This window comes from Corvus hawaiiensis, chromosome 31 (genome assembly GCF_020740725.1).
Source record: "Corvus hawaiiensis isolate bCorHaw1 chromosome 31, bCorHaw1.pri.cur, whole genome shotgun sequence".
NCBI classification, from domain to species: Eukaryota; Metazoa; Chordata; class Aves; order Passeriformes; family Corvidae; genus Corvus; species Corvus hawaiiensis.
The window spans coordinates 2923107-3058095 of record NC_063243.1 but is presented as its reverse complement, the minus strand read 5'-3'; the positions used below and the strand labels follow the sequence as shown (position 1 = coordinate 3058095).

Here is a 134989-nt window from a genome sequence, read left to right as displayed (position 1 = left end):
CATCTGGAGTATCACAAAGGCTCCTTGGTTCCACGAGGTCTTGCTGTGTCACAATGGATCCTGTGCTCCATGAGGCCCTCCAAAGTCATCATGGAGCCTTGATTCCATGTGCTTCCATTGTGTCCCAGTGATCGCCTTGGTACCATCAGTTTCCTTAGTGGCACAATGCTCTCCATGCTTCCATGAGGCCCTGCTTTGCCACAATGGTCCCCTTGTGTCCATGAGGCCCCGCTGTGTCCCAATGGACGGAGGGTTCCATGAGGTTCCGTGCTGTCCCCATGGTCTTCTTGAATCCGCAGTGTAACAATGGACCATCGCTTGCAGACGGCCTCTCTGTGTCACAACGGGCTCCTTGATTCCATGATTCCCCACGGTGTCACCATGGAGCCTTGTTTCTAGGAGGTTCTGTACTGTCACAATTGTCTCCTTGATCCCATGAGCCCCTGCAGTGTCACAATGGCTCCTTGCTTCCATGAGGAACACAAAAGCTTTGCATCAACACTGAGCAACAGCTGCTGAACACACCTGGGAGCATCTGCTTGCATCAAAAGAGGGCTTCAAGCTGAGAATGGCAGCAGCAGCTTCCATCTGCAACAGAGAGCCAGGCAAAGGACAGGGACAGAGAATTCAGTGGAAAGACTGCTGGAATTCTGCTCCCAGAGATCATTCTTGCTCACAGTGTCCCTTGTAGAAAGGGGACATCATTCCAGGCAGCCTGGACTGAGTATGTGGGTTTGTTGTTGAGGAAAGCTGCTCAGGCTTTTCCATTCTTTCCTTACATCAGGAAAACTTCCCTGGGCCTGTGTGCAGGCAGAGCCCTGAGGAGAGCAGATGGCACATGGTGCCGTGGGCTGGGACAGCCAGCTGCAGAGCTCAAGGGAAGAAGCCCCGCTGTGTCACAATGGCTCCTTGGCTTCATGTGCATCACCTGTGTCACCATGGTCTCCTTGATTCCATGAGGCCCCACTGTGTCACAATGGCTCCTTGGCTTCATGTGCATCACCTGTGTCACCATGCTCTCCTTGATTCCATGAGGCCCCACTGTGTCACAATGGCTCCTTGCTTCCATGAGGTTCCGCAGTGTCACCATGCTCACCTGTGATCCACATTGTCATAATGGACAATTGCTTCCATGTGGCCCCCCTGTGTCACAATAGCCCCTTGGTTCCATAGGTTTTCTAGAATGTAATGTAAAATTTTCTACAATGGAACAATGGACTCCTTGGTTCTGTGAGCTACCTTGCTTTTTGCAGAGGTGTCTTTGGTTCCAACAAGGCCCCGCTGCGTCTCAGTGCACCCTGGCTTCCATGCGCATCTGGAGTATCACAAAGGCTCCTTGGTTCCACGAGGTCTTGCTGTGTCACAATGGATCCTGTGCTCCATGAGGCCCTCCAAAGTCATCATGGAGCCTTGATTCCATGTGCTTCCATTGTGTCCCAGTGATTGCCTTGGTACCATCAGTTTCCTTAGTGGCACAATGCTCTCCATGCTTCCATGATTGCTCACAATGTCACAATGCTCTCCATGCTTCCATGAGGCCCAGCTTTGCCACAATGGTCCCCTTGTGTCCATGAGGCCCCGCTGTGTCCCAATGGACGGAGGGTTCCATGAGGTTCCGTGCTGTCCCCATGGTCTTCTTGAATCCGCAGTGTAACAATGGACCATTGCTTCCAGGCGGCCTCTCTGTGTCACAAGGGGCTCCTTGATTCCATGATTCCCCACGGTGTCACCATGGAGCCTTGTTTCTAGGAGGTTCTGTACTGTCTCAATTGTCTCCTTGATCCCATGAGGCCCTGCAGTGTAACAATGGCTCCTTGCTTCCATGAGGAACACAAAAGCTTTGCATCAACACTGAGCAACAGCTGCTGAACACACCTGGGAGCATCTGCTTGCATCAAAAGAGGGCTTCGAGCTGAGAATGGCAGCAGCAGCTTCCATCTGCAACAGAGAGCCAGGCAAAGGACAGGGACAGAGAATTCCGTGGAAAGACTGCGGGAATTCTGCTCCCAGAGATCATTCTTGCTCACAGTGTCCCTTGTAGAAAGGGGACATCATTGCAGGCAGCCTGGACTGAGTATGTGGGTTTGTTGTTGAGGAAAGCTGCTCAGGCTTTTCCATTCTTTCCTTACATCAGGAAAACTTCCCTGGGCCTGTGTGCAGGCAGAGCCCTGAGGAGAGCAGATGGCACATGGTGCCGTGGGCTGGGACAGCCAGCTGCAGAGCTCAAGGGAAGAAGCCCCGCTGTGTCACAATGGCTCCTTGGCTTCATGTGCATCACCTGTGTCACAATAGTCTCCTTGATTCCATGAGGCCCCACTGTGTCACAATGGCTCCTTGGCTTCCTGTGCATCACCTGTGTCACCATGGTCTCCTTGATTCCATGAGGCCCCACTGTGTCACAATGGCTCCTTGCTTCCATGAGGTTCCGCAGTGTCACCATGCTCACCTTTGATCCACATTGTCATAATGGACAATTGCTTCCATGTGGCCCCCCTGTGTCACAATAGCCCCTAGGTTCCATAGGTTTTCTAGAATGTAATGTAAAATTTTCTACAATGGAACAATGGACTCCTTGGTTCTGTGAGCTACCCTGCTTTTTGCAGAGGTGTCTTTGGTTCCAACAAGGCCCCGCTGCGTCTCAGTGCGCCCTGGCTTCCATGCGCATCTGGAGTATCACAAAGGCTCCTTGGTTCCACGAGGTCTTGCTGTGTCACAATGGATCCTGTGCTCCATGAGGCCCTCCAAAGTCATCATGGAGCCTTGATTCCATGTGCTTCCATTGTGTCCCAGTGATCGCCTTGGTACCATCAGTTTCCTTAGTGGCACAATGCTCTCCATGCTTCCATGAGGCCCTGCTTTGCCACAATGGTCCCCTTGTGTCCATGAGGCCCCGCTGTGTCCCAATGGACGGAGGGTTCCATGAGGTTCCGTGCTGTCCCCATGGTCTTCTTGAATCCGCAGTGTAACAATGGACCATTGCTTCCAGGCGGCCTCTCTGTGTCACAACGGGCTCCTTGATTCCATGATTCCCCACGGTGTCACCATGGAGCCTTGTTTCTAGGAGGTTCTGTACTGTCACAATTGTCTCCTTGATCCCATGAGGCCCTGCAGTGTCACAATGGCTCCTTGCTTCCATGAGGAACACAAAAGCTTTGCATCAACACTGAGCAACAGGTGCTGAACACACCTGGGAGCATCTGCTTGCATCAAAAGAGGGCTTCAAGCTGAGAATGGCAGCAGCAGCTTCCATCTGCAACAGAGAGCCAGGCAAAGGACAGGGACAGAGAATTCCGTGGAAAGACTGCGGGAATTCTGCTGCCAGAGATCATTCCTGCTCACAGTGTCCCTTGTAGAAAGGGGACATCATTGCAGGCAGCCTGGACTGAGTATGTGGGTTTGTTGTTGAGGAAAGCTGCTCAGGCTTTTCCATTCTTTCCTTACATCAGGAAAACTTCCCTGGGCCTGTGTGCAGGCAGAGCCCTGAGGAGAGCAGATGGCACATGGTGCCGTGGGCTGGGACAGCCAGCTGCAGAGCTCAAGGGAAGAAGCCCCGCTGTGTCACAATGGCTCCTTGGCTTCATGTGCATCACCTGTGTCACCATGGTCTCCTTGATTCCATGAGGCCCCACTGTGTCACAATGGCTCCTTGGCTTCATGTGCATCACCTGTGTCACCATGGTCTCCTTGATTCCATGAGGCCCCACTGTGTCACAATGGCTCCTTGGCTTCCTGTGCATCACCTGTGTCACCATGCTCTCCTTGATTCCATGAGGCCCCACTGTGTCACAATGGCTCCTTGCTTCCATGAAGTTCCGCAGTGTCACCATGCTCACCTTTGATCCACATTGTCATAATGGACAATTGCTTCCATGTGGCCCCCCTGTGTCACAATAGCCCCTTGGTTCCATAGGTTTTCTAGAATGTAATGTAAAATTTTCTACAATGGAACAATGGACTCCTTGGTTCTGTGAGCTACCTTGCTTTTTGCAGAGGTGTCTTTGGTTCCAACAAGGCCCCGCTGCGTCTCAGTGCACCCTGGCTTCCATGCGCATCTGGAGTATCACAAAGGCTCCTTGGTTCCACGAGGTCTTGCTGTGTCACAATGGATCCTGTGCTCCATGAGGCCCTCCAAAGTCATCATGGAGCCTTGATTCCATGTGCTTCCATTGTGTCCCAGTGATCGCCTTGGTACCATCAGTTTCCTTAGTGGCACAATGCTCTCCATGCTTCCATGAGGCCCTGCTTTGCCACAATGGTCCCCTTGTGTCCATGAGGCCCCGCTGTGTCCCAATGGACGGAGGGTTCCATGAGGTTCCGTGCTGTCCCCATGGTCTTCTTGAATCCGCAGTGTAACAATGGACCATCGCTTGCAGACGGCCTCTCTGTGTCACAACGGGCTCCTTGATTCCATGATTCCCCACGGTGTCACCATGGAGCCTTGTTTCTAGGAGGTTCTGTACTGTCACAATTGTCTCCTTGATCCCATGAGCCCCTGCAGTGTCACAATGGCTCCTTGCTTCCATGAGGAACACAAAAGCTTTGCATCAACACTGAGCAACAGCTGCTGAACACACCTGGGAGCATCTGCTTGCATCAAAAGAGGGCTTCAAGCTGAGAATGGCAGCAGCAGCTTCCATCTGCAACAGAGAGCCAGGCAAAGGACAGGGACAGAGAATTCAGTGGAAAGACTGCTGGAATTCTGCTCCCAGAGATCATTCTTGCTCACAGTGTCCCTTGTAGAAAGGGGACATCATTCCAGGCAGCCTGGACTGAGTATGTGGGTTTGTTGTTGAGGAAAGCTGCTCAGGCTTTTCCATTCTTTCCTTACATCAGGAAAACTTCCCTGGGCCTGTGTGCAGGCAGAGCCCTGAGGAGAGCAGATGGCACATGGTGCCGTGGGCTGGGACAGCCAGCTGCAGAGCTCAAGGGAAGAAGCCCCGCTGTGTCACAATGGCTCCTTGGCTTCATGTGCATCACCTGTGTCACCATGGTCTCCTTGATTCCATGAGGCCCCACTGTGTCACAATGGCTCCTTGGCTTCATGTGCATCACCTGTGTCACCATGCTCTCCTTGATTCCATGAGGCCCCACTGTGTCACAATGGCTCCTTGCTTCCATGAGGTTCCGCAGTGTCACCATGCTCACCTGTGATCCACATTGTCATAATGGACAATTGCTTCCATGTGGCCCCCCTGTGTCACAATAGCCCCTTGGTTCCATAGGTTTTCTAGAATGTAATGTAAAATTTTCTACAATGGAACAATGGACTCCTTGGTTCTGTGAGCTACCTTGCTTTTTGCAGAGGTGTCTTTGGTTCCAACAAGGCCCCGCTGCGTCTCAGTGCACCCTGGCTTCCATGCGCATCTGGAGTATCACAAAGGCTCCTTGGTTCCACGAGGTCTTGCTGTGTCACAATGGATCCTGTGCTCCATGAGGCCCTCCAAAGTCATCATGGAGCCTTGATTCCATGTGCTTCCATTGTGTCCCAGTGATTGCCTTGGTACCATCAGTTTCCTTAGTGGCACAATGCTCTCCATGCTTCCATGATTGCTCACAATGTCACAATGCTCTCCATGCTTCCATGAGGCCCAGCTTTGCCACAATGGTCCCCTTGTGTCCATGAGGCCCCGCTGTGTCCCAATGGACGGAGGGTTCCATGAGGTTCCGTGCTGTCCCCATGGTCTTCTTGAATCCGCAGTGTAACAATGGACCATTGCTTCCAGGCGGCCTCTCTGTGTCACAAGGGGCTCCTTGATTCCATGATTCCCCACGGTGTCACCATGGAGCCTTGTTTCTAGGAGGTTCTGTACTGTCTCAATTGTCTCCTTGATCCCATGAGGCCCTGCAGTGTAACAATGGCTCCTTGCTTCCATGAGGAACACAAAAGCTTTGCATCAACACTGAGCAACAGCTGCTGAACACACCTGGGAGCATCTGCTTGCATCAAAAGAGGGCTTCGAGCTGAGAATGGCAGCAGCAGCTTCCATCTGCAACAGAGAGCCAGGCAAAGGACAGGGACAGAGAATTCCGTGGAAAGACTGCGGGAATTCTGCTCCCAGAGATCATTCTTGCTCACAGTGTCCCTTGTAGAAAGGGGACATCATTCCAGGCAGCCTGGACTGAGTATGTGGGTTTGTTGTTGAGGAAAGCTGCTCAGGCTTTTCCATTCTTTCCTTACATCAGGAAAACTTCCCTGGGCCTGTGTGCAGGCAGAGCCCTGAGGAGAGCAGATGGCACATGGTGCCGTGGGCTGGGACAGCCAGCTGCAGAGCTCAAGGGAAGAAGCCCCGCTGTGTCACAATGGCTCCTTGGCTTCATGTGCATCACCTGTGTCACAATAGTCTCCTTGATTCCATGAGGCCCCACTGTGTCACAATGGCTCCTTGGCTTCCTGTGCATCACCTGTGTCACCATGGTCTCCTTGATTCCATGAGGCCCCACTGTGTCACAATGGCTCCTTGCTTCCATGAGGTTCCGCAGTGTCACCATGCTCACCTTTGATCCACATTGTCATAATGGACAATTGCTTCCATGTGGCCCCCCTGTGTCACAATAGCCCCTAGGTTCCATAGGTTTTCTAGAATGTAATGTAAAATTTTCTACAATGGAACAATGGACTCCTTGGTTCTGTGAGCTACCCTGCTTTTTGCAGAGGTGTCTTTGGTTCCAACAAGGCCCCGCTGCGTCTCAGTGCGCCCTGGCTTCCATGCGCATCTGGAGTATCACAAAGGCTCCTTGGTTCCACGAGGTCTTGCTGTGTCACAATGGATCCTGTGCTCCATGAGGCCCTCCAAAGTCATCATGGAGCCTTGATTCCATGTGCTTCCATTGTGTCCCAGTGATCGCCTTGGTACCATCAGTTTCCTTAGTGGCACAATGCTCTCCATGCTTCCATGAGGCCCTGCTTTGCCACAATGGTCCCCTTGTGTCCATGAGGCCCCGCTGTGTCCCAATGGACGGAGGGTTCCATGAGGTTCCGTGCTGTCCCCATGGTCTTCTTGAATCCGCAGTGTAACAATGGACCATTGCTTCCAGGCGGCCTCTCTGTGTCACAACGGGCTCCTTGATTCCATGATTCCCCACGGTGTCACCATGGAGCCTTGTTTCTAGGAGGTTCTGTACTGTCACAATTGTCTCCTTGATCCCATGAGGCCCTGCAGTGTCACAATGGCTCCTTGCTTCCATGAGGAACACAAAAGCTTTGCATCAACACTGAGCAACAGGTGCTGAACACACCTGGGAGCATCTGCTTGCATCAAAAGAGGGCTTCAAGCTGAGAATGGCAGCAGCAGCTTCCATCTGCAACAGAGAGCCAGGCAAAGGACAGGGACAGAGAATTCCGTGGAAAGACTGCGGGAATTCTGCTGCCAGAGATCATTCCTGCTCACAGTGTCCCTTGTAGAAAGGGGACATCATTGCAGGCAGCCTGGACTGAGTATGTGGGTTTGTTGTTGAGGAAAGCTGCTCAGGCTTTTCCATTCTTTCCTTACATCAGGAAAACTTCCCTGGGCCTGTGTGCAGGCAGAGCCCTGAGGAGAGCAGATGGCACATGGTGCCGTGGGCTGGGACAGCCAGCTGCAGAGCTCAAGGGAAGAAGCCCCGCTGTGTCACAATGGCTCCTTGGCTTCATGTGCATCACCTGTGTCACCATGGTCTCCTTGATTCCATGAGGCCCCACTGTGTCACAATGGCTCCTTGGCTTCATGTGCATCACCTGTGTCACCATGGTCTCCTTGATTCCATGAGGCCCCACTGTGTCACAATGGCTCCTTGGCTTCCTGTGCATCACCTGTGTCACCATGCTCTCCTTGATTCCATGAGGCCCCACTGTGTCACAATGGCTCCTTGCTTCCATGAAGTTCCGCAGTGTCACCATGCTCACCTTTGATCCACATTGTCATAATGGACAATTGCTTCCATGTGGCCCCCCTGTGTCACAATAGCCCCTTGGTTCCATAGGTTTTCTAGAATGTAATGTAAAATTTTCTACAATGGAACAATGGACTCCTTGGTTCTGTGAGCTACCTTGCTTTTTGCAGAGGTGTCTTTGGTTCCAACAAGGCCCCGCTGCGTCTCAGTGCACCCTGGCTTCCATGCGCATCTGGAGTATCACAAAGGCTCCTTGGTTCCACGAGGTCTTGCTGTGTCACAATGGATCCTGTGCTCCATGAGGCCCTCCAAAGTCATCATGGAGCCTTGATTCCATGTGCTTCCATTGTGTCCCAGTGATTGCCTTGGTACCATCAGTTTCCTTAGTGGCACAATGCTCTCCATGCTTCCATGATTGCTCACAATGTCACAATGCTCTCCATGCTTCCATGAGGCCCAGCTTTGCCACAATGGTCCCCTTGTGTCCATGAGGCCCCGCTGTGTCCCAATGGACGGAGGGTTCCATGAGGTTCCGTGCTGTCCCCATGGTCTTCTTGAATCCGCAGTGTAACAATGGACCATTGCTTCCAGGCGGCCTCTCTGTGTCACAACGGGCTCCTTGATTCCATGATTCCCCACGGTGTCACCATGGAGCCTTGTTTCTAGAAGGTTCTGTACTGTCTCAATTGTCTCCTTGATCCCATGAGGCCCTGCAGTGTAACAATGGCTCCTTGCTTCCATGAGGAACACAAAAGCTTTGCATCAACACTGAGCAACAGCTGCTGAACACACCTGGGAGCATCTGCTTGCATCAAAAGAGGGCTTCAAGCTGAGAATGGCAGCAGCAGCTTCCATCTGCAACAGAAAGCCAGGCAAAGGACAGGGACAGAGAATTCCGTGGAAAGACTGCGGGAATTCTGCTCCCAGAGATCATTCTTGCTCACAGTGTCCCTTGTAGAAAGGGGACATCATTCCAGGCAGCCTGGACTGAGTATGTGGGTTTGTTGTTGAGGAAAGCTGCTCAGGCTTTTCCATTCTTTCCTTACATCAGGAAAACTTCCCTGGGCCTGTGTGCAGGCAGAGCCCTGAGGAGAGCAGATGGCACATGGTGCCGTGGGCTGAGACAGCCAGCTGCAGAGCTCAAGGGAAGAAGCCCCGCTGTGTCACAATGGCTCCTTGGCTTCATGTGCATCACCTGTGTCACCATGGTCTCCTTGATTCCATGAGGCCCCACTGTGTCACAATGGCTCCTTGGCTTCCTGTGCATCACCTGTGTCACCATGCTCTCCTTGATTCCATGAGGCCCCACTGTGTCACAATGGCTCCTTGCTTCCATGAAGTTCCGCAGTGTCACCATGCTCACCTTTGATCCACATTGTCATAATGGACAATTGCTTCCATGTGGCCCCCCTGTGTCACAATAGCCCCTTGGTTCCATAGGTTTTCTAGAATGTAATGTAAAATTTTCTACAATGGAACAATGGACTCCTTGGTTCTGTGAGCTACCTTGCTTTTTGCAGAGGTGTCTTTGGTTCCAACAAGGCCCCGCTGCGTCTCAGTGCACCCTGGCTTCCATGCGCATCTGGAGTATCACAAAGGCTCCTTGGTTCCACGAGGTCTTGCTGTGTCACAATGGATCCTGTGCTCCATGAGGCCCTCCAAAGTCATCATGGAGCCTTGATTCCATGTGCTTCCATTGTGTCCCAGTGATCGCCTTGGTACCATCAGTTTCCTTAGTGGCACAATGCTCTCCATGCTTCCATGAGGCCCAGCTTTGCCACAATGGTCCCCTTGTGTCCATGAGGCCCCGCTGTGTCCCAATGGACGGAGGGTTCCATGAGGTTCCGTGCTGTCCCCATGGTCTTCTTGAATCCGCAGTGTAACAATGGACCATTGCTTCCAGGCGGCCTCTCTGTGTCACAACGGGCTCCTTGATTCCATGATTCCCCACGGTGTCACCATGGAGCCTTGTTTCTAGGAGGTTCTGTACTGTCTCAATTGTCTCCTTGATCCCATGAGGCCCTGCAGTGTAACAATGGCTCCTTGCTTCCATGAGGAACACAAAAGCTTTGCATCAACACTGAGCAACAGCTGCTGAACACACCTGGGAGCATCTGCTTGCATCAAAAGAGGGCTTCAAGCTGAGAATGGCAGCAGCAGCTTCCATCTGCAACAGAGAGCCAGGCAAAGGACAGGGACAGAGAATTCCGTGGAAAGACTGCGGGAATTCTGCTCCCAGAGATCATTCTTGCTCACAGTGTCCCTTGTAGAAAGGGGACATCATTCCAGGCAGCCTGGACTGAGTATGTGGGTTTGTTGTTGAGGAAAGCTGCTCAGGCTTTTCCATTCTTTCCTTACATCAGGAAAACTTCCCTGGGCCTGTGTGCAGGCAGAGCCCTGAGGAGAGCAGATGGCACATGGTGCCGTGGGCTGGGACAGCCAGCTGCAGAGCTCAAGGGAAGAAGCCCCGCTGTGTCACAATGGCTCCTTGGCTTCATGTGCATCACCTGTGTCACAATAGTCTCCTTGATTCCATGAGGCCCCACTGTGTCACAATGGCTCCTTGGCTTCATGTGCATCACCTGTGTCACCATGGTCTCCTTGATTCCATGAGGCCCCACTGTGTCACAATGGCTCCTTGGCTTCCTGTGCATCACCTGTGTCACCATGCTCTCCTTGATTCCATGAGGCCCCACTGTGTCACAATGGCTCCTTGCTTCCATGAAGTTCCGCAGTGTCACCATGCTCACCTTTGATCCACATTGTCATAATGGACAATTGCTTCCATGTGGCCCCACTGTGTCACAATAGCCCCTTGGTTCCATAGGTTTTCTAGAATGTAATGTAAAATTTTCTACAATGGAACAATGGACTCCTTGGTTCTGTGAGCTACCTTGCTTTTTGCAGAGGTGTCTTTGGTTCCAACAAGGCCCCGCTGCGTCTCAGTGCACCCTGGCTTCCATGCGCATCTGGAGTATCACAAAGGCTCCTTGGTTCCACGAGGTCTTGCTGTGTCACAATGGATCCTGTGCTCCATGAGGCCCTCCAAAGTCATCATGGAGCCTTGATTCCATGTGCTTCCATTGTGTCCCAGTGATTGCCTTGGTACCATCAGTTTCCTTAGTGGCACAATGCTCTCCATGCTTCCATGATTGCTCACAATGTCACAATGCTCTCCATGCTTCCATGAGGCCCAGCTTTGCCACAATGGTCCCCTTGTGTCCATGAGGCCCCGCTGTGTCCCAATGGACGGAGGGTTCCATGAGGTTCCGTGCTGTCCCCATGGTCTTCTTGAATCCGCAGTGTAACAATGGACCATTGCTTGCAGGCGGCCTCTCTGTGTCACAACGGGCTCCTTGATTCCATGATTCCCCACGGTGTCACCATGGAGCCTTGTTTCTAGGAGGTTCTGTACTGTCACAATTGTCTCCTTGATCCCATGAGGCCCTGCAGTGTAACAATGGCTCCTTGCTTCCATGAGGAACACAAAAGCTTTGCATCAACACTGAGCAACAGCTGCTGAACACACCTGGGAGCATCTGCTTGCATCAAAAGAGGGCTTCAAGCTGAGAATGGCAGCAGCAGCTTCCATCTGCAACAGAGAGCCAGGCAAAGGACAGGGACAGAGAATTCCGTGGAAAGACTGCGGGAATTCTGCTGCCAGAGATCATTCCTGCTCACAGTGTCCCTTGTAGAAAGGGGACATCATTGCAGGCAGCCTGGACTGAGTATGTGGGTTTGTTGTTGAGGAAAGCTGCTCAGGCTTTTCCATTCTTTCCTTACATCAGGAAAACTTCCCTGGGCCTGTGTGCAGGCAGAGCCCTGAGGAGAGCAGATGGCACATGGTGCCGTGGGCTGGGACAGCCAGCTGCAGAGCTCAAGGGAAGAAGCCCCGCTGTGTCACAATGGCTCCTTGGCTTCATGTGCATCACCTGTGTCACAATAGTCTCCTTGATTCCATGAGGCCCCACTGGGTCACAATGGCTCCTTGGCTTCATGTGCATCACCTGTGTCACCATGGTCTCCTTGATTCCATGAGGCCCCACTGTGTCACAATGGCTCCTTGGCTTCCTGTGCATCACCTGTGTCACCATGCTCTCCTTGATTCCATGAGGCCCCACTGTGTCACAATGGCTCCTTGCTTCCATGAGGTTCCGCAGTGTCACCATGCTCACCTTTGATCCACATTGTCATAATGGACAATTGCTTCCATGTGGCCCCCCTGTGTCACAATAGCCCCTTGGTTCCATAGGTTTTCTAGAATGTAATGTAAAATTTTCTACAATGGAACAATGGACTCCTTGGTTCTGTGAGCTACCTTGCTTTTTGCAGAGGTGTCTTTGGTTCCAACAAGGCCCCGCTGCGTCTCAGTGCACCCTGGCTTCCATGCGCATCTGGAGTATCACAAAGGCTCCTTGGTTCCACGAGGTCTTGCTGTGTCACAATGGATCCTGTGCTCCATGAGGCCCTCCAAAGTCATCATGGAGCCTTGATTCCATGTGCTTCCATTGTGTCCCAGTGATCGCCTTGGTACCATCAGTTTCCTTAGTGGCACAATGCTCTCCATGCTTCCATGAGGCCCTGCTTTGCCACAATGGTCCCCTTGTGTCCATGAGGCCCCGCTGTGTCCCAATGGACGGAGGGTTCCATGAGGTTCCGTGCTGTCCCCATGGTCTTCTTGAATCCGCAGTGTAACAATGGACCATCGCTTGCAGACGGCCTCTCTGTGTCACAACGGGCTCCTTGATTCCATGATTCCCCACGGTGTCACCATGGAGCCTTGTTTCTAGGAGGTTCTGTACTGTCACAATTGTCTCCTTGATCCCATGAGGCCCTGCAGTGTCACAATGGCTCCTTGCTTCCATGAGGAACACAAAAGCTTTGCATCAACACTGAGCAACAGCTGCTGAACACACCTGGGAGCATCTGCTTGCATCAAAAGAGGGCTTCAAGCTGAGAATGGCAGCAGCAGCTTCCATCTGCAACAGAGAGCCAGGCAAAGGACAGGGACAGAGAATTCAGTGGAAAGACTGCTGGAATTCTGCTCCCAGAGATCATTCTTGCTCACAGTGTCCCTTGTAGAAAGGGGACATGATTGCAGGCAGCCTGGACTGAGTATGTGGGTTTGTTGTTGAGGAAAGCTGCTCAGGCTTTTCCATTCTTTCCTTACATCAGGAAAACTTCCCTGGGCCTGTGTGCAGGCAGAGCCCTGAGGAGAGCAGATGGCACATGGTGCCGTGGGCTGGGACAGCCAGCTGCAGAGCTCAAGGGAAGAAGCCCCGCTGTGTCACAATGGCTCCTTGGCTTCATGTGCATCACCTGTGTCACCATGGTCTCCTTGATTCCATGAGGCCCCACTGTGTCACAATGGCTCCTTGGCTTCATGTGCATCACCTGTGTCACCATGGTCTCCTTGATTCCATGAGGCCCCACTGTGTCACAATGGCTCCTTGGCTTCCTGTGCATCACCTGTGTCACCATGGTCTCCTTGATTCCATGAGGCCCCACTGTGTCACAATGGCTCCTTGGTTCCATAGGTTTTCTAGAATGTAATGTAAAACTTTCTACAATGGAACAATGGACTCCTTGGTTCTGTGAGCTACCTTGCTTTTTGCAGAGGTGTCTTTGGTTCCAACAAGGCCCCGCTGCGTCTCAGTGCACCCTGGCTTCCATGCGCATCTGGAGTATCACAAAGGCTCCTTGGTTCCACGAGGTCTTGCTGTGTCACAATGGATCCTGTGCTCCATGAGGCCCTCCAAAGTCATCATGGAGCCTTGATTCCATGTGCTTCCATTGTGTCCCAGTGATTGCCTTGGTACCATCAGTTTCCTTAGTGGCACAATGCTCTCCATGCTTCCATGACTGCTCACAATGTCACAATGCTCTCCATGCTTCCATGAGGCCCAGCTTTGCCACAATGGTCCCCTTGTGTCCATGAGGCCCCGCTGTGTCCCAATGGACGGAGGGTTCCATGAGGTTCCGTGCTGTCCCCATGGTCTTCTTGAATCCGCAGTGTAACAATGGACCATTGCTTGCAGGCGGCCTCTCTGTGTCACAACGGGCTCCTTGATTCCATGATTCCCCACGGTGTCACCATGGAGCCTTGTTTCTAGAAGGTTCTGTACTGTCTCAATTGTCTCCTTGATCCCATGAGGCCCTGCAGTGTAACAATGGCTCCTTGCTTCCATGAGGAACACAAAAGCTTTGCATCAACACTGAGCAACAGCTGCTGAACACACCTGGGAGCATCTGCTTGCATCAAAAGAGGGCTTCAAGCTGAGAATGGCAGCAGCAGCTTCCATCTGCAACAGAGAGCCAGGCAAAGGACAGGGACAGAGAATTCCGTGGAAAGACTGCGGGAATTCTGCTGCCAGAGATCATTCCTGCTCACAGTGTCCCTTGTAGAAAGGGGACATCATTCCAGGCAGCCTGGACTGAGTATGTGGGCTTGTTGTTGAGGAAAGCTGCTCAGGCTTTTCCATTCTTTCCTTACATCAGGAAAACTTCCCTGGGCCTGTGTGCAGGCAGAGCCCTGAGGAGAGCAGATGGCACATGGTGCCGTGGGCTGGGACAGCCAGCTGCAGAGCTCAAGGGAAGAAGCCCCGCTGTGTCACAATGGCTCCTTGGCTTCATGTGGATCACCTGTGTCACCATGGTCTCCTTGATTCCATGAGGCCCCACTGTGTCACAATGGCTCCTTGGCTTCCTGTGCATCACCTGTGTCACCATGCTCTCCTTGATTCCATGAGGCCCCACTGTGTCACAATGGCTCCTTGCTTCCATGAGGTTCCGCAGTGTCACCATGCTCACCTGTGATCCACATTGTCATAATGGACAATTGCTTCCATGTGGCCCCCCTGTGTCACAATAGCCCCTTGGTTCCATAGGTTTTCTAGAATGTAATGTAAAATTTTCTACAATGGAACAATGGACTCCTTGGTTCTGTGAGCTACCTTGCTTTTTGCAGAGGTGTCTTTGGTTCCAACAAGGCCCCGCTGCGTCTCAGTGCACCCTGGCTTCCATGCGCATCTGGAGTATCACAAAGGCTCCTTGGTTCCACGAGGTCTTGCTGTGTCACAATGGATCCTGTGCTCCATGAGGCCCTCCAAAGTCATCATGGAGCCTTGATTCCATGTGCTTCCATTGTGTCCCAGTGATCGCCTTGGTACCATCAGTTTCCTTAGTGGCACAATGCTCTCCATGCTTCCATGAGGCCCTGCTTTGCCACAATGGTCCCCTTGTGTCCATGAGGCCCCGCTGTGTCCCAATGGACGGAGGGTTCCATGAGGTTCCGTGCTGTCCCCATGGTCTTCTTGAATCCGCAGTGTAACAATGGACCATTGCTTCCAGGCGGCCTCTCTGTGTCACAAGGGGCTCCTTGATTCCATGATTCCCCACGGTGTCACCATGGAGCCTTGTTTCTAGGAGGTTCTGTACTGTCACAATTGTCTCCTTGATCCCATGAGGCCCTGCAGTGTCACAATGGCTCCTTGCTTCCATGAGGAACACAAAAGCTTTGCATCAACACTGAGCAACAGCTGCTGAACACACCTGGGAGCATCTGCTTGCATCAAAAGAGGGCTTCAAGCTGAGAATGGCAGCAGCAGCTTCCATCTGCAACAGAGAGCCAGGCAAAGGACAGGGACAGAGAATTCCGTGGAAAGACTGCGGGAATTCTGCTGCCAGAGATCATTCCTGCTCACAGTGTCCCTTGTAGAAAGGGGACATCATTCCAGGCAGCCTGGACTGAGTATGTGGGTTTGTTGTTGAGGAAAGCTGCTCAGGCTTTTCCATTCTTTCCTTACATCAGGAAAACTTCCCTGGGCCTGTGTGCAGGCAGAGCCCTGAGGAGAGCAGATGGCACATGGTGCCGTGGGCTGGGACAGCCAGCTGCAGAGCTCAAGGGAAGAAGCCCCGCTGTGTCACAATGGCTCCTTGGCTTCATGTGCATCACCTGTGTCACCATGGTCTCCTTGATTCCATGAGGCCCCACTGTGTCACAATGGCTCCTTGGCTTCATGTGCATCACCTGTGTCACCATGGTCTCCTTGATTCCATGAGGCCCCACTGTGTCACAATAGCTCCTTGGCTTCCTGTGCATCACCTGTGTCACCATGCTCTCCTTGATTCCATGAGGCCCCACTGTGTCACAATGGCTCCTTGCTTCCATGAAGTTCCGCAGTGTCACCATGCTCACCTTTGATCCACATTGTCATAATGGACAATTGCTTCCATGTGGCCCCCCTGTGTCACAATAGCCCCTTGGTTCCATAGGTTTTCTAGAATGTAATGTAAAATTTTCTACAATGGAACAATGGACTCCTTGGTTCTGTGAGCTACCTTGCTTTTTGCAGAGGTGTCTTTGGTTCCAACAAGGCCCCGCTGCGTCTCAGTGCACCCTGGCTTCCATGCGCATCTGGAGTATCACAAAGGCTCCTTGGTTCCACGAGGTCTTGCTGTGTCACAATGGATCCTGTGCTCCATGAGGCCCTCCAAAGTCATCATGGAGCCTTGATTCCATGTGCTTCCATTGTGTCCCAGTGATTGCCTTGGTACCATCAGTTTCCTTAGTGGCACAATGCTCTCCATGCTTCCATGATTGCTCACAATGTCACAATGCTCTCCATGCTTCCATGAGGCCCAGCTTTGCCACAATGGTCCCCTTGTGTCCATGAGGCCCCGCTGTGTCCCAATGGACGGAGGGTTCCATGAGGTTCCGTGCTGTCCCCATGGTCTTCTTGAATCCGCAGTGTAACAATGGACCATTGCTTGCAGGCGGCCTCTCTGTGTCACAACGGGCTCCTTGATTCCATGATTCCCCACGGTGTCACCATGGAGCCTTGTTTCTAGGAGGTTCTGTACTGTCACAATTGTCTCCTTGATCCCATGAGGCCCTGCAGTGTAACAATGGCTCCTTGCTTCCATGAGGAACACAAAAGCTTTGCATCAACACTGAGCAACAGCTGCTGAACACACCTGGGAGCATCTGCTTGCATCAAAAGAGGGCTTCAAGCTGAGAATGGCAGCAGCAGCTTCCATCTGCAACAGAGAGCCAGGCAAAGGACAGGGACAGAGAATTCCGTGGAAAGACTGCGGGAATTCTGCTGCCAGAGATCATTCCTGCTCACAGTGTCCCTTGTAGAAAGGGGACATCATTGCAGGCAGCCTGGACTGAGTATGTGGGTTTGTTGTTGAGGAAAGCTGCTCAGGCTTTTCCATTCTTTCCTTACATCAGGAAAACTTCCCTGGGCCTGTGTGCAGGCAGAGCCCTGAGGAGAGCAGATGGCACATGGTGCCGTGGGCTGGGACAGCCAGCTGCAGAGCTCAAGGGAAGAAGCCCCGCTGTGTCACAATGGCTCCTTGGCTTCATGTGCATCACCTGTGTCACAATAGTCTCCTTGATTCCATGAGGCCCCACTGGGTCACAATGGCTCCTTGGCTTCATGTGCATCACCTGTGTCACCATGGTCTCCTTGATTCCATGAGGCCCCACTGTGTCACAATGGCTCCTTGGCTTCCTGTGCATCACCTGTGTCACCATGCTCTCCTTGATTCCATGAGGCCCCACTGTGTCACAATGGCTCCTTGCTTCCATGAGGTTCCGCAGTGTCACCATGCTCACCTTTGATCCACATTGTCATAATGGACAATTGCTTCCATGTGGCCCCCCTGTGTCACAATAGCCCCTTGGTTCCATAGGTTTTCTAGAATGTAATGTAAAATTTTCTACAATGGAACAATGGACTCCTTGGTTCTGTGAGCTACCTTGCTTTTTGCAGAGGTGTCTTTGGTTCCAACAAGGCCCCGCTGCGTCTCAGTGCACCCTGGCTTCCATGCGCATCTGGAGTATCACAAAGGCTCCTTGGTTCCACGAGGTCTTGCTGTGTCACAATGGATCCTGTGCTCCATGAGGCCCTCCAAAGTCATCATGGAGCCTTGATTCCATGTGCTTCCATTGTGTCCCAGTGATCGCCTTGGTACCATCAGTTTCCTTAGTGGCACAATGCTCTCCATGCTTCCATGAGGCCCTGCTTTGCCACAATGGTCCCCTTGTGTCCATGAGGCCCCGCTGTGTCCCAATGGACGGAGGGTTCCATGAGGTTCCGTGCTGTCCCCATGGTCTTCTTGAATCCGCAGTGTAACAATGGACCATCGCTTGCAGACGGCCTCTCTGTGTCACAACGGGCTCCTTGATTCCATGATTCCCCACGGTGTCACCATGGAGCCTTGTTTCTAGGAGGTTCTGTACTGTCACAATTGTCTCCTTGATCCCATGAGCCCCTGCAGTGTCACAATGGCTCCTTGCTTCCATGAGGAACACAAAAGCTTTGCATCAACACTGAGCAACAGCTGCTGAACACACCTGGGAGCATCTGCTTGCATCAAAAGAGGGCTTCAAGCTGAGAATGGCAGCAGCAGCTTCCATCTGCAACAGAGAGCCAGGCAAAGGACAGGGACAGAGAATTCAGTGGAAAGACTGCTGGAATTCTGCTCCCAGAGATCATTCTTGCTCACAGTGTCCCTTGTAGAAAGGGGACATCATTGCAGGCAGCCTGGACTGAGTATGTGGGTTTGTTGTTGAGGAAACCAGCTCAGGCTTTTCCATTCTTTCCTTACATCAGGAAAACTTCCCTGGGCCTGTGTGCAGGCAGAGCCCTGAGGAGAGCAGATGGCACATGGTGCCGTGGGCTGGGACAGCCAGCTGCAGAGCTCAAGGGAAGAAGCCCCGCTGTGTCACAATGGCTCCTTGGCTTCATGTGCATCACCTGTGTCACCATGGTCTCCTTGATTCCATGAGGCCCCACTGTGTCACAATGGCTCCTTGGCTTCATGTGCATCACCTGTGTCACCATGCTCTCCTTGATTCCATGAGGCCCCACTGTGTCACAATGGCTCCTTGGCTTCCTGTGCATCACCTGTGTCACCATGGTCTCCTTGATTCCATGAGGCCCCACTGTGTCACAATGGCTCCTTGGTTCCATAGGTTTTCTAGAATGTAATGTAAAATTTTCTACAATGGAACAATGGACTCCTTGGTTCTGTGAGCTACCTTGCTTTTTGCAGAGGTGTCTTTGGTTCCAACAAGGCCCCGCTGCGTCTCAGTGCACCCTGGCTTCCATGCGCATCTGGAGTATCACAAAGGCTCCTTGGTTCCACGAGGTCTTGCTGTGTCACAATGGATGCTGTGCTCCATGAGGCCCTCCAAAGTCATCATGGAGCCTTGATTCCATGTGCTTCCATTGTGTCCCAGTGATTGCCTTGGTACCATCAGTTTCCTTAGTGGCACAATGCTCTCCATGCTTCCATGACTGCTCACAATGTCACAATGCTCTCCATGCTTCCATGAGGCCCAGCTTTGCCACAATGGTCCCCTTGTGTCCATGAGGCCCCGCTGTGTCCCAATGGACGGAGGGTTCCATGAGGTTCCGTGCTGTCCCCATGGTCTTCTTGAATCCGCAGTGTAACAATGGACCATTGCTTGCAGGCGGCCTCTCTGTGTCACAACGGGCTCCTTGATTCCATGATTCCCCACGGTGTCACCATGGAGCCTTGTTTCTAGAAGGTTCTGTACTGTCTCAATTGTCTCCTTGATCCCATGAGGCCCTGCAGTGTAACAATGGCTCCTTGCTTCCATGAGGAACACAAAAGCTTTGCATCAACACTGAGCAACAGCTGCTGAACACACCTGGGAGCATCTGCTTGCATCAAAAGAGGGCTTCAAGCTGAGAATGGCAGCAGCAGCTTCCATCTGCAACAGAGAGCCAGGCAAAGGACAGGGACAGAGAATTCCGTGGAAAGACTGCGGGAATTCTGCTGCCAGAGATCATTCCTGCTCACAGTGTCCCTTGTAGAAAGGGGACATCATTCCAGGCAGCCTGGACTGAGTATGTGGGCTTGTTGTTGAGGAAAGCTGCTCAGGCTTTTCCATTCTTTCCTTACATCAGGAAAACTTCCCTGGGCCTGTGTGCAGGCAGAGCCCTGAGGAGAGCAGATGGCACATGGTGCCGTGGGCTGGGACAGCCAGCTGCAGAGCTCAAGGGAAGAAGCCCCGCTGTGTCACAATGGCTCCTTGGCTTCATGTGGATCACCTGTGTCACCATGGTCTCCTTGATTCCATGAGGCCCCACTGTGTCACAATGGCTCCTTGGCTTCCTGTGCATCACCTGTGTCACCATGGTCTCCTTGATTCCATGAGGCCCCACTGTGTCACAATGGCTCCTTGCTTCCATGAGGTTCCGCAGTGTCACCATGCTCACCTGTGATCCACATTGTCATAATGGACAATTGCTTCCATGTGGCCCCACTGTGTCACAATAGCCCCTTGGTTCCATAGGTTTTCTAGAATGTAATGTAAAATTTTCTACAATGGAACAATGGACTCCTTGGTTCTGTGAGCTACCTTGCTTTTTGCAGAGGTGTCTTTGGTTCCAACAAGGCCCCGCTGCGTCTCAGTGCACCCTGGCTTCCATGCGCATCTGGAGTATCACAAAGGCTCCTTGGTTCCACGAGGTCTTGCTGTGTCACAATGGATCCTGTGCTCCATGAGGCCCTCCAAAGTCATCATGGAGCCTTGATTCCATATGCTTCCATTGTGTCCCAGTGATCGCCTTGGTACCATCAGTTTCCTTAGTGGCACAATGCTCTCCATGCTTCCATGAGGCCCTGCTTTGCCACAATGGTCCCCTTGTGTCCATGAGGCCCCGCTGTGTCCCAATGGACGGAGGGTTCCATGAGGTTCCGTGCTGTCCCCATGGTCTTCTTGAATCCGCAGTGTAACAATGGACCATTGCTTCCAGGCGGCCTCTCTGTGTCACAAGGGGCTCCTTGATTCCATGATTCCCCACGGTGTCACCATGGAGCCTTGTTTCTAGGAGGTTCTGTACTGTCACAATTGTCTCCTTGATCCCATGAGGCCCTGCAGTGTCACAATGGCTCCTTGCTTCCATGAGGAACACAAAAGCTTTGCATCAACACTGAGCAACAGCTGCTGAACACACCTGGGAGCATCTGCTTGCATCAAAAGAGGGCTTCAAGCTGAGAATGGCAGCAGCAGCTTCCATCTGCAACAGAGAGCCAGGCAAAGGACAGGGACAGAGAATTCCGTGGAAAGACTGCGGGAATTCTGCTGCCAGAGATCATTCCTGCTCACAGTGTCCCTTGTAGAAAGGGGACATCATTCCAGGCAGCCTGGACTGAGTATGTGGGTTTGTTGTTGAGGAAAGCTGCTCAGGCTTTTCCATTCTTTCCTTACATCAGGAAAACTTCCCTGGGCCTGTGTGCAGGCAGAGCCCTGAGGAGAGCAGATGGCACATGGTGCCGTGGGCTGGGACAGCCAGCTGCAGAGCTCAAGGGAAGAAGCCCCGCTGTGTCACAATGGCTCCTTGGCTTCATGTGCATCACCTGTGTCACCATGGTCTCCTTGATTCCATGAGGCCCCACTGTGTCACAATGGCTCCTTGGCTTCATGTGCATCACCTGTGTCACCATGGTCTCCTTGATTCCATGAGGCCCCACTGTGTCACAATGGCTCCTTGGCTTCCTGTGCATCACCTGTGTCACCATGGTCTCCTTGATTCCATGAGGCCCCACTGTGTCACAATGGCTCCTTGCTTCCATGAAGTTCCGCAGTGTCACCATGCTCACCTTTGATCCACATTGTCATAATGGACAATTGCTTCCATGTGGCCCCCCTGTGTCACAATAGCCCCTTGGTTCCATAGGTTTTCTAGAATGTAATGTAAAATTTTCTACAATGGAACAATGGACTCCTTGGTTCTGTGAGCTACCTTGCTTTTTGCAGAGGTGTCTTTGGTTCCAACAAGGCCCCGCTGCGTCTCAGTGCACCCTGGCTTCCATGCGCATCTGGAGTATCACAAAGGCTCCTTGGTTCCACGAGGTCTTGCTGTGTCACAATGGATCCTGTGCTCCATGAGGCCCTCCAAAGTCATCATGGAGCCTTGATTCCATGTGCTTCCATTGTGTCCCAGTGATTGCCTTGGTACCATCAGTTTCCTTAGTGGCACAATGCTCTCCATGCTTCCATGATTGCTCACAATGTCACAATGCTCTCCATGCTTCCATGAGGCCCAGCTTTGCCACAATGGTCCCCTTGTGTCCATGAGGCCCCGCTGTGTCCCAATGGACGGAGGGTTCCATGAGGTTCCGTGCTGTCCCCATGGTCTTCTTGAATCCGCAGTGTAACAATGGACCATTGCTTGCAGGCGGCCTCTCTGTGTCACAACGGGCTCCTTGATTCCATGATTCCCCACGGTGTCACCATGGAGCCTTGTTTCTAGGAGGTTCTGTACTGTCACAATTGTCTCCTTGATCCCATGAGGCCCTGCAGTGTAACAATGGCTCCTTGCTTCCATGAGGAACACAAAAGCTTTGCATCAACACTGAGCAACAGCTGCTGAACACACCTGGGAGCATCTGCTTGCATCAAAAGAGGGCTTCAAGCTGAGAATGGCAGCAGCAGCTTCCATCTGCAACAGAGAGCCAGGCAAAGGACAGGGACAGAGAATTCCGTGGAAAGACTGCGGGAATTCTGCTGCCAGAGATCATTCCTGCTCACAGTGTCCCTTGTAGAAAGGGGACATGATTGCAGGCAGCCTGGACTGAGTATGTGGGTTTGTTGTTGAGGAAAGCTGCTCAGGCTTTTCCATTCTTTCCTTACATCAGGAAAACTTCCCTGGGCCTGTGTGCAGGCAGAGCCCTGAGGAGAGCAGATGGCACATGGTGCCGTGGGCTGGGACAGCCAGCTGCAGAGCTCAAGGGAAGAAGCCCCGCTGTGTCACAATGGCTCCTTGGCTTCATGTGCATCACCTGTGTCACAATAGTCTCCTTGATTCCATGAGGCCCCACTGGGTCACAATGGCTCCTTGGCTTCATGTGCATCACCTGTGTCACCATGGTCTCCTTGATTCCATGAGGCCCCACTGTGTCACAATGGCTCCTTGGCTTCCTGTGCATCACCTGTGTCACCATGCTCTCCTTGATTCCATGAGGCCCCACTGTGTCACAATGGCTCCTTGCTTCCATGAGGTTCCGCAGTGTCACCATGCTCACCTTTGATCCACATTGTCATAATGGACAATTGCTTCCATGTGGCCCCCCTGTGTCACAATAGCCCCTTGGTTCCATAGGTTTTCTAGAATGTAATGTAAAATTTTCTACAATGGAACAATGGACTCCTTGGTTCTGTGAGCTACCTTGCTTTTTGCAGAGGTGTCTTTGGTTCCAACAAGGCCCCGCTGCGTCTCAGTGCACCCTGGCTTCCATGCGCATCTGGAGTATCACAAAGGCTCCTTGGTTCCACGAGGTCTTGCTGTGTCACAATGGATCCTGTGCTCCATGAGGCCCTCCAAAGTCATCATGGAGCCTTGATTCCATGTGCTTCCATTGTGTCCCAGTGATCGCCTTGGTACCATCAGTTTCCTTAGTGGCACAATGCTCTCCATGCTTCCATGAGGCCCTGCTTTGCCACAATGGTCCCCTTGTGTCCATGAGGCCCCGCTGTGTCCCAATGGACGGAGGGTTCCATGAGGTTCCGTGCTGTCCCCATGGTCTTCTTGAATCCGCAGTGTAACAATGGACCATCGCTTGCAGACGGCCTCTCTGTGTCACAACGGGCTCCTTGATTCCATGATTCCCCACGGTGTCACCATGGAGCCTTGTTTCTAGGAGGTTCTGTACTGTCACAATTGTCTCCTTGATCCCATGAGCCCCTGCAGTGTCACAATGGCTCCTTGCTTCCATGAGGAACACAAAAGCTTTGCATCAACACTGAGCAACAGCTGCTGAACACACCTGGGAGCATCTGCTTGCATCAAAAGAGGGCTTCAAGCAGAGAATGGCAGCAGCAGCTTCCATCTGCAACAGAGAGCCAGGCAAAGGACAGGGACAGAGAATTCAGTGGAAAGACTGCTGGAATTCTGCTCCCAGAGATCATTCTTGCTCACAGTGTCCCTTGTAGAAAGGGGACATCATTGCAGGCAGCCTGGACTGAGTATGTGGGTTTGTTGTTGAGGAAACCAGCTCAGGCTTTTCCATTCTTTCCTTACATCAGGAAAACTTCCCTGGGCCTGTGTGCAGGCAGAGCCCTGAGGAGAGCAGATGGCACATGGTGCCGTGGGCTGGGACAGCCAGCTGCAGAGCTCAAGGGAAGAAGCCCCGCTGTGTCACAATGGCTCCTTGGCTTCATGTGCATCACCTGTGTCACCATGGTCTCCTTGATTCCATGAGGCCCCACTGTGTCACAATGGCTCCTTGGCTTCATGTGCATCACCTGTGTCACCATGGTCTCCTTGATTCCATGAGGCCCCACTGTGTCACAATGGCTCCTTGGCTTCCTGTGCATCACCTGTGTCACCATGGTCTCCTTGATTCCATGAGGCCCCACTGTGTCACAATGGCTCCTTGGTTCCATAGGTTTTCTAGAATGTAATGTAAAATTTTCTACAATGGAACAATGGACTCCTTGGTTCTGTGAGCTACCTTGCTTTTTGCAGAGGTGTCTTTGGTTCCAACAAGGCCCCGCTGCGTCTCAGTGCACCCTGGCTTCCATGCGCATCTGGAGTATCACAAAGGCTCCTTGGTTCCACGAGGTCTTGCTGTGTCACAATGGATCCTGTGCTCCATGAGGCCCTCCAAAGTCATCATGGAGCCTTGATTCCATGTGCTTCCATTGTGTCCCAGTGATCGCCTTGGTACCATCAGTTTCCTTAGTGGCACAATGCTCTCCATGCTTCCATGAGGCCCTGCTTTGCCACAATGGTCCCCTTGTGTCCATGAGGCCCCGCTGTGTCCCAATGGACGGAGGGTTCCATGAGGTTCCGTGCTGTCCCCATGGTCTTCTTGAATCCGCAGTGTAACAATGGACCATCGCTTGCAGACGGCCTCTCTGTGTCACAACGGGCTCCTTGATTCCATGATTCCCCACGGTGTCACCATGGAGCCTTGTTTCTAGGAGGTTCTGTACTGTCACAATTGTCTCCTTGATCCCATGAGCCCCTGCAGTGTCACAATGGCTCCTTGCTTCCATGAGGAACACAAAAGCTTTGCATCAACACTGAGCAACAGCTGCTGAACACACCTGGGAGCATCTGCTTGCATCAAAAGAGGGCTTCAAGCTGAGAATGGCAGCAGCAGCTTCCATCTGCAACAGAGAGCCAGGCAAAGGACAGGGACAGAGAATTCAGTGGAAAGACTGCTGGAATTCTGCTCCCAGAGATCATTCTTGCTCACAGTGTCCCTTGTAGAAAGGGGACATCATTGCAGGCAGCCTGGACTGAGTATGTGGGTTTGTTGTTGAGGAAAGCTGCTCAGGCTTTTCCATTCTTTCCTTACATCAGGAAAACTTCCCTGGGCCTGTGTGCAGGCAGAGCCCTGAGGAGAGCAGATGGCACATGGTGCCGTGGGCTGGGACAGCCAGCTGCAGAGCTCAAGGGAAGAAGCCCCGCTGTGTCACAATGGCTCCTTGGCTTCATGTGCATCACCTGTGTCACCATGGTCTCCTTGATTCCATGAGGCCCCACTGTGTCACAATGGCTCCTTGGCTTCATGTGCATCACCTGTGTCACCATGGTCTCCTTGATTCCATGAGGCCCCACTGTGTCACAATGGCTCCTTGGCTTCCTGTGCATCACCTGTGTCACCATGGTCTCCTTGATTCCATGAGGCCCCACTGTGTCACAATGGCTCCTTGGTTCCATAGGTTTTCTAGAATGTAATGTAAAATTTTCTACAATGGAACAATGGACTCCTTGGTTCTGTGAGCTACCTTGCTTTTTGCAGAGGTGTCTTTGGTTCCAACAAGGCCCCGCTGCGTCTCAGTGCGCCCTGGCTTCCATGCGCATCTGGAGTATCACAAAGGCTCCTTGGTTCCACGAGGTCTTGCTGTGTCACAATGGATCCTGTGCTCCATGAGGCCCTCCAAAGTCATCATGGAGCCTTGATTCCATGTGCTTCCATTGTGTCCCAGTGATTGCCTTGGTACCATCAGTTTCCTTAGTGGCACAATGCTCTCCATGCTTCCATGACTGCTCACAATGTCACAATGCTCTCCATGCTTCCATGAGGCCCAGCTTTGCCACAATGGTCCCCTTGTGTCCATGAGGCCCCGCTGTGTCCCAATGGACGGAGGGTTCCATGAGGTTCCGTGCTGTCCCCATGGTCTTCTTGAATCCGCAGTGTAACAATGGACCATTGCTTCCAGGCGGCCTCTCTGTGTCACAACGGGCTCCTTGATTCCATGATTCCCCACGGTGTCACCATGGAGCCTTGTTTCTAGAAGGTTCTGTACTGTCTCAATTGTCTCCTTGATCCCATGAGGCCCTGCAGTGTAACAATGGCTCCTTGCTTCCATGAGGAACACAAAAGCTTTGCATCAACACTGAGCAACAGCTGCTGAACACACCTGGGAGCATCTGCTTGCATCAAAAGAGGGCTTCAAGCTGAGAATGGCAGCAGCAGCTTCCATCTGCAACAGAGAGCCAGGCAAAGGACAGGGACAGAGAATTCCGTGGAAAGACTGCGGGAATTCTGCTGCCAGAGATCATTCCTGCTCACAGTGTCCCTTGTAGAAAGGAGACATCATTCCAGGCAGCCTGGACTGAGTATGTGGGCTTGTTGTTGAGGAAAGCTGCTCAGGCTTTTCCATTCTTTCCTTACATCAGGAAAACTTCCCTGGGCCTGTGTGCAGGCAGAGCCCTGAGGAGAGCAGATGGCACATGGTGCCGTGGGCTGGGACAGCCAGCTGCAGAGCTCAAGGGAAGAAGCCCCGCTGTGTCACAATGGCTCCTTGGCTTCATGTGGATCACCTGTGTCACCATGGTCTCCTTGATTCCATGAGGCCCCACTGTGTCACAATGGCTCCTTGGCTTCCTGTGCATCACCTGTGTCACCATGCTCTCCTTGATTCCATGAGGCCCCACTGTGTCACAATGGCTCCTTGCTTCCATGAGGTTCCGCAGTGTCACCATGCTCACCTGTGATCCACATTGTCATAATGGACAATTGCTTCCATGTGGCCCCCCTGTGTCACAATAGCCCCTTGGTTCCATAGGTTTTCTAGAATGTAATGTAAAATTTTCTACAATGGAACAATGGACTCCTTGGTTCTGTGAGCTACCTTGCTTTTTGCAGAGGTGTCTTTGGTTCCAACAAGGCCCCGCTGCGTCTCAGTGCACCCTGGCTTCCATGCGCATCTGGAGTATCACAAAGGCTCCTTGGTTCCACGAGGTCTTGCTGTGTCACAATGGATCCTGTGCTCCATGAGGCCCTCCAAAGTCATCATGGAGCCTTGATTCCATGTGCTTCCATTGTGTCCCAGTGATTGCCTTGGTACCATCAGTTTCCTTAGTGGCACAATGCTCTCCATGCTTCCATGATTGCTCACAATGTCACAATGCTCTCCATGCTTCCATGAGGCCCAGCTTTGCCACAATGGTCCCCTTGTGTCCATGAGGCCCCGCTGTGTCCCAATGGACGGAGGGTTCCATGAGGTTCCGTGCTGTCCCCATGGTCTTCTTGAATCCGCAGTGTAACAATGGACCATTGCTTCCAGGCGGCCTCTCTGTGTCACAAGGGGCTCCTTGATTCCATGATTCCCCACGGTGTCACCATGGAGCCTTGTTTCTAGGAGGTTCTGTACTGTCTCAATTGTCTCCTTGATCCCATGAGGCCCTGCAGTGTAACAATGGCTCCTTGCTTCCATGAGGAACACAAAAGCTTTGCATCAACACTGAGCAACAGCTGCTGAACACACCTGGGAGCATCTGCTTGCATCAAAAGAGGGCTTCGAGCTGAGAATGGCAGCAGCAGCTTCCATCTGCAACAGAGAGCCAGGCAAAGGACAGGGACAGAGAATTCAGTGGAAAGACTGCGGGAATTCTGCTCCCAGAGATCATTCCTGCTCACAGTGTCCCTTGTAGAAAGGGGACATGATTGCAGGCAGCCTGGACTGAGTATGTGGGTTTGTTGTTGAGGAAAGCTGCTCAGGCTTTTCCATTCTTTCCTTACATCAGGAAAACTTCCCTGGGCCTGTGTGCAGGCAGAGCCCTGAGGAGAGCAGATGGCACATGGTGCCGTGGGCTGGGACAGCCAGCTGCAGAGCTCAAGGGAAGAAGCCCCGCTGTGTCACAATGGCTCCTTGGCTTCATGTGCATCACCTGTGTCACAATAGTCTCCTTGATTCCATGAGGCCCCACTGTGTCACAATGGCTCCTTGGCTTCATGTGCATCACCTGTGTCACCATGGTCTCCTTGATTCCATGAGGCCCCACTGTGTCACAATGGCTCCTTGGCTTCCTGTGCATCACCTGTGTCACCATGGTCTCCTTGATTCCATGAGGCCCCACTGTGTCACAATGGCTCCTTGCTTCCATGAGGTTCCGCAGTGTCACCATGCTCACCTTTGATCCACATTGTCATAATGGACAATTGCTTCCATGTGGCCCCCCTGTGTCACAATAGCCCCTTGGTTCCATAGGTTTTCTAGAATGTAATGTAAAATTTTCTACAATGGAACAATGGACTCCTTGGTTCGGTGAGCTACCTTGCTTTTTGCAGAGGTGTCTTTGGTTCCAACAAGGCCCCGCTGCGTCTCAGTGCGCCCTGGCTTCCATGCGCATCTGGAGTATCACAAAGGCTCCTTGGTTCCACGAGGTCTTGCTGTGTCACAATGGATCCTGTGCTCCATGAGGCCCTCCAAAGTCATCATGGAGCCTTGATTCCATGTGCTTCCATTGTGTCCCAGTGATCGCCTTGGTACCATCAGTTTCCTTAGTGGCACAATGCTCTCCATGCTTCCATGAGGCCCAGCTTTGCCACAATGGTCCCCTTGTGTCCATGAGGCCCCGCTGTGTCCCAATGGACGGAGGGTTCCATGAGGTTCCGTGCTGTCCCCATGGTCTTCTTGAATCCGCAGTGTAACAATGGACCATTGCTTCCAGGCGGCCTCTCTGTGTCACAACGGGCTCCTTGATTCCATGATTCCCCACGGTGTCACCATGGAGCCTTGTTTCTAGGAGGTTCTGTACTGTCACAATTGTCTCCTTGATCCCATGAGGCCCTGCAGTGTCACAATGGCTCCTTGCTTCCATGAGGAACACAAAAGCTTTGCATCAACACTGAGCAACAGCTGCTGAACACACCTGGGAGCATCTGCTTGCATCAAAAGAGGGCTTCAAGCTGAGAATGGCAGCAGCAGCTTCCATCTGCAACAGAGAGCCAGGCAAAGGACAGGGACAGAGAATTCCGTGGAAAGACTGCGGGAATTCTGCTGCCAGAGATCATTCCTGCTCACAGTGTCCCTTGTAGAAAGGGGACATCATTCCAGGCAGCCTGGACTGAGTATGTGGGTTTGTTGTTGAGGAAAGCTGCTCAGGCTTTTCCATTCTTTCCTTACATCAGGAAAACTTCCCTGGGCCTGTGTGCAGGCAGAGCCCTGAGGAGAGCAGATGGCACATGGTGCCGTGGGCTGGGACAGCCAGCTGCAGAGCTCAAGGGAAGAAGCCCCGCTGTGTCACAATGGCTCCTTGGCTTCATGTGCATCACCTGTGTCACCATGGTCTCCTTGATTCCATGAGGCCCCACTGTGTCACAATGGCTCCTTGGCTTCATGTGCATCACCTGTGTCACCATGGTCTCCTTGATTCCATGAGGCCCCACTGTGTCACAATGGCTCCTTGGCTTCCTGTGCATCACCTGTGTCACCATGCTCTCCTTGATTCCATGAGGCCTTACTGTGTCACAATGGCTCCTTGCTTCCATGAAGTTCCGCAGTGTCACCATGCTCACCTTTGATCCACATTGTCATAATGGACAATTGCTTCCATGTGGCCCCCCTGTGTCACAATAGCCCCTTGGTTCCATAGGTTTTCTAGAATGTAATGTAAAATTTTCTACAATGGAACAATGGACTCCTTGGTTCTGTGAGCTACCTTGCTTTTTGCAGAGGTGTCTTTGGTTCCAACAAGGCCCCGCTGCGTCTCAGTGCACCCTGGCTTCCATGCGCATCTGGAGTATCACAAAGGCTCCTTGGTTCCACGAGGTCTTGCTGTGTCACAATGGATCCTGTGCTCCATGAGGCCCTCCAAAGTCATCATGGAGCCTTGATTCCATGTGCTTCCATTGTGTCCCAGTGATTGCCTTGGTACCATCAGTTTCCTTAGTGGCACAATGCTCTCCATGCTTCCATGATTGCTCACAATGTCACAATGCTCTCCATGCTTCCATGAGGCCCAGCTTTGCCACAATGGTCCCCTTGTGTCCATGAGGCCCCGCTGTGTCCCAATGGACGGAGGGTTCCATGAGGTTCCGTGCTGTCCCCATGGTCTTCTTGAATCCGCAGTGTAACAATGGACCATTGCTTGCAGGTGGCCTCTCTGTGTCACAACGGGCTCCTTGATTCCATGATTCCCCACGGTGTCACCATGGAGCCTTGTTTCTAGGAGGTTCTGTACTGTCACAATTGTCTCCTTGATCCCATGAGGCCCTGCAGTGTAACAATGGCTCCTTGCTTCCATGAGGAACACAAAAGCTTTGCATCAACACTGAGCAACAGCTGCTGAACACACCTGGGAGCATCTGCTTGCATCAAAAGAGGGCTTCAAGCTGAGAATGGCAGCAGCAGCTTCCATCTGCAACAGAGAGCCAGGCAAAGGACAGGGACAGAGAATTCCGTGGAAAGACTGCGGGAATTCTGCTGCCAGAGATCATTCCTGCTCACAGTGTCCCTTGTAGAAAGGGGACATCATTCCAGGCAGCCTGGACTGAGTATGTGGGTTTGTTGTTGAGGAAAGCTGCTCAGGCTTTTCCATTCTTTCCTTACATCAGGAAAACTTCCCTGGGCCTGTGTGCAGGCAGAGCCCTGAGGAGAGCAGATGGCACATGGTGCCGTGGGCTGGGACAGCCAGCTGCAGAGCTCAAGGGAAGAAGCCCCGCTGTGTCACAATGGCTCCTTGGCTTCATGTGCATCACCTGTGTCACGATAGTCTCCTTGATTCCATGAGGCCCCACTGGGTCACAATGGCTCCTTGGCTTCATGTGCATCACCTGTGTCACCATGGTCTCCTTGATTCCATGAGGCCCCACTGTGTCACAATGGCTCCTTGGCTTCCTGTGCATCACCTGTGTCACCATGCTCTCCTTGATTCCATGAGGCCCCACTGTGTCACAATGGCTCCTTGCTTCCATGAGGTTCCGCAGTGTCACCATGCTCACCTTTGATCCACATTGTCATAATGGACAATTGCTTCCATGTGGCCCCCCTGTGTCACAATAGCCCCTTGGTTCCATAGGTTTTCTAGAATGTAATGTAAAATTTTCTACAATGGAACAATGGACTCCTTGGTTCTGTGAGCTACCTTGCTTTTTGCAGAGGTGTCTTTGGTTCCAACAAGGCCCCGCTGCGTCTCAGTGCACCCTGGCTTCCATGCGCATCTGGAGTATCACAAAGGCTCCTTGGTTCCACGAGGTCTTGCTGTGTCACAATGGATCCTGTGCTCCATGAGGCCCTCCAAAGTCATCATGGAGCCTTGATTCCATGTGCTTCCATTGTGTCCCAGTGATCGCCTTGGTACCATCAGTTTCCTTAGTGGCACAATGCTCTCCATGCTTCCATGAGGCCCAGCTTTGCCACAATGGTCCCCTTGTGTCCATGAGGCCCCGCTGTGTCCCAATGGACGGAGGGTTCCATGAGGTTCCGTGCTGTCCCCATGGTCTTCTTGAATCCGCAGTGTAACAATGGACCATTGCTTCCAGGCGGCCTCTCTGTGTCACAACGGGCTCCTTGATTCCATGATTCCCCACGGTGTCACCATGGAGCCTTGTTTCTAGGAGGTTCTGTACTGTCACAATTGTCTCCTTGATCCCATGAGCCCCTGCAGTGTCACAATGGCTCCTTGCTTCCATGAGGAACACAAAAGCTTTGCATCAACACTGAGCAACAGCTGCTGAACACACCTGGGAGCATCTGCTTGCATCAAAAGAGGGCTTCAAGCTGAGAATGGCAGCAGCAGCTTCCATCTGCAACAGAGAGCCAGGCAAAGGACAGGGACAGAGAATTCCGTGGAAAGACTGCTGGAATTCTGCTCCCAGAGATCATTCTTGCTCACAGTGTCCCTTGTAGAAAGGGGACATCATTGCAGGCAGCCTGGACTGAGTATGTGGGTTTGTTGTTGAGGAAAGCTGCTCAGGCTTTTCCATTCTTTCCTTACATCAGGAAAACTTCCCTGGGCCTGTGTGCAGGCAGAGCCCTGAGGAGAGCAGATGGCACATGGTGCCGTGGGCTGGGACAGCCAGCTGCAGAGCTCAAGGGAAGAAGCCCCGCTGTGTCACAATGGCTCCTTGGCTTCATGTGCATCACCTGTGTCACCATGGTCTCCTTGATTCCATGAGGCCCCACTGTGTCACAGTGGCTCCTTGGCTTCATGTGCATCACCTGTGTCACCATGGTCTCCTTGATTCCATGAGGCCCCACTGTGTCACAATGGCTCCTTGGCTTCCTGTGCATCACCTGTGTCACCATGGTCTCCTTGATTCCATGAGGCCCCACTGTGTCACAATGGCTCCTTGGCTTCCTGTGCATCACCTGTGTCACCATGCTCTCCTTGATTCCATGAGGCCCCACTGTGTCACAATGGCTCCTTGCTTCCATGAGGTTCCGCAGTGTCACCATGCTCACCTTTGATCCACATTGTCATAATGGACAATTGCTTCCATGTGGCCCCACTGTGTCACAATAGCCCCTTGGTTCCATAGGTTTTCTAGAATGTAATGTAAAATTTTCTACAATGGAACAATGGACTCCTTGGTTCTGTGAGCTACCTTGCTTTTTGCAGAGGTGTCTTTGGTTCCAACAAGGCCCCGCTGCGTCTCAGTGCACCCTGGCTTCCATGCGCATCTGGAGTATCACAAAGGCTCCTTGGTTCCACGAGGTCTTGCTGTGTCACAATGGATCCTGTGCTCCATGAGGCCCTCCAAAGTCATCATGGAGCCTTGATTCCATGTGCTTCCATTGTGTCCCAGTGATTGCCTTGGTACCATCAGTTTCCTTAGTGGCACAATGCTCTCCATGCTTCCATGATTGCTCACAATGTCACAATGCTCTCCATGCTTCCATGAGGCCCTGCTTTGCCACAATGGTCCCCTTGTGTCCATGAGGCCCCGCTGTGTCCCAATGGACGGAGGGTTCCATGAGGTTCCGTGCTGTCCCCATGGTCTTCTTGAATCCGCAGTGTAACAATGGACCATTGCTTCCAGGCGGCCTCTCTGTGTCACAAGGGGCTCCTTGATTCCATGATTCGCCATGGTGTCACCATGGAGCCTTGTTTCTAGGAGGTTCTGTACTGTCACAATTGTCTCCTTGATCCCATGAGCCCCTGCAGTGTCACAATGGCTCCTTGCTTCCATGAGGAACACAAAAGCTTTGCATCAACACTGAGCAACAGCTGCTGAACACACCTGGGAGCATCTGCTTGCATCAAAAGAGGGCTTCAAGCTGAGAATGGCAGCAGCAGCTTCCATCTGCAACAGAGAGCCAGGCAAAGGACAGGGACAGAGAATTCCGTGGAAAGACTGCGGGAATTCTGCTGCCAGAGATCATTCCTGCTCACAGTGTCCCGTGTAGAAAGGGGACATCATTGCAGGCAGCCTGGACTGAGTATGTGGGTTTGTTGTTGAGGAAAGCTGCTCAGGCTTTTCCATTCTTTCCTTACATCAGGAAAACTTCCCTGGGCCTGTGTGCAGGCAGAGCCCTGAGGAGAGCAGATGGCACATGGTGCCGTGGGCTGGGACAGCCAGCTGCAGAGCTCAAGGGAAGAAGCCCCGCTGTGTCACAATGGCTCCTTGGCTTCCTGTGCATCACCTGTGTCACCATGCTCTCCTTGATTCCATGAGGCCCCACTGTGTCACAATGGCTCCTTGGCTTCATGTGCATCACCTGTGTCACCATGGTCTCCTTGATTCCATGAGGCCCCACTGTGTCACAATGGCTCCTTGCTTCCATGAGGTTCCGCAGTGTCACCATGCTCACCTTTGATCCACATTGTCATAATGGACAATTGCTTCCATGTGGCCCCCCTGTGTCACAATAGCCCCTTGATTCCATAGGTTTTCTAGAATGTAATGTAAAATTTTCTACAATGGAACAATGGACTCTTTGGTTCTGTGAGCTACCTTGCTTTTTGCAGAGGTGTCTTTGGTTCCAACAAGGCCCCGCTGCGTCTCAGTGCACCCTGGCTTCCATGCGCATCTGGAGTATCACAAAGGCTCCTTGGTTCCACGAGGTCTTGCTGTGTCACAATGGATCCTGTGCTCCATGAGGCCCTCCAAAGTCATCATGGAGCCTTGATTCCATGTGCTTCCATTGTGTCCCAGTGATCGCCTTGGTACCATCAGTTTCCTTAGTGGCACAATGCTCTCCATGCTTCCATGAGGCCCAGCTTTGCCACAATGGTCCCCTTGTGTCCATGAGGCCCCGCTGTGTCCCAATGGACGGAGGGTTCCATGAGGTTCCGTGCTGTCCCCATGGTCTTCTTGAATCCGCAGTGTAACAATGGACCATTGCTTGCAGGCGGCCTCTCTGTGTCACAACGGGCTCCTTGATTCCATGATTCCCCACGGTGTCACCATGGAGCCTTGTTTCTAGGAGGTTCTGTACTGTCTCAATTGTCTCCTTGATCCCATGAGGCCCTGCAGTGTCACAATGGCTCCTTGCTTCCATGAGGAACACAAAAGCTTTGCATCAACACTGAGCAACAGCTGCTGAACACACCTGGGAGCATCTGCTTGCATCAAAAGAGGGCTTCAAGCTGAGAATGGCAGCAGCAGCTTCCATCTGCAACAGAGAGCCAGGCAAAGGACAGGGACAGAGAATTCCGTGGAAAGACTGCGGGAATTCTGCTGCCAGAGATCATTCCTGCTCACAGTGTCCCTTGTGGAAAGGGGACATCATTCCAGGCAGCCTGGACTGAGTATGCGGGCTTGTTGTTGAGGAAAGCTGCTCAGGCTTTTCCATTCTTTCCTTACATCAGGAAAACTTCCCTGGGCCTGTGTGCAGGCAGAGCCCTGAGGAGAGCAGATGGCACATGGTGCCGTGGGCTGGGACAGCCAGCTGCAGAGCTCAAGGGAAGAAGCCCCGCTGTGTCACAATGGCTCCTTGGCTTCCTGTGCATCACCTGTGTCACAATGGTCTCCTTGATTCCATGAGGCCCCACTGTGTCACCATGGTCTCCTTGGCTTCATGTGCATCACCTGTGTCACAACAGTCTCCTTGATTCCATGAGGCCTCACTGTGTCAGAATGGCTCCTTAGCTTCATGTGCATCACCTGTGTCACCATGCTCTCCTTGATTCCATGAGGCCCCACTGTGTCACAATGGCTCCTTGGCTTTATGTGCATCACCTGTGTCACCATGGTCTCCTTGATTCCATGAGGCACCACGGTGTCACAATGGCTCCTTGCTTCCATAGGTTTTCTAGAATGTAATGTAAAATTTTCTACAATGGAACAATGGACTCCTTGGTTCTGTGAGCTACCTTGCTTTTTGCAGAGGTGTCTTTGGTTCCAACAAGGCCCCGCTGCGTCTCAGTGCACCCTGGCTTCCATGCGCATCTGGAGTATCACAAAGGCTCCTTGGTTCCACGAGGTCTTGCTGTGTCACAATGGATCCTGTGCTCCATGAGGCCCTCCAAAGTCATCATGGAGCCTTGATTCCATGTGCTTCCATTGTGTCCCAGTGATTGCCTTGGTACCATCAGTTTCCTTAGTGGCACAATGCTCTCCATGCTTCCATGACTGCTCACAATGTCACAATGCTCTCCATGCTTCCATGAGGCCCAGCTTTGCCACAATGGTCCCCTTGTGTCCATGAGGCCCCGCTGTGTCCCAATGGACGGAGGGTTCCATGAGGTTCCGTGCTGTCCCCATGGTCTTCTTGAATCCGCAGTGTAACAATGGACCATTGCTTGCAGGCGGCCTCTCTGTGTCACAACGGGCTCCTTGATTCCATGATTCCCCACGGTGTCACCATGGGGCCTTGTTTCTAGAAGGTTCTGTACTGTCTCAATTGTCTCCTTGATCCCATGAGGCCCTGCAGTGTAACAATGGCTCCTTGCTTCCATGAGGAACACAAAAGCTTTGCATCAACACTGAGCAACAGCTGCTGAACACACCTGGGAGCATCTGCTTGCATCAAAAGAGGGCTTCAAGCTGAGAATGGCAGCAGCAGCTTCCATCTGCAACAGAGAGCCAGGCAAAGGACAGGGACAGAGAATTCCGTGGAAAGACTGTGGGAATTCTGCTCCCAGAGATCATTCTTGCTCACAGTGTCCCTTGTGGAAAGGGGACATCATTGCAGGCAGCCTGGACTGAGTATGTGGGTTTGTTGTTGAGGAAAGCTGCTCAGGCTTTTCCATTCTTTCCTTACATCAGGAAAACTTCCCTGGGCCTGTGTGCAGGCAGAGCCCTGAGGAGAGCAGATGGCACATGGTGCCGTGGGCTGGGACAGCCAGCTGCAGAGCTCAAGGGAAGAAGCCCCGCTGTGTCACAATGGCTCCTTGGCTTCATGTGCATCACCTGTGTCACCATGGTCTCCTTGATTCCATGAGGCCCCACTGTGTCACAACGGCTCCTTGGCTTCCTGTGCATCACCTGTGTCACCATGGTCTCCTTGATTCCATGAGGCCCCACTGTGTCACAATGGCTCCTTGCTTCCATGAGGTTCCGCAGTGTCACCATGCTCACCTGTGATCCACATTGTCATAATGGACAATTGCTTCCATGTGGCCCCCCTGTGTCACAATAGCCCCTTGGTTCCATAGGTTTTCTAGAATGTAATGTAAAATTTTCTACAATGGAACAATGGACTCCTTGGTTCTGTGAGCTACCTTGCTTTTTGCAGAGGTGTCTTTGGTTCCAACAAGGCCCCGCTGCGTCTCAGTGCACCCTGGCTTCCATGCGCATCTGGAGTATCACAAAGGCTCCTTGGTTCCACGAGGTCTTGCTGTGTCACAATGGATCCTGTGCTCCATGAGGCCCTCCAAAGTCATCATGGAGCCTTGATTCCATGTGCTTCCATTGTGTCCCAGTGATTGCCTTGGTACCATCAGTTTCCTTAGTGGCACAATGCTCTCCATGCTTCCATGAGGCCCAGCTTTGCCACAATGGTCCCCTCGTGTCCATGAGGCCCCGCTGTGTCCCAATGGACGGAGGGTTCCATGAGGTTCCGTGCTGTCCCCATGGTCTTCTTGAATCCGCAGTGTAACAATGGACCATTGCTTCCAGGCGGCCTCTCTGTGTCACAAGGGGCTCCTTGATTCCATGATTCCCCACGGTGTCACCATGGAGCCTTGTTTCTAGGAGGTTCTGTACTGTCACAATTGTCTCCTTGATCCCATGAGGCCCTGCAGTGTCACAATGGCTCCTTGCTTCCATGAGGAACACAAAAGCTTTGCATCAACACTGAGCAACAGCTGCTGAACACACCTGGGAGCATCTGCTTGCATCAAAAGAGGGCTTCAAGCTGAGAATGGCAGCAGCAGCTTCCATCTGCAACAGAGAGCCAGGCAAAGGACAGGGACAGAGAATTCAGTGGAAAGACTGCGGGAATTCTGCTGCCAGAGATCATTCCTGCTCACAGTGTCCCTTGTAGAAAGGGGACATCATTGCAGGCAGCCTGGACTGAGTATGTGGGTTTGTTGTTGAGGAAACCAGCTCAGGCTTTTCCATTCTTTCCTTACATCAGGAAAACTTCCCTGGGCCTGTGTGCAGGCAGAGCCCTGAGGAGAGCAGATGGCACATGGTGCCGTGGGCTGGGACAGCCAGCTGCAGAGCTCAAGGGAAGAAGCCCCGCTGTGTCACAATGGCTCCTTGGCTTCATGTGCATCACCTGTGTCACCATGGTCTCCTTGATTCCATGAGGCCCCACTGTGTCACAATGGCTCCTTGGCTTCATGTGCATCACCTGTGTCACAATGGTCTCCTTGATTCCATGAGGTCCCACTGTGTCACAATGGCTCCTTGGCTTCATGTGCATCACCTGTGTCACCATGGTCTCCTTGATTCCATGAGGCTCCACTTTGTCACAATGGCTCCTTGCTTCCATGAGGTTCCGCAGTGTCACCATGCTCACCTTTGATCCACATTGTCATAATGGACAATTGCTTCCATGTGGCCCCACTGTGTCACAATAGCCCCTTGGTTCCATAGGTTTTCTAGAATGTAATGTAAAATTTTCTACAATGGAACAATGGACTCCTTGGTTCTGTGAGCTACCTTGCTTTTTGCAGAGGTGTCTTTGGTTCCAACAAGGCCCCGCTGCGTCTCAGTGCGCCCTGGCTTCCATGCGCATCTGGAGTATCACAAAGGCTCCTTGGTTCCACGAGGTCTTGCTGTGTCACAATGGATCCTGTGCTCCATGAGGCCCTCCAAAGTCATCATGGAGCCTTGATTCCATGTGCTTCCATTGTGTCCCAGTGATCGCCTTGGTTCCATCAGTTTCCTTAGTGGCACAATGCTCTCCATGCTTCCATGATTGCTCACAATGTCACAATGCTCTCCATGCTTCCATGAGGCCCAGCTTTGCCACAATGGTCCCCTTGTGTCCATGAGGCCCCGCTGTGTCCCAATGGACGGAGGGTTCCATGAGGTTCCGTGCTGTCCCCATGGTCTTCTTGAATCCGCAGTGTAACAATGGACCATTGCTTCCAGGCGGCCTCTCTGTGTCACAACGGGCTCCTTGATTCCATGATTCGCCATGGTGTCACCATGGAGCCTTGTTTCTAGGAGGTTCTGTACTGTCACAATTGTCTCCTTGATCCCATGAGGCCCTGCAGTGTCACAATGGCTCCTTGCTTCCATGAGGAACACAAAAGCTTTGCATCAACACTGAGCAACAGCTGCTGAACACACCTGGGAGCACCTGCTTGCATCAAAAGAGGGCTTCAAGCTGAGAATGGCAGCAGCAGCTTCCATCTGCAACAGAGAGCCAGGCAAAGGACAGGGACAGAGAATTCCGTGGAAAGACTGCGGGAATTCTGCTGCCAGAGATCATTCCTGCTCACAGTGTCCCTTGTAGAAAGGGGACATCATTCCAGGCAGCCTGGACTGAGTATGTGGGTTTGTTGTTGAGGAAAGCTGCTCAGGCTTTTCCATTCTTTCCTTACATCAGGAAAACTTCCCTGGGCCTGTGTGCAGGCAGAGCCCTGAGGAGAGCAGATGGCACATGGTGCCGTGGGCTGGGACAGCCAGCTGCAGAGCTCAAGGGAAGAAGCCCCGCTGTGTCACAATGGCTCCTTGGCTTCATGTGCATCACCTGTGTCACCATGGTCTCCTTGATTCCATGAGGCCCCACTGTGTCACCATGGTCTCCTTGGCTTCATGTGCATCACCTGTGTAACCATGGTCTCCTTGATTCCATGAGGCCCCACTGTGTCACAATGGCTCCTTAGCTTCATGTGCATCACCTGTGTCACCATGCTCTCCTTGATTCCATGAGGCCCCACTGTGTCACAATGGCTCCTTGGCTTCATGTGCATCACCTGTGTCACCATGGTCTCCTTGATTCCATGAGGCCCCACTGTGTCACAATGGCTCCTTGGCTTCCTGTGCATCACCTGTGTCACCATGGTCTCCTTGATTCCATGAGGCCCCACTGTGTCACAATGGCTCCTTGCTTCCATGAGGTTTCGCAGTGTCACCATGCTCACCTTTGATCCACATTGTCATAATGGACAATTGCTTCCATGTGGCCCCCCTGTGTCACAATAGCCCCTTGGTTCCATAGGTTTTCTAGAATGTAATGTAAAATTTTCTACAATGGAACAATGGACTCCTTGGTTCTGTGAGCTACCTTGCTTTTTGCAGAGGTGTCTTTGGTTCCAACAAGGCCCCGCTGCGTCTCAGTGCACCCTGGCTTCCATGCGCATCTGGAGTATCACAAAGGCTCCTTGGTTCCACGAGGTCTTGCTGTGTCACAATGGATCCTGTGCTCCATGAGGCCCTCCAAAGTCATCATGGAGCCTTGATTCCATGTGCTTCCATTGTGTCCCAGTGATCGCCTTGGTTCTATCAGTTTCCTTAGTGGCACAATGCTCTCCATGCTTCCATGATTGCTCACAATGTCACAATGCTCTCCATGCTTCCATGAGGCCCAGCTTTGCCACAATGGTCCCCTTGTGTCCATGAGGCCCCGCTGTGTCCCAATGGACGGAGGGTTCCATGAGGTTCCGTGCTGTCCCCATGGTCTTCTTGAATCCGCAGTGTAACAATGGACCATTGCTTCCAGGCGGCCTCTCTGTGTCACAACAGGCTCCTTGATTCCATGATTCCCCACGGTGTCACCATGGGGCCTTGTTTCTAGAAGGTTCTGTACTGTCTCAATTGTCTCCTTGATCCCATGAGGCCCTGCAGTGTAACAATGGCTCCTTGCTTCCATGAGGAACACAAAAGCTTTGCATCAACACTGAGCAACAGCTGCTGAACACACCTGGGAGCATCTGCTTGCATCAAAAGAGGGCTTCAAGCTGAGAATGGCAGCAGCAGCTTCCATCTGCAACAGAGAGCCAGGCAAAGGACAGGGACAGAGAATTCCGTGGAAAGACTGCGGGAATTCTGCTGCCAGAGATCATTCCTGCTCACAGTGTCCCTTGTAGAAAGGGGACATGATTGCAGGCAGCCTGGACTGAGTATGTGGGTTTGTTGTTGAGGAAAGCTGCTCAGGCTTTTCCATTCTTTCCTTACATCAGGAAAACTTCCCTGGGCCTGTGTGCAGGCAGAGCCCTGAGGAGAGCAGATGGCACATGGTGCCGTGTGCTGGGACAGCCAGCTGCAGAGCTCAAGGGAAGAAGCCCCGCTGTGTCACAATGGCTCCTTAGCTTCATGTGCATCACCTGTGTCACAATGGTCTCCTTGATTCCATGAGGCCCCACTGTGTCACAATGGTCTCCTTGGCTTCATGTGCATCACCTGTGTCACCATGGTCTCCTTGATTCCATGAGGCCCCACTGTGTCACAATGGCTCCTTAGCTTCCTGTGCATCACCTGTGTCACCATGGTCTCCTTGATTCCATGAGGCCCCACTGGGTCACAATGGCTCCTTGGCTTCCTGTGCATCACCTGTGTCACCATGGTCTCCTTGATTCCATGAGGCCCCACTGTGTCACAATGGCTCCTTGCTTCCATGAGGTTCCGCAGTGTCACCATGCTCACCTTTGATCCACATTGTCATAATGGACAATTGCTTCCATGTGGCCCCACTGTGTCACAATAGCCCCTTGCTTCCATAGGTTTTCTAGAATGTAATGTAAAATTTTCTACAATGGAACAATGGACTCCTTGGTTCTGTGAGCTACCTTGCTTTTTGCAGAGGTGTCTTTGGTTCCAACAAGGCCCCGCTGCGTCTCAGTGCACCCTGGCTTCCATGCGCATCTGGAGTATCACAAAGGCTCCTTGGTTCCACGAGGTCTTGCTGTGTCACAATGGATCCTGTGCTCCATGAGGCCCTCCAAAGTCATCATGGAGCCTTGATTCCATGTGCTTCCATTGTGTCCCAGTGATCGCCTTGGTTCCATCAGTTTCCTTAGTGGCACAATGCTCTCCATGCTTCCATGATTGCTCACAATGTCACAATGCTCTCCATGCTTCCATGAGGCCCAGCTTTGCCACAATGGTCCCCTTGTGTCCATGAGGCCCCGCTGTGTCCCAATGGACGGAGGGTTCCATGAGGTTCCGTGCTGTCCCCATGGTCTTCTTGAATCCGCAGTGTAACAATGGACCATTGCTTCCAGGCGGCCTCTCTGTGTCACAACGGGCTCCTTGATTCCATGATTCCCCACGGTGTCACCATGGAGCCTTGTTTCTAGAAGGTTCTGTACTGTCTCAATTGTCTCCTTGATCCCATGAGGCCCTGCAGTGTAACAATGGCTCCTTGCTTCCATGAGGAACACAAAAGCTTTGCATCAACACTGAGCAACAGCTGCTGAACACACCTGGGAGCATCTGCTTGCATCAAAAGAGGGCTTCAAGCTGAGAATGGCAGCAGCAGCTTCCATCTGCAACAGAAAGCCAGGCAAAGGACAGGGACAGAGAATTCCGTGGAAAGACTGCGGGAATTCTCCTCCCAGAGATCATTCCTGCTCACAGTGTCCCTTGTAGAAAGGGGACATCATTGCAGGCAGCCTGGACTGAGTATGTGGGTTTGTTGTTGAGGAAAGCTGCTCAGGCTTTTCCATTCTTTCCTTACAAACAGGAAAACTTCCCTGGGCCTGTGTGCAGGCAGAGCCCTGAGGAGAGCACTTGGCACATGGTGCCGTGGGCTGGGACAGCCAGCTGCAGAGCTCAAGGGAAGAAGCCCCGCTGTGTCACAATGGCTCCTTGGCTTCATGTGCATCACCTGTGTCACCATGGTCTCCTTGATTCCATGAGGCCCCACTGTGTCACAATGGCTCCTTGGCTTCATGTGCATCACCTGTGTCACCATGGTCTCCTTGATTCCATGAGGCCCCACTTTGTCACAATGGCTCCTTGGCTTCATGTGCATCACCTGTGTCACCATGGTCTCCTTGATTCCATGAGGCCCCAATGTGACACAATGGCTCCTTGGCTTCATGTGCATCACCTGTGTCACCATGGTCTCCTTGATTCCATGAGGCTCCACTGTGTCACAATGGCTCCTTGGCTTCATGGGCATCACCTCTGTCACCATGGTCTCCCTGATTCCATGAGGCCCCACTGTGTCACAATGGCTCCTTGGCTTCATGTGCATCACCTGTTTCACCACGGATTCCTTGATTCCATTGGGCCCCACTGTGTCACAATGGCTCCTTGGCTTCCTGTGCATCACCTGTGTCACCATGGTCTCCTTGATTCCATGAGGCCCCACTGGGTCACAATGGCTCCTTGGCTTCATGTGCATCACCTGTGTCACCATGGTCTCCTTGATTCCATGAGGCCCCACTGTGTCACAATGGCTCCTTGGCTTCATGTGCATCACCTGTGTCACCATGGTCTCCTTGATTCTATGAGGCCCCACTGTGTCACAATGGCTCCTTGGCTTCCATGTCGCCCCACTGGGTCACAATGGCTCCTTGGCTTCATGTGCATCACCTGTGTCACCATGGTCTCCTTGATTCCATGAGGCCCCACTGTGTCACAATGGCTCCTTGGCTTCATGTGCATCACCTGTGTCACCATGGTCTCCTTGATTCCATGAGGCCCCACTGGGTCACAATGGCTCCTTGGCTTCCATGTGGCCCCACTCTGTCACAATGGACCCTTGCTTCCACAGGTTTTCTATTGTAACAATGGACTCCTTGGTTCTGTGAGCTACCCTGCTTTTTGCAGAGGGGTCTTTGGTTCCAACAAGGCCCTGCTGTGTCTCATAAGGAACACATTTCCATGTGGCTCCATGATTCCCCATGGTGTCACCATGGAGCCTTGTTTCTAGAAGGTTCTGTACTGTCACAATTGTCTTCTTGATGCCATGAGCCCCTGCAGTGTCACAATGGCTCCTTGCTTCCATGAGGAACACAAAAGCTTTGCATCAACACTGAGCAACAGCTGCTGAACACACCTGGGAGCATCTGCTTGCATCAAAAGAGGGCTTCAAGCTGAGAAAGGCACCAGCAGCTTCCATCTGCCACAGAGAGCCAGGCAAAGGACAGGGACAGAGAATTCCGTGGAAAGACTGCGGGAATTCTGCTGCCAGAGATCATTCCTGCTCACAGTGTCCCTTGTAGAAAGGAAACATCACTGCAGGCAGCCTGGACTGAGCATGTAGGGTTTGTTGTTTAGGAAAGCTGCTCAGGCTTTTCCGTTCTTTCCTTACAAACAGGAAAACTTCTCTGGGCCTGTGTGCAGGCAGAGCCCTGAGGAGAGCACTTGGCACATGATGCCTCGGGCTGGGACAGCCAGCTGCAGAGCTCAAGGGAAGAAGCCCCGCTGTGTCACAATGGCTCCTTGGCTTCATGTGCATCACCTGTGTCACCATGGTCTCCTTGATTCCATGAGGCCCCACTGTGTCACAATGGCTCCTTGGCTTCATGTGCATCACCTGTGTCACCATGGTCTCCTTGATTCCATGAGGCCCCACTGGGTCACAATGGCTCCTTGGCTTCCATAGGTTTTCGATTGTAACAATGGACTCCTTGGTTCTGTGAGCCACCCTGCTTTTTGCAGAGGTGTCTTTGGTTCCAACAAGGCCCTGCTGTGTCTCATAAGGAACACATTTCCATGTGGTTCGATGATTCCCCACGGTGTCACCATGGAGCCTTGTTTCTAGGAGGTTCTGTACTGTCACAATTGTCTCCTTGATCCCATGAGCCCCTGCAGTGTCACAATGGCTCCTTGCTTCCATGAGGAACACAAAAGCTTTGCATCAACACTGAGCAACAGCTGCTGAACACACCTGGGAGCATCTGCTTGCATCAAAAGAGGGCTTCAAGCTGAGGATGGCAGCAGCTGCTTCCATCTGCAACAGAGAGCCAGGCAAAGGACAGGGACAGAGAATTCAGTGGAAAGACTGTGGGAATTCTGCTCCCAGACATCATTCCTGCTCACAGTGTCCCTTGTAGAAAGGGGACATCATTCCAGGCAGCCTGGACTGAGCATGTGGGGTTTGTTGTTTAGGAAAGCTGCTCAGGCTTTTCCATTCTTTCCTTACAAACAGGAAAACTTCTCTGGGCCTGTGTGCAGGCAGAGCCCTGAGGAGAGCACTTGGCACATGGTGCTGTGGGCTGGGACAGCCAGCTGCAGAGCTCAAGGGAAGAAGCCCCGCTGTGTCACAATGGCTCCTTGGCTTCATGTGCATCACCTGTGTCACCATGGTCTCCTTGATTCCATGAGGCCCCACTGTGTCACGATGGCTCCTTGGCTTCATGTGCATCACCTGTGTCACCATGGTCTCCTTGATTCCATGAGGCCCCACTGGGTCACAATGGTCTCCTTGGCTTCCATGTAGCCGCACTGTGTCACAATGGCTCCTTGGCTTCATGTGCATCACCTGTGTCACCATGGTCTCCTTGATTCCATGAGGCCCCCCTGTGTCACAATGGACCCTTGGTTCCATAGGTTTTCTATTGTAACAATGGACTCCTTGGTTCTGTGAGCTACCCTGCTTTTTGCAGAGGTGTCTTTGGTTCCCACAAGGCCCCGCTGCGTCTCAGTGCACCCTGGCTTCCATGCGCATCTGGAGTATCACAAAGGCTCCTTGGTTCCACGAGGTCCTGCTGTGTCACAATGGATCCTGTGCTCCATGAGGCCCTCCAAAGTCATCATGGAGCCTTGATTCCATGTGGTTCCGCAGTGCCCCAGGGATCGCCTTGGTTCCATCAGTTTCCTTAGTGGCACAATGCTCTCCATGCTTCCATGATTGCTCACAATGTCACAATGCTCTCCATGCTTCCATGAGGCCCAGCTTTGCCACAATGGTCCCCTTGTGTCCATGAGGCCCCGCTGTGTCCCAATGGACAGATGGTTCCATGAGGTTCCGTGCTGTCATCATGATCTTCTTGAATCCACAGTGTAACAATGGACCATTGCTTCCAGGCGGCCTCTCTGTGTCACAAGGGGCTCCTTGATTCCATGATTCCCCACGGTGTCACCATGGAGCCTTGTTTCTAGGAGGTTCTGTACTGTCACAATTGTCTCCTTGATCCCATGAGGCCCTGCAGTGTCACAATGGCTCCTTGCTTCCATGAGGAACACAAAAGCTTTGCATCAACACTGAGCAACAGCTGCTGAACACACCTGGGAGCATCTGCTTGCATCAAAAGAGGGCTTCAAGCTGAGAATGGCAGCAGCAGCTTCCATCTGCCACAGAGAGCCAGGGAAAGGACAGGGACAGAGAATTCCGTGGAAAGACTGCGGGAATTCTGCTGCCAGAGATCATTCCTGCTCACAGTGTCCCTTGTAGAAAGGGGACATCATTCCAGGCAGCCTGGACTGAGCATGTGGGTTTTGTTGTTTAGGAAAGCTGCTCAGGCTTTTCCATTCTTTCCTTACATCAGGAAAACTTCTCTGGGCCTGTGTGCAGGCAGAGCCCTGAGGAGAGCAGATGGCACATGGTGCTGTGGGCTGGGACAGCCAGCTGCAGAGCTCAAGGGAAGAAGCCCCGCTGTGTCACAATGGCTCCTTGGCTTCATGTGCATCACCTGTGTCACCATGGTCTCCTTGATTCCATGAGGCCCCACTGTGTCACAATGGCTCCTTGGCTTCATGTGCATCACCTGTGTCACCATGGTCTCCTTGATTCCATGAGGCCCCACTGGGTCACAATGGCCCCTTGCTTCCATAGGTTTTCTATTGTAACAATGGACTCCTTGGTTCTGTGAGCCACCCTGCTTTTTGCAGAGGTGTCTTTGGTTCCAACAAGGCCCTTCTGTGTCTCATGAGGAACACATTTCCATGTGGTTCCATGATTCCCCAAGGTGTCACCATGGAGCCTTACTTCTAGGTGGTTCTGTACTGTCACAATCGTCTCCTTGATCCCATGAGCCCCTGCAGTGTCACACTGGCTCCTTGCTTCCATGAGGAACACAAAAGCTTTGCATCAACCGCAAACACACCTGGGAGCTGAACAACCTGCTGAACACACCTGGGAGCATCTGCTTGCATCAAAAGAGGGCTTCAAACTGAGAATGGCAGCAGCAGCTTCCACCTGCAACAGAGAGCCAGGCAAAGGACAGGGACAGAGAATTCCGTGGAAAGACTGTGAGAATTCTGCTGCCAGAGATCATTCCTGCTCACAGTGTCCCTTGTAGAAAGGGGACATCATTCCAAGCAGCCTGGACTGAGCATGTGGGGTTTGTTGTTTAGGAAAGCTGCTCAGGCTTTTCCATTCTTTCCTTACAAACAGGAAAACTTCTCTGGGCCTGTGTGCAGGCAGAGCCCTGAGGAGAGCACTTGGCACATGGTGCTTTGGGCTGGGACAGACGGCTGCAGAGCTCAAGGGAAGAAGCCCCGCTGTGTCAGAATGGCTCCTTGGCTTCATGTGCATCACCTGTGTCACCATGGTCTCCTTGATTCCATGAGGCCCCACTGTGTCACAATGGCTCCTTGGCTTCCTGTGCATCACCTGTGTCACCATGCTCTCCTTGATTCCATGAGGCCCCACTGTGTCACAATGGCTCCTTGGCTTCCATGTGGCCCCACTGTGTCACAATGGCTCCTTGGCTTCATGTGCATCACCTGTGTCACCATGGTCTCCTTGATTCCATGAGGCCCCACTGTGTCACAATGGCTCCTTGGCTTCATGTGCATCACCTGTGTCACCATGGTCTCCTTGATTCCATGAGGCCCCAATGGGTCACAATGGCCCCTTGCTTCCATAGGTTTTCTATTGTAACAATGGACTCCTTGGTTCTGTGAGCTACCTTGCTTTTTGCAGAGGTGTCTTTGGTTCCAACAAGGCCCTGCTGTGTCTCAGTGCACCCTGGCTTCCATGCGCATCTGGAGTATCACAAAGGCTCCTTGGTTCCACGAGGTCCTGCTGTGTCACAATGGATCCTGTGCTCCATGAGGCCCTCCAAAGTCATCATGGAGCCTTGATTCCATGTGGTTCCGCAGTGTCCCAGTGATTGCCTTGGTTCCATCAGTTTCCTTAGTGGCACAATGCTCTCCATGCTTCCATGATTGCCCACAATGTCACAATGCTCTCCATGCTTCCATGAGGCCCAGCTTTGCCACAATGGTCCCCTTGTGTCCATGAGGCCCCGCTGTGTCCCAATGGACGGAGGGTTCCATGAGGTTCCGTGCTGTCATCATGATCTTCTTGAATCCACAGTGTAACAATGGACCATTGCTTCCAGGCGGCCTCTCTGTGTCACAAGGGGCTCCTTGATTCCATGATTCGCCATGGTGTCACCATGGAGCCTTGTTTCTAGGAGGTTCTGTACTGTCACAATTGTCTCCTTGATCCCATGAGCCCCTGCAGTGTCACAATGGCTCCTTGCTTCCATGAGGAACACAAAAGCTTTGCATCAACACTGAGCAACAGCTGCTGAACACACCTGGGAGCATCTGCTTGCATCAAAAGAGGGCTTCAAGCTGAGAATGGCAGCAGCAGCTTCCATCTGCCACAGAGAGCCAGGCAAAGGACAGGGACAGAGAATTCCGTGGAAAGACTGCGGGAATTCTGCTGCCAGAGATCATTCCTGCTCACAGTGTCCCTTGTAGAAAGGGGACATCATTCCAGGCAGCCTGGACTGAGCATGTGGGTTTTGTTGTTTAGGAAAGCTGCTCAGGCTTTTCCATTCTTTCCTTACAAACAGGAAAACTTCTCTGGGCCTGTGTGCAGGCAGAGCCCTGAGGAGAGCAGTTGGCACATGGTGCTGTGGGCTGGGACAGCCAGCTGCAGAGCTCAAGGGAAGAAGCCCCGCTGTGTCACAATGGCTCCTTGGCTTCATGTGCATCACCTGTGTCACCATGGTCTCCTTGATTCCATGAGGCCCCACTGGGTCACAATGGACCCTTGCTTCCATAGGTTTTCTATTGTAACAATGGACTCCTTGGTTCTGTGAGCCACCCTGCTTTTTGCAGAGGTGTCTTTGGTTCCAACAAGGCCCTGCTGTGTCTCATGAGGAACACATTTCCATGTGGTTCCATGATTCCCCAAGGTGTCACCATGGAGCCTTACTTCTAGGTAGTTCTGTACTGTCACAATCGTCTCCTTGATCCCATGAGCCCCTGCAGTGTCAGACTGGCTCCTTGCTTCCATGAGGAACACAAAAGCTTTGCATCAACAGCAAACACACCTGGGAGCTGAACAACCTGCTGAACACACCTGGGAGCATCTGCTTGCATCAAAAGAGGGCTTCAAGCTGAGAATGGCAGCAGCAGCTTCCACCTGCAACAGAGAGCCAGGGAAAGGACAGGGACAGAGAATTCCGTGGAAAGACTGTGAGAATTCTGCTGCCAGAGATCATTCCTGCTCACAGTGTCCCTTGTAGAAAGGGGACATCATTCCAAGCAGCCTGGACTGAGCATGTGGGGTTTGTTGTTTAGGAAAGCTGCTCAGGCTTTTCCATTCTTTCCTTACAAACAGGAAAACTTCCCTGGGCCTGTGTGCAGGCAGAGCCCTGAGGAGAGCACTTGGCACATGGTGCTTTGGGCTGGGACAGCCAGCTGCAGAGCTCAAGGGAAGAAGCCCCGCTGTGTCAGAATGGCTCCTTGGCTTCATGTGCATCACCTGTGTCACCATGGTCTCCTTGATTCCATGAGGCCCCACTGTGTCACAATGGCTCCTTGGCTTCCATGTGGCCCCACTGTGTCACAATGGCTCCTTGGCTTCATGTGCATCACCTGTGTCACCATGGTCTCCTTGATTCCATGAGGCCCCACTGTGTCACAATGGCTCCTTGGCTTCATGTGCATCACCTGTGTCACCATGGTCTCCTTGATTCCATGAGGCCCCACTGGGTCACAATGGCCCCTTGCTTCCATAGGTTTTCTATTGTAACAATGGACTCCTTGGTTCTGTGAGCTACCCTGCTTTTTGCAGAGGTGTCTTTGGTTCCAACAAGGCCCCGCTGCGTCTCAGTGCACCCTGGCTTCCATGCGCATCTGGATTATCACAAAGGCTCCTTGGTTCCACGAGGTCCTGCTGTGTCACAATGGATCCTGTGCTCCATGAGGCCCTCCAAAGTCATCATGGAGCCTTGATTCCATGTGGTTCCGCAGTGTCCCAGTGATCGCCTTGGTTCCATCAGTTTCCTTAGTGGCACAATGCTCTCCATGCTTCCATGATTGCTCACAATGTCACAATGCTCTCCATGCTTCCATGAGGCCCAGCTTTGCCACAATGGTCCCCTTGTGTCCATGAGGCCCCGCTGTGTCCCAATGGACAGATGGTTCCATGAGGTTCCGTGCTGTCATCATGATCTTCTTGAATCCACAGTGTAACAATGGACCATTGCTTCCAGGCGGCCTCTCTGTGTCACAAGGGGCTCCTTGATTCCATGATTCGCCATGGTGTCACCATGGAGCCTTGTTTCTAGGAGGTTCTGTACTGTCTCAATTGTCTCCTTGATCCCATGAGGCCCTGCAGTGTCACAATGGCTCCTTGCTTCCATGAGGAACACAAAAGCTTTGCATCAACACTGAGTAACAGCTGCTGAACACACCTGGGAGCATCTGCTTGCATCAAAAGAGGGCTTCAAGCTGAGAAAGGCAGCAGCAGCTTCCATCTGCAACAGAGAGACAGGCAAAGGACAGGGACAGAGAATTCCGTGGAAAGACTGTGAGAATTCTGCTGCCAGAGATCATTCCTGCTCACAGTGTCCCTTGTAGAAAGGGGACATCATTCCAGGCAGCCTGGACTGAGCATGTGGGGTTTGTTGTTTAGGAAAGCTGCTCAGGCTTTTCCATTCTTTCCTTACAAACAGGAAAACTTCTCTGGGCCTGTGTGCAGGCAGAGCCCTGAGGAGAGCAGTTGGCACATGGTGCTGTGGGCTGGGACAGCCAGCTGCAGAGCTCAAGGGAAGAAGCCCCGCTGTGTCACAATGGCTCCTTGGCTTCATGTGCATCACATGTGTCGCAGTGGTCTCCTTGATTCCAGGAGGCCCCCCTGGGTCACAATGCCTTCATGTGCATCACCTGTGTCACCATGGTCTCCTTGATTCCATGAGGCCCCACTGGGTCACAATGGCTCCTTGGCTTCATGTGCATCACCTGTGTCACAATGGTCTCCTTGATTCCATGAGTCCCCACTTTGTCAAAAAAATACAAAAATCCTTCCAACCCCCCCCCAAAAAACACCCCCCAAAAAAAACCCCAAAAAACCTTAAAATTCCCCCAAAGACACCCCCAAAAATACCCCCAACCCCGCCAAAATAAACCCAAAAAACCACAAAAAACCACAAAATAATCCCCAAATACCCCCAAAATTACCCAAAAACCCACCCCAAAATAACCCCAAAAAAACCCCAAAATAACCCCCCCAAAAATACCCCCAAAATAATCCAAAACGCCCCTCCAAAAAAACCCCAAATAAACCCCCCCGAAAAAATAAAATCCCCAAAACCCCCAAATATACCCTAAAAATCACCCAAAAAAACACCTTAAAAAATAGGTGAAACCAGCCAAAAATGGCAGACGGACAGTCGGGGAGGGGCGGGTGGAAAAAAAAACCCCAAAAAGCCCCCCAAAGAACCCCCCCAAACCTTTAAAAAATCTTAAAAAATACCCATAAAACACCCCAAAATAACCCCAAATCCTCAAAAAATTCCCCCCCGAAACCCCCAAAAAATACCCCCAAACTAACCCAAAAAAACCCCCCAAGAAACCCCTCAAAAAAACCTCAAAAACCCCCCAAAATGGGCAAAACCCACCCAAAATGGCGGACGGACACTGAGGGAGGGGGCGAGGAGGGGCCGGGTGGCAAAAAAAACCCCAAAAATACCCTAAAAAAACCCCCCAAAAAACCAAAAAAGCCCTAAACCCCTCAAAACCCCAAAATCCCCCCCAAAACCCCCAAATCCCTGGCGGGGGGCGGGACCTCACCTGTCTGCAGCAGCCCCGAGCTGCTGTCGCCGATGCCGAAATAATCCTCGACCTCAGGAAGCACCCCCGGGGGCGGGGCCAGGACTGGGCCATGCCCACAGCACCCCAAGCCCCGCCCATTTGGTCACAGGCCACGCCCACGCATCCCATTACGCCCGCCCACCCTGCATCTAAGCCCCACCCAGGCGTCCATTTGCCCCGCCACACCTGCCTAAGCCCCGCCCACATCACCCTTTAAGCCCCGCCCACACCTGCCTAAGCCAACGCCATTTTGCCCCAAGCCACGCCCACTCTGTGCCTAAGACACGCCCTGCGTCTCTAAGCCCCGCCCACTCCTAACCAAACCCACGCCCACTCTCTGCCTAGGCCACGCCCATAGTTCCACAAGCCACGCCCACGCCTCCCGTTAGCCACGCCCACGCCACCATAAGCTCCGCCCACCCCACCTAAACCACGCCCACTCTGTATCTAAGCCACTACCATTCCCCATTAAACCCCGCCCATAGAGTCCGAAGCCACGTCCACCCTGCCTAAGCCCTGCCCACAGGCCCCTTTAGCCCCGCCCACCCCACCAAACCACGCCCACTCTGCACCTAAGCCACGCCCAAAAATGGGACAAACCAGCCCAGAACTGCTGATGAACACTGGGGGAGGGGATGGCATGTTAAGAACGCCCCAAAACCCCAAAATAACCCCCCAAATAAAAACCACAAAAAATCCCCAAACCCTAAAAATTACCCACCCAAACCCCCCAAAAAATATCCCTAAAATAACCCAAAAAAGCTGCCCAAAACAACCCCAAAGATTCCCCAAAAAACCCCAAAAAGTACCCCAAAAAACCCCCCCAAAACTCCCCAAATAAAAACTAAAAATCCAAATAAATACCACCAAAATAACACCAAAAAACCCCCTCAAATAACCCCAACCCCCCCAAAAAAAAACCCCAAATAAATCCCAAAAAAATCTCCCAAAACCCCTGAAAAATACCCCCAAAACACCCCAAAAATACCCCAAAATAACCCAAAATTAAAAAAAAAAACAGAAGTAAAAAAAAGACCCGAAAAATCCCCCCAAAATAACCCAAAACCCAAAAAAAACCCCCAAAATGGGCAAAACCAGCCCAGAACTGCTGATGAACACTGGGGGAGGGGCGGGGAGATTAAAAAAACCCCCAAAACCCCCAAAATCACAACCCCCCCCAAAAAAACCCCCAAAACCCCAAAAATACCCACCAAAAAACCATCAAAAATACCCCCAAAATAACCCAAAAAAGCACTCCAAAACAACCCCAAAAATACTTCCAAAACCCCGTCCAAAAACCACCCCCAAAAATAACCCAAAAATACCCCCAAAGAAACCCCAAAAATACCCCCAAAACTCCCCAAAAAACCCAAAAAACCCACAAAAAAACCCCAAAACCCACCCAAAAATACCCCCAAAATAACCCAAAAAACCACCCCAAAATAACCCCAAAAATAACCCCAAAATATACCCTCCAAAATCCCCAAATCCCCCGCAAAAATACCCCCAAAATAACCCAAACCCCCCCCAAAAAAACCCCGAATAAACCCCCCCCAAAAAATCCCCAAAACCCCCAAAAATACCCCAAAAATCACCCAAAAAACCACCCCAAAAATGGGCAAAACCAGCCCAAAATGGAGGACGGACACTCGGGGAGGGGCCGGGTGACAAAAAACCCCCCAAAAAAACCCCAACCCCCCCCAAAAATACTCACAAAATACCCTAAAACACCCCCTAAAAAAAACCCAAAATAACCCAAAAAAACCCTAAAAACCCCAAAAATCTTCCCCCAATAACACCTCCAAAATAGCCCCAAAAAAAACCAAAAAACCCCAAAAGCTCTAAAAAAACCCCCAAAATAGCCCAAAAACACCCCCAAAACCCCCCCCCAAAAAAACGCCAACGCCTCCACCCAAAAAAAACCCCAAACCCTGAAAAACCCCCCAAAAATCACCCAAAAAACCACCCCAAAAATGGGCAAAACCAGCCCAAAATGGCGGACGGACACTCAGGGAGGGGCTGGTGACAAAAAAACCCCAAAAAGCCCCCCAAAAAACCCCCAAAACCCCCAAAAATACTCCGAAAACACCCCGAAAAAACCCCCTTCAAAATAACCCCAAAATAACCCCAAAACCCCCAAAAAACTCCCCCCAAAAACCAAAAAAAATACCCCCAAAATAACCCAAAAATACCCCACAGTTGGCCTTTAAATGCGTCAGGAGGGAAGCACATGCTGGATTAGCCATTCGCTAGCCCACGCTTTCAGCACAGCACCACACTCTGGGCGACGAGGAGGACAAAAGAAGAACACCTTTTCGCCCTGCCACGTTCTTCTCTGCGAGACGACTATCCGCGTCTTTGCTCCCCGCAAGGCTCTAATGTGCGCGGTGGTACTTGGAACTGAGAAGGCAGATGCACAGAGCACCGCGATCTGACGGCGCTGTGCAGCCTGTAAAGGAAAGAGGACTGCCACTGGAATGTGGTGCAAATACAAGTTCCCACACGTCGGGGGCGAGCTCTGGGTTAGGCAGTTGAGCTAAACCTGTTCTCTGTGCCAGACGTAGCCGAGAATCTTTCCCTTTACATTCAGGCTACAACGCAAAGAGAATGTATTGTTACGCAGCGCTGCGAGGGAAAATGCATAACCCAGGTGTGTTTCAGAAGAATCAGCAGCCTGGAGCGTTTCTCTGGAGCGTTTCTCTGGCGTGCTCTCTGTGCGACAAGTAGACAATGGTTCGACTCCAGCAGAATGAAAGCGCCACATGGTACGAAGAGCACAAGAATGAAGGCAGAGCACCGAGCTGGGGTGTGCATCGCACGGGCTGCAATAGGAAGCCTGGCTGTCACTCGCTGTTTGTGGATTCAAATTAGCAGTTGAAAACAGAAAGTTCAACTTGCAGCTACTTGTGCTGCTACCTATTTCTCTTCCAGCTTTCCCTGGAAAGAATTGTGCCGAGGTTTATGCTTCGAGATTCAGAGATTACAGTGGTAGATGCGGCAGAGAATGGAAATACAGAGTGCAGTGGACAGTTTCTGGTGCTTTACGTGACGCAAGGGGGAAGTGCAGCCGGGCAGTGGCTTTTACTTCTGGAGCCTTTTTTTTTGGTAGCAGCTGCTGCAAGTGGGCAACGGAGCTGAGAGAGTGAATAATGTGACGGCACGTCTATTTGAGAAGGAACCTCCCAAGCCGCAGTGTGTTGTGCTCAGTTTCAAGGCTACTTGGAGCAGGAGGGTACTTGAAGAACGCCTTCTTTCTGGACGCGTCCTTCTGGGTGTGCTCAAGCTGCATGGACTCTGCAGCATTGAAGGTGTAAGAAACTGCTTCTGGCCAGGTAATGTGATGGAGTGCAACAGCTGCGCCTTACTTTGTGAAGCAGCCAGAGCATTCTCAGCTGACTCTGCTTGTGAAGCAGCTCTTGGCTGGACATTTGAAATTCGGTCCACTGAGTACATAACCTGGTGCCCAGCTGCTTCGTTCTTCGCCTTCTGCGGTCTGGACAGAACTGAAGCCCAGCGATGCCTTTGAGCTTTGCAGCTCTTCAGCGCCAACACTGCACGCGGCCACAGTGTGCTGTGCACGGATTTTCCTCAGCTCGACGTACAGTCATTTTCTTGCTGTTTCACAGAGTCCAAACTGTCCGTGGAGCTCTCGCTAGGCGAAATGCGTCAGGAGAGAAACACTTGCTGGATTAGCTTTTCGTTCGCCAGGACTTTCAACACAGCACCACACTCTGGGCGACGAGGAGGACAAAGGAAGAACACCTTTTTGCCCTGCCACGTTCTTCTCTGCGAGACGACTATCCGCGTCTTCTCTCCCTGCAAGGCTCTAACGTGCGCGGTGGTACTTGGAACTGAGAAGGCAGATGCACAGAGCACCATGATCTGACGGCGCTGTGCAGCCTGTAAAGGAAAGAGGACTGCCACTGGAATGTGGTGCAAATACAGGTTTCCACGCATCGGAGTAAAACTCTGGGTAAGCTTGTAGACCTAAAACTGTTCTCTGTGCCAGACGTAGCCGAGAATCTTTCCCTTTACATTTAGACCGAATGTGCTGCTGTATGTTGCTGAGAGGGAAAGTGCATAGCCCAGGCGTAGAAGCAGTCGGCTGGAGCATTTCGCTGCCGGCACCCTGCTCTTTGTGCGACAAGTAGACGACGGTTCGACTCCGGCAGAATGAAAGCGCGACATGGCTACTAAAGAGGCCGAACACCGGGCTCGTGTCCGCAGCGTACAAACTGAGAAAGGAGCGTGGCTGGCACTCGCCTACCTGCGGAATTCACGTTAGCATTGAGAAGGAGGAAGTTCAACGACAGCTACTTACCTGTGCTACAACTTATTCCTCTTCCAACCATCCCTGGAAACACTGGCACTTACCTTTAGGCTCCGAGATGCAGAAAACACAGTGGTCGATGCCAAGGAGAGGGGAAGTAGAGAGTGCAGTGGGGAGTTTAAGTGGCTTTACGTGAGGCAAGGGGAAGGTGCAGCCCAGCATTGACTTTTCCTTCTAGTTCTTTTCTTCAGGAGAGCAGCTAGCAACCGAGCTGCGAGAGCCAACAATGGGATGGCACATCTGTCAGAGAAGCCACAGTCTACAGTGCTGTAGACTGCTGTGCACAGTTTTAATGCTGCTGTCACTACACGGTACTTTTGGAACGTCTTCTGTCCTGACTCTCCCATCTCTGTGAGCTCTAGCTGCTTGAACTTGGCCAAACTGAAGGTGTGTGGATGTGATTTCGCTGCGAGTATCAAGTCTTCCAGAGACGAGGGATAGTCAACAAATGCTTTCTCACCTGGCCCATCTCTCAGTCCCAACTGTGGCTGGAAACGCTGCACTGCAAGGGTGGACTTAGCCACTCTGAGAGAATGTGATGACACTCTATAGATAGTTGCGAAGGAAAGTGCTGGTCACTGCAATGTTTCGCCTAGTTTACAGACTTTAGAGGGACTAGGAAGGCCAACGCCTTGTTCTAGCACTTGTTCTCTGCGTGCAGCTGCTGGATGTTTGGAAGGGCTTTGGGATCCGCGAGAGGTGGAGGTACCTAGGTAGGATGGTAGGATGGTACCTAGAGCTTGAAGGAAAGTGCATATCTCCAGGACCTTTGATGCAGTTCAGTGGGTGCGAGTTCCATGTTGAGCATGTTCAAGATGGCACAGAAAAGGTTCTGAAAGAAAGACGCCGTGCTGGAACTGCCTTTACTTTTGCCGCTTAGAAACTGCACAGCCAACAATGAAAAGATTCCTCTTGCTTCCCTGCTACACGCAGAATCACATTCTTTTATGTCTCCAAGAGGCAGGATGCACAGCGGAGCTCTTCCACCAACTGCTCGCACACGACTGGGGCCGCGCCAGCGAAGCGCTTGGCTTTTTCCCCGGCACTGTCAGCGCTCATGGAAACAACCACACGATGGCGCTGAGGACTTGCAAAAGAAGGCCAAGCACCTGGCGCAGCTCAAAACCACCCCAAGGGCAGAGGCAAGTTGCAAACGTCCCTGCACTCAAATCAACGGTGTCAGGGCCAAAAGATTTCCCTCATCTTCCCCTTCCAAGAGCAGACTCTTCTTTACACCACACTCCAAGAGCCAGACAAACCTCTTTCGCCCAAACAAATCTTTTCCCTCTCACAGATTCTGCCCACTAACTTGAAACCATCTGGCAAAAACAGAGATCAAAACAGTGCCAGCTGAGGAAGATCTTGCTGCCTACAACTTCAACTGCACCCCTCAAACTAGCAGCACACACACTGTTCTCAGCACTTTCCTTCTCAGCTCTAGCTACCATCCTAAGCCTTCCCTCTGCCAGAGTCAGGATCCAAAGACAAAGGCACCAGGGACTGCTCACACACGAAAGGCACCAGGACAAAAGACTCATGAGCTTGGCCTTTGCATTCCCATGGACAGCTCAACAGCTCTAACCCAGAGAGAGCTCTGCCTCTTGGGAAAAGCCTTTAAAATCCCTAAGAGCACCTGATGTGCACATCCAAACCTGCTTTCCTTGCCAAAGAGAGCAACTACATGCCCATCTCCAAAGAAACGGCATCCCCTCCTCCAAAATACAACACATCCAGCCACTGATCCACCTCCAGTATTGAATATGTCCAACAATTGCCCCTACCTGCCCAGGGGCCAGAAGAGAAATGTCTTGCTGGACTATTCCTCCCCATGGTACTTTAACATCTGCCCCAGCAACACTGGCACTATGTCCTTGCCTTCGTAAGGAAAGGCACTCTGAGTCTCTTGGCCTTGCCTTGCCTTCAGTACCTTGTCTAGTTCTTCTTAAGCTACCCTTGCTCTGCTTCCTTTGCCTACGTCTGCCTTGCCTCACACTACCTACAACTTGCTGGCTTTGCTTTGCCCTGCCTACCACTCTTGCCCTTGCCTTCCATGCAGGCAAGGCGCTGCAAAGCAAGTGCAGGCAATTTTGGGCAAGTCTAGGGAGAGGTAAGCAAGGCCAGAGCAGTGAGGGGAAAGCAAACGCAGTGGTAGGCAAGAGAAGGCCCAGAAGTTAGAGGCAAGGCTGGCCGTAGGAAGGAAAGTCCACTGATGGGAAGGCCAGGCAGAAACAGGAAGTGCTCGGCAAGCCAAGGCCCTGGAGGAAAGCAGTAGGCAGGTCAAGGGCAGGGCATGGCCATGCAAAGCAATGCAAGGCTCCAGAGGGCTACAAAGGGCTAGCAGGGCAAGGCAATGAAACTGTTGTGTTGCCAAGGCAAGGCAAGGCAAGGCAAGGCAGGTGAGAAGTACATTCAAGGACTGCTGGTACACAAAAGTGGCCAGGACCAAGTGCTCTGTGTGGCCTTGATCCCGCGTGGGTCATCTCTCCTCTGCACCTAAAAGACTTGAGCTACCTGCTTTCCTTTGTATGCAAAAGAACTCTCATTCTGGTCCCCGAGCTCAAGGGCAAAATGTGAATTGCCCTTCCAAGATTCAAGACATGCAAGGATTGCTCCCAGACAAAGGCTGCCCATAGAGATGAGTGTGGCAACATGCGTCCTCTCCTGGTCTTCCTCTCATGTGATCCTGAAACACCGGAGATGCTTGAGAGCTTTGAGATTCCTAGGAGGAGCAGAAAGGGCAGGGCAAGGCCATGAAATGTCATTGAAAAGGGGTCTTGAATTCCAGGTGGGGGAGGGGTGAGCAAGGTCATGCAAGGCAAGGGAGGGCTTCAAGGGCAGGGCAAGGCAAGTGGTGGCTTTGCGAGGCGAGGCGAGGCAAGGCAATGAGGGTCCTAGAAGGAAAAGGAAAGGTGAGGCCAGACCTAGATGAATGTGAAAGGAAGTCAGGTGGGGGATGGGTGAGCAAGTCAATGCAAGGCAGGGGAGAAAAGGCAGGTTGACAGAAGGCTACAGAGGGGGCAGCAAGGAAACGCAAGGCATGGGGAAGCATGTGAGGAGTGGGTGCTGCCAGCCGGCCGGGATGGCAGGGGCGGGGCCACTGCAAGTAGCATGGTGGGGATGTGGAGGGGGGTGTTAGTGTGCGGGAGGTGTGTGTGTGTGTGTGCAGCGGAGTGCAGGGTAAGTGCAGGTGTGCGTGTGCGCATAGGGGGGTTTTGTGCCAGGTGCTGTGCCGGGGGGAGCCGTCCCACCTCCAAGAAGGTGTGGGAGTGAAAGGAGTAACATAGATGTGTCTTTACAAAGAGACCGTGTGAATCCGTCCTTAGACAAGGCTGGGAATTTACAGGGAGGGAAGTAACAGAAGAAAGTATTAGTTCTAGAAACTGTTACTAATCAATAGAGACTGTTGATTAATCAAGGCTGTATTAAATTCCTGAACCTAGAGCAAGGCAACAAAGACTTAATAGCATTAGGAATAGTTCCGTTTTCTTCCTTATCCATACCAAGAGGGGGGTGCATATTAGAGGGGGGCATAGAGTAGGCAGTTCAGGAAGTCTGTAATTCCCGAGTACCTCAGAGGGTGCTGTTGCCATGAACTTAGCATAAAAAGGGGGCTGCATCCCGCAATCAGTTGAGAGACTCCATGGCAAAAGCCCCATGGCCTCTCCCTGTAGTTGAAGAATGTTACAGGACTCCTCTGTCTCCTTTTTGGTGGATGAAGAAACTCAGAAAGCAACACTTCTGCCAGAAGTCTCCAAGATGCCCCCTTTGCTCCCAGCAACTCCATCACTGCCCGGGAAGCTGTCTTTTCTACCAGAGGAGTTCGAGATACAGTTAAAAGCCGTGTGGCAGAGAAAAAAGACAAGAATTGGTTTACAAGGGATGGCAAACAAGAGATACCAGAAGCTTTGGCCCTACCAGTATTAAAAGAACTCTGTGAAGAGAGTCCTTGCACTTCCTGAGGATTGGCAGAAGCCTTCCTCATGCTGTATGTTGCTGGGGGTCTTTTTAGACTGGCAAAACGAGCTGTTGAAGGTTGCTTGATCTGTGCTAAAGCAAACAGCCAAGTTACAAAGTAACTTGCCAGGGGAGGAAGGCCTTGGGCTGCATGTCCCTTCCAAAGATGCCAGGTGGATTTTCCTGAGATGCCCCAAGTGGGAAGGCTTCATATCTTCTGCTAATGGTATGTCAGCTAGCAAGGTGGCCAGAGGCATTTCCAACTGCTTCAGCAATGACAGGATCAGTTATTAAGGCATCTTTGAAACAAATCATTCCAAGATACAGCATTGTAGAAGCAATAGACTCAGCTAGGGGAACTCATTTTGCAGGAAAGATCCTTCAAGGACTTATGGCTTCTTTAGGAACACAATGGAACCTCCATAGGCCCTGGCACCCCCAGAGCTCGGCTCGGTAGAAAACAATGAATAGAGAAATAAACAGCTTTTGAAGCTGGTAATAGAAACCAAGATGCCATGGGTAGGGCTTTGGACATTGGCTTTGGCGAGAATGAGGGCCTGACCCAGAAGAGAGATTCAGTTATCTCCCTTTCAGTTGTTGTTATGAATTACCCTGATAATTCTCAACCTAGTGGGGGGTAGAGGCAAGTGATGCATATTAAAAACCATCTGTGGCCAGGATACTGCTTCTTGTGAAACCCCTTCAACAGGAAGCTCAGCTGGCACAAGCCCCGCCTTTGGACTTTGCTGCTTGTAACATCCAACAGGGAGATTGAGTCCTAGTTAAGGGGTAGAAAGAAGCGCCAGTGGTTGTGAAATGGCGTGGCCCATTCCAAGTGTCACTGACGACAGAAACAGCCGTCAAGTAAGCTGAACACAGGTGAACCCCTCACCCTTGAGTCAAGGTCTCTGAAGCCTCAGAGATTTGCACATCTCAGCTGGAGGAGAAGGCCGGGAGGCTGTGACTGACACTCTGCAGGAGTGGGCCGGAGCAGTAGCCAGTGCGTCGACATCGGGGGAAGCCCTGAGTGCCTACCCACAGACCGACTGCTGAAATAGTCTGTATGAGCATCCCTCCTCTAGAATCTCCACTCACTGAGGGGCGAATACTTGCTGGATTATTTTATGTTAAGTGGTTTCTCTGTCTTCAACTGACACAGGTGGTGCAGAAGACAACGGGAAAATTAGACTAGCGAACTGGATTACATTATTAAAATATTTTCCTTAATAATTCTACTTTTATATGGTCAGCTAAGTTTAGGCCAGGAGTGGGAGAATCCATTAGCAAGGCTCACTCCTCTGAGCTGGCGGGGCAGCAAGGCCTCCTCAGGCGCAAGCGTCTCCTCTCCAGTCTTCCTGCACTTGCTTGGCTGAGATGATCAGAGCAGCCAGGCTGGAGGCAGGATCGCCTGAGGTCACAAAAGGATGCTGCCCAAAGGAAAAACAAAACCAAAAAGAACCATTACTTCCCAAGATCGCGTCCAACAGGCTCAAGCAGGGTTCCTCTGCTACCAGGAAGACGCACAAAGAGGACCGAGGGCACCATCTGCCCCTCCGCCTTCCGGTCCCGGACCTGTCTCGCCCAGGCCCACGTGGGCCCCAGTCCTCTTTGGCCCTTCACGCAGGCGTCCACAGCTCGCAGGGCTTTTTGCCGCTTTGCTTTTTCTTACCTTCAGGAGTTCCTGGGCAGACCAGCGCCTGTCCTCATCTGTCTGCAGGCAGCAGCGGAGAAAGTCGCGCAGGAGAGCCGAGTGCTGCCTGGGGTTTTGCAGTTTTGGGGCCCCGTTCCTTTCTATCAGTTCTAAAACCTACAAAAAAGGGAAGAGGACATTCTACCTGCTCCTTTCCTAGCCACAACAGCTCTCTCCACACAGAGCCGCACTTTTAAGCTGCACCTTACCCTGAGACGGGGTTCCCTCTGGTAAGGAGCTTCCCCTTCCACCATTTCCAGCCCCACGATCCCCAGTGACCAGATGTCCACTTTGGGGCCGTAGGCTTCTCCTCTCACGACTTCCGGCGCCATCCAGCTGGGAGTGCCGACGCTGGAGCTGCACTTGTCGCGCTCAGGGGTGAGCTGAGCACAGAGGCCAAAGTCAGCTGCGGAGAAAAACAAACCCTGTCAAAGCCAGCTACAACTGGCAAACCCAGCCAAAGGGTTGCCCGCTCAAAGCCTGACAAGGCCACGGTGAATCTAGCCGGAAAAGCAGCAGTGCTCTGCTTCCGCGGGGCTGCAGCCAGGGAGATAAGGCACCGGCCACTTCAAAAATGCCCTCACGTTTCACGCGCTGGCCAAGCAGCCCTTCTGGAGAACTGGCAGTTACCCCAGAGCAGCCCCAGAGCGCATCCCGGCAACGCTGCGCCGCACCAAGGATACCCACCCAATTTCACAGATCCGTCCATGCTCACAAGAATGTTGCAGCTTTTGACGTCTCTGTGGATGACTCGGCGGGAATGAAGGAAATGCAGTCCTTGCAGGCACTGAGCGAGAGAGGAGAAAGGGAAAGGTGAAGGTTCAGGACCTGATTGCATCCTGCAAGAAAGGAACGGGCTCGACGAGAGTGGCAGCTTTCTCAGGGACTAGTGAGCCAGGGCGCAGCATCCTAGTGCTGTCAAGAGGAAGAGCTTGCTGCTTCAACACTCTTAGACGAGTGTTCCATCTTTCCAAGCAAAGGCACATCTGAGCTTCCAAAAGCCCCTCCTCCCTTCGGTACGTAGCACGTGCCCTTTGGCTGGGGGGCGTCATGGCAAAGATTTTCTTGGTAGCCTTGTGGCAGCAGAGGAGGAAGCAGCACGTTAGACCAGTTCCAGAATCCAACGCCATCTGGGCTGCACTGCTGTCCTTTGAAGCTGAGGGCATCTCCTTTGCCCTTAGCTTGAAATTCTGCCACCAGCGTGCAGGCTTGGAGCGGCAAGGAATGCAGGATACACAGACAGGCTCCAGGCAAAGCTGGCAAGAGGAAACAAGTGCGACACAGCGAGCGAGCCAGTGAGGCAGCGAGCACGAGCGCCGGAGCACAACGGCAGTACGTAAGAGTGCGAGAACGGAGCCTAGGAAGTGCGGGGACACTGGCAGGCAGTTGGCTTCAGGTGCTCTTTCTTCTCCGTGTCGTGACAGCAACAGCAAAGCAAGGCCGTGAGCAAGAAATCTCTGCTGTTCTTAACCACCAGTTGACAAGGGCCATCCTGTGCAGGCCAGGGGAAGCACAAGTGGCATCCCTCACTTCCCGACAGACAGCGCCTATCTGTCCTTCCTCGAGGTACACTGCCCCGAGTACATCATACAACGTGCCGCCATCCATGAACTCCATCGCCAGCCAGAGCTCCCCGTCGACCAGGTAGCTGAAAGAAGAAAAGCCCGGCATGGAGAGAGAGGACCTGGGCACAGCCCAGTCACCCGAGGGGCTGACCCAGCTTTTTGGAAGTGCTCTCCAAGCTGCATATGCCAGAAGAGATTATTGCAGACCAAGTGCAACCTCCTCCCCTGCACTGGAGGAGAGAAATCCTAAACAGCTCCATTTTCTGCCAGCAACCAAAGGGGTTTGCCACTTTGGGCTTGCAGTATCCTAAAGGAACGTTGACATGAGAATAGCCCCACCTGTCTAAGTAGGTAACAATATTGGGGTTCCTACTGTCCCTCATGACCACGATTTCATTGACAGCCAGCTCCTCGGACATCTCCTCTTGAAGCGCCATTTTCTTGATGGCCACCTAAAAGGACATTGAGAGACCGTTGACTTGAGAAGGCGCTCGTCGCACGAGATGCCCAGGAACACGCAGCGAGTGCTTGTGCAATGACGCAGCCCAGCTGTGCCAGAGGGCAGAGCTTAGGAGAAGGACCAAAGCCCGTCCCAAATGCCGTCTGCAGGCTGCTGAGCCTAGTCCGTGCTTCAGAGGAGCAGCCTCTGCCGCAGAGATGGAGCGGCCACCCAAAGCTCCAGCCAAGGCTCGCAGCCGCGGCGAAAGCGCTCCAGAGCTGCAAAATCTGCTGGGGGCATTGACACTTTACCTGTTGTCCTGTGCTGGCGTCGAGGGCTTTATAAACAGCTCCAAAACCCCTAGAAAGAAAACAGCAGCAGAAAAAGAAAGCCCTTTAGTCCCTGGCGGTGAAAGCCAGCCTAGGCAGGAGATCTCCCCAGGCTGCCTGGAGCATTTGGAAAACGCCCAGCTGCGGCGCCTCCCCCGCCATTAGCACAACAGCCCAGCAGCCCTCTGCCATGCAGGGTGTCCGGGAGAAAACGGAGGCCCAATGTGAACACCAAGGGCTGCTACAAATCTCCAAGGCACACGCCCGATCGGTTCCGTTCCCAGCCTAAGGGGGACCCTTTGGAAAAACTGGAGAAGAAGAACTTGGAAAACTCTGCCTTGGAGAAGTGTTATCTGCCAGCTCTCGGGTGACAAGGTGCTCTGGTAGGCCGGCATACTGCGGCAGGGGCGGGACATCTTCCAGGCCCTGCTCCTTGCTGCAAGCAAGGCAGACCTTGCCAGCACCAGGTTGTCTTTGATGATGCCTTCTGACTGCTGTGACTGAGCAGTCCTGAGAGGTGGCAGGAAGGTAAAGCCAGAGTCTGACCGTGTTCGCAGCTTGCCTGATGTCACGCTTGACGCTACACCGGCCAGAGACTGGGCCCACGGTTTTGCGTAAGGAGCAGGCGTCAGACTTACCCTCGTCCGAGTTCTTCAAACGCCGAGTATTTCCTCCTCGGCTCGCCCAGACTCACAATGCTCCCTGAAAGACAAAAGCAGTGCAAGGTGCTCACTTTGAAAGGGAGATGCCGCTCCCCAGACGATCCAAGATGCAGCCCCACTGTCGGGAGCTCTGTGCCCTTTGCAGTCACTTGGCTTCCAGCCGCTGAGAACAGCGAGCGGGAGGGCCATCTTCTCCACCTTTCAGCAGCTGGCCTTTCCAAGAAGGACTTCACGGCTTTCAAGCACAGCAGCTCATGTGATAACCCAGAACGATGGGCCTTTGGGAACTGGGCCCTCAGAGCTAAGGAAGGGCCTCCGCAGCCTCTGCACTGGCACCTGCCGCCACCGGCAGGGCCACTTAGGAGAACAACGTGCACCAGTGAGAGGAGGAGTGAGAACAGTCGTAGAAATGGCAGCAGCGGAGAATAGCTGGGGCCCGAGAGCTCCCTGGGGCCCAGTCACCCGCTAGGTGCCAGCCTTCTGCTCAACAGAAACAATCTCTGCTTTTGTCTTTGGCACAGAGGGCAGCCCAGGCAAAGCCAAGCCAGTGCCAGCTGCCCTCAGAGGCAGCGGGAACACGCCGAGCGCTCTCTTGCTGCCTCAAAGCACAGCAACCGGCTCTTGGAGGGAGGCCTAAATGCCTCTGTGACACTAAAGCGAGGAGGAACTTCTGGCGCAGCCAATACAGAGACGCACAGAAAACACGCCGCTCTGGCAGACCGGAAATACACCAGACGTACTCAGTCTCCTCAGGCTCTGCTCCTCTCTCATCTCCAGCTGCTGGGCTGGGCTGCTGGACGAAGTGCTGGCATGTGGGGGAGTGCTGGCTGCTGCAGACCGCGCCGGCGCAGCGGCACGTTGAACGGCAGAGCGCGCGTCAAGAGAGAGCTGGGACAAGAAAGGATTGCCCGTCAGAAAGGTGGTTGGCACAGATACCCCACAGAGCACACGGCCAAAGGAAGGCTGTCGGCCACCGCCAGGCCTCTTTGGCTGGGGGGGTTTTGCATGTGCCCTTCTCAAAGGCAACGGGCAAACCCCGAAGGCTGCTGTGCTACAGCAGCACATGGCCAGGCTCATGCTACATTTTATCGATTTTCTGCAAGACGACTGCAACAAGGTATTGACGAGGTTGCAAAGATACAGAAAGAGGTGGGAGCAGGGCCCCAGAGCCCCGTTGCTTTCCTCCTGCTGTGCTCCCCTGGGCAATGAAGTCACCCTCGAGTGGGCATGGTCGTGTCTGACCAGAAGGCCAGTCTGGTCTACGTTGTGCCTGAAGCTAATTGGTCCCTCCCAGGGGCCAGTGTCTCCTAAGTATCCTGCAAGGCTGTCAACTGCGTCTTTGGACCGTCTCTGGCCGCTGACCACGGGGAGCCTGCAGGGACACCGTGCACCAAGGGGCTCGCTTCTACGCTGGCAACAATTTAAAGGCACAATGCTGCCTCTCATCTGATCCCAAGAGACTTTCTCAGGCCCTCTCAGCGTCCCGGCAAAATGGCGCTCAAATGTGAAAGTTCAGAAGCCATTTGCCAGGGGTCCCTGGCCTGGCTGAAGCAGCACTACGTCATGGCAGGCATACAGCCCCCAGCATCTTCAGGCACGAGCGGCAAGGGCTGGCTCGTCAGAAACTTGAAGCTCGGCCCTGCACCAAAGGCAGTGCCAAGCACAGGTGCCACTTACTGGCTCTGCACGTTCAGGCTGTGGATGGACAACAGATGGAGGCTTCTTGTCATTTGGCTCCTCTTCAGCCTCTTCCTCAGCAAGAGAGGGAGCCAGAGGAGGTGCTGACCCTGCTGGTGAGCCCTGCAGACAGACAGCAGTGAGAGGGACAGGGAGCAGCCAGTCCTTCAGGAGCTGCTTTCTTGTCAGCTCCGGAAGCTGGTTTCTTTTCACCCAGACTAAGGGGAAATCAGAAACTTTGATCAAAGTGGGATTCTGAGTCGTGAAATTCACCCTCTTAAGATGGGCAAATTAGGTGGTGCTCCGTCTTGCTGTGCATTTGATCTTCCACCCTGGCTAGAATCAGCAAGACACCTTTGGCCTGCCACACTTGCCTTTCATCTCTTGAAAGGCTCTTCAATGGAAAATTAGGAAAGAGCCAGTGCTCCCTTTGCTGCTGCTGATGCCAGCACCGACTTGGGCTTTCTTTCCGCCTCTCAGGCTGGCACTCTACACTCTACCGCAACAGGCCAAGCTCACAGCTTGCTGCACAATTCTTACATGCCAGCAAGGTCAGAGGTTCCTTTGCCACTCACCAAAGGACGGGCGTGTCTCCATCCGCGTGTGAGGTGACCTGCAGCGAGCAAGGGAAAAGGAACCAGATGCCATTAGAAAAGTGCCTGTGGCTGGGGAGTCCCACAGGACAAGTCAGTCCCAACAGAGAGCATTTTCCTTTCCCAGCATCCCTCCAGGAGCAACACAAGATTTTTCCCACAGCAAGCAAGAGAACAACAAGGACACGATACTAGGCTCTCTCTACTTTTGTCACTGAAGAAATAGAAACACCATCACAGAAATGCCAAGTGTCCTTTAAGTCAGAGCTTCTGTTCTGCCCAACAGCTCAAGCAGCTTTTTCCTCTTCTCTTTCCTGCAACCTTTCTTTTCATTTTTTCATTTTTTCGTTGTTGTTGTTGTTGTTGTTGCTGTTGTTGTTGTTGTTGTTGTTGCTGTTGTTTTATTTGTTTTTTATTTTTTAAAAATAAATTGCATACACTAATTCCCATCAACTTGCTGCAAATGATACCCCGGGAAAGCTTCCACAAAGGGCCCCATAGCTGTGGCGGTTCTCTTCTAAAGCAGCCCAGGAACAGCTCCTGGGTTCAGGAGCAAAGCCTAACCGGTTAGGAGCTTGCACTTCATCGCCCAGGGAATCGCTCTCTTGGCGCACCGCAAAGGGTCACAGCAGAGAGCCAAGGCCTCTAATGGCAGGATTTGGAGCAAAAAAGTGCTTTCCCTCACTCCTGGCCAAGTTTTAGAAGTACTTGTGAGACTCCCTGCCAGCCTGCAATTTGCAGGTTGTCTCGGCTGAAGCAGCAAGCTGAGGAAATGACAGTGTCCAACGCCACGCGCTCTCCCGTGGAGGGAACGCGGCCCCTGCAGGTTACGTTGCAAATACTCTGCACCCGCCAGCGAGTGCAGACACCCCCTTTTTAGCTGATGCTGTTGGCAGGAGCTTTAGCAAAGGAGCGGCATCTTAATGGCACTTTTGCTCCCAAGTCAGCTTCATCACTACAAACAAGCATAAAGAGCAAAGTGAAGCAAACGCCGTGTGATGGCTACCCCCAGGATAAACCTTTACTTACGAGTCAGGTGGGTCAGGAAGTAGCCGGAATACGCCACAGAAAAAACCGTGCAAACCGCGGCACAGACTTGCCCGATCATTCTAGCAGTGCTGTGCGGGTTTGCACACTGAATGCCACCCGGGGGAAAAACCAAGGCTCCTCTCGGGGTGCAGGCCGTCTGCTGAGAACGCCTCAGTCACGAGGGTCCTCCTGCAGCGAGCAAGCCAAAGAGCTGCTCTGGACAACGAGGCCTCGCGCGCACCGGGACAACGTTGCATCGACAGCACTGTGATGCGGCCCGGCTCCCTTGACGTCACAATAGCAGCCGCTCTGGGTCTGTTGGCATAGTTACGCCCAGCAACCAAAATCTTCTGTACAGCTGACGCAAAAGAAAAGCCTGGGAAGATCTCCTCAGTCGTAAAGCAGGAGAAAAAATCCTTACCGTCCATAAGCCAGTGCTCAAGGCATCCCGGGGTAACTCCGAAAATGCACCGATCCAGCAGGGCCCCAAGAAATCCAAGCAAACGTGACTTTTCCTCCCCAAGGCTTTGACTAAAAGCAAGTGTGCTTGTTCCTGCTGGCATCTTTGTTGCTTCTGAAAGCCCTAACTGCTTTGATGACATTTAGGGGACAAAAGAAGCCAAGGAAATCAGTTTCCAGGAGTATTGCAGTGCGCAGTTGCTTCTTGAGCACGTAGGTGCATGCTGACCTTTGCTCTGACTCAGTTTGGAGCCTGACCTCCCTTTCTGACAGGGAGATGTTGGCTTGTCTCCTGACACAAAGCTCCTCTCTTCCTGCTTGCTCTTTCTTTGGCACCTTAACGTTGGACAACGTGCAGAAGAGCTGCGCGCGGATTCTTGGGCTGCCACGCTTTTGTTGTGTTGCAGCTCTGGCAGCAGCCTTCCGGCTACCGCTGTGCGGTGGCCTGCAGGTGCCGAGCCCAAAGAAGGCCTGTTTCAAACAGTCAAAAGCTGCAGCCTCACAGATGTTTGCCCAGGCTCCGTGCTCCCTGTAAGATTCCTTGCAGACATTTGGACGGCCACATCCCAATGAAAATGAGATGCAGTCATTCCCTTCTCTGTCAAAAGCTCCAGTTAAAGCCAGGAGCCAGCTCGAAAGAGGAGAGAAAGTACTGAGTGGGAGAGGGAAACGAGTGCATGCAGCTCCTCTGGAAACCAACTCTGCTTGCCCGTGCAATAACGGCTCCGGGCTTAGCTTGCTTTTCTGGTGACTCAGCACAGACACGTCCTGTCTGCTGGTGGACAAGTGCTGCAGTGTCTTTGAGGAGCTTCACACTGGGCTCTTCACACTTCGCATGCTGCGGGTGGCATTTGAAAATCGATGCAATGGCTGAAAGGCCCAGCTGCACCTTGAAATTCTGTTGCTGAAAAACTGCAGTAATTTACCAGGATAATTCCCCCAATTTGAAAGCGTCTCGTTTTCCCCATCTCCTAGACAGCTCACATCAACCAGCCAGTTGTGGAGCTTACAGAAGGAAGAATGACACCTTAGCAGGGAAAGCCGAGTGTAGGCCCTCGGACTCCCCTGAGCAGAGCGCGTTAAGTGCCCCAAAAGGACCAGAGAGGGAAGCGTTTGGGGGACGTGCCGTTTCAGCCCTCCTTGGCTCTTCGATGCCCCGTGAGCGCCAGGAAAGGGGAACAAGCGGGGCCTGCTCCCTCCTCCTGCCGCGCCGTGAGGGGCGGCTGGCGCTGGGGGATGCCAGGGCACGGGGGGAGGGTGGGGGGGGGGGCAACATCTGCGCAGGGCGGGCGGGGCGGCAGAGGCCACGGGGCGCGGGGGGCGGGGCAGGGCCCCTCTGCGAGGGGGGAGAGCCTTGGGCCGCTGGGAAGCAGCGCAAAGCCATCAACGGGACAGCCCGTCCAGAGCGCACGGCTTCGAAGGCGCTGTCCAGCTTAGGCACAGCGTGGCAAGGAAGGGAATCTTCCAGGGCTCTGGAGGTTTTACAGTTTTTTATTGCCAGTCCTGCTGAAACCAAGGGCTGAAACCAAGGGTCTTCCAGCTACTTCTTCATCTTCATCTTCATCTTCGTCTTCGTCTTCATCTTCATCATTCTGTCCTCCTGGTGACCTGTTCAGGCTGACAGCTCATGCCTGGTCCAGTTCTGCTGAGTCCCAGCTTTTTCTTTCATAGCTTAATCATCAGTATGGCGATTCGTCCATTTCTACCTCAAGGATAATTCTCAGCTCCCCTACATCAGCAATACTCTACTCTTAGCTAAACAATGCTCCATTAATGAAGCTTTCTGGGGTCTAGAGTCCTAACTGAAACCAGCTAAGCTAAGAAAATCTCAAAACTATAAACTTCCTAACTACGGAACAGCTCATTCTAAAACTCAGGGGATGGCCGCCGAATCTTCTCCTAAACACGGTACATCCCCTCGTCGCTCCTCTGAGCTGGCGGGGCAGCAAGGCCTCCTCAGGCGCAAGCGTCTCCTCTCCAGTCTTCCTGCACTTGCTTGGCTGAGATGATCAGAGCAGCCAGGCTGGAGGCAGGATCGCCTGAGGTCACAAAAGGATGCTGCCCAAAGGAAAAACAAAACCAAAAAGAACCATTACTTCCCAAGATCGCGTCCAACAGGCTCAAGCAGGGTTCCTCTGCTACCAGGAAGACGCACAAAGAGGACCGAGGGCACCATCTGCCCCTCCGCCTTCCGGTCCCGGACCTGTCTCGCCCAGGCCCACGTGGCCCCCAGTCCTCTTTGGCCCTTCACGCAGGCGTCCACAGCTCGCAGGGCTTTTTGCCGCTTTGCTTTTTCTTACCTTCAGGACTTCCGGGGCAGACCAGCGCCTGTCCTCATCTGTCTGCAGGCAGCAGCGGAGAAAGTCGCGCAGGAGAGCCGAGTGCTGCCTGGGGTTTTGCAGTTTTGGGGCCCCGTTCCTTTCTATCAGTTCTAAAACCTACAAAAAAGGGAAGAGGACACTCTACCTGCTCCTTTCCTAGCCACAACAGCTCTCTCCACACAGAGCCGCACTTTTAAGCTGCACCTTACCCTGAGACGGGGTTCCCTCTGGTAAGGAGCTTCCCCTTCCACCATTTCCAGCCCCACGATCCCCAGTGACCAGATGTCCACTTTGGGGCCGTAGGCTTCTCCTCTCACGACTTCCGGCGCCATCCAGCTGGGAGTGCCGACGCTGGAGCTGCACTTGTCGCGCTCAGGGGTGAGCTGAGCACAGAGGCCAAAGTCAGCTGCGGAGAAAAACAAACCCTGTCAAAGCCAGCTACAACTGGCAAACCCAGCCAAAGGATTGCCCGCTCAAAGCCTGACAAGGCCACGGTGAATCTAGCCGGAAAAGCAGCAGTGCTCTGCTTCCGCGGGGCTGCAGCCAGGGAGATAAGGCACTGGCCACTTCAAAAATGCCCTCACGTTTCACGCGCTGGCCAAGCAGCCCTTCTGGAGAACTGGCAGTTACCCCAGAGCAGCCCCAGAGCGCATCCCGGCAACGCTGCGCCGCACCAAGGATACCCACCCAATTTCACAGATCCGTCCATGCTCACAAGAATGTTGCAGCTTTTGACGTCTCTGTGGATGACTCGGCGGGAATGAAGGAAATGCAGTCCTTGCAGGCACTGAGCGAGAGAGGAGAAAGGGAAAGGTGAAGGTTCAGGACCTGATTGCATCCTGCAAGAAAGGAACGGGCTCGACGAGAGTGGCAGCTTTCTCAGGGACTAGTGAGCCAGGGCGCAGCATCCTAGTGCTGTCAAGAGGAAGAGCTTGCTGCTTCAACACTCTTAGACGAGTGTTCCATCTTTCCAAGCAAAGGCACATCTGAGCTTCCAAAAGCCCCTCCTCCCTTCGGTACGTAGCACGTGCCCTTTGGCTGGGGGGCGTCATGGCAAAGATTTTCTTGGTAGCCTTGTGGCAGCAGAGGAGGAAGCAGCACGTTAGACCAGTTCCAGAATCCAACGCCATCTGGGCTGCACTGCTGTCCTTTGAAGCTGAGGGCATCTCCTTTGCCCTTAGCTTGAAATTCTGCCACCAGCGTGCAGGCTTGGAGCGGCAAGGAATGCAGGATACACAGACAGGCTCCAGGCAAAGCTGGCAAGAGGAAACAAGTGCGACACAGCGAGCGAGCCAGTGAGGCAGCGAGCACGAGCGCCGGAGCACAACGGCAGTACGTAAGAGTGCGAGAACGGAGCCTAGGAAGTGCGGGGACACTGGCAGGCAGTTGGCTTCAGGTGCTCTTTCTTCTCCGTGTCGTGACAGCAACAGCAAAGCAAGGCCGTGAGCAAGAAATCTCTGCTGTTCTTAACCACCAGTTGACAAGGGCCATCCTGTGCAGGCCAGGGGAAGCACAAGTGGCATCCCTCACCTCCCGACAGACAGCGCCTATCTGTCCTTCCTCGAGGTACACTGCCCCGAGTACATCATACAACGTGCCGCCGTCCATGAACTCCATCGCCAGCCAGAGCTCCCCGTCGACCAGGTAGCTGAAAGAAGAAAAGCCCGGCATGGAGAGAGAGGACCTGGGCACAGCCCAGTCACCCGAGGGGCTGACCCAGCTTTTTGGAAGTGCTCTCCAAGCTGCATATGCCAGAAGAGATTATTGCAGACCAAGTGCAACCTCCTCCCCTGCACTGGAGGAGAGAAATCCTAAACAGCTCCATTTTCTGCCAGCAACCAAAGGGGTTTGCCACTTTGGGCTTGCAGTATCCTAAAGGAACGTTGACATGAGAATAGCCCCACCTGTCTAAGTAGGTAACAATATTGGGGTTCCTACTGTCCCTCATGACCACGATTTCATTGACAGCCAGCTCCTCGGACATCTCCTCTTGAAGCGCCATTTTCTTGATGGCCACCTAAAAGGACATTGAGAGACCGTTGACTTGAGAAGGCGCTCGTCGCACGAGATGCCCAGGAACACGCAGCGAGTGCTTGTGCAATGACGCAGCCCAGCTGTGCCAGAGGGCAGAGCTTAGGAGAAGGACCAAAGCCCGTCCCAAATGCCGTCTGCAGGCTGCTGAGCCTAGTCCGTGCTTCAGAGGAGCAGCCTCTGCCGCAGAGATGGAGCGGCCACCCAAAGCTCCAGCCAAGGCTCGCAGCCGCGGCGAAAGCGCTCCAGAGCTGCAAAATCTGCTGGGGGCATTGACACTTTACCTGTTGTCCTGTGCTGGCGTCGAGGGCTTTATAAACAGCTCCAAAACCCCTAGAAAGAAAACAGCAGCAGAAAAAGAAAGCCCTTTAGTCCCTGGCGGTGAAAGCCAGCCTAGGCAGGAGATCTCCCCAGGCTGCCTGGAGCATTTGGAAAACGCCCAGCTGCGGCGCCTCCCCCGCCATTAGCACAACAGCCCAGCAGCCCTCTGCCATGCAGGGTGTCCGGGAGAAAACGGAGGCCCAATGTGAACACCAAGGGCTGCTACAAATCTCCAAGGCACACGCCCGATCGGTTCCGTTCCCAGCCTAAGGGGGACCCTTTGGAAAAACTGGAGAAGAAGAACTTGGAAAACTCTGCCTTGGAGAAGTGTTATCTGCCAGCTCTCGGGTGACAAGGTGCTCTGGTAGGCCGGCATACTGCGGCAGGGGCGGGACATCTTCCAGGCCCTGCTCCTTGCTGCAAGCAAGGCAGACCTTGCCAGCACCAGGTTGTCTTTGATGATGCCTTCTGACTGCTGTGACTGAGCAGTCCTGAGAGGTGGCAGGAAGGTAAAGCCAGAGTCTGACCGTGTTCGCAGCTTGCCTGATGTCACGCTTGACGCTACACCGGCCAGAGACTGGGCCCACGGTTTTGCGTAAGGAGCAGGCGTCAGACTTACCCTCGTCCGAGTTCTTCAAACGCCGAGTATTTCCTCCTCGGCTCGCCCAGACTCACAATGCTCCCTGAAAGACAAAAGCAGTGCAAGGTGCTCACTTTGAAAGGGAGATGCCGCTCCCCAGACGATCCAAGATGCAGCCCCACTGTCGGGAGCTCTGTGCCCTTTGCAGTCACTTGGCTTCCAGCCGCTGAGAACAGCGAGCGGGAGGGCCATCTTCTCCACCTTTCAGCAGCTGGCCTTTCCAAGAAGGACTTCACGGCTTTCAAGCACAGCAGCTCATGTGATAACCCAGAACGATGGGCCTTTGGGAACTGGGCCCTCAGAGCTAAGGAAGGGCCTCCGCAGCCTCTGCACTGGCACCTGCCGCCACCGGCAGGGCCACTTAGGAGAACAACGTGCACCAGTGAGAGGAGGAGTGAGAACAGTCGTAGAAATGGCAGCAGCGGAGAATAGCTGGGGCCCGAGAGCTCCCTGGGGCCCAGTCACCCGCTAGGTGCCAGCCTTCTGCTCAACAGAAACAATCTCTGCTTTTGTCTTTGGCACAGAGGGCAGCCCAGGCAAAGCCAAGCCAGTGCCAGCTGCCCTCGGAGGCAGCGGGAACACGCCGAGCGCTCTCTTGCTGCCTCAAAGCACAGCAACCGGCTCTTGGAGGGAGGCCTAAATGCCTCTGTGACACTAAAGCGAGGAGGAACTTCTGGCGCAGCCAATACAGAGACGCACAGAAAACACGCCGCTCTGACAGACCGGAAATACACCAGACGTACTCAGTCTCCTCAGGCTCTGCTCCTCTCTCATCTCCAGCTGCTGGGCTGGGCTGCTGGACGAAGTGCTGGCATGTGGGGGAGTGCTGGCTGCTGCAGACCGCGCCGGTGCAGCGGCACGTTGAACGGCAGAGCGCGCGTCAAGAGAGAGCTGGGACAAGAAAGGATTGCCCGTCAGAAAGGTGGTTGGCACAGATACCCCACAGAGCACACGGCCAAAGGAAGGCTGTCGGCCACCGCCAGGCCTCTTTGGCTGGGGGGGTTTTGCATGTGCCCTTCTCAAAGGCAACGGGCAAACCCCGAAGGCTGCTGTGCTACAGCAGCACATGGCCAGGCTCATGCTACATTTTATCGATTTTCTGCAAGACGACTGCAACAAGGTATTGACGAGGTTGCAAAGATACAGAAAGAGGTGGGAGCAGGGCCCCAGAGCCCCGTTGCTTTCCTCCTGCTGTGCTCCCCTGGGCAATGAAGTCACCCTCGAGTGGGCATGGTCGTGTCTGACCAGAAGGCCAGTCTGGTCTACGTTGTGCCTGAAGCTAATTGGTCCCTCCCAGGGGCCAGTGTCTCCTAAGTATCCTGCAAGGCTGTCAACTGCGTCTTTGGACCGTCTCTGGCCGCTGACCACGGGGAGCCTGCAGGGACACCGTGCACCAAGGGGCTCGCTTCTACGCTGGCAACAATTTAAAGGCACAATGCTGCCTCTCATCTGATCCCAAGAGACTTTCTCAGGCCCTCTCAGCGTCCCGGCAAAATGGCGCTCAAATGTGAAAGTTCAGAAGCCATTTGCCAGGGGTCCCTGGCCTGGCTGAAGCAGCACTACGTCATGGCAGGCACACAGCCCCCAGCATCTTCAGGCACGAGCGGCAAGGGCTGGCTCGTCAGAAACTTGAAGCTCGGCCCTGCACCAAAGGCAGTGCCAAGCACAGGTGCCACTTACTGGCTCTGCACGTTCAGGCTGTGGATGGACAACAGATGGAGGCTTCTTGTCATTTGGCTCCTCTTCAGCCTCTTCCTCAGCAAGAGAGGGAGCCAGAGGAGGTGCTGACCCTGCTGGTGAGCCCTGCAGACAGACAGCAGTGAGAGGGACAGGGAGCAGCCAGTCCTTCAGGAGCTGCTTTCTTGTCAGCTCCGGAAGCTGGTTTCTTTTCACCCAGACTAAGGGGAAATCAGAAACTTTGATCAAAGTGGGATTCTGAGTCGTGAAATTCACCCTCTTAAGATGGGCAAATTAGGTGGTGCTCCGTCTTGCTGTGCATTTGATCTTCCATCCTGGCTAGAATCAGCAAGACACCTTTGGCCTGCCACACTTGCCTTTCATCTCTTGAAAGGCTCTTCAATGGAAAATTAGGAAAGAGCCAGTGCTCCCTTTGCTGCTGCTGATGCCAGCACCGACTTGGGCTTTCTTTCCGCCTCTCAGGCTGGCACTCTACACTCTACCGCAACAGGCCAAGCTCACAGCTTGCTGCACAATTCTTACATGCCAGCAAGGTCAGAGGTTCCTTTGCCACTCACCAAAGGACGGGCGTGTCTCCATCCGCGTGTGAGGTGACCTGCAGCGAGCAAGGGAAAAGGAACCAGATGCCATTAGAAAAGTGCCTGTGGCTGGGGAGTCCCACAGGACAAGTCAGTCCCAACAGAGAGCATTTTCCTTTCCCAGCATCCCTCCAGGAGCAACACAAGATTTTTCCCACAGCAAGCAAGAGAACAACAAGGACACGATACTAGGCTCTCTCTACTTTTGTCACTGAAGAAATAGAAACACCATCACAGAAATGCCAAGTGTCCTTTAAGTCAGAGCTTCTGTTCTGCCCAACAGCTCAAGCAGCTTTTTCCTCTTCTCTTTCCTGCAACCTTTCTTTTCGTTTTTTGTTGTTGTTGTTGTTGTTGCTGTTGCTGTTGTTTTATTTGTTTTTTATTTTTTAAAAATAAATTGCATACACTAATTCCCATCAACTTGCTGCAAATGATACCCCGGGAAAGCTTCCACAAAGGGCCCCATAGCTGTGGCGGTTCTCTTCTAAAGCAGCCCAGGAACAGCTCCTGGGTTCAGGAGCAAAGCCTAACCGGTTAGGAGCTTGCACTTCATCGCCCAGGGAATCGCTCTCTTGGCGCACCGCAAAGGGTCACAGCAGAGAGCCAAGGCCTCTAATGGCAGGATTTGGAGCAAAAAAGTGCTTTCCCTCACTCCTGGCCAAGTTTTAGAAGTACTTGTGAGACTCCCTGCCAGCCTGCAATTTGCAGGTTGTCTCGGCTGAAGCAGCAAGCTGAGGAAATGACAGTGTCCAACGCCACGCGCTCTCCCGTGGAGGGAACGCGGCCCCTGCAGGTTACGTTGCAAATACTCTGCACCCGCCAGCGAGTGCAGACACCCCCTTTTTAGCTGATGCTGTTGGCAGGAGCTTTAGCAAAGGAGCGGCATCTTAATGGCACTTTTGCTCCCAAGTCAGCTTCATCACTACAAACAAGCATAAAGAGCAAAGTGAAGCAAACGCCGTGTGATGGCTACCCCCAGGATAAACCTTTACTTACGAGTCAGGTGGGTCAGGAAGTAGCCGGAATACGCCACAGAAAAAACCGTGCAAACCGCGGCACAGACTTGCCCGATCATTCTAGCAGTGCTGTGCGGGTTTGCACACTGAATGCCACCCGGGGGAAAAACCAAGGCTCCTCTCGGGGTGCAGGCCGTCTGCTGAGAACGCCTCAGTCACGAGGGTCCTCCTGCAGCGAGCAAGCCAAAGAGCTGCTCTGGACAACGAGGCCTCGCGCGCACCGGGACAACGTTGCATCGACAGCACTGTGATGCGGCCCGGCTCCCTTGACGTCACAATAGCAGCCGCTCTGGGTCTGTTGGCATAGTTACGCCCAGCAACCAAAATCTTCTGTACAGCTGACGCAAAAGAAAAGCCTGGGAAGATCTCCTCAGTCGTAAAGCAGGAGAAAAAATCCTTACCGTCCATAAGCCAGTGCTCAAGGCATCCCGGGGTAACTCCGAAAATGCACCGATCCAGCAGGGCCCCAAGAAATCCAAGCAAACGTGACTTTTCCTCCCCAAGGCTTTGACTAAAAGCAAGTGTGCTTGTTCCTGCTGGCATCTTTGTTGCTTCTGAAAGCCCTAACTGCTTTGATGACATTTAGGGGACAAAAGAAGCCAAGGAAATCAGTTTCCAGGAGTATTGCAGTGCGCAGTTGCTTCTTGAGCACGTAGGTGCATGCTGACCTTTGCTCTGACTCAGTTTGGAGCCTGACCTCCCTTTCTGACAGGGAGATGTTGGCTTGTCTCCTGACACAAAGCTCCTCTCTTCCTGCTTGCTCTTTCTTTGGCACCTTAACGTTGGACAACGTGCAGAAGAGCTGCGCGCGGATTCTTGGGCTGCCACGCTTTTGTTGTGTTGCAGCTCTGGCAGCAGCCTTCCGGCTACCGCTGTGCGGTGGCCTGCAGGTGCCGAGCCCAAAGAAGGCCTGTTTCAAACAGTCAAAAGCTGCAGCCTCACAGATGTTTGCCCAGGCTCCGTGCTCCCTGTAAGATTCCTTGCAGACATTTGGACGGCCACATCCCAATGAAAATGAGATGCAGTCATTCCCTTCTCTGTCAAAAGCTCCAGTTAAAGCCAGGAGCCAGCTCGAAAGAGGAGAGAAAGTACTGAGTGGGAGAGGGAAACGAGTGCATGCAGCTCCTCTGGAAACCAACTCTGCTTGCCCGTGCAATAACGGCTCCGGGCTTAGCTTGCTTTTCTGGTGACTCAGCACAGACACGTCCTGTCTGCTGGTGGACAAGTGCTGCAGTGTCTTTGAGGAGCTTCACACTGGGCTCTTCACACTTCGCATGCTGCGGGTGGCATTTGAAAATCGATGCAATGGCTGAAAGGCCCAGCTGCACCTTGAAATTCTGTTGCTGAAAAACTGCAGTAATTTACCAGGATAATTCCCCCAATTTGAAAGCGTCTCGTTTTCCCCATCTCCTAGACAGCTCACATCAACCAGCCAGTTGTGGAGCTTACAGAAGGAAGAATGACACCTTAGCAGGGAAAGCCGAGTGTAGGCCCTCGGACTCCCCTGAGCAGAGCGCGTTAAGTGCCCCAAAAGGACCAGAGAGGGAAGCGTTTGGGGGACGTGCCGTTTCAGCCCTCCTTGGCTCTTCGATGCCCCGTGAGCGCCAGGAAAGGGGAACAAGCGGGGCCTGCTCCCTCCTCCTGCCGCGCCGTGAGGGGCGGCTGGCGCTGGGGGATGCCAGGGCACGGGGGGAGGGTGGGGGGGGGGGGCAACATCTGCGCAGGGCGGGCGGGGCGGCAGAGGCCACGGGGCGCGGGGGGCGGGGCAGGGCCCCTCTGCGAGGGGGGAGAGCCTTGGGCCGCTGGGAAGCAGCGCAAAGCCATCAACGGGACAGCCCGTCCAGAGCGCACGGCTTCGAAGGCGCTGTCCAGCTTAGGCACAGCGTGGCAAGGAAGGGAATCTTCCAGGGCTCTGGAGGTTTTACAGTTTTTTATTGCCAGTCCTGCTGAAACCAAGGGCTGAAACCAAGGGTCTTCCAGCTACTTCTTCATCTTCATCTTCATCTTCGTCTTCGTCTTCATCTTCATCATTCTGTCCTCCTGGTGACCTGTTCAGGCTGACAGCTCATGCCTGGTCCAGTTCTGCTGAGTCCCAGCTTTTTCTTTCATAGCTTAATCATCAGTATGGCGATTCGTCCATTTCTACCTCAAGGATAATTCTCAGCTCCCCTACATCAGCAATACTCTACTCTTAGCTAAACAATGCTCCATTAATGAAGCTTTCTGGGGTCTAGAGTCCTAACTGAAACCAGCTAAGCTAAGAAAATCTCAAAACTATAAACTTCCTAACTACGGAACAGCTCATTCTAAAACTCAGGGGATGGCCGCCGAATCTTCTCCTAAACACGGTACATCCCCTCGTCGCTCCTCTGAGCTGGCGGGGCAGCAAGGCCTCCTCAGGCGCAAGCGTCTCCTCTCCAGTCTTCCTGCACTTGCTTGGCTGAGATGATCAGAGCAGCCAGGCTGGAGGCAGGATCGCCTGAGGTCACAAAAGGATGCTGCCCAAAGGAAAAACAAAACCAAAAAGAACCATTACTTCCCAAGATCGCGTCCAACAGGCTCAAGCAGGGTTCCTCTGCTACCAGGAAGACGCACAAAGAGGACCGAGGGCACCATCTGCCCCTCCGCCTTCCGGTCCCGGACCTGTCTCGCCCAGGCCCACGTGGGCCCCAGTCCTCTTTGGCCCTTCACGCAGGCGTCCACAGCTCGCAGGGCTTTTTGCCGCTTTGCTTTTTCTTACCTTCAGGAGTTCCTGGGCAGACCAGCGCCTGTCCTCATCTGTCTGCAGGCAGCAGCGGAGAAAGTCGCGCAGGAGAGCCGAGTGCTGCCTGGGGTTTTGCAGTTTTGGGGCCCCGTTCCTTTCTATCAGTTCTAAAACCTACAAAAAAGGGAAGAGGACACTCTACCTGCTCCTTTCCTAGCCACAACAGCTCTCTCCACACAGAGCCGCACTTTTAAGCTGCACCTTACCCTGAGACGGGGTTCCCTCTGGTAAGGAGCTTCCCCTTCCACCATTTCCAGCCCCACGATCCCCAGTGACCAGATGTCCACTTTGGGGCCGTAGGCTTCTCCTCTCACGACTTCCGGCGCCATCCAGCTGGGAGTGCCGACGCTGGAGCTGCACTTGTCGCGCTCAGGGGTGAGCTGAGCACAGAGGCCAAAGTCAGCTGCGGAGAAAAACAAACCCTGTCAAAGCCAGCTACAACTGGCAAACCCAGCCAAAGGATTGCCCGCTCAAAGCCTGACAAGGCCACGGTGAATCTAGCCGGAAAAGCAGCAGTGCTCTGCTTCCGCGGGGCTGCAGCCAGGGAGATAAGGCACCGGCCACTTCAAAAATGCCCTCACGTTTCACGCGCTGGCCAAGCAGCCCTTCTGGAGAACTGGCAGTTACCCCAGAGCAGCCCCAGAGCGCATCCCGGCAACGCTGCGCCGCACCAAGGATACCCACCCAATTTCACAGATCCGTCCATGCTCACAAGAATGTTGCAGCTTTTGACGTCTCTGTGGATGACTCGGCGGGAATGAAGGAAATGCAGTCCTTGCAGGCACTGAGCGAGAGAGGAGAAAGGGAAAGGTGAAGGTTCAGGACCTGATTGCATCCTGCAAGAAAGGAACGGGCTCGACGAGAGTGGCAGCTTTCTCAGGGACTAGTGAGCCAGGGCGCAGCATCCTAGTGCTGTCAAGAGGAAGAGCTTGCTGCTTCAACACTCTTAGACGAGTGTTCCATCTTTCCAAGCAAAGGCACATCTGAGCTTCCAAAAGCCCCTCCTCCCTTCGGTACGTAGCACGTGCCCTTTGGCTGGGGGGCGTCATGGCAAAGATTTTCTTGGTAGCCTTGTGGCAGCAGAGGAGGAAGCAGCACGTTAGACCAGTTCCAGAATCCAACGCCATCTGGGCTGCACTGCTGTCCTTTGAAGCTGAGGGCATCTCCTTTGCCCTTAGCTTGAAATTCTGCCACCAGCGTGCAGGCTTGGAGCGGCAAGGAATGCAGGATACACAGACAGGCTCCAGGCAAAGCTGGCAAGAGGAAACAAGTGCGACACAGCGAGCGAGCCAGTGAGGCAGCGAGCACGAGCGCCGGAGCACAACGGCAGTACGTAAGAGTGCGAGAACGGAGCCTAGGAAGTGCGGGGACACTGGCAGGCAGTTGGCTTCAGGTGCTCTTTCTTCTCCGTGTCGTGACAGCAACAGCAAAGCAAGGCCGTGAGCAAGAAATCTCTGCTGTTCTTAACCACCAGTTGACAAGGGCCATCCTGTGCAGGCCAGGGGAAGCACAAGTGGCATCCCTCACCTCCCGACAGACAGCGCCTATCTGTCCTTCCTCGAGGTACACTGCCCCGAGTACATCATACAACGTGCCGCCGTCCATGAACTCCATCGCCAGCCAGAGCTCCCCGTCGACCAGGTAGCTGAAAGAAGAAAAGCCCGGCATGGAGAGAGAGGACCTGGGCACAGCCCAGTCACCCGAGGGGCTGACCCAGCTTTTTGGAAGTGCTCTCCAAGCTGCATATGCCAGAAGAGATTATTGCAGACCAAGTGCAACCTCCTCCCCTGCACTGGAGGAGAGAAATCCTAAACAGCTCCATTTTCTGCCAGCAACCAAAGGGGTTTGCCACTTTGGGCTTGCAGTATCCTAAAGGAACGTTGACATGAGAATAGCCCCACCTGTCTAAGTAGGTAACAATATTGGGGTTCCTACTGTCCCTCATGACCACGATTTCATTGACAGCCAGCTCCTCGGACATCTCCTCTTGAAGCGCCATTTTCTTGATGGCCACCTAAAAGGACATTGAGAGACCGTTGACTTGAGAAGGCGCTCGTCGCACGAGATGCCCAGGAACACGCAGCGAGTGCTTGTGCAATGACGCAGCCCAGCTGTGCCAGAGGGCAGAGCTTAGGAGAAGGACCAAAGCCCGTCCCAAATGCCGTCTGCAGGCTGCTGAGCCTAGTCCGTGCTTCAGAGGAGCAGCCTCTGCCGCAGAGATGGAGCGGCCACCCAAAGCTCCAGCCAAGGCTCGCAGCCGCGGCGAAAGCGCTCCAGAGCTGCAAAATCTGCTGGGGGCATTGACACTTTACCTGTTGTCCTGTGCTGGCGTCGAGGGCTTTATAAACAGCTCCAAAACCCCTAGAAAGAAAACAGCAGCAGAAAAAGAAAGCCCTTTAGTCCCTGGCGGTGAAAGCCAGCCTAGGCAGGAGATCTCCCCAGGCTGCCTGGAGCATTTGGAAAACGCCCAGCTGCGGCGCCTCCCCCGCCATTAGCACAACAGCCCAGCAGCCCTCTGCCATGCAGGGTGTCCGGGAGAAAACGGAGGCCCAATGTGAACACCAAGGGCTGCTACAAATCTCCAAGGCACACGCCCGATCGGTTCCGTTCCCAGCCTAAGGGGGACCCTTTGGAAAAACTGGAGAAGAAGAACTTGGAAAACTCTGCCTTGGAGAAGTGTTATCTGCCAGCTCTCGGGTGACAAGGTGCTCTGGTAGGCCGGCATACTGCGGCAGGGGCGGGACATCTTCCAGGCCCTGCTCCTTGCTGCAAGCAAGGCAGACCTTGCCAGCACCAGGTTGTCTTTGATGATGCCTTCTGACTGCTGTGACTGAGCAGTCCTGAGAGGTGGCAGGAAGGTAAAGCCAGAGTCTGACCGTGTTCGCAGCTTGCCTGATGTCACGCTTGACGCTACACCGGCCAGAGACTGGGCCCACGGTTTTGCGTAAGGAGCAGGCGTCAGACTTACCCTCGTCCGAGTTCTTCAAACGCCGAGTATTTCCTCCTCGGCTCGCCCAGACTCACAATGCTCCCTGAAAGACAAAAGCAGTGCAAGGTGCTCACTTTGAAAGGGAGATGCCGCTCCCCAGACGATCCAAGATGCAGCCCCACTGTCGGGAGCTCTGTGCCCTTTGCAGTCACTTGGCTTCCAGCCGCTGAGAACAGCGAGCGGGAGGGCCATCTTCTCCACCTTTCAGCAGCTGGCCTTTCCAAGAAGGACTTCACGGCTTTCAAGCACAGCAGCTCATGTGATAACCCAGAACGATGGGCCTTTGGGAACTGGGCCCTCAGAGCTAAGGAAGGGCCTCCGCAGCCTCTGCACTGGCACCTGCCGCCACCGGCAGGGCCACTTAGGAGAACAACGTGCACCAGTGAGAGGAGGAGTGAGAACAGTCGTAGAAATGGCAGCAGCGGAGAATAGCTGGGGCCCGAGAGCTCCCTGGGGCCCAGTCACCCGCTAGGTGCCAGCCTTCTGCTCAACAGAAACAATCTCTGCTTTTGTCTTTGGCACAGAGGGCAGCCCAGGCAAAGCCAAGCCAGTGCCAGCTGCCCTCGGAGGCAGCGGGAACACGCCGAGCGCTCTCTTGCTGCCTCAAAGCACAGCAACCGGCTCTTGGAGGGAGGCCTAAATGCCTCTGTGACACTAAAGCGAGGAGGAACTTCTGGCGCAGCCAATACAGAGACGCACAGAAAACACGCCGCTCTGGCAGACCGGAAATACACCAGACGTACTCAGTCTCCTCAGGCTCTGCTCCTCTCTCATCTCCAGCTGCTGGGCTGGGCTGCTGGACGAAGTGCTGGCATGTGGGGGAGTGCTGGCTGCTGCAGACCGCGCCGGTGCAGCGGCACGTTGAACGGCAGAGCGCGCGTCAAGAGAGAGCTGGGACAAGAAAGGATTGCCCGTCAGAAAGGTGGTTGGCACAGATACCCCACAGAGCACACGGCCAAAGGAAGGCTGTCGGCCACCGCCAGGCCTCTTTGGCTGGGGGGGTTTTGCATGTGCCCTTCTCAAAGGCAACGGGCAAACCCCGAAGGCTGCTGTGCTACAGCAGCACATGGCCAGGCTCATGCTACATTTTATCGATTTTCTGCAAGACGACTGCAACAAGGTATTGACGAGGTTGCAAAGATACAGAAAGAGGTGGGAGCAGGGCCCCAGAGCCCCGTTGCTTTCCTCCTGCTGTGCTCCCCTGGGCAATGAAGTCACCCTCGAGTGGGCATGGTCGTGTCTGACCAGAAGGCCAGTCTGGTCTACGTTGTGCCTGAAGCTAATTGGTCCCTCCCAGGGGCCAGTGTCTCCTAAGTATCCTGCAAGGCTGTCAACTGCGTCTTTGGACCGTCTCTGGCCGCTGACCACGGGGAGCCTGCAGGGACACCGTGCACCAAGGGGCTCGCTTCTACGCTGGCAACAATTTAAAGGCACAATGCTGCCTCTCATCTGATCCCAAGAGACTTTCTCAGGCCCTCTCAGCGTCCCGGCAAAATGGCGCTCAAATGTGAAAGTTCAGAAGCCATTTGCCAGGGGTCCCTGGCCTGGCTGAAGCAGCACTACGTCATGGCAGGCACACAGCCCCCAGCATCTTCAGGCACGAGCGGCAAGGGCTGGCTCGTCAGAAACTTGAAGCTCGGCCCTGCACCAAAGGCAGTGCCAAGCACAGGTGCCACTTACTGGCTCTGCACGTTCAGGCTGTGGATGGACAACAGATGGAGGCTTCTTGTCATTTGGCTCCTCTTCAGCCTCTTCCTCAGCAAGAGAGGGAGCCAGAGGAGGTGCTGACCCTGCTGGTGAGCCCTGCAGACAGACAGCAGTGAGAGGGACAGGGAGCAGCCAATCCTTCAGGAGCTGCTTTCTTGTCAGCTCCGGAAGCTGGTTTCTTTTCACCCAGACTAAGGGGAAATCAGAAACTTTGATCAAAGTGGGATTCTGAGTCGTGAAATTCACCCTCTTAAGATGGGCAAATTAGGTGGTGCTCCGTCTTGCTGTGCATTTGATCTTCCACCCTGGCTAGAATCAGCAAGACACCTTTGGCCTGCCACACTTGCCTTTCATCTCTTGAAAGGCTCTTCAATGGAAAATTAGGAAAGAGCCAGTGCTCCCTTTGCTGCTGCTGATGCCAGCACCGACTTGGGCTTTCTTTCCGCCTCTCAGGCTGGCACTCTACACTCTACCGCAACAGGCCAAGCTCACAGCTTGCTGCACAATTCTTACATGCCAGCAAGGTCAGAGGTTCCTTTGCCACTCACCAAAGGACGGGCGTGTCTCCATCCGCGTGTGAGGTGACCTGCAGCGAGCAAGGGAAAAGGAACCAGATGCCATTAGAAAAGTGCCTGTGGCTGGGGAGTCCCACAGGACAAGTCAGTCCCAACAGAGAGCATTTTCCTTTCCCAGCATCCCTCCAGGAGCAACACAAGATTTTTCCCACAGCAAGCAAGAGAACAACAAGGACACGATACTAGGCTCTCTCTACTTTTGTCACTGAAGAAATAGAAACACCATCACAGAAATGCCAAGTGTCCTTTAAGTCAGAGCTTCTGTTCTGCCCAACAGCTCAAGCAGCTTTTTCCTCTTCTCTTTCCTGCAACCTTTCTTTTCGTTTTTTGTTGTTGTTGTTGTTGTTGCTGTTGCTGTTGTTTTATTTGTTTTTTATTTTTTAAAAATAAATTGCATACACTAATTCCCATCAACTTGCTGCAAATGATACCCCGGGAAAGCTTCCACAAAGGGCCCCATAGCTGTGGCGGTTCTCTTCTAAAGCAGCCCAGGAACAGCTCCTGGGTTCAGGAGCAAAGCCTAACCGGTTAGGAGCTTGCACTTCATCGCCCAGGGAATCGCTCTCTTGGCGCACCGCAAAGGGTCACAGCAGAGAGCCAAGGCCTCTAATGGCAGGATTTGGAGCAAAAAAGTGCTTTCCCTCACTCCTGGCCAAGTTTTAGAAGTACTTGTGAGACTCCCTGCCAGCCTGCAATTTGCAGGTTGTCTCGGCTGAAGCAGCAAGCTGAGGAAATGACAGTGTCCAACGCCACGCGCTCTCCCGTGGAGGGAACGCGGCCCCTGCAGGTTACGTTGCAAATACTCTGCACCCGCCAGCGAGTGCAGACACCCCCTTTTTAGCTGATGCTGTTGGCAGGAGCTTTAGCAAAGGAGCGGCATCTTAATGGCACTTTTGCTCCCAAGTCAGCTTCATCACTACAAACAAGCATAAAGAGCAAAGTGAAGCAAACGCCGTGTGATGGCTACCCCCAGGATAAACCTTTACTTACGAGTCAGGTGGGTCAGGAAGTAGCCGGAATACGCCACAGAAAAAACCGTGCAAACCGCGGCACAGACTTGCCCGATCATTCTAGCAGTGCTGTGCGGGTTTGCACACTGAATGCCACCCGGGGGAAAAACCAAGGCTCCTCTCGGGGTGCAGGCCGTCTGCTGAGAACGCCTCAGTCACGAGGGTCCTCCTGCAGCGAGCAAGCCAAAGAGCTGCTCTGGACAACGAGGCCTCGCGCGCACCGGGACAACGTTGCATCGACAGCACTGTGATGCGGCCCGGCTCCCTTGACGTCACAATAGCAGCCGCTCTGGGTCTGTTGGCATAGTTACGCCCAGCAACCAAAATCTTCTGTACAGCTGACGCAAAAGAAAAGCCTGGGAAGATCTCCTCAGTCGTAAAGCAGGAGAAAAAATCCTTACCGTCCATAAGCCAGTGCTCAAGGCATCCCGGGGTAACTCCGAAAATGCACCGATCCAGCAGGGCCCCAAGAAATCCAAGCAAACGTGACTTTTCCTCCCCAAGGCTTTGACTAAAAGCAAGTGTGCTTGTTCCTGCTGGCATCTTTGTTGCTTCTGAAAGCCCTAACTGCTTTGATGACATTTAGGGGACAAAAGAAGCCAAGGAAATCAGTTTCCAGGAGTATTGCAGTGCGCAGTTGCTTCTTGAGCACGTAGGTGCATGCTGACCTTTGCTCTGACTCAGTTTGGAGCCTGACCTCCCTTTCTGACAGGGAGATGTTGGCTTGTCTCCTGACACAAAGCTCCTCTCTTCCTGCTTGCTCTTTCTTTGGCACCTTAACGTTGGACAACGTGCAGAAGAGCTGCGCGCGGATTCTTGGGCTGCCACGCTTTTGTTGTGTTGCAGCTCTGGCAGCAGCCTTCCGGCTACCGCTGTGCGGTGGCCTGCAGGTGCCGAGCCCAAAGAAGGCCTGTTTCAAACAGTCAAAAGCTGCAGCCTCACAGATGTTTGCCCAGGCTCCGTGCTCCCTGTAAGATTCCTTGCAGACATTTGGACGGCCACATCCCAATGAAAATGAGATGCAGTCATTCCCTTCTCTGTCAAAAGCTCCAGTTAAAGCCAGGAGCCAGCTCGAAAGAGGAGAGAAAGTACTGAGTGGGAGAGGGAAACGAGTGCATGCAGCTCCTCTGGAAACCAACTCTGCTTGCCCGTGCAATAACGGCTCCGGGCTTAGCTTGCTTTTCTGGTGACTCAGCACAGACACGTCCTGTCTGCTGATGGACAAGTGCTGCAGTGTCTTTGAGGAGCTTCACACTGGGCTCTTCACACTTCGCATGCTGCGGGTGGCATTTGAAAATCGATGCAATGGCTGAAAGGCCCAGCTGCACCTTGAAATTCTGTTGCTGAAAAACTGCAGTAATTTACCAGGATAATTCCCCCAATTTGAAAGCGTCTCGTTTTCCCCATCTCCTAGACAGCTCACATCAACCAGCCAGTTGTGGAGCTTACAGAAGGAAGAATGACACCTTAGCAGGGAAAGCCGAGTGTAGGCCCTCGGACTCCCCTGAGCAGAGCGCGTTAAGTGCCCCAAAAGGACCAGAGAGGGAAGCGTTTGGGGGACGTGCCGTTTCAGCCCTCCTTGGCTCTTCGATGCCCCGTGAGCGCCAGGAAAGGAGAACAAGCGGGGCCTGCTCCCTCCTCCTGCCGCGCCGTGAGGGGCGGCTGGCGCTGGGGGATGCCAGGGCACGGGGGGAGGGTGGGGGGGGGGGGCAACATCTGCGCAGGGCGGGCGGGGCGGCAGAGGCCACGGGGCGCGGGGGGCGGGGCAGGGCCCCTCTGCGAGGGGGGAGAGCCTTGGGCCGCTGGGAAGCAGCGCAAAGCCATCAACGGGACAGCCCGTCCAGAGCGCACGGCTTCGAAGGCGCTGTCCAGCTTAGGCACAGCGTGGCAAGGAAGGGAATCTTCCAGGGCTCTGGAGGTTTTACAGTTTTTTATTGCCAGTCCTGCTGAAACCAAGGGCTGAAACCAAGGGTCTTCCAGCTACTTCTTCATCTTCATCTTCATCTTCGTCTTCGTCTTCATCTTCATCATTCTGTCCTCCTGGTGACCTGTTCAGGCTGACAGCTCATGCCTGGTCCAGTTCTGCTGAGTCCCAGCTTTTTCTTTCATAGCTTAATCATCAGTATGGCGATTCGTCCATTTCTACCTCAAGGATAATTCTCAGCTCCCCTACATCAGCAATACTCTACTCTTAGCTAAACAATGCTCCATTAATGAAGCTTTCTGGGGTCTAGAGTCCTAACTGAAACCAGCTAAGCTAAGAAAATCTCAAAACTATAAACTTCCTAACTACGGAACAGCTCATTCTAAAACTCAGGGGATGGCCGCCGAATCTTCTCCTAAACACGGTACATCCCCTCGTCGCTCCTCTGAGCTGGCGGGGCAGCAAGGCCTCCTCAGGCGCAAGCGTCTCCTCTCCAGTCTTCCTGCACTTGCTTGGCTGAGATGATCAGAGCAGCCAGGCTGGAGGCAGGATCGCCTGAGGTCACAAAAGGATGCTGCCCAAAGGAAAAACAAAACCAAAAAGAACCATTACTTCCCAAGATCGCGTCCAACAGGCTCAAGCAGGGTTCCTCTGCTACCAGGAAGACGCACAAAGAGGACCGAGGGCACCATCTGCCCCTCCGCCTTCCGGTCCCGGACCTGTCTCGCCCAGGCCCACGTGGGCCCCAGTCCTCTTTGGCCCTTCACGCAGGCGTCCACAGCTCGCAGGGCTTTTTGCCGCTTTGCTTTTTCTTACCTTCAGGAGTTCCTGGGCAGACCAGCGCCTGTCCTCATCTGTCTGCAGGCAGCAGCGGAGAAAGTCGCGCAGGAGAGCCGAGTGCTGCCTGGGGTTTTGCAGTTTTGGGGCCCCGTTCCTTTCTATCAGTTCTAAAACCTACAAAAAAGGGAAGAGGACACTCTACCTGCTCCTTTCCTAGCCACAACAGCTCTCTCCACACAGAGCCGCACTTTTAAGCTGCACCTTACCCTGAGACGGGGTTCCCTCTGGTAAGGAGCTTCCCCTTCCACCATTTCCAGCCCCACGATCCCCAGTGACCAGATGTCCACTTTGGGGCCGTAGGCTTCTCCTCTCACGACTTCCGGCGCCATCCAGCTGGGAGTGCCGACGCTGGAGCTGCACTTGTCGCGCTCAGGGGTGAGCTGAGCACAGAGGCCAAAGTCAGCTGCGGAGAAAAACAAACCCTGTCAAAGCCAGCTACAACTGGCAAACCCAGCCAAAGGATTGCCCGCTCAAAGCCTGACAAGGCCACGGTGAATCTAGCCGGAAAAGCAGCAGTGCTCTGCTTCCGCGGGGCTGCAGCCAGGGAGATAAGGCACCGGCCACTTCAAAAATGCCCTCACGTTTCACGCGCTGGCCAAGCAGCCCTTCTGGAGAACTGGCAGTTACCCCAGAGCAGCCCCAGAGCGCATCCCGGCAACGCTGCGCCGCACCAAGGATACCCACCCAATTTCACAGATCCGTCCATGCTCACAAGAATGTTGCAGCTTTTGACGTCTCTGTGGATGACTCGGCGGGAATGAAGGAAATGCAGTCCTTGCAGGCACTGAGCGAGAGAGGAGAAAGGGAAAGGTGAAGGTTCAGGACCTGATTGCATCCTGCAAGAAAGGAACGGGCTCGACGAGAGTGGCAGCTTTCTCAGGGACTAGTGAGCCAGGGCGCAGCATCCTAGTGCTGTCAAGAGGAAGAGCTTGCTGCTTCAACACTCTTAGACGAGTGTTCCATCTTTCCAAGCAAAGGCACATCTGAGCTTCCAAAAGCCCCTCCTCCCTTCGGTACGTAGCACGTGCCCTTTGGCTGGGGGGCGTCATGGCAAAGATTTTCTTGGTAGCCTTGTGGCAGCAGAGGAGGAAGCAGCACGTTAGACCAGTTCCAGAATCCAACGCCATCTGGGCTGCACTGCTGTCCTTTGAAGCTGAGGGCATCTCCTTTGCCCTTAGCTTGAAATTCTGCCACCAGCGTGCAGGCTTGGAGCGGCAAGGAATGCAGGATACACAGACAGGCTCCAGGCAAAGCTGGCAAGAGGAAACAAGTGCGACACAGCGAGCGAGCCAGTGAGGCAGCGAGCACGAGCGCCGGAGCACAACGGCAGTACGTAAGAGTGCGAGAACGGAGCCTAGGAAGTGCGGGGACACTGGCAGGCAGTTGGCTTCAGGTGCTCTTTCTTCTCCGTGTCGTGACAGCAACAGCAAAGCAAGGCCGTGAGCAAGAAATCTCTGCTGTTCTTAACCACCAGTTGACAAGGGCCATCCTGTGCAGGCCAGGGGAAGCACAAGTGGCATCCCTCACCTCCCGACAGACAGCGCCTATCTGTCCTTCCTCGAGGTACACTGCCCCGAGTACATCATACAACGTGCCGCCGTCCATGAACTCCATCGCCAGCCAGAGCTCCCCGTCGACCAGGTAGCTGAAAGAAGAAAAGCCCGGCATGGAGAGAGAGGACCTGGGCACAGCCCAGTCACCCGAGGGGCTGACCCAGCTTTTTGGAAGTGCTCTCCAAGCTGCATATGCCAGAAGAGATTATTGCAGACCAAGTGCAACCTCCTCCCCTGCACTGGAGGAGAGAAATCCTAAACAGCTCCATTTTCTGCCAGCAACCAAAGGGGTTTGCCACTTTGGGCTTGCAGTATCCTAAAGGAACGTTGACATGAGAATAGCCCCACCTGTCTAAGTAGGTAACAATATTGGGGTTCCTACTGTCCCTCATGACCACGATTTCATTGACAGCCAGCTCCTCGGACATCTCCTCTTGAAGCGCCATTTTCTTGATGGCCACCTAAAAGGACATTGAGAGACCGTTGACTTGAGAAGGCGCTCGTCGCACGAGATGCCCAGGAACACGCAGCGAGTGCTTGTGCAATGACGCAGCCCAGCTGTGCCAGAGGGCAGAGCTTAGGAGAAGGACCAAAGCCCGTCCCAAATGCCGTCTGCAGGCTGCTGAGCCTAGTCCGTGCTTCAGAGGAGCAGCCTCTGCCGCAGAGATGGAGCGGCCACCCAAAGCTCCAGCCAAGGCTCGCAGCCGCGGCGAAAGCGCTCCAGAGCTGCAAAATCTGCTGGGGGCATTGACACTTTACCTGTTGTCCTGTGCTGGCGTCGAGGGCTTTATAAACAGCTCCAAAACCCCTAGAAAGAAAACAGCAGCAGAAAAAGAAAGCCCTTTAGTCCCTGGCGGTGAAAGCCAGCCTAGGCAGGAGATCTCCCCAGGCTGCCTGGAGCATTTGGAAAACGCCCAGCTGCGGCGCCTCCCCCGCCATTAGCACAACAGCCCAGCAGCCCTCTGCCATGCAGGGTGTCCGGGAGAAAACGGAGGCCCAATGTGAACACCAAGGGCTGCTACAAATCTCCAAGGCACACGCCCGATCGGTTCCGTTCCCAGCCTAAGGGGGACCCTTTGGAAAAACTGGAGAAGAAGAACTTGGAAAACTCTGCCTTGGAGAAGTGTTATCTGCCAGCTCTCGGGTGACAAGGTGCTCTGGTAGGCCGGCATACTGCGGCAGGGGCGGGACATCTTCCAGGCCCTGCTCCTTGCTGCAAGCAAGGCAGACCTTGCCAGCACCAGGTTGTCTTTGATGATGCCTTCTGACTGCTGTGACTGAGCAGTCCTGAGAGGTGGCAGGAAGGTAAAGCCAGAGTCTGACCGTGTTCGCAGCTTGCCTGATGTCACGCTTGACGCTACACCGGCCAGAGACTGGGCCCACGGTTTTGCGTAAGGAGCAGGCGTCAGACTTACCCTCGTCCGAGTTCTTCAAACGCCGAGTATTTCCTCCTCGGCTCGCCCAGACTCACAATGCTCCCTGAAAGACAAAAGCAGTGCAAGGTGCTCACTTTGAAAGGGAGATGCCGCTCCCCAGACGATCCAAGATGCAGCCCCACTGTCGGGAGCTCTGTGCCCTTTGCAGTCACTTGGCTTCCAGCCGCTGAGAACAGCGAGCGGGAGGGCCATCTTCTCCACCTTTCAGCAGCTGGCCTTTCCAAGAAGGACTTCACGGCTTTCAAGCACAGCAGCTCATGTGATAACCCAGAACGATGGGCCTTTGGGAACTGGGCCCTCAGAGCTAAGGAAGGGCCTCCGCAGCCTCTGCACTGGCACCTGCCGCCACCGGCAGGGCCACTTAGGAGAACAACGTGCACCAGTGAGAGGAGGAGTGAGAACAGTCGTAGAAATGGCAGCAGCGGAGAATAGCTGGGGCCCGAGAGCTCCCTGGGGCCCAGTCACCCGCTAGGTGCCAGCCTTCTGCTCAACAGAAACAATCTCTGCTTTTGTCTTTGGCACAGAGGGCAGCCCAGGCAAAGCCAAGCCAGTGCCAGCTGCCCTCGGAGGCAGCGGGAACACGCCGAGCGCTCTCTTGCTGCCTCAAAGCACAGCAACCGGCTCTTGGAGGGAGGCCTAAATGCCTCTGTGACACTAAAGCGAGGAGGAACTTCTGGCGCAGCCAATACAGAGACGCACAGAAAACACGCCGCTCTGGCAGACCGGAAATACACCAGACGTACTCAGTCTCCTCAGGCTCTGCTCCTCTCTCATCTCCAGCTGCTGGGCTGGGCTGCTGGACGAAGTGCTGGCATGTGGGGGAGTGCTGGCTGCTGCAGACCGCGCCGGTGCAGCGGCACGTTGAACGGCAGAGCGCGCGTCAAGAGAGAGCTGGGACAAGAAAGGATTGCCCGTCAGAAAGGTGGTTGGCACAGATACCCCACAGAGCACACGGCCAAAGGAAGGCTGTCGGCCACCGCCAGGCCTCTTTGGCTGGGGGGGTTTTGCATGTGCCCTTCTCAAAGGCAACGGGCAAACCCCGAAGGCTGCTGTGCTACAGCAGCACATGGCCAGGCTCATGCTACATTTTATCGATTTTCTGCAAGACGACTGCAACAAGGTATTGACGAGGTTGCAAAGATACAGAAAGAGGTGGGAGCAGGGCCCCAGAGCCCCGTTGCTTTCCTCCTGCTGTGCTCCCCTGGGCAATGAAGTCACCCTCGAGTGGGCATGGTCGTGTCTGACCAGAAGGCCAGTCTGGTCTACGTTGTGCCTGAAGCTAATTGGTCCCTCCCAGGGGCCAGTGTCTCCTAAGTATCCTGCAAGGCTGTCAACTGCGTCTTTGGACCGTCTCTGGCCGCTGACCACGGGGAGCCTGCAGGGACACCGTGCACCAAGGGGCTCGCTTCTACGCTGGCAACAATTTAAAGGCACAATGCTGCCTCTCATCTGATCCCAAGAGACTTTCTCAGGCCCTCTCAGCGTCCCGGCAAAATGGCGCTCAAATGTGAAAGTTCAGAAGCCATTTGCCAGGGGTCCCTGGCCTGGCTGAAGCAGCACTACGTCATGGCAGGCACACAGCCCCCAGCATCTTCAGGCACGAGCGGCAAGGGCTGGCTCGTCAGAAACTTGAAGCTCGGCCCTGCACCAAAGGCAGTGCCAAGCACAGGTGCCACTTACTGGCTCTGCACGTTCAGGCTGTGGATGGACAACAGATGGAGGCTTCTTGTCATTTGGCTCCTCTTCAGCCTCTTCCTCAGCAAGAGAGGGAGCCAGAGGAGGTGCTGACCCTGCTGGTGAGCCCTGCAGACAGACAGCAGTGAGAGGGACAGGGAGCAGCCAGTCCTTCAGGAGCTGCTTTCTTGTCAGCTCCGGAAGCTGGTTTCTTTTCACCCAGACTAAGGGGAAATCAGAAACTTTGATCAAAGTGGGATTCTGAGTCGTGAAATTCACCCTCTTAAGATGGGCAAATTAGGTGGTGCTCCGTCTTGCTGTGCATTTGATCTTCCACCCTGGCTAGAATCAGCAAGACACCTTTGGCCTGCCACACTTGCCTTTCATCTCTTGAAAGGCTCTTCAATGGAAAATTAGGAAAGAGCCAGTGCTCCCTTTGCTGCTGCTGATGCCAGCACCGACTTGGGCTTTCTTTCCGCCTCTCAGGCTGGCACTCTACACTCTACCACAACAGGCCAAGCTCACAGCTTGCTGCACAATTCTTACATGCCAGCAAGGTCAGAGGTTCCTTTGCCACTCACCAAAGGACGGGCGTGTCTCCATCCGCGTGTGAGGTGACCTGCAGCGAGCAAGGGAAAAGGAACCAGATGCCATTAGAAAAGTGCCTGTGGCTGGGGAGTCCCACAGGACAAGTCAGTCCCAACAGAGAGCATTTTCCTTTCCCAGCATCCCTCCAGGAGCAACACAAGATTTTTCCCACAGCAAGCAAGAGAACAACAAGGACACGATACTAGGCTCTCTCTACTTTTGTCACTGAAGAAATAGAAACACCATCACAGAAATGCCAAGTGTCCTTTAAGTCAGAGCTTCTGTTCTGCCCAACAGCTCAAGCAGCTTTTTCCTCTTCTCTTTCCTGCAACCTTTCTTTTCATTTTTTCATTTTTTCGTTGTTGTTGTTGTTGTTGTTGCTGTTGTTGTTGTTGTTGTTGTTGCTGTTGTTTTATTTGTTTTTTATTTTTTAAAAATAAATTGCATACACTAATTCCCATCAATTTGCTGCAAATGATACCCCGGGAAAGCTTCCACAAAGGGCCCCATAGCTGTGGCGGTTCTCTTCTAAAGCAGCCCAGGAACAGCTCCTGGGTTCAGGAGCAAAGCCTAACCGGTTAGGAGCTTGCACTTCATCGCCCAGGGAATCGCTCTCTTGGCGCACCGCAAAGGGTCACAGCAGAGAGCCAAGGCCTCTAATGGCAGGATTTGGAGCAAAAAAGTGCTTTCCCTCACTCCTGGCCAAGTTTTAGAAGTACTTGTGAGACTCCCTGCCAGCCTGCAATTTGCAGGTTGTCTCGGCTGAAGCAGCAAGCTGAGGAAATGACAGTGTCCAACGCCACGCGCTCTCCCGTGGAGGGAACGCGGCCCCTGCAGGTTACGTTGCAAATACTCTGCACCCGCCAGCGAGTGCAGACACCCCCTTTTTAGCTGATGCTGTTGGCAGGAGCTTTAGCAAAGGAGCGGCATCTTAATGGCACTTTTGCTCCCAAGTCAGCTTCATCACTACAAACAAGCATAAAGAGCAAAGTGAAGCAAACGCCGTGTGATGGCTACCCCCAGGATAAACCTTTACTTACGAGTCAGGTGGGTCAGGAAGTAGCCGGAATACGCCACAGAAAAAACCGTGCAAACCGCGGCACAGACTTGCCCGAACATTCTAGCAGTGCTGTGCGGGTTTGCACACTGAATGCCACCCGGGGGAAAAACCAAGGCTCCTCTCGGGGTGCAGGCCGTCTGCTGAGAACGCCTCAGTCACGAGGGTCCTCCTGCAGCGAGCAAGCCAAAGAGCTGCTCTGGACAACGAGGCCTCGCGCGCACCGGGACAACGTTGCATCGACAGCACTGTGATGCGGCCCGGCTCCCTTGACGTCACAATAGCAGCCGCTCTGGGTCTGTTGGCATAGTTACGCCCAGCAACCAAAATCTTCTGTACAGCTGACGCAAAAGAAAAGCCTGGGAAGATCTCCTCAGTCGTAAAGCAGGAGAAAAAATCCTTACCGTCCATAAGCCAGTGCTCAAGGCATCCCGGGGTAACTCCGAAAATGCACCGATCCAGCAGGGCCCCAAGAAATCCAAGCAAACGTGACTTTTCCTCCCCAAGGCTTTGACTAAAAGCAAGTGTGCTTGTTCCTGCTGGCATCTTTGTTGCTTCTGAAAGCCCTAACTGCTTTGATGACATTTAGGGGACAAAAGAAGCCAAGGAAATCAGTTTCCAGGAGTATTGCAGTGCGCAGTTGCTTCTTGAGCACGTAGGTGCATGCTGACCTTTGCTCTGACTCAGTTTGGAGCCTGACCTCCCTTTCTGACAGGGAGATGTTGGCTTGTCTCCTGACACAAAGCTCCTCTCTTCCTGCTTGCTCTTTCTTTGGCACCTTAACGTTGGACAACGTGCAGAAGAGCTGCGCGCGGATTCTTGGGCTGCCACGCTTTTGTTGTGTTGCAGCTCTGGCAGCAGCCTTCCGGCTACCGCTGTGCGGTGGCCTGCAGGTGCCGAGCCCAAAGAAGGCCTGTTTCAAACAGTCAAAAGCTGCAGCCTCACAGATGTTTGCCCAGGCTCCGTGCTCCCTGTAAGATTCCTTGCAGACATTTGGACGGCCACATCCCAATGAAAATGAGATGCAGTCATTCCCTTCTCTGTCAAAAGCTCCAGTTAAAGCCAGGAGCCAGCTCGAAAGAGGAGAGAAAGTACTGAGTGGGAGAGGGAAACGAGTGCATGCAGCTCCTCTGGAAACCAACTCTGCTTGCCCGTGCAATAACGGCTCCGGGCTTAGCTTGCTTTTCTGGTGACTCAGCACAGACACATCCTGTCTGCTGGTGGACAAGTGCTGCAGTGTCTTTGAGGAGCTTCACACTGGGCTCTTCACACTTCGCATGCTGCGGGTGGCATTTGAAAATCGATGCAATGGCTGAAAGGCCCAGCTGCACCTTGAAATTCTGTTGCTGAAAAACTGCAGTAATTTACCAGGATAATTCCCCCAATTTGAAAGCGTCTCGTTTTCCCCATCTCCTAGACAGCTCACATCAACCAGCCAGTTGTGGAGCTTACAGAAGGAAGAATGACACCTTAGCAGGGAAAGCCGAGTGTAGGCCCTCGGACTCCCCTGAGCAGAGCGCGTTAAGTGCCCCAAAAGGACCAGAGAGGGAAGCGTTTGGGGGACGTGCCGTTTCAGCCCTCCTTGGCTCTTCGATGCCCCGTGAGCGCCAGGAAAGGGGAACAAGCGGGGCCTGCTCCCTCCTCCTGCCGCGCCGTGAGGGGCGGCTGGCGCTGGGGGATGCCAGGGCACGGGGGGCGGGTGGGGGGGGGGGGCAACATCTGCGCAGGGCGGGCGGGGCGGCAGAGGCCACGGGGCGCGGGGGGCGGGGCAGGGCCCCTCTGCGAGGGGGGAGAGCCTTGGGCCGCTGGGAAGCAGCGCAAAGCCATCAACGGGACAGCCCGTCCAGAGCGCACGGCTTCGAAGGCGCTGTCCAGCTTAGGCACAGCGTGGCAAGGAAGGGAATCTTCCAGGGCTCTGGAGGTTTTACAGTTTTTTATTGCCAGTCCTGCTGAAACCAAGGGCTGAAACCAAGGGTCTTCCAGCTACTTCTTCATCTTCATCTTCATCTTCGTCTTCGTCTTCATCTTCATCATTCTGTCCTCCTGGTGACCTGTTCAGGCTGACAGCTCATGCCTGGTCCAGTTCTGCTGAGTCCCAGCTTTTTCTTTCATAGCTTAATCATCAGTATGGCGATTCGTCCATTTCTACCTCAAGGATAATTCTCAGCTCCCCTACATCAGCAATACTCTACTCTTAGCTAAACAATGCTCCATTAATGAAGCTTTCTGGGGTCTAGAGTCCTAACTGAAACCAGCTAAGCTAAGAAAATCTCAAAACTATAAACTTCCTAACTACGGAACAGCTCATTCTAAAACTCAGGGGATGGCCGCCGAATCTTCTCCTAAACACGGTACATCCCCTCGTCGCTCCTCTGAGCTGGCGGGGCAGCAAGGCCTCCTCAGGCGCAAGCGTCTCCTCTCCAGTCTTCCTGCACTTGCTTGGCTGAGATGATCAGAGCAGCCAGGCTGGAGGCAGGATCGCCTGAGGTCACAAAAGGATGCTGCCCAAAGGAAAAACAAAACCAAAAAGAACCATTACTTCCCAAGATCGCGTCCAACAGGCTCAAGCAGGGTTCCTCTGCTACCAGGAAGACGCACAAAGAGGACCGAGGGCACCATCTGCCCCTCCGCCTTCCGGTCCCGGACCTGTCTCGCCCAGGCCCACGTGGGCCCCAGTCCTCTTTGGCCCTTCACGCAGGCGTCCACAGCTCGCAGGGCTTTTTGCCGCTTTGCTTTTTCTTACCTTCAGGAGTTCCTGGGCAGACCAGCGCCTGTCCTCATCTGTCTGCAGGCAGCAGCGGAGAAAGTCGCGCAGGAGAGCCGAGTGCTGCCTGGGGTTTTGCAGTTTTGGGGCCCCGTTCCTTTCTATCAGTTCTAAAACCTACAAAAAAGGGAAGAGGACACTCTACCTGCTCCTTTCCTAGCCACAACAGCTCTCTCCACACAGAGCCGCACTTTTAAGCTGCACCTTAGCCTGAGACGGGGTTCCCTCTGGTAAGGAGCTTCCCCTTCCACCATTTCCAGCCCCACGATCCCCAGTGACCAGATGTCCACTTTGGGGCCGTAGGCTTCTCCTCTCACGACTTCCGGCGCCATCCAGCTGGGAGTGCCGACGCTGGAGCTGCACTTGTCGCGCTCAGGGGTGAGCTGAGCACAGAGGCCAAAGTCAGCTGCGGAGAAAAACAAACCCTGTCAAAGCCAGCTACAACTGGCAAACCCAGCCAAAGGATTGCCCGCTCAAAGCCTGACAAGGCCACGGTGAATCTAGCCGGAAAAGCAGCAGTGCTCTGCTTCCGCGGGGCTGCAGCCAGGGAGATAAGGCACCGGCCACTTCAAAAATGCCCTCACGTTTCACGCGCTGGCCAAGCAGCGCTTCTGGAGAACTGGCAGTTACCCCAGAGCAGCCCCAGAGCGCATCCCGGCAACGCTGCGCCGCACCAAGGATACCCACCCAATTTCACAGATCCGTCCATGCTCACAAGAATGTTGCAGCTTTTGACGTCTCTGTGGATGACTCGGCGGGAATGAAGGAAATGCAGTCCTTGCAGGCACTGAGCGAGAGAGGAGAAAGGGAAAGGTGAAGGTTCAGGACCTGATTGCATCCTGCAAGAAAGGAACGGGCTCGACGAGAGTGGCAGCTTTCTCAGGGACTAGTGAGCCAGGGCGCAGCATCCTAGTGCTGTCAAGAGGAAGAGCTTGCTGCTTCAACACTCTTAGACGAGTGTTCCATCTTTCCAAGCAAAGGCACATCTGAGCTTCCAAAAGCCCCTCCTCCCTTCGGTACGTAGCACGTGCCCTTTGGCTGGGGGGCGTCATGGCAAAGATTTTCTTGGTAGCCTTGTGGCAGCAGAGGAGGAAGCAGCACGTTAGACCAGTTCCAGAATCCCACGCCATCTGGGCTGCACTGCTGTCCTTTGAAGCTGAGGGCATCTCCTTTGCCCTTAGCTTGAAATTCTGCCACCAGCGTGCAGGCTTGGAGCGGCAAGGAATGCAGGATACACAGACAGGCTCCAGGCAAAGCTGGCAAGAGGAAACAAGTGCGACACAGCGAGCGAGCCAGTGAGGCAGCGAGCACGAGCGCCGGAGCACAACGGCAGTACGTAAGAGTGCGAGAACGGAGCCTAGGAAGTGCGGGGACACTGGCAGGCAGTTGGCTTCAGGTGCTCTTTCTTCTCCGTGTCGTGACAGCAACAGCAAAGCAAGGCCGTGAGCAAGAAATCTCTGCTGTTCTTAACCACCAGTTGACAAGGGCCATCCTGTGCAGGCCAGGGGAAGCACAAGTGGCATCCCTCACCTCCCGACAGACAGCGCCTATCTGTCCTTCCTCGAGGTACACTGCCCCGAGTACATCATACAACGTGCCGCCGTCCATGAACTCCATCGCCAGCCAGAGCTCCCCGTCGACCAGGTAGCTGAAAGAAGAAAAGCCCGGCATGGAGAGAGAGGACCTGGGCACAGCCCAGTCACCCGAGGGGCTGACCCAGCTTTTTGGAAGTGCTCTCCAAGCTGCATATGCCAGAAGAGATTATTGCAGACCAAGTGCAACCTCCTCCCCTGCACTGGAGGAGAGAAATCCTAAACAGCTCCATTTTCTGCCAGCAACCAAAGGGGTTTGCCACTTTGGGCTTGCAGTATCCTAAAGGAACGTTGACATGAGAATAGCCCCACCTGTCTAAGTAGGTAACAATATTGGGGTTCCTACTGTCCCTCATGACCACGATTTCATTGACAGCCAGCTCCTCGGACATCTCCTCTTGAAGCGCCATTTTCTTGATGGCCACCTAAAAGGACATTGAGAGACCGTTGACTTGAGAAGGCGCTCGTCGCACGAGATGCCCAGGAACACGCAGCGAGTGCTTGTGCAATGACGCAGCCCAGCTGTGCCAGAGGGCAGAGCTTAGGAGAAGGACCAAAGCCCGTCCCAAATGCCGTCTGCAGGCTGCTGAGCCTAGTCCGTGCTTCAGAGGAGCAGCCTCTGCCGCAGAGATGGAGCGGCCACCCAAAGCTCCAGCCAAGGCTCGCAGCCGCGGCGAAAGCGCTCCAGAGCTGCAAAATCTGCTGGGGGCATTGACACTTTACCTGTTGTCCTGTGCTGGCGTCGAGGGCTTTATAAACAGCTCCAAAACCCCTAGAAAGAAAACAGCAGCAGAAAAAGAAAGCCCTTTAGTCCCTGGCGGTGAAAGCCAGCCTAGGCAGGAGATCTCCCCAGGCTGCCTGGAGCATTTGGAAAACGCCCAGCTGCGGCGCCTCCCCCGCCATTAGCACAACAGCCCAGCAGCCCTCTGCCATGCAGGGTGTCCGGGAGAAAACGGAGGCCCAATGTGAACACCAAGGGCTGCTACAAATCTCCAAGGCACACGCCCGATCGGTTCCGTTCCCAGCCTAAGGGGGACCCTTTGGAAAAACTGGAGAAGAAGAACTTGGAAAACTCTGCCTTGGAGAAGTGTTATCTGCCAGCTCTCGGGTGACAAGGTGCTCTGGTAGGCCGGCATACTGCGGCAGGGGCGGGACATCTTCCAGGCCCTGCTCCTTGCTGCAAGCAAGGCAGACCTTGCCAGCACCAGGTTGTCTTTGATGATGCCTTCTGACTGCTGTGACTGAGCAGTCCTGAGAGGTGGCAGGAAGGTAAAGCCAGAGTCTGACCGTGTTCGCAGCTTGCCTGATGTCACGCTTGACGCTACACCGGCCAGAGACTGGGCCCACGGTTTTGCGTAAGGAGCAGGCGTCAGACTTACCCTCGTCCGAGTTCTTCAAACGCCGAGTATTTCCTCCTCGGCTCGCCCAGACTCACAATGCTCCCTGAAAGACAAAAGCAGTGCAAGGTGCTCACTTTGAAAGGGAGATGCCGCTCCCCAGACGATCCAAGATGCAGCCCCACTGTCGGGAGCTCTGTGCCCTTTGCAGTCACTTGGCTTCCAGCCGCTGAGAACAGCGAGCGGGAGGGCCATCTTCTCCACCTTTCAGCAGCTGGCCTTTCCAAGAAGGACTTCACGGCTTTCAAGCACAGCAGCTCATGTGATAACCCAGAACGATGGGCCTTTGGGAACTGGGCCCTCAGAGCTAAGGAAGGGCCTCCGCAGCCTCTGCACTGGCACCTGCCGCCACCGGCAGGGCCACTTAGGAGAACAACGTGCACCAGTGAGAGGAGGAGTGAGAACAGTCGTAGAAATGGCAGCAGCGGAGAATAGCTGGGGCCCGAGAGCTCCCTGGGGCCCAGTCACCCGCTAGGTGCCAGCCTTCTGCTCAACAGAAACAATCTCTGCTTTTGTCTTTGGCACAGAGGGCAGCCCAGGCAAAGCCAAGCCAGTGCCAGCTGCCCTCGGAGGCAGCGGGAACACGCCGAGCGCTCTCTTGCTGCCTCAAAGCACAGCAACCGGCTCTTGGAGGGAGGCCTAAATGCCTCTGTGACACTAAAGCGAGGAGGAACTTCTGGCGCAGCCAATACAGAGACGCACAGAAAACACGCCGCTCTGGCAGACCGGAAATACACCAGACGTACTCAGTCTCCTCAGGCTCTGCTCCTCTCTCATCTCCAGCTGCTGGGCTGGGCTGCTGGACGAAGTGCTGGCATGTGGGGGAGTGCTGGCTGCTGCAGACCGCGCCGGTGCAGCGGCACGTTGAACGGCAGAGCGCGCGTCAAGAGAGAGCTGGGACAAGAAAGGATTGCCCGTCAGAAAGGTGGTTGGCACAGATACCCCACAGAGCACACGGCCAAAGGAAGGCTGTCGGCCACCGCCAGGCCTCTTTGGCTGGGGGGGTTTTGCATGTGCCCTTCTCAAAGGCAACGGGCAAACCCCGAAGGCTGCTGTGCTACAGCAGCACATGGCCAGGCTCATGCTACATTTTATCGATTTTCTGCAAGACGACTGCAACAAGGTATTGACGAGGTTGCAAAGATACAGAAAGAGGTGGGAGCAGGGCCCCAGAGCCCCGTTGCTTTCCTCCTGCTGTGCTCCCCTGGGCAATGAAGTCACCCTCGAGTGGGCATGGTCGTGTCTGACCAGAAGGCCAGTCTGGTCTACGTTGTGCCTGAAGCTAATTGGTCCCTCCCAGGGGCCAGTGTCTCCTAAGTATCCTGCAAGGCTGTCAACTGCGTCTTTGGACCGTCTCTGGCCGCTGACCACGGGGAGCCTGCAGGGACACCGTGCACCAAGGGGCTCGCTTCTACGCTGGCAACAATTTAAAGGCACAATGCTGCCTCTCATCTGATCCCAAGAGACTTTCTCAGGCCCTCTCAGCGTCCCGGCAAAATGGCGCTCAAATGTGAAAGTTCAGAAGCCATTTGCCAGGGGTCCCTGGCCTGGCTGAAGCAGCACTACGTCATGGCAGGCACACAGCCCCCAGCATCTTCAGGCACGAGCGGCAAGGGCTGGCTCGTCAGAAACTTGAAGCTCGGCCCTGCACCAAAGGCAGTGCCAAGCACAGGTGCCACTTACTGGCTCTGCACGTTCAGGCTGTGGATGGACAACAGATGGAGGCTTCTTGTCATTTGGCTCCTCTTCAGCCTCTTCCTCAGCAAGAGAGGGAGCCAGAGGAGGTGCTGACCCTGCTGGTGAGCCCTGCAGACAGACAGCAGTGAGAGGGACAGGGAGCAGCCAGTCCTTCAGGAGCTGCTTTCTTGTCAGCTCCGGAAGCTGGTTTCTTTTCACCCAGACTAAGGGGAAATCAGAAACTTTGATCAAAGTGGGATTCTGAGTCGTGAAATTCACCCTCTTAAGATGGGCAAATTAGGTGGTGCTCCGTCTTGCTGTGCATTTGATCTTCCACCCTGGCTAGAATCAGCAAGACACCTTTGGCCTGCCACACTTGCCTTTCATCTCTTGAAAGGCTCTTCAATGGAAAATTAGGAAAGAGCCAGTGCTCCCTTTGCTGCTGCTGATGCCAGCACCGACTTGGGCTTTCTTTCCGCCTCTCAGGCTGGCACTCTACACTCTACCGCAACAGGCCAAGCTCACAGCTTGCTGCACAATTCTTACATGCCAGCAAGGTCAGAGGTTCCTTTGCCACTCACCAAAGGACGGGCGTGTCTCCATCCGCGTGTGAGGTGACCTGCAGCGAGCAAGGGAAAAGGAACCAGATGCCATTAGAAAAGTGCCTGTGGCTGGGGAGTCCCACAGGACAAGTCAGTCCCAACAGAGAGCATTTTCCTTTCCCAGCATCCCTCCAGGAGCAACACAAGATTTTTCCCACAGCAAGCAAGAGAACAACAAGGACACGATACTAGGCTCTCTCTACTTTTGTCACTGAAGAAATAGAAACACCATCACAGAAATGCCAAGTGTCCTTTAAGTCAGAGCTTCTGTTCTGCCCAACAGCTCAAGCAGCTTTTTCCTCTTCTCTTTCCTGCAACCTTTCTTTTCATTTTTTCATTTTTTCGTTGTTGTTGTTGTTGTTGTTGCTGTTGTTGTTGTTGTTGTTGTTGCTGTTGTTTTATTTGTTTTTTATTTTTTAAAAATAAATTGCATACACTAATTCCCATCAATTTGCTGCAAATGATACCCCGGGAAAGCTTCCACAAAGGGCCCCATAGCTGTGGCGGTTCTCTTCTAAAGCAGCCCAGGAACAGCTCCTGGGTTCAGGAGCAAAGCCTAACCGGTTAGGAGCTTGCACTTCATCGCCCAGGGAATCGCTCTCTTGGCGCACCGCAAAGGGTCACAGCAGAGAGCCAAGGCCTCTAATGGCAGGATTTGGAGCAAAAAAGTGCTTTCCCTCACTCCTGGCCAAGTTTTAGAAGTACTTGTGAGACTCCCTGCCAGCCTGCAATTTGCAGGTTGTCTCGGCTGAAGCAGCAAGCTGAGGAAATGACAGTGTCCAACGCCACGCGCTCTCCCGTGGAGGGAACGCGGCCCCTGCAGGTTACGTTGCAAATACTCTGCACCCGCCAGCGAGTGCAGACACCCCCTTTTTAGCTGATGCTGTTGGCAGGAGCTTTAGCAAAGGAGCGGCATCTTAATGGCACTTTTGCTCCCAAGTCAGCTTCATCACTACAAACAAGCATAAAGAGCAAAGTGAAGCAAACGCCGTGTGATGGCTACCCCCAGGATAAACCTTTACTTACGAGTCAGGTGGGTCAGGAAGTAGCCGGAATACGCCACAGAAAAAACCGTGCAAACCGCGGCACAGACTTGCCCGAACATTCTAGCAGTGCTGTGCGGGTTTGCACACTGAATGCCACCCGGGGGAAAAACCAAGGCTCCTCTCGGGGTGCAGGCCGTCTGCTGAGAACGCCTCAGTCACGAGGGTCCTCCTGCAGCGAGCAAGCCAAAGAGCTGCTCTGGACAACGAGGCCTCGCGCGCACCGGGACAACGTTGCATCGACAGCACTGTGATGCGGCCCGGCTCCCTTGACGTCACAATAGCAGCCGCTCTGGGTCTGTTGGCATAGTTACGCCCAGCAACCAAAATCTTCTGTACAGCTGACGCAAAAGAAAAGCCTGGGAAGATCTCCTCAGTCGTAAAGCAGGAGAAAAAATCCTTACCGTCCATAAGCCAGTGCTCAAGGCATCCCGGGGTAACTCCGAAAATGCACCGATCCAGCAGGGCCCCAAGAAATCCAAGCAAACGTGACTTTTCCTCCCCAAGGCTTTGACTAAAAGCAAGTGTGCTTGTTCCTGCTGGCATCTTTGTTGCTTCTGAAAGCCCTAACTGCTTTGATGACATTTAGGGGACAAAAGAAGCCAAGGAAATCAGTTTCCAGGAGTATTGCAGTGCGCAGTTGCTTCTTGAGCACGTAGGTGCATGCTGACCTTTGCTCTGACTCAGTTTGGAGCCTGACCTCCCTTTCTGACAGGGAGATGTTGGCTTGTCTCCTGACACAAAGCTCCTCTCTTCCTGCTTGCTCTTTCTTTGGCACCTTAACGTTGGACAACGTGCAGAAGAGCTGCGCGCGGATTCTTGGGCTGCCACGCTTTTGTTGTGTTGCAGCTCTGGCAGCAGCCTTCCGGCTACCGCTGTGCGGTGGCCTGCAGGTGCCGAGCCCAAAGAAGGCCTGTTTCAAACAGTCAAAAGCTGCAGCCTCACAGATGTTTGCCCAGGCTCCGTGCTCCCTGTAAGATTCCTTGCAGACATTTGGACGGCCACATCCCAATGAAAATGAGATGCAGTCATTCCCTTCTCTGTCAAAAGCTCCAGTTAAAGCCAGGAGCCAGCTCGAAAGAGGAGAGAAAGTACTGAGTGGGAGAGGGAAACGAGTGCATGCAGCTCCTCTGGAAACCAACTCTGCTTGCCCGTGCAATAACGGCTCCGGGCTTAGCTTGCTTTTCTGGTGACTCAGCACAGACACGTCCTGTCTGCTGGTGGACAAGTGCTGCAGTGTCTTTGAGGAGCTTCACACTGGGCTCTTCACACTTCGCATGCTGCGGGTGGCATTTGAAAATCGATGCAATGGCTGAAAGGCCCAGCTGCACCTTGAAATTCTGTTGCTGAAAAACTGCAGTAATTTACCAGGATAATTCCCCCAATTTGAAAGCGTCTCGTTTTCCCCATCTCCTAGACAGCTCACATCAACCAGCCAGTTGTGGAGCTTACAGAAGGAAGAATGACACCTTAGCAGGGAAAGCCGAGTGTAGGCCCTCGGACTCCCCTGAGCAGAGCGCGTTAAGTGCCCCAAAAGGACCAGAGAGGGAAGCGTTTGGGGGACGTGCCGTTTCAGCCCTCCTTGGCTCTTCGATGCCCCGTGAGCGCCAGGAAAGGGGAACAAGCGGGGCCTGCTCCCTCCTCCTGCCGCGCCGTGAGGGGCGGCTGGCGCTGGGGGATGCCAGGGCACGGGGGGCGGGTGGGGGGGGGGGGCAACATCTGCGCAGGGCGGGCGGGGCGGCAGAGGCCACGGGGCGCGGGGGGCGGGGCAGGGCCCCTCTGCGAGGGGGGAGAGCCTTGGGCCGCTGGGAAGCAGCGCAAAGCCATCAACGGGACAGCCCGTCCAGAGCGCACGGCTTCGAAGGCGCTGCCCAGCTTAGGCACAGCGTGGCAAGGAAGGGAATCTTCCAGGGCTCTGGAGGTTTTACAGTTTTTTATTGCCAGTCCTGCTGAAACCAAGGGCTGAAACCAAGGGTCTTCCAGCTACTTCTTCATCTTCATCTTCATCTTCGTCTTCGTCTTCATCTTCATCATTCTGTCCTCCTGGTGACCTGTTCAGGCTGACAGCTCATGCCTGGTCCAGTTCTGCTGAGTCCCAGCTTTTTCTTTCATAGCTTAATCATCAGTATGGCGATTCGTCCATTTCTACCTCAAGGATAATTCTCAGCTCCCCTACATCAGCAATACTCTACTCTTAGCTAAACAATGCTCCATTAATGAAGCTTTCTGGGGTCTAGAGTCCTAACTGAAACCAGCTAAGCTAAGAAAATCTCAAAACTATAAACTTCCTAACTACGGAACAGCTCATTCTAAAACTCAGGGGATGGCCGCCGAATCTTCTCCTAAACACGGTACATCCCCTCGTCGCTCCTCTGAGCTGGCGGGGCAGCAAGGCCTCCTCAGGCGCAAGCGTCTCCTCTCCAGTCTTCCTGCACTTGCTTGGCTGAGATGATCAGAGCAGCCAGGCTGGAGGCAGGATCGCCTGAGGTCACAAAAGGATGCTGCCCAAAGGAAAAACAAAACCAAAAAGAACCATTACTTCCCAAGATCGCGTCCAACAGGCTCAAGCAGGGTTCCTCTGCTACCAGGAAGACGCACAAAGAGGACCGAGGGCACCATCTGCCCCTCCGCCTTCCGGTCCCGGACCTGTCTCGCCCAGGCCCACGTGGGCCCCAGTCCTCTTTGGCCCTTCACGCAGGCGTCCACAGCTCGCAGGGCTTTTTGCCGCTTTGCTTTTTCTTACCTTCAGGAGTTCCTGGGCAGACCAGCGCCTGTCCTCATCTGTCTGCAGGCAGCAGCGGAGAAAGTCGCGCAGGAGAGCCGAGTGCTGCCTGGGGTTTTGCAGTTTTGGGGCCCCGTTCCTTTCTATCAGTTCTAAAACCTACAAAAAAGGGAAGAGGACACTCTACCTGCTCCTTTCCTAGCCACAACAGCTCTCTCCACACAGAGCCGCACTTTTAAGCTGCACCTTAGCCTGAGACGGGGTTCCCTCTGGTAAGGAGCTTCCCCTTCCACCATTTCCAGCCCCACGATCCCCAGTGACCAGATGTCCACTTTGGGGCCGTAGGCTTCTCCTCTCACGACTTCCGGCGCCATCCAGCTGGGAGTGCCGACGCTGGAGCTGCACTTGTCGCGCTCAGGGGTGAGCTGAGCACAGAGGCCAAAGTCAGCTGCGGAGAAAAACAAACCCTGTCAAAGCCAGCTACAACTGGCAAACCCAGCCAAAGGATTGCCCGCTCAAAGCCTGACAAGGCCACGGTGAATCTAGCCGGAAAAGCAGCAGTGCTCTGCTTCCGCGGGGCTGCAGCCAGGGAGATAAGGCACCGGCCACTTCAAAAATGCCCTCACGTTTCACGCGCTGGCCAAGCAGCGCTTCTGGAGAACTGGCAGTTACCCCAGAGCAGCCCCAGAGCGCATCCCGGCAACGCTGCGCCGCACCAAGGATACCCACCCAATTTCACAGATCCGTCCATGCTCACAAGAATGTTGCAGCTTTTGACGTCTCTGTGGATGACTCGGCGGGAATGAAGGAAATGCAGTCCTTGCAGGCACTGAGCGAGAGAGGAGAAAGGGAAAGGTGAAGGTTCAGGACCTGATTGCATCCTGCAAGAAAGGAACGGGCTCGACGAGAGTGGCAGCTTTCTCAGGGACTAGTGAGCCAGGGCGCAGCATCCTAGTGCTGTCAAGAGGAAGAGCTTGCTGCTTCAACACTCTTAGACGAGTGTTCCATCTTTCCAAGCAAAGGCACATCTGAGCTTCCAAAAGCCCCTCCTCCCTTCGGTACGTAGCACGTGCCCTTTGGCTGGGGGGCGTCATGGCAAAGATTTTCTTGGTAGCCTTGTGGCAGCAGAGGAGGAAGCAGCACGTTAGACCAGTTCCAGAATCCCACGCCATCTGGGCTGCACTGCTGTCCTTTGAAGCTGAGGGCATCTCCTTTGCCCTTAGCTTGAAATTCTGCCACCAGCGTGCAGGCTTGGAGCGGCAAGGAATGCAGGATACACAGACAGGCTCCAGGCAAAGCTGGCAAGAGGAAACAAGTGCGACACAGCGAGCGAGCCAGTGAGGCAGCGAGCACGAGCGCCGGAGCACAACGGCAGTACGTAAGAGTGCGAGAACGGAGCCTAGGAAGTGCGGGGACACTGGCAGGCAGTTGGCTTCAGGTGCTCTTTCTTCTCCGTGTCGTGACAGCAACAGCAAAGCAAGGCCGTGAGCAAGAAATCTCTGCTGTTCTTAACCACCAGTTGACAAGGGCCATCCTGTGCAGGCCAGGGGAAGCACAAGTGGCATCCCTCACCTCCCGACAGACAGCGCCTATCTGTCCTTCCTCGAGGTACACTGCCCCGAGTACATCATACAACGTGCCGCCGTCCATGAACTCCATCGCCAGCCAGAGCTCCCCGTCGACCAGGTAGCTGAAAGAAGAAAAGCCCGGCATGGAGAGAGAGGACCTGGGCACAGCCCAGTCACCCGAGGGGCTGACCCAGCTTTTTGGAAGTGCTCTCCAAGCTGCATATGCCAGAAGAGATTATTGCAGACCAAGTGCAACCTCCTCCCCTGCACTGGAGGAGAGAAATCCTAAACAGCTCCATTTTCTGCCAGCAACCAAAGGGGTTTGCCACTTTGGGCTTGCAGTATCCTAAAGGAACGTTGACATGAGAATAGCCCCACCTGTCTAAGTAGGTAACAATATTGGGGTTCCTACTGTCCCTCATGACCACGATTTCATTGACAGCCAGCTCCTCGGACATCTCCTCTTGAAGCGCCATTTTCTTGATGGCCACCTAAAAGGACATTGAGAGACCGTTGACTTGAGAAGGCGCTCGTCGCACGAGATGCCCAGGAACACGCAGCGAGTGCTTGTGCAATGACGCAGCCCAGCTGTGCCAGAGGGCAGAGCTTAGGAGAAGGACCAAAGCCCGTCCCAAATGCCGTCTGCAGGCTGCTGAGCCTAGTCCGTGCTTCAGAGGAGCAGCCTCTGCCGCAGAGATGGAGCGGCCACCCAAAGCTCCAGCCAAGGCTCGCAGCCGCGGCGAAAGCGCTCCAGAGCTGCAAAATCTGCTGGGGGCATTGACACTTTACCTGTTGTCCTGTGCTGGCGTCGAGGGCTTTATAAACAGCTCCAAAACCCCTAGAAAGAAAACAGCAGCAGAAAAAGAAAGCCCTTTAGTCCCTGGCGGTGAAAGCCAGCCTAGGCAGGAGATCTCCCCAGGCTGCCTGGAGCATTTGGAAAACGCCCAGCTGCGGCGCCTCCCCCGCCATTAGCACAACAGCCCAGCAGCCCTCTGCCATGCAGGGTGTCCGGGAGAAAACGGAGGCCCAATGTGAACACCAAGGGCTGCTACAAATCTCCAAGGCACACGCCCGATCGGTTCCGTTCCCAGCCTAAGGGGGACCCTTTGGAAAAACTGGAGAAGAAGAACTTGGAAAACTCTGCCTTGGAGAAGTGTTATCTGCCAGCTCTCGGGTGACAAGGTGCTCTGGTAGGCCGGCATACTGCGGCAGGGGCGGGACATCTTCCAGGCCCTGCTCCTTGCTGCAAGCAAGGCAGACCTTGCCAGCACCAGGTTGTCTTTGATGATGCCTTCTGACTGCTGTGACTGAGCAGTCCTGAGAGGTGGCAGGAAGGTAAAGCCAGAGTCTGACCGTGTTCGCAGCTTGCCTGATGTCACGCTTGACGCTACACCGGCCAGAGACTGGGCCCACGGTTTTGCGTAAGGAGCAGGCGTCAGACTTACCCTCGTCCGAGTTCTTCAAACGCCGAGTATTTCCTCCTCGGCTCGCCCAGACTCACAATGCTCCCTGAAAGACAAAAGCAGTGCAAGGTGCTCACTTTGAAAGGGAGATGCCGCTCCCCAGACGATCCAAGATGCAGCCCCACTGTCGGGAGCTCTGTGCCCTTTGCAGTCACTTGGCTTCCAGCCGCTGAGAACAGCGAGCGGGAGGGCCATCTTCTCCACCTTTCAGCAGCTGGCCTTTCCAAGAAGGACTTCACGGCTTTCAAGCACAGCAGCTCATGTGATAACCCAGAACGATGGGCCTTTGGGAACTGGGCCCTCAGAGCTAAGGAAGGGCCTCCGCAGCCTCTGCACTGGCACCTGCCGCCACCGGCAGGGCCACTTAGGAGAACAACGTGCACCAGTGAGAGGAGGAGTGAGAACAGTCGTAGAAATGGCAGCAGCGGAGAATAGCTGGGGCCCGAGAGCTCCCTGGGGCCCAGTCACCCGCTAGGTGCCAGCCTTCTGCTCAACAGAAACAATCTCTGCTTTTGTCTTTGGCACAGAGGGCAGCCCAGGCAAAGCCAAGCCAGTGCCAGCTGCCCTCGGAGGCAGCGGGAACACGCCGAGCGCTCTCTTGCTGCCTCAAAGCACAGCAACCGGCTCTTGGAGGGAGGCCTAAATGCCTCTGTGACACTAAAGCGAGGAGGAACTTCTGGCGCAGCCAATACAGAGACGCACAGAAAACACGCCGCTCTGGCAGACCGGAAATACACCAGACGTACTCAGTCTCCTCAGGCTCTGCTCCTCTCTCATCTCCAGCTGCTGGGCTGGGCTGCTGGACGAAGTGCTGGCATGTGGGGGAGTGCTGGCTGCTGCAGACCGCGCCGGTGCAGCGGCACGTTGAACGGCAGAGCGCGCGTCAAGAGAGAGCTGGGACAAGAAAGGATTGCCCGTCAGAAAGGTGGTTGGCACAGATACCCCACAGAGCACACGGCCAAAGGAAGGCTGTCGGCCACCGCCAGGCCTCTTTGGCTGGGGGGGTTTTGCATGTGCCCTTCTCAAAGGCAACGGGCAAACCCCGAAGGCTGCTGTGCTACAGCAGCACATGGCCAGGCTCATGCTACATTTTATCGATTTTCTGCAAGACGACTGCAACAAGGTATTGACGAGGTTGCAAAGATACAGAAAGAGGTGGGAGCAGGGCCCCAGAGCCCCGTTGCTTTCCTCCTGCTGTGCTCCCCTGGGCAATGAAGTCACCCTCGAGTGGGCATGGTCGTGTCTGACCAGAAGGCCAGTCTGGTCTACGTTGTGCCTGAAGCTAATTGGTCCCTCCCAGGGGCCAGTGTCTCCTAAGTATCCTGCAAGGCTGTCAACTGCGTCTTTGGACCGTCTCTGGCCGCTGACCACGGGGAGCCTGCAGGGACACCGTGCACCAAGGGGCTCGCTTCTACGCTGGCAACAATTTAAAGGCACAATGCTGCCTCTCATCTGATCCCAAGAGACTTTCTCAGGCCCTCTCAGCGTCCCGGCAAAATGGCGCTCAAATGTGAAAGTTCAGAAGCCATTTGCTAGGGGTCCCTGGCCTGGCTGAAGCAGCACTACGTCATGGCAGGCACACAGCCCCCAGCATCTTCAGGCACGAGCGGCAAGGGCTGGCTCGTCAGAAACTTGAAGCTCGGCCCTGCACCAAAGGCAGTGCCAAGCACAGGTGCCACTTACTGGCTCTGCACGTTCAGGCTGTGGATGGACAACAGATGGAGGCTTCTTGTCATTTGGCTCCTCTTCAGCCTCTTCCTCAGCAAGAGAGGGAGCCAGAGGAGGTGCTGACCCTGCTGGTGAGCCCTGCAGACAGACAGCAGTGAGAGGGACAGGGAGCAGCCAGTCCTTCAGGAGCTGCTTTCTTGTCAGCTCCGGAAGCTGGTTTCTTTTCACCCAGACTAAGGGGAAATCAGAAACTTTGATCAAAGTGGGATTCTGAGTCGTGAAATTCACCCTCTTAAGATGGGCAAATTAGGTGGTGCTCCGTCTTGCTGTGCATTTGATCTTCCACCCTGGCTAGAATCAGCAAGACACCTTTGGCCTGCCACACTTGCCTTTCATCTCTTGAAAGGCTCTTCAATGGAAAATTAGGAAAGAGCCAGTGCTCCCTTTGCTGCTGCTGATGCCAGCACCGACTTGGGCTTTCTTTCCGCCTCTCAGGCTGGCACTCTACACTCTACCGCAACAGGCCAAGCTCACAGCTTGCTGCACAATTCTTACATGCCAGCAAGGTCAGAGGTTCCTTTGCCACTCACCAAAGGACGGGCGTGTCTCCATCCGCGTGTGAGGTGACCTGCAGCGAGCAAGGGAAAAGGAACCAGATGCCATTAGAAAAGTGCCTGTGGCTGGGGAGTCCCACAGGACAAGTCAGTCCCAACAGAGAGCATTTTCCTTTCCCAGCATCCCTCCAGGAGCAACACAAGATTTTTCCCACAGCAAGCAAGAGAACAACAAGGACACGATACTAGGCTCTCTCTACTTTTGTCACTGAAGAAATAGAAACACCATCACAGAAATGCCAAGTGTCCTTTAAGTCAGAGCTTCTGTTCTGCCCAACAGCTCAAGCAGCTTTTTCCTCTTCTCTTTCCTGCAACCTTTCTTTTCGTTTTTTGTTGTTGTTGTTGTTGTTGTTGTTGTTGCTGTTGTTTTATTTGTTTTTTATTTTTTAAAAATAAATTGCATACACTAATTCCCATCAACTTGCTGCAAATGATACCCCGGGAAAGCTTCCACAAAGGGCCCCATAGCTGTGGCGGTTCTCTTCTAAAGCAGCCCAGGAACAGCTCCTGGGTTCAGGAGCAAAGCCTAACCGGTTAGGAGCTTGCACTTCATCGCCCAGGGAATCGCTCTCTTGGCGCACCGCAAAGGGTCACAGCAGAGAGCCAAGGCCTCTAATGGCAGGATTTGGAGCAAAAAAGTGCTTTCCCTCACTCCTGGCCAAGTTTTAGAAGTACTTGTGAGACTCCCTGCCAGCCTGCAATTTGCAGGTTGTCTCGGCTGAAGCAGCAAGCTGAGGAAATGACAGTGTCCAACGCCACGCGCTCTCCCGTGGAGGGAACGCGGCCCCTGCAGGTTACGTTGCAAATACTCTGCACCCGCCAGCGAGTGCAGACACCCCCTTTTTAGCTGATGCTGTTGGCAGGAGCTTTAGCAAAGGAGCGGCATCTTAATGGCACTTTTGCTCCCAAGTCAGCTTCATCACTACAAACAAGCATAAAGAGCAAAGTGAAGCAAACGCCGTGTGATGGCTACCCCCAGGATAAACCTTTACTTACGAGTCAGGTGGGTCAGGAAGTAGCCGGAATACGCCACAGAAAAAACCGTGCAAACCGCGGCACAGACTTGCCCGATCATTCTAGCAGTGCTGTGCGGGTTTGCACACTGAATGCCACCCGGGGGAAAAACCAAGGCTCCTCTCGGGGTACAGGCCGTCTGCTGAGAACGCCTCAGTCACGAGGGTCCTCCTGCAGCGAGCAAGCCAAAGAGCTGCTCTGGACAACGAGGCCTCGCGCGCACCGGGACAACGTTGCATCGACAGCACTGTGATGCGGCCCGGCTCCCTTGACGTCACAATAGCAGCCGCTCTGGGTCTGTTGGCATAGTTACGCCCAGCAACCAAAATCTTCTGTACAGCTGACGCAAAAGAAAAGCCTGGGAAGATCTCCTCAGTCGTAAAGCAGGAGAAAAAATCCTTACCGTCCATAAGCCAGTGCTCAAGGCATCCCGGGGTAACTCCGAAAATGCACCGATCCAGCAGGGCCCCAAGAAATCCAAGCAAACGTGACTTTTCCTCCCCAAGGCTTTGACTAAAAGCAAGTGTGCTTGTTCCTGCTGGCATCTTTGTTGCTTCTGAAAGCCCTAACTGCTTTGATGACATTTAGGGGACAAAAGAAGCCAAGGAAATCAGTTTCCAGGAGTATTGCAGTGCGCAGTTGCTTCTTGAGCACGTAGGTGCATGCTGACCTTTGCTCTGACTCAGTTTGGAGCCTGACCTCCCTTTCTGACAGGGAGATGTTGGCTTGTCTCCTGACACAAAGCTCCTCTCTTCCTGCTTGCTCTTTCTTTGGCACCTTAACGTTGGACAACGTGCAGAAGAGCTGCGCGCGGATTCTTGGGCTGCCACGCTTTTGTTGTGTTGCAGCTCTGGCAGCAGCCTTCCGGCTACCGCTGTGCGGTGGCCTGCAGGTGCCGAGCCCAAAGAAGGCCTGTTTCAAACAGTCAAAAGCTGCAGCCTCACAGATGTTTGCCCAGGCTCCGTGCTCCCTGTAAGATTCCTTGCAGACATTTGGACGGCCACATCCCAATGAAAATGAGATGCAGTCATTCCCTTCTCTGTCAAAAGCTCCAGTTAAAGCCAGGAGCCAGCTCGAAAGAGGAGAGAAAGTACTGAGTGGGAGAGGGAAACGAGTGCATGCAGCTCCTCTGGAAACCAACTCTGCTTGCCCGTGCAATAACGGCTCCGGGCTTAGCTTGCTTTTCTGGTGACTCAGCACAGACACGTCCTGTCTGCTGGTGGACAAGTGCTGCAGTGTCTTTGAGGAGCTTCACACTGGGCTCTTCACACTTCGCATGCTGCGGGTGGCATTTGAAAATCGATGCAATGGCTGAAAGGCCCAGCTGCACCTTGAAATTCTGTTGCTGAAAAACTGCAGTAATTTACCAGGATAATTCCCCCAATTTGAAAGCGTCTCGTTTTCCCCATCTCCTAGACAGCTCACATCAACCAGCCAGTTGTGGAGCTTACAGAAGGAAGAATGACACCTTAGCAGGGAAAGCCGAGTGTAGGCCCTCGGACTCCCTTGAGCAGAGCGCGTTAAGTGCCCCAAAAGGACCAGAGAGGGAAGCGTTTGGGGGACGTGCCGTTTCAGCCCTCCTTGGCTCTTCGATGCCCCGTGAGCGCCAGGAAAGGGGAACAAGCGGGGCCTGCTCCCTCCTCCTGCCCCGCCGTGAGGGGCGGCTGGCGCTGGGGGATGCCAGGGCACGGGGGGAGGGTGGGGGGGGGGGCAACATCTGCGCAGGGCGGGCGGGGCGGCAGAGGCCACGGGGCGCGGGGGGCGGGGCAGGGCCCCTCTGCGAGGGGGGAGAGCCTTGGGCCGCTGGGAAGCAGCGCAAAGCCATCAACGGGACAGCCCGTCCAGAGCGCACGGCTTCGAAGGCGCTGCCCAGCTTAGGCACAGCGTGGCAAGGAAGGGAATCTTCCAGGGCTCTGGAGGTTTTACAGTTTTTTATTGCCAGTCCTGCTGAAACCAAGGGCTGAAAACAAGGGTCTTCCAGCTACTTCTTCATCTTCATCTTCATCTTCGTCTTCGTCTTCATCTTCATCATTCTGTCCTCCTGGTGACCTGTTCAGGCTGACAGCTCATGCCTGGTCCAGTTCTGCTGAGTCCCAGCTTTTTCTTTCATAGCTTAATCATCAGTATGGCGATTCGTCCATTTCTACCTCAAGGATAATTCTCAGCTCCCCTACATCAGCAATACTCTACTCTTAGCTAAACAATGCTCCATTAATGAAGCTTTCTGGGGTCTAGAGTCCTAACTGAAACCAGCTAAGCTAAGAAAATCTCAAAACTATAAACTTCCTAACTACGGAACAGCTCATTCTAAAACTCAGGGGATGGCCGCCGAATCTTCTCCTAAACACGGTACATCCCCTCGTCGCTCCTCTGAGCTGGCGGGGCAGCAAGGCCTCCTCAGGCGCAAGCGTCTCCTCTCCAGTCTTCCTGCACTTGCTTGGCTGAGATGATCAGAGCAGCCAGGCTGGAGGCAGGATCGCCTGAGGTCACAAAAGGATGCTGCCCAAAGGAAAAACAAAACCAAAAAGAACCATTACTTCCCAAGATCGCGTCCAACAGGCTCAAGCAGGGTTCCTCTGCTACCAGGAAGACGCACAAAGAGGACCGAGGGCACCATCTGCCCCTCCGCCTTCCGGTCCCGGACCTGTCTCGCCCAGGCCCACGTGGCCCCCAGTCCTCTTTGGCCCTTCACGCAGGCGTCCACAGCTCGCAGGGCTTTTTGCCGCTTTGCTTTTTCTTACCTTCAGGAGTTCCTGGGCAGACCAGCGCCTGTCCTCATCTGTCTGCAGGCAGCAGCGGAGAAAGTCGCGCAGGAGAGCCGAGTGCTGCCTGGGGTTTTGCAGTTTTGGGGCCCCGTTCCTTTCTATCAGTTCTAAAACCTACAAAAAAGGGAAGAGGACACTCTACCTGCTCCTTTCCTAGCCACAACAGCTCTCTCCACACAGAGCCGCACTTTTAAGCTGCACCTTAGCCTGAGACGGGGTTCCCTCTGGTAAGGAGCTTCCCCTTCCACCATTTCCAGCCCCACGATCCCCAGTGACCAGATGTCCACTTTGGGGCCGTAGGCTTCTCCTCTCACGACTTCCGGCGCCATCCAGCTGGGAGTGCCGACGCTGGAGCTGCACTTGTCGCGCTCAGGGGTGAGCTGAGCACAGAGGCCAAAGTCAGCTGCGGAGAAAAACAAACCCTGTCAAAGCCAGCTACAACTGGCAAACCCAGCCAAAGGATTGCCCGCTCAAAGCCTGACAAGGCCACGGTGAATCTAGCCGGAAAAGCAGCAGTGCTCTGCTTCCGCGGGGCTGCAGCCAGGGAGATAAGGCACCGGCCACTTCAAAAATGCCCTCACGTTTCACGCGCTGGCCAAGCAGCCCTTCTGGAGAACTGGCAGTTACCCCAGAGCAGCCCCAGAGCGCATCCCGGCAACGCTGCGCCGCACCAAGGATACCCACCCAATTTCACAGATCCGTCCATGCTCACAAGAATGTTGCAGCTTTTGACGTCTCTGTGGATGACTCGGCGGGAATGAAGGAAATGCAGTCCTTGCAGGCACTGAGCGAGAGAGGAGAAAGGGAAAGGTGAAGGTTCAGGACCTGATTGCATCCTGCAAGAAAGGAACGGGCTCGACGAGAGTGGCAGCTTTCTCAGGGACTAGTGAGCCAGGGCGCAGCATCCTAGTGCTGTCAAGAGGAAGAGCTTGCTGCTTCAACACTCTTAGACGAGTGTTCCATCTTTCCAAGCAAAGGCACATCTGAGCTTCCAAAAGCCCCTCCTCCCTTCGGTACGTAGCACGTGCCCTTTGGCTGGGGGGCGTCATGGCAAAGATTTTCTTGGTAGCCTTGTGGCAGCAGAGGAGGAAGCAGCACGTTAGACCAGTTCCAGAATCCCACGCCATCTGGGCTGCACTGCTGTCCTTTGAAGCTGAGGGCATCTCCTTTGCCCTTAGCTTGAAATTCTGCCACCAGCGTGCAGGCTTGGAGCGGCAAGGAATGCAGGATACACAGACAGGCTCCAGGCAAAGCTGGCAAGAGGAAACAAGTGCGACACAGCGAGCGAGCCAGTGAGGCAGCGAGCACGAGCGCCGGAGCACAACGGCAGTACGTAAGAGTGCGAGAACGGAGCCTAGGAAGTGCGGGGACACTGGCAGGCAGTTGGCTTCAGGTGCTCTTTCTTCTCCGTGTCGTGACAGCAACAGCAAAGCAAGGCCGTGAGCAAGAAATCTCTGCTGTTCTTAACCACCAGTTGACAAGGGCCATCCTGTGCAGGCCAGGGGAAGCACAAGTGGCATCCCTCACCTCCCGACAGACAGCGCCTATCTGTCCTTCCTCGAGGTACACTGCCCCGAGTACATCATACAACGTGCCGCCGTCCATGAACTCCATCGCCAGCCAGAGCTCCCCGTCGACCAGGTAGCTGAAAGAAGAAAAGCCCGGCATGGAGAGAGAGGACCTGGGCACAGCCCAGTCACCCGAGGGGCTGACCCAGCTTTTTGGAAGTGCTCTCCAAGCTGCATATGCCAGAAGAGATTATTGCAGACCAAGTGCAACCTCCTCCCCTGCACTGGAGGAGAGAAATCCTAAACAGCTCCATTTTCTGCCAGCAACCAAAGGGGTTTGCCACTTTGGGCTTGCAGTATCCTAAAGGAACGTTGACATGAGAATAGCCCCACCTGTCTAAGTAGGTAACAATATTGGGGTTCCTACTGTCCCTCATGACCACGATTTCATTGACAGCCAGCTCCTCGGACATCTCCTCTTGAAGCGCCATTTTCTTGATGGCCACCTAAAAGGACATTGAGAGACCGTTGACTTGAGAAGGCGCTCGTCGCACGAGATGCCCAGGAACACGCAGCGAGTGCTTGTGCAATGACGCAGCCCAGCTGTGCCAGAGGGCAGAGCTTAGGAGAAGGACCAAAGCCCGTCCCAAATGCCGTCTGCAGGCTGCTGAGCCTAGTCCGTGCTTCAGAGGAGCAGCCTCTGCCGCAGAGATGGAGCGGCCACCCAAAGCTCCAGCCAAGGCTCGCAGCCGCGGCGAAAGCGCTCCAGAGCTGCAAAATCTGCTGGGGGCATTGACACTTTACCTGTTGTCCTGTGCTGGCGTCGAGGGCTTTATAAACAGCTCCAAAACCCCTAGAAAGAAAACAGCAGCAGAAAAAGAAAGCCCTTTAGTCCCTGGCGGTGAAAGCCAGCCTAGGCAGGAGATCTCCCCAGGCTGCCTGGAGCATTTGGAAAACGCCCAGCTGCGGCGCCTCCCCCGCCATTAGCACAACAGCCCAGCAGCCCTCTGCCATGCAGGGTGTCCGGGAGAAAACGGAGGCCCAATGTGAACACCAAGGGCTGCTACAAATCTCCAAGGCACACGCCCGATCGGTTCCGTTCCCAGCCTAAGGGGGACCCTTTGGAAAAACTGGAGAAGAAGAACTTGGAAAACTCTGCCTTGGAGAAGTGTTATCTGCCAGCTCTCGGGTGACAAGGTGCTCTGGTAGGCCGGCATACTGCGGCAGGGGCGGGACATCTTCCAGGCCCTGCTCCTTGCTGCAAGCAAGGCAGACCTTGCCAGCACCAGGTTGTCTTTGATGATGCCTTCTGACTGCTGTGACTGAGCAGTCCTGAGAGGTGGCAGGAAGGTAAAGCCAGAGTCTGACCGTGTTCGCAGCTTGCCTGATGTCACGCTTGACGCTACACCGGCCAGAGACTGGGCCCACGGTTTTGCGTAAGGAGCAGGCGTCAGACTTACCCTCGTCCGAGTTCTTCAAACGCCGAGTATTTCCTCCTCGGCTCGCCCAGACTCACAATGCTCCCTGAAAGACAAAAGCAGTGCAAGGTGCTCACTTTGAAAGGGAGATGCCGCTCCCCAGACGATCCAAGATGCAGCCCCACTGTCGGGAGCTCTGTGCCCTTTGCAGTCACTTGGCTTCCAGCCGCTGAGAACAGCGAGCGGGAGGGCCATCTTCTCCACCTTTCAGCAGCTGGCCTTTCCAAGAAGGACTTCACGGCTTTCAAGCACAGCAGCTCATGTGATAACCCAGAACGATGGGCCTTTGGGAACTGGGCCCTCAGAGCTAAGGAAGGGCCTCCGCAGCCTCTGCACTGGCACCTGCCGCCACCGGCAGGGCCACTTAGGAGAACAACGTGCACCAGTGAGAGGAGGAGTGAGAACAGTCGTAGAAATGGCAGCAGCGGAGAATAGCTGGGGCCCGAGAGCTCCCTGGGGCCCAGTCACCCGCTAGGTGCCAGCCTTCTGCTCAACAGAAACAATCTCTGCTTTTGTCTTTGGCACAGAGGGCAGCCCAGGCAAAGCCAAGCCAGTGCCAGCTGCCCTCGGAGGCAGCGGGAACACGCCGAGCGCTCTCTTGCTGCCTCAAAGCACAGCAACCGGCTCTTGGAGGGAGGCCTAAATGCCTCTGTGACACTAAAGCGAGGAGGAACTTCTGGCGCAGCCAATACAGAGACGCACAGAAAACACGCCGCTCTGGCAGACCGGAAATACACCAGACGTACTCAGTCTCCTCAGGCTCTGCTCCTCTCTCATCTCCAGCTGCTGGGCTGGGCTGCTGGACGAAGTGCTGGCATGTGGGGGAGTGCTGGCTGCTGCAGACCGCGCCGGTGCAGCGGCACGTTGAACGGCAGAGCGCGCGTCAAGAGAGAGCTGGGACAAGAAAGGATTGCCCGTCAGAAAGGTGGTTGGCACAGATACCCCACAGAGCACACGGCCAAAGGAAGGCTGTCGGCCACCGCCAGGCCTCTTTGGCTGGGGGGGTTTTGCATGTGCCCTTCTCAAAGGCAACGGGCAAACCCCGAAGGCTGCTGTGCTACAGCAGCACATGGCCAGGCTCATGCTACATTTTATCGATTTTCTGCAAGACGACTGCAACAAGGTATTGACGAGGTTGCAAAGATACAGAAAGAGGTGGGAGCAGGGCCCCAGAGCCCCGTTGCTTTCCTCCTGCTGTGCTCCCCTGGGCAATGAAGTCACCCTCGAGTGGGCATGGTCGTGTCTGACCAGAAGGCCAGTCTGGTCTACGTTGTGCCTGAAGCTAATTGGTCCCTCCCAGGGGCCAGTGTCTCCTAAGTATCCTGCAAGGCTGTCAACTGCGTCTTTGGACCGTCTCTGGCCGCTGACCACGGGGAGCCTGCAGGGACACCGTGCACCAAGGGGCTCGCTTCTACGCTGGCAACAATTTAAAGGCACAATGCTGCCTCTCATCTGATCCCAAGAGACTTTCTCAGGCCCTCTCAGCGTCCCGGCAAAATGGCGCTCAAATGTGAAAGTTCAGAAGCCATTTGCCAGGGGTCCCTGGCCTGGCTGAAGCAGCACTACGTCATGGCAGGCACACAGCCCCCAGCATCTTCAGGCACGAGCGGCAAGGGCTGGCTCGTCAGAAACTTGAAGCTCGGCCCTGCACCAAAGGCAGTGCCAAGCACAGGTGCCACTTACTGGCTCTGCACGTTCAGGCTGTGGATGGACAACAGATGGAGGCTTCTTGTCATTTGGCTCCTCTTCAGCCTCTTCCTCAGCAAGAGAGGGAGCCAGAGGAGGTGCTGACCCTGCTGGTGAGCCCTGCAGACAGACAGCAGTGAGAGGGACAGGGAGCAGCCAGTCCTTCAGGAGCTGCTTTCTTGTCAGCTCCGGAAGCTGGTTTCTTTTCACCCAGACTAAGGGGAAATCAGAAACTTTGATCAAAGTGGGATTCTGAGTCGTGAAATTCACCCTCTTAAGATGGGCAAATTAGGTGGTGCTCCGTCTTGCTGTGCATTTGATCTTCCACCCTGGCTAGAATCAGCAAGACACCTTTGGCCTGCCACACTTGCCTTTCATCTCTTGAAAGGCTCTTCAATGGAAAATTAGGAAAGAGCCAGTGCTCCCTTTGCTGCTGCTGATGCCAGCACCGACTTGGGCTTTCTTTCCGCCTCTCAGGCTGGCACTCTACACTCTACCGCAACAGGCCAAGCTCACAGCTTGCTGCACAATTCTTACATGCCAGCAAGGTCAGAGGTTCCTTTGCCACTCACCAAAGGACGGGCGTGTCTCCATCCGCGTGTGAGGTGACCTGCAGCGAGCAAGGGAAAAGGAACCAGATGCCATTAGAAAAGTGCCTGTGGCTGGGGAGTCCCACAGGACAAGTCAGTCCCAACAGAGAGCATTTTCCTTTCCCAGCATCCCTCCAGGAGCAACACAAGATTTTTCCCACAGCAAGCAAGAGAACAACAAGGACACGATACTAGGCTCTCTCTACTTTTGTCACTGAAGAAATAGAAACACCATCACAGAAATGCCAAGTGTCCTTTAAGTCAGAGCTTCTGTTCTGCCCAACAGCTCAAGCAGCTTTTTCCTCTTCTCTTTCCTGCAACCTTTCTTTTCGTTTTTTGTTGTTGTTGTTGTTGTTGTTGTTGTTGCTGTTGTTTTATTTGTTTTTTATTTTTTAAAAATAAATTGCATACACTAATTCCCATCAACTTGCTGCAAATGATACCCCGGGAAAGCTTCCACAAAGGGCCCCATAGCTGTGGCGGTTCTCTTCTAAAGCAGCCCAGGAACAGCTCCTGGGTTCAGGAGCAAAGCCTAACCGGTTAGGAGCTTGCACTTCATCGCCCAGGGAATCGCTCTCTTGGCGCACCGTAAAGGGTCACAGCAGAGAGCCAAGGCCTCTAATGGCAGGATTTGGAGCAAAAAAGTGCTTTCCCTCACTCCTGGCCAAGTTTTAGAAGTACTTGTGAGACTCCCTGCCAGCCTGCAATTTGCAGGTTGTCTCGGCTGAAGCAGCAAGCTGAGGAAATGACAGTGTCCAACGCCACGCGCTCTCCCGTGGAGGGAACGCGGCCCCTGCAGGTTACGTTGCAAATACTCTGCACCCGCCAGCGAGTGCAGACACCCCCTTTTTAGCTGATGCTGTTGGCAGGAGCTTTAGCAAAGGAGCGGCATCTTAATGGCACTTTTGCTCCCAAGTCAGCTTCATCACTACAAACAAGCATAAAGAGCAAAGTGAAGCAAACGCCGTGTGATGGCTACCCCCAGGATAAACCTTTACTTACGAGTCAGGTGGGTCAGGAAGTAGCCGGAATACGCCACAGAAAAAACCGTGCAAACCGCGGCACAGACTTGCCCGATCATTCTAGCAGTGCTGTGCGGGTTTGCACACTGAATGCCACCCGGGGGAAAAACCAAGGCTCCTCTCGGGGTGCAGGCCGTCTGCTGAGAACGCCTCAGTCACGAGGGTCCTCCTGCAGCGAGCAAGCCAAAGAGCTGCTCTGGACAACGAGGCCTCGCGCGCACCGGGACAACGTTGCATCGACAGCACTGTGATGCGGCCCGGCTCCCTTGACGTCACAATAGCAGCCGCTCTGGGTCTGTTGGCATAGTTACGCCCAGCAACCAAAATCTTCTGTACAGCTGACGCAAAAGAAAAGCCTGGGAAGATCTCCTCAGTCGTAAAGCAGGAGAAAAAATCCTTACCGTCCATAAGCCAGTGCTCAAGGCATCCCGGGGTAACTCCGAAAATGCACCGATCCAGCAGGGCCCCAAGAAATCCAAGCAAACGTGACTTTTCCTCCCCAAGGCTTTGACTAAAAGCAAGTGTGCTTGTTCCTGCTGGCATCTTTGTTGCTTCTGAAAGCCCTAACTGCTTTGATGACATTTAGGGGACAAAAGAAGCCAAGGAAATCAGTTTCCAGGAGTATTGCAGTGCGCAGTTGCTTCTTGAGCACGTAGGTGCATGCTGACCTTTGCTCTGACTCAGTTTGGAGCCTGACCTCCCTTTCTGACAGGGAGATGTTGGCTTGTCTCCTGACACAAAGCTCCTCTCTTCCTGCTTGCTCTTTCTTTGGCACCTTAACGTTGGACAACGTGCAGAAGAGCTGCGCGCGGATTCTTGGGCTGCCACGCTTTTGTTGTGTTGCAGCTCTGGCAGCAGCCTTCCGGCTACCGCTGTGCGGTGGCCTGCAGGTGCCGAGCCCAAAGAAGGCCTGTTTCAAACAGTCAAAAGCTGCAGCCTCACAGATGTTTGCCCAGGCTCCGTGCTCCCTGTAAGATTCCTTGCAGACATTTGGACGGCCACATCCCAATGAAAATGAGATGCAGTCATTCCCTTCTCTGTCAAAAGCTCCAGTTAAAGCCAGGAGCCAGCTCGAAAGAGGAGAGAAAGTACTGAGTGGGAGAGGGAAACGAGTGCATGCAGCTCCTCTGGAAACCAACTCTGCTTGCCCGTGCAATAACGGCTCCGGGCTTAGCTTGCTTTTCTGGTGACTCAGCACAGACACGTCCTGTCTGCTGGTGGACAAGTGCTGCAGTGTCTTTGAGGAGCTTCACACTGGGCTCTTCACACTTCGCATGCTGCGGGTGGCATTTGAAAATCGATGCAATGGCTGAAAGGCCCAGCTGCACCTTGAAATTCTGTTGCTGAAAAACTGCAGTAATTTACCAGGATAATTCCCCCAATTTGAAAGCGTCTCGTTTTCCCCATCTCCTAGACAGCTCACATCAACCAGCCAGTTGTGGAGCTTACAGAAGGAAGAATGACACCTTAGCAGGGAAAGCCGAGTGTAGGCCCTCGGACTCCCTTGAGCAGAGCGCGTTAAGTGCCCCAAAAGGACCAGAGAGGGAAGCGTTTGGGGGACGTGCCGTTTCAGCCCTCCTTGGCTCTTCGATGCCCCGTGAGCGCCAGGAAAGGGGAACAAGCGGGGCCTGCTCCCTCCTCCTGCCCCGCCGTGAGGGGCGGCTGGCGCTGGGGGATGCCAGGGCACGGGGGGCGGGTGGGGGGGGGGCAACATCTGCGCAGGGCGGGCGGGGCGGCAGAGGCCACGGGGCGCGGGGGGCCGGGCAGGGCCCCTCTGCGAGGGGGGAGAGCCTTGGGCCGCTGGGAAGCAGCGCAAAGCCATCAACGGGACAGCCCGTCCAGAGCGCACGGCTTCGAAGGCGCTGCCCAGCTTAGGCACAGCGTGGCAAGGAAGGGAATCTTCCAGGGCTCTGGAGGTTTTACAGCTTTTTATTGCCAGTCCTGCTGAAACCAAGGGCTGAAAACAAGGGTCTTCCAGCTACTTCTTCATCTTCATCTTCATCTTCGTCTTCGTCTTCATCTTCATCATTCTGTCCTCCTGGTGACCTGTTCAGGCTGACAGCTCATGCCTGGTCCAGTTCTGCTGAGTCCCAGCTTTTTCTTTCATAGCTTAATCATCAGTATGGCGATTCGTCCATTTCTACCTCAAGGATAATTCTCAGCTCCCCTACATCAGCAATACTCTACTCTTAGCTAAACAATGCTCCATTAATGAAGCTTTCTGGGGTCTAGAGTCCTAACTGAAACCAGCTAAGCTAAGAAAATCTCAAAACTATAAACTTCCTAACTACGGAACAGCTCATTCTAAAACTCAGGGGATGGCCGCCGAATCTTCTCCTAAACACGGTACATCCCCTCGTCGCTCCTCTGAGCTGGCGGGGCAGCAAGGCCTCCTCAGGCGCAAGCGTCTCCTCTCCAGTCTTCCTGCACTTGCTTGGCTGAGATGATCAGAGCAGCCAGGCTGGAGGCAGGATCGCCTGAGGTCACAAAAGGATGCTGCCCAAAGGAAAAACAAAACCAAAAAGAACCATTACTTCCCAAGATCGCGTCCAACAGGCTCAAGCAGGGTTCCTCTGCTACCAGGAAGACGCACAAAGAGGACCGAGGGCACCATCTGCCCCTCCGCCTTCCGGTCCCGGACCTGTCTCGCCCAGGCCCACGTGGCCCCCAGTCCTCTTTGGCCCTTCACGCAGGCGTCCACAGCTCGCAGGGCTTTTTGCCGCTTTGCTTTTTCTTACCTTCAGGAGTTCCTGGGCAGACCAGCGCCTGTCCTCATCTGTCTGCAGGCAGCAGCGGAGAAAGTCGCGCAGGAGAGCCGAGTGCTGCCTGGGGTTTTGCAGTTTTGGGGCCCCGTTCCTTTCTATCAGTTCTAAAACCTACAAAAAAGGGAAGAGGACACTCTACCTGCTCCTTTCCTAGCCACAACAGCTCTCTCCACACAGAGCCGCACTTTTAAGCTGCACCTTACCCTGAGACGGGGTTCCCTCTGGTAAGGAGCTTCCCCTTCCACCATTTCCAGCCCCACGATCCCCAGTGACCAGATGTCCACTTTGGGGCCGTAGGCTTCTCCTCTCACGACTTCCGGCGCCATCCAGCTGGGAGTGCCGACGCTGGAGCTGCACTTGTCGCGCTCAGGGGTGAGCTGAGCACAGAGGCCAAAGTCAGCTGCGGAGAAAAACAAACCCTGTCAAAGCCAGCTACAACTGGCAAACCCAGCCAAAGGATTGCCCGCTCAAAGCCTGACAAGGCCACGGTGAATCTAGCCGGAAAAGCAGCAGTGCTCTGCTTCCGCGGGGCTGCAGCCAGGGAGATAAGGCACTGGCCACTTCAAAAATGCCCTCACGTTTCACGCGCTGGCCAAGCAGCCCTTCTGGAGAACTGGCAGTTACCCCAGAGCAGCCCCAGAGCGCATCCCGGCAACGCTGCGCCGCACCAAGGATACCCACCCAATTTCACAGATCCGTCCATGCTCACAAGAATGTTGCAGCTTTTGACGTCTCTGTGGATGACTCGGCGGGAATGAAGGAAATGCAGTCCTTGCAGGCACTGAGCGAGAGAGGAGAAAGGGAAAGGTGAAGGTTCAGGACCTGATTGCATCCTGCAAGAAAGGAACGGGCTCGACGAGAGTGGCAGCTTTCTCAGGGACTAGTGAGCCAGGGCGCAGCATCCTAGTGCTGTCAAGAGGAAGAGCTTGCTGCTTCAACACTCTTAGACGAGTGTTCCATCTTTCCAAGCAAAGGCACATCTGAGCTTCCAAAAGCCCCTCCTCCCTTCGGTACGTAGCACGTGCCCTTTGGCTGGGGGGCGTCATGGCAAAGATTTTCTTGGTAGCCTTGTGGCAGCAGAGGAGGAAGCAGCACGTTAGACCAGTTCCAGAATCCCACGCCATCTGGGCTGCACTGCTGTCCTTTGAAGCTGAGGGCATCTCCTTTGCCCTTAGCTTGAAATTCTGCCACCAGCGTGCAGGCTTGGAGCGGCAAGGAATGCAGGATACACAGACAGGCTCCAGGCAAAGCTGGCAAGAGGAAACAAGTGCGACACAGCGAGCGAGCCAGTGAGGCAGCGAGCACGAGCGCCGGAGCACAACGGCAGTACGTAAGAGTGCGAGAACGGAGCCTAGGAAGTGCGGGGACACTGGCAGGCAGTTGGCTTCAGGTGCTCTTTCTTCTCCGTGTCGTGACAGCAACAGCAAAGCAAGGCCGTGAGCAAGAAATCTCTGCTGTTCTTAACCACCAGTTGACAAGGGCCATCCTGTGCAGGCCAGGGGAAGCACAAGTGGCATCCCTCACCTCCCGACAGACAGCGCCTATCTGTCCTTCCTCGAGGTACACTGCCCCGAGTACATCATACAACGTGCCGCCGTCCATGAACTCCATCGCCAGCCAGAGCTCCCCGTCGACCAGGTAGCTGAAAGAAGAAAAGCCCGGCATGGAGAGAGAGGACCTGGGCACAGCCCAGTCACCCGAGGGGCTGACCCAGCTTTTTGGAAGTGCTCTCCAAGCTGCATATGCCAGAAGAGATTATTGCAGACCAAGTGCAACCTCCTCCCCTGCACTGGAGGAGAGAAATCCTAAACAGCTCCATTTTCTGCCAGCAACCAAAGGGGTTTGCCACTTTGGGCTTGCAGTATCCTAAAGGAACGTTGACATGAGAATAGCCCCACCTGTCTAAGTAGGTAACAATATTGGGGTTCCTACTGTCCCTCATGACCACGATTTCATTGACAGCCAGCTCCTCGGACATCTCCTCTTGAAGCGCCATTTTCTTGATGGCCACCTAAAAGGACATTGAGAGACCGTTGACTTGAGAAGGCGCTCGTCGCACGAGATGCCCAGGAACACGCAGCGAGTGCTTGTGCAATGACGCAGCCCAGCTGTGCCAGAGGGCAGAGCTTAGGAGAAGGACCAAAGCCCGTCCCAAATGCCGTCTGCAGGCTGCTGAGCCTAGTCCGTGCTTCAGAGGAGCAGCCTCTGCCGCAGAGATGGAGCGGCCACCCAAAGCTCCAGCCAAGGCTCGCAGCCGCGGCGAAAGCGCTCCAGAGCTGCAAAATCTGCTGGGGGCATTGACACTTTACCTGTTGTCCTGTGCTGGCGTCGAGGGCTTTATAAACAGCTCCAAAACCCCTAGAAAGAAAACAGCAGCAGAAAAAGAAAGCCCTTTAGTCCCTGGCGGTGAAAGCCAGCCTAGGCAGGAGATCTCCCCAGGCTGCCTGGAGCATTTGGAAAACGCCCAGCTGCGGCGCCTCCCCCGCCATTAGCACAACAGCCCAGCAGCCCTCTGCCATGCAGGGTGTCCGGGAGAAAACGGAGGCCCAATGTGAACACCAAGGGCTGCTACAAATCTCCAAGGCACACGCCCGATCGGTTCCGTTCCCAGCCTAAGGGGGACCCTTTGGAAAAACTGGAGAAGAAGAACTTGGAAAACTCTGCCTTGGAGAAGTGTTATCTGCCAGCTCTCGGGTGACAAGGTGCTCTGGTAGGCCGGCATACTGCGGCAGGGGCGGGACATCTTCCAGGCCCTGCTCCTTGCTGCAAGCAAGGCAGACCTTGCCAGCACCAGGTTGTCTTTGATGATGCCTTCTGACTGCTGTGACTGAGCAGTCCTGAGAGGTGGCAGGAAGGTAAAGCCAGAGTCTGACCGTGTTCGCAGCTTGCCTGATGTCACGCTTGACGCTACACCGGCCAGAGACTGGGCCCACGGTTTTGCGTAAGGAGCAGGCGTCAGACTTACCCTCGTCCGAGTTCTTCAAACGCCGAGTATTTCCTCCTCGGCTCGCCCAGACTCACAATGCTCCCTGAAAGACAAAAGCAGTGCAAGGTGCTCACTTTGAAAGGGAGATGCCGCTCCCCAGACGATCCAAGATGCAGCCCCACTGTCGGGAGCTCTGTGCCCTTTGCAGTCACTTGGCTTCCAGCCGCTGAGAACAGCGAGCGGGAGGGCCATCTTCTCCACCTTTCAGCAGCTGGCCTTTCCAAGAAGGACTTCACGGCTTTCAAGCACAGCAGCTCATGTGATAACCCAGAACGATGGGCCTTTGGGAACTGGGCCCTCAGAGCTAAGGAAGGGCCTCCGCAGCCTCTGCACTGGCACCTGCCGCCACCGGCAGGGCCACTTAGGAGAACAACGTGCACCAGTGAGAGGAGGAGTGAGAACAGTCGTAGAAATGGCAGCAGCGGAGAATAGCTGGGGCCCGAGAGCTCCCTGGGGCCCAGTCACCCGCTAGGTGCCAGCCTTCTGCTCAACAGAAACAATCTCTGCTTTTGTCTTTGGCACAGAGGGCAGCCCAGGCAAAGCCAAGCCAGTGCCAGCTGCCCTCGGAGGCAGCGGGAACACGCCGAGCGCTCTCTTGCTGCCTCAAAGCACAGCAACCGGCTCTTGGAGGGAGGCCTAAATGCCTCTGTGACACTAAAGCGAGGAGGAACTTCTGGCGCAGCCAATACAGAGACGCACAGAAAACACGCCGCTCTGGCAGACCGGAAATACACCAGACGTACTCAGTCTCCTCAGGCTCTGCTCCTCTCTCATCTCCAGCTGCTGGGCTGGGCTGCTGGACGAAGTGCTGGCATGTGGGGGAGTGCTGGCTGCTGCAGACCGCGCCGGTGCAGCGGCACGTTGAACGGCAGAGCGCGCGTCAAGAGAGAGCTGGGACAAGAAAGGATTGCCCGTCAGAAAGGTGGTTGGCACAGATACCCCACAGAGCACACGGCCAAAGGAAGGCTGTCGGCCACCGCCAGGCCTCTTTGGCTGGGGGGGTTTTGCATGTGCCCTTCTCAAAGGCAACGGGCAAACCCCGAAGGCTGCTGTGCTACAGCAGCACATGGCCAGGCTCATGCTACATTTTATCGATTTTCTGCAAGACGACTGCAACAAGGTATTGACGAGGTTGCAAAGATACAGAAAGAGGTGGGAGCAGGGCCCCAGAGCCCCGTTGCTTTCCTCCTGCTGTGCTCCCCTGGGCAATGAAGTCACCCTCGAGTGGGCATGGTCGTGTCTGACCAGAAGGCCAGTCTGGTCTACGTTGTGCCTGAAGCTAATTGGTCCCTCCCAGGGGCCAGTGTCTCCTAAGTATCCTGCAAGGCTGTCAACTGCGTCTTTGGACCGTCTCTGGCCGCTGACCACGGGGAGCCTGCAGGGACACCGTGCACCAAGGGGCTCGCTTCTACGCTGGCAACAATTTAAAGGCACAATGCTGCCTCTCATCTGATCCCAAGAGACTTTCTCAGGCCCTCTCAGCGTCCCGGCAAAATGGCGCTCAAATGTGAAAGTTCAGAAGCCATTTGCCAGGGGTCCCTGGCCTGGCTGAAGCAGCACTACGTCATGGCAGGCACACAGCCCCCAGCATCTTCAGGCACGAGCGGCAAGGGCTGGCTCGTCAGAAACTTGAAGCTCGGCCCTGCACCAAAGGCAGTGCCAAGCACAGGTGCCACTTACTGGCTCTGCACGTTCAGGCTGTGGATGGACAACAGATGGAGGCTTCTTGTCATTTGGCTCCTCTTCAGCCTCTTCCTCAGCAAGAGAGGGAGCCAGAGGAGGTGCTGACCCTGCTGGTGAGCCCTGCAGACAGACAGCAGTGAGAGGGACAGGGAGCAGCCAGTCCTTCAGGAGCTGCTTTCTTGTCAGCTCCGGAAGCTGGTTTCTTTTCACCCAGACTAAGGGGAAATCAGAAACTTTGATCAAAGTGGGATTCTGAGTCGTGAAATTCACCCTCTTAAGATGGGCAAATTAGGTGGTGCTCCGTCTTGCTGTGCATTTGATCTTCCACCCTGGCTAGAATCAGCAAGACACCTTTGGCCTGCCACACTTGCCTTTCATCTCTTGAAAGGCTCTTCAATGGAAAATTAGGAAAGAGCCAGTGCTCCCTTTGCTGCTGCTGATGCCAGCACCGACTTGGGCTTTCTTTCCGCCTCTCAGGCTGGCACTCTACACTCTACCGCAACAGGCCAAGCTCACAGCTTGCTGCACAATTCTTACATGCCAGCAAGGTCAGAGGTTCCTTTGCCACTCACCAAAGGACGGGCGTGTCTCCATCCGCGTGTGAGGTGACCTGCAGCGAGCAAGGGAAAAGGAACCAGATGCCATTAGAAAAGTGCCTGTGGCTGGGGAGTCCCACAGGACAAGTCAGTCCCAACAGAGAGCATTTTCCTTTCCCAGCATCCCTCCAGGAGCAACACAAGATTTTTCCCACAGCAAGCAAGAGAACAACAAGGACACGATACTAGGCTCTCTCTACTTTTGTCACTGAAGAAATAGAAACACCATCACAGAAATGCCAAGTGTCCTTTAAGTCAGAGCTTCTGTTCTGCCCAACAGCTCAAGCAGCTTTTTCCTCTTCTCTTTCCTGCAACCTTTCTTTTCGTTTGTTGTTGTTGTTGTTGTTGTTGTTGTTGCTGTTGTTTTATTTGTTTTTTATTTTTTAAAAATAAATTGCATACACTAATTCCCATCAACTTGCTGCAAATGATACCCCGGGAAAGCTTCCACAAAGGGCCCCATAGCTGTGGCGGTTCTCTTCTAAAGCAGCCCAGGAACAGCTCCTGGGTTCAGGAGCAAAGCCTAACCGGTTAGGAGCTTGCACTTCATCGCCCAGGGAATCGCTCTCTTGGCGCACCGCAAAGGGTCACAGCAGAGAGCCAAGGCCTCTAATGGCAGGATTTGGAGCAAAAAAGTGCTTTCCCTCACTCCTGGCCAAGTTTTAGAAGTACTTGTGAGACTCCCTGCCAGCCTGCAATTTGCAGGTTGTCTCGGCTGAAGCAGCAAGCTGAGGAAATGACAGTGTCCAACGCCACGCGCTCTCCCGTGGAGGGAACGCGGCCCCTGCAGGTTACGTTGCAAATACTCTGCACCCGCCAGCGAGTGCAGACACCCCCTTTTTAGCTGATGCTGTTGGCAGGAGCTTTAGCAAAGGAGCGGCATCTTAATGGCACTTTTGCTCCCAAGTCAGCTTCATCACTACAAACAAGCATAAAGAGCAAAGTGAAGCAAACGCCGTGTGATGGCTACCCCCAGGATAAACCTTTACTTACGAGTCAGGTGGGTCAGGAAGTAGCCGGAATACGCCACAGAAAAAACCGTGCAAACCGCGGCACAGACTTGCCCGATCATTCTAGCAGTGCTGTGCGGGTTTGCACACTGAATGCCACCCGGGGGAAAAACCAAGGCTCCTCTCGGGGTGCAGGCCGTCTGCTGAGAACGCCTCAGTCACGAGGGTCCTCCTGCAGCGAGCAAGCCAAAGAGCTGCTCTGGACAACGAGGCCTCGCGCGCACCGGGACAACGTTGCATCGACAGCACTGTGATGCGGCCCGGCTCCCTTGACGTCACAATAGCAGCCGCTCTGGGTCTGTTGGCATAGTTACGCCCAGCAACCAAAATCTTCTGTACAGCTGACGCAAAAGAAAAGCCTGGGAAGATCTCCTCAGTCGTAAAGCAGGAGAAAAAATCCTTACCGTCCATAAGCCAGTGCTCAAGGCATCCCGGGGTAACTCCGAAAATGCACCGATCCAGCAGGGCCCCAAGAAATCCAAGCAAACGTGACTTTTCCTCCCCAAGGCTTTGACTAAAAGCAAGTGTGCTTGTTCCTGCTGGCATCTTTGTTGCTTCTGAAAGCCCTAACTGCTTTGATGACATTTAGGGGACAAAAGAAGCCAAGGAAATCAGTTTCCAGGAGTATTGCAGTGCGCAGTTGCTTCTTGAGCACGTAGGTGCATGCTGACCTTTGCTCTGACTCAGTTTGGAGCCTGACCTCCCTTTCTGACAGGGAGATGTTGGCTTGTCTCCTGACACAAAGCTCCTCTCTTCCTGCTTGCTCTTTCTTTGGCACCTTAACGTTGGACAACGTGCAGAAGAGCTGCGCGCGGATTCTTGGGCTGCCACGCTTTTGTTGTGTTGCAGCTCTGGCAGCAGCCTTCCGGCTACCGCTGTGCGGTGGCCTGCAGGTGCCGAGCCCAAAGAAGGCCTGTTTCAAACAGTCAAAAGCTGCAGCCTCACAGATGTTTGCCCAGGCTCCGTGCTCCCTGTAAGATTCCTTGCAGACATTTGGACGGCCACATCCCAATGAAAATGAGATGCAGTCATTCCCTTCTCTGTCAAAAGCTCCAGTTAAAGCCAGGAGCCAGCTCGAAAGAGGAGAGAAAGTACTGAGTGGGAGAGGGAAACGAGTGCATGCAGCTCCTCTGGAAACCAACTCTGCTTGCCCGTGCAATAACGGCTCCGGGCTTAGCTTGCTTTTCTGGTGACTCAGCACAGACACGTCCTGTCTGCTGGTGGACAAGTGCTGCAGTGTCTTTGAGGAGCTTCACACTGGGCTCTTCACACTTCGCATGCTGCGGGTGGCATTTGAAAATCGATGCAATGGCTGAAAGGCCCAGCTGCACCTTGAAATTCTGTTGCTGAAAAACTGCAGTAATTTACCAGGATAATTCCCCCAATTTGAAAGCGTCTCGTTTTCCCCATCTCCTAGACAGCTCACATCAACCAGCCAGTTGTGGAGCTTACAGAAGGAAGAATGACACCTTAGCAGGGAAAGCCGAGTGTAGGCCCTCGGACTCCCTTGAGCAGAGCGCGTTAAGTGCCCCAAAAGGACCAGAGAGGGAAGCGTTTGGGGGACGTGCCGTTTCAGCCCTCCTTGGCTCTTCGATGCCCCGTGAGCGCCAGGAAAGGGGAACAAGCGGGGCCTGCTCCCTCCTCCTGCCCCGCCGTGAGGGGCGGCTGGCGCTGGGGGATGCCAGGGCACGGGGGGAGGGTGGGGGGGGGGGCAACATCTGCGCAGGGCGGGCGGGGCGGCAGAGGCCACGGGGCGCGGGGGGCGGGGCAGGGCCCCTCTGCGAGGGGGGAGAGCCTTGGGCCGCTGGGAAGCAGCGCAAAGCCATCAACGGGACAGCCCGTCCAGAGCGCACGGCTTCGAAGGCGCTGCCCAGCTTAGGCACAGCGTGGCAAGGAAGGGAATCTTCCAGGGCTCTGGAGGTTTTACAGTTTTTTATTGCCAGTCCTGCTGAAACCAAGGGCTGAAAACAAGGGTCTTCCAGCTACTTCTTCATCTTCATCTTCATCTTCGTCTTCGTCTTCATCTTCATCATTCTGTCCTCCTGGTGACCTGTTCAGGCTGACAGCTCATGCCTGGTCCAGTTCTGCTGAGTCCCAGCTTTTTCTTTCATAGCTTAATCATCAGTATGGCGATTCGTCCATTTCTACCTCAAGGATAATTCTCAGCTCCCCTACATCAGCAATACTCTACTCTTAGCTAAACAATGCTCCATTAATGAAGCTTTCTGGGGTCTAGAGTCCTAACTGAAACCAGCTAAGCTAAGAAAATCTCAAAACTATAAACTTCCTAACTACGGAACAGCTCATTCTAAAACTCAGGGGATGGCCGCCGAATCTTCTCCTAAACACGGTACATCCCCTCGTCGCTCCTCTGAGCTGGCGGGGCAGCAAGGCCTCCTCAGGCGCAAGCGTCTCCTCTCCAGTCTTCCTGCACTTGCTTGGCTGAGATGATCAGAGCAGCCAGGCTGGAGGCAGGATCGCCTGAGGTCACAAAAGGATGCTGCCCAAAGGAAAAACAAAACCAAAAAGAACCATTACTTCCCAAGATCGCGTCCAACAGGCTCAAGCAGGGTTCCTCTGCTACCAGGAAGACGCACAAAGAGGACCGAGGGCACCATCTGCCCCTCCGCCTTCCGGTCCCGGACCTGTCTCGCCCAGGCCCACGTGGCCCCCAGTCCTCTTTGGCCCTTCACGCAGGCGTCCACAGCTCGCAGGGCTTTTTGCCGCTTTGCTTTTTCTTACCTTCAGGAGTTCCTGGGCAGACCAGCGCCTGTCCTCATCTGTCTGCAGGCAGCAGCGGAGAAAGTCGCGCAGGAGAGCCGAGTGCTGCCTGGGGTTTTGCAGTTTTGGGGCCCCGTTCCTTTCTATCAGTTCTAAAACCTACAAAAAAGGGAAGAGGACACTCTACCTGCTCCTTTCCTAGCCACAACAGCTCTCTCCACACAGAGCCGCACTTTTAAGCTGCACCTTAGCCTGAGACGGGGTTCCCTCTGGTAAGGAGCTTCCCCTTCCACCATTTCCAGCCCCACGATCCCCAGTGACCAGATGTCCACTTTGGGGCCGTAGGCTTCTCCTCTCACGACTTCCGGCGCCATCCAGCTGGGAGTGCCGACGCTGGAGCTGCACTTGTCGCGCTCAGGGGTGAGCTGAGCACAGAGGCCAAAGTCAGCTGCGGAGAAAAACAAACCCTGTCAAAGCCAGCTACAACTGGCAAACCCAGCCAAAGGATTGCCCGCTCAAAGCCTGACAAGGCCACGGTGAATCTAGCCGGAAAAGCAGCAGTGCTCTGCTTCCGCGGGGCTGCAGCCAGGGAGATAAGGCACCGGCCACTTCAAAAATGCCCTCATGTTTCACGCGCTGGCCAAGCAGCCCTTCTGGAGAACTGGCAGTTACCCCAGAGCAGCCCCAGAGCGCATCCCGGCAACGCTGCGCCGCACCAAGGATACCCACCCAATTTCACAGATCCGTCCATGCTCACAAGAATGTTGCAGCTTTTGACGTCTCTGTGGATGACTCGGCGGGAATGAAGGAAATGCAGTCCTTGCAGGCACTGAGCGAGAGAGGAGAAAGGGAAAGGTGAAGGTTCAGGACCTGATTGCATCCTGCAAGAAAGGAACGGGCTCGACGAGAGTGGCAGCTTTCTCAGGGACTAGTGAGCCAGGGCGCAGCATCCTAGTGCTGTCAAGAGGAAGAGCTTGCTGCTTCAACACTCTTAGACGAGTGTTCCATCTTTCCAAGCAAAGGCACATCTGAGCTTCCAAAAGCCCCTCCTCCCTTCGGTACGTAGCACGTGCCCTTTGGCTGGGGGGCGTCATGGCAAAGATTTTCTTGGTAGCCTTGTGGCAGCAGAGGAGGAAGCAGCACGTTAGACCAGTTCCAGAATCCCACGCCATCTGGGCTGCACTGCTGTCCTTTGAAGCTGAGGGCATCTCCTTTG

The 134989-nt window shown here is 54.0% G+C and overlaps 9 protein-coding genes and 4 long non-coding RNA genes across 15 annotated transcripts in view; all 13 read right to left on the bottom strand.

Annotated features, from left to right (window-relative positions):
• Positions 1-60967: 60967 nt before the first annotated feature.
• LOC125318691 (serine/threonine-protein kinase PAK 3-like) lies at positions 60968-69095 on the bottom strand. The gene is made up of 12 exons (XM_048289634.1): positions 68080-69095; positions 66612-66649; positions 66037-66159; positions 65100-65247; positions 64336-64399; positions 63680-63728; positions 63269-63381; positions 62895-63012; positions 62052-62151; positions 61574-61770; positions 61344-61481; positions 60968-61101 (listed from the first exon to the last, which is right to left on the bottom strand). Exons 1-12 carry the CDS (start codon positions 68258-68260, stop codon positions 61000-61002), a joined length of 1371 nt encoding a protein of 456 aa, XP_048145591.1. The 5' UTR covers positions 68261-69095; the 3' UTR covers positions 60968-60999.
• A 152-nt stretch (positions 69096-69247) lies between these two features.
• Positions 69248-76931, bottom strand: LOC125318769 (serine/threonine-protein kinase PAK 3-like). Its single transcript, XM_048289701.1, has 12 exons — positions 76703-76931; positions 75686-75723; positions 75111-75233; positions 74174-74321; positions 73410-73473; positions 72754-72802; positions 72343-72455; positions 71969-72086; positions 71126-71225; positions 70648-70844; positions 70418-70555; positions 69248-69346 (listed from the first exon to the last, which is right to left on the bottom strand). The coding sequence occupies exons 1-12, from the start codon at positions 76779-76781 to the stop codon at positions 69248-69250; spliced, it is 1266 nt and encodes a 421-aa protein (XP_048145658.1). The 5' UTR covers positions 76782-76931.
• A 1706-nt stretch (positions 76932-78637) lies between these two features.
• Positions 78638-86931, bottom strand: LOC125318685 (serine/threonine-protein kinase PAK 3-like). 2 transcript variants are annotated; one of them, XM_048289632.1, is made up of 12 exons: positions 86169-86931; positions 84731-84768; positions 84156-84278; positions 83219-83366; positions 82455-82518; positions 81799-81847; positions 81388-81500; positions 81014-81131; positions 80171-80270; positions 79693-79889; positions 79463-79600; positions 78638-79220 (listed from the first exon to the last, which is right to left on the bottom strand). In XM_048289632.1, the coding sequence occupies exons 1-12, from the start codon at positions 86347-86349 to the stop codon at positions 79119-79121; spliced, it is 1371 nt and encodes a 456-aa protein (XP_048145589.1). In that variant the 5' UTR covers positions 86350-86931; the 3' UTR covers positions 78638-79118. The 2 variants fall into 2 exon arrangements, with proteins under 2 accessions (XP_048145589.1, XP_048145590.1); XM_048289633.1 differs by lacking the exon at positions 86169-86931 and adding an exon at positions 85748-85976.
• A 751-nt stretch (positions 86932-87682) lies between these two features.
• Positions 87683-96259, bottom strand: LOC125318684 (serine/threonine-protein kinase PAK 3-like). The gene is made up of 12 exons (XM_048289631.1): positions 95244-96259; positions 93776-93813; positions 93201-93323; positions 92264-92411; positions 91500-91563; positions 90844-90892; positions 90433-90545; positions 90059-90176; positions 89216-89315; positions 88738-88934; positions 88508-88645; positions 87683-88265 (listed from the first exon to the last, which is right to left on the bottom strand). Exons 1-12 carry the CDS (start codon positions 95422-95424, stop codon positions 88164-88166), a joined length of 1371 nt encoding a protein of 456 aa, XP_048145588.1. The 5' UTR covers positions 95425-96259; the 3' UTR covers positions 87683-88163.
• Positions 96260-96757: 498 nt separating this feature from the next.
• Positions 96758-97725, bottom strand: LOC125318683. The gene is made up of 2 exons (XR_007200486.1): positions 97583-97725; positions 96758-97340 (listed from the first exon to the last, which is right to left on the bottom strand). It is a non-coding gene; the product is annotated as an uncharacterized LOC125318683 (long non-coding RNA).
• A 19-nt stretch (positions 97726-97744) lies between these two features.
• LOC125318768 (serine/threonine-protein kinase PAK 3-like) lies at positions 97745-103976 on the bottom strand. Its single transcript, XM_048289700.1, has 11 exons — positions 103898-103976; positions 102851-102888; positions 102276-102398; positions 101339-101486; positions 100575-100638; positions 99919-99967; positions 99508-99620; positions 99134-99251; positions 98291-98390; positions 97808-98009; positions 97745-97748 (listed from the first exon to the last, which is right to left on the bottom strand). Exons 1-11 carry the CDS (start codon positions 103974-103976, stop codon positions 97745-97747), a joined length of 1038 nt encoding a protein of 345 aa, XP_048145657.1.
• A 1856-nt stretch (positions 103977-105832) lies between these two features.
• Positions 105833-106800, bottom strand: LOC125318682. The gene is made up of 2 exons (XR_007200485.1): positions 106658-106800; positions 105833-106415 (listed from the first exon to the last, which is right to left on the bottom strand). It is a non-coding gene; the product is annotated as an uncharacterized LOC125318682 (long non-coding RNA).
• A 19-nt stretch (positions 106801-106819) lies between these two features.
• Positions 106820-113069, bottom strand: LOC125318767 (serine/threonine-protein kinase PAK 3-like). Its single transcript, XM_048289699.1, has 11 exons — positions 112946-113069; positions 111926-111963; positions 111351-111473; positions 110414-110561; positions 109650-109713; positions 108994-109042; positions 108583-108695; positions 108209-108326; positions 107366-107465; positions 106883-107084; positions 106820-106823 (listed from the first exon to the last, which is right to left on the bottom strand). Exons 1-11 carry the CDS (start codon positions 113022-113024, stop codon positions 106820-106822), a joined length of 1038 nt encoding a protein of 345 aa, XP_048145656.1. The 5' UTR covers positions 113025-113069.
• A 1810-nt stretch (positions 113070-114879) lies between these two features.
• On the bottom strand, positions 114880-115847 carry LOC125318678. Its single transcript, XR_007200482.1, has 2 exons — positions 115705-115847; positions 114880-115462 (listed from the first exon to the last, which is right to left on the bottom strand). It is a non-coding gene; the product is annotated as an uncharacterized LOC125318678 (long non-coding RNA).
• Positions 115848-115866: 19 nt separating this feature from the next.
• Positions 115867-122221, bottom strand: LOC125318766 (serine/threonine-protein kinase PAK 3-like). The gene is made up of 11 exons (XM_048289697.1): positions 121993-122221; positions 120973-121010; positions 120398-120520; positions 119461-119608; positions 118697-118760; positions 118041-118089; positions 117630-117742; positions 117256-117373; positions 116413-116512; positions 115930-116131; positions 115867-115870 (listed from the first exon to the last, which is right to left on the bottom strand). Exons 1-11 carry the CDS (start codon positions 122069-122071, stop codon positions 115867-115869), a joined length of 1038 nt encoding a protein of 345 aa, XP_048145654.1. The 5' UTR covers positions 122072-122221.
• Positions 122222-123995: 1774 nt separating this feature from the next.
• Positions 123996-132705, bottom strand: LOC125318677 (serine/threonine-protein kinase PAK 3-like). Of its 2 annotated transcripts, none has more exons than XM_048289627.1 (12): positions 131457-132705; positions 130019-130056; positions 129444-129566; positions 128507-128654; positions 127743-127806; positions 127087-127135; positions 126676-126788; positions 126302-126419; positions 125459-125558; positions 124981-125177; positions 124751-124888; positions 123996-124508 (listed from the first exon to the last, which is right to left on the bottom strand). In XM_048289627.1, exons 1-12 carry the CDS (start codon positions 131635-131637, stop codon positions 124407-124409), a joined length of 1371 nt encoding a protein of 456 aa, XP_048145584.1. In that variant the 5' UTR covers positions 131638-132705; the 3' UTR covers positions 123996-124406. The 2 variants fall into 2 exon arrangements, with proteins under 2 accessions (XP_048145584.1, XP_048145585.1); XM_048289628.1 differs by lacking the exon at positions 131457-132705 and adding an exon at positions 131036-131264.
• A 264-nt stretch (positions 132706-132969) lies between these two features.
• Positions 132970-133937, bottom strand: LOC125318681. The gene is made up of 2 exons (XR_007200484.1): positions 133795-133937; positions 132970-133552 (listed from the first exon to the last, which is right to left on the bottom strand). It is a non-coding gene; the product is annotated as an uncharacterized LOC125318681 (long non-coding RNA).
• A 19-nt stretch (positions 133938-133956) lies between these two features.
• Positions 133957-134989, bottom strand: part of LOC125318765 (serine/threonine-protein kinase PAK 3-like) — a 6355-nt gene continuing 5322 nt past the window's right edge. Inside the window, exons 9-11 of the mRNA XM_048289696.1 lie at positions 134503-134602; positions 134020-134221; positions 133957-133960 (exon numbers count right to left, since the gene is read on the bottom strand). Of these exons, the coding sequence (XP_048145653.1) occupies positions 133957-133960; positions 134020-134221; positions 134503-134602 (306 nt within the window). The remainder of the gene's footprint in view (positions 133961-134019; positions 134222-134502; positions 134603-134989) is intronic.

Coding starts and splice junctions, on each gene's coding strand:
- LOC125318691 (XM_048289634.1), bottom strand. CDS start 68,260: ATGTCATCAAAGCAGTTAGGGCTTTCAGAAGCAACAAAGATGCCAGCA. Junction 66,160..66,611: donor GGAGACACGCCCGTCCTTTG/GTGAGTGGCAAA, acceptor GTCTGTCTGCAG/GGCTCACCAGCAGGGTCAGC. Junction 62,152..62,894: donor TAGGCGCTGTCTGTCGGGAA/GTGAGGGATGCC, acceptor TCTCTCGCTCAG/TGCCTGCAAGGACTGCATTT.
- LOC125318769 (XM_048289701.1), bottom strand. CDS start 76,781: ATGATCGGGCAAGTCTGTGCCGCGGTTTGCACGGTTTTTTCTGTGGCG. Junction 74,322..75,110: donor AGCCTGAACGTGCAGAGCCA/GTAAGTGGCACC, acceptor TTCTTGTCCCAG/CTCTCTCTTGACGCGCGCTC. Junction 72,087..72,342: donor ATTGTTACCTACTTAGACAG/GTGGGGCTATTC, acceptor TTCTTCTTTCAG/CTACCTGGTCGACGGGGAGC.
- LOC125318685 (XM_048289632.1), bottom strand. CDS start 86,349: ATGTCATCAAAGCAGTTAGGGCTTTCAGAAGCAACAAAGATGCCAGCA. Junction 83,367..84,155: donor AGCCTGAACGTGCAGAGCCA/GTAAGTGGCACC, acceptor TTCTTGTCCCAG/CTCTCTCTTGACGCGCGCTC. Junction 82,519..83,218: donor GCAGAGCCTGAGGAGACTGA/GTACGTCTGGTG, acceptor TTTGTCTTTCAG/GGAGCATTGTGAGTCTGGGC.
- LOC125318684 (XM_048289631.1), bottom strand. CDS start 95,424: ATGTCATCAAAGCAGTTAGGGCTTTCAGAAGCAACAAAGATGCCAGCA. Junction 92,412..93,200: donor AGCCTGAACGTGCAGAGCCA/GTAAGTGGCACC, acceptor TTCTTGTCCCAG/CTCTCTCTTGACGCGCGCTC. Junction 90,546..90,843: donor ACGCCAGCACAGGACAACAG/GTAAAGTGTCAA, acceptor ATGTCCTTTTAG/GTGGCCATCAAGAAAATGGC.
- LOC125318768 (XM_048289700.1), bottom strand. CDS start 103,976: ATGTTCGGGCAAGTCTGTGCCGCGGTTTGCACGGTTTTTTCTGTGGCG. Junction 99,968..100,574: donor TTTGAAGAACTCGGACGAGG/GTAAGTCTGACG, acceptor TTTTCTTTCTAG/GGGTTTTGGAGCTGTTTATA. Junction 99,621..99,918: donor ACGCCAGCACAGGACAACAG/GTAAAGTGTCAA, acceptor ATGTCCTTTTAG/GTGGCCATCAAGAAAATGGC.
- LOC125318767 (XM_048289699.1), bottom strand. CDS start 113,024: ATGATCGGGCAAGTCTGTGCCGCGGTTTGCACGGTTTTTTCTGTGGCG. Junction 111,474..111,925: donor GGAGACACGCCCGTCCTTTG/GTGAGTGGCAAA, acceptor GTCTGTCTGCAG/GGCTCACCAGCAGGGTCAGC. Junction 107,466..108,208: donor TAGGCGCTGTCTGTCGGGAG/GTGAGGGATGCC, acceptor TCTCTCGCTCAG/TGCCTGCAAGGACTGCATTT.
- LOC125318766 (XM_048289697.1), bottom strand. CDS start 122,071: ATGATCGGGCAAGTCTGTGCCGCGGTTTGCACGGTTTTTTCTGTGGCG. Junction 121,011..121,992: donor CTTCCTGACCCACCTGACTC/GTAAGTAAAGGT, acceptor TGCTCGCTGCAG/GTCACCTCACACGCGGATGG. Junction 119,609..120,397: donor AGCCTGAACGTGCAGAGCCA/GTAAGTGGCACC, acceptor TTCTTGTCCCAG/CTCTCTCTTGACGCGCGCTC.
- LOC125318677 (XM_048289627.1), bottom strand. CDS start 131,637: ATGTCATCAAAGCAGTTAGGGCTTTCAGAAGCAACAAAGATGCCAGCA. Junction 128,655..129,443: donor AGCCTGAACGTGCAGAGCCA/GTAAGTGGCACC, acceptor TTCTTGTCCCAG/CTCTCTCTTGACGCGCGCTC. Junction 124,889..124,980: donor AGAGGGAACCCCGTCTCAGG/GTAAGGTGCAGC, acceptor CCTTTTTTGTAG/GTTTTAGAACTGATAGAAAG.